Consider the following 119,384-nt stretch of genomic DNA (forward strand, 5'->3'; position numbering starts at 1 on the left):
CCTGCTCTGCTCCCCGCTCTGGCTCTGGTGAATTCTCTCACCCTCCCGCGCTTCTGACTGTACCCAGTGCATGTATAAACCAACCAAACAAACAAATAATAAATAAATAAATAAATAAGACATGCCTCTAGAAAATTTAAAAAAAAAAAAAATGTCCTTTGGCATTTTCCCTAAGCAACTTCCTTTTTCTGCCTCTATCCAGCAGATGAGATATGCGTCTGTTTCATCTCTATTCACTGTCATCTACTAGTCCGCTGTCATTTGCTGCCCTGCTCTCCTCATGTTGGGCTAGTTTTCATTTGTTGCTGCTGTAGACACAGCTGCCATGTTCTTGCCGGTGTCTTTGGCGTCTTGTCTGTAAGACACTGCAAGGGCTTTCAGGACGCATCCGTGGGAGTGAATGGCTGGGTCACCTCGTGTTAAATGTTCACTTTTACTCAATGTTGCAAAATTGGGCTCCCAAGTGATCTTACCAGTTTACACACTCATCAGCAGGGGATGAGAGCTTTTGCTTTCCCACATCCTCACGAACATTTCATATTATCAGACTGTTTGAAGTTTGAGATGGCAGTGGTCTCCTGTGTACATCCTAGATGTGCCAGTGTCTGAGCTCAAGATCCTCTGTGTTGCTCACCCTTCCCCATTTCTTTTTTCCCTTCCCCTTTTTCATCTCAGCTGAGATGCTGCCTTCTCCTACAGGAAGGCCTCCCTAACCTCCCTTAGCTGATGGGGTCTCTTCTTTTTTTTTTTTTTTAATTTATTTATTTATGCATACAAGAACTGGGGTACAGGCCAGAGGTATGAGGGTGAGAGGATTCACCAGAGACAGAGTGGGGAACAGAACGGGAAGACTGACTGCAATACACTGCTGAGGGGAGCAGTGGATGAGGCAGGAGAGGTCTGCTGCGCCACGTGGGTTGCTCCCTGGCCAGGGATCGAACTCACGCTGCAGTGGCTGCAGATAGCTTCATAGGTTGCATCTTAACCCCTTGTGCCACCAGGGAGGCCCGATGGGGTCTCTTCTGGGCCATGTCTCCCACTGTTCTTTGCTTCTCAATCACAGCACTAGGAACTTGAAAGGTGATGCCTCCTCCGCTAGACTGTGTGCTCCCCTAAGCAAGGACCAAATTTGCAGGACCCCTGAGCAGGCTGTGAGGAACACAAAGTATTCCTGGAAAGCTTCCTCTAATCAGAGTAGGGGACTCCTAAGTCCAACCAAGTGCCCCCTTGGGATGTCAGTAGCCCGCATATCAGTGGCATCTGTGTCCCCAGCATGTGGACATAGGAACCCTCCACCTGACTAGTACTATTTCCCTTTGTTTCCTCCCAACTGGACATGGCTCCAGAAAGCACAGCCTTATGTCCTGTACTTTCACCCACTGTTAAGCCTAGCACAAAATGGGTGTGCAGTAATTGTTTACGAAATGAATGGTTGGCGTTCCATGATTCCAAGGCTCTGTAATTCAATGGTGGGGCATTTGCCTGATTATTAACAAGGGTTACTGCCAGGAGATGTGGAATCGTCACAATAAGGACAATAACTCGCATCTGTGGAGTGTTGACTTTACCAGGCACTGTTCTAAGCTCTTTATGCAAATTAATTTTAACCTCATAGGGAGGGGTACACATATAATCCCCACTTTCACAGGTGGAGGAGTGAGACATGAGGAAATGCAGTGACTTACAGTCACACAGTTCCTGAGCTCTATGCCAACCCCTGGGCTCGGGCGCTCTGGCACTCCACTGTCTTCCAAGGGTCTTTATCATCCTTCAGTGTTTCTGAGATGTCAGCTGCCAACCTTCTTTCAACAGGAATATCTCTGCTTTTACATCGGCAAAAGTGACTTTTCAAAGACTTAAGTGGTTGTCATGAGTCATAGTATTTGAAGAGTAAAGCCACACCTGTGACCTGAGGCAAAGGTGCAGTTGGAGGTGCCACCCCCAGTGACACTGTATGCTGGACTGGGGTGAGTAGAAAGGGTGGGGACTGCCCGAGGCTCTTCCGGGTGCACTGAGAGCTAGGCAGGCCCTGAGAGAGATACTCTCAGCTGGTTCCCGGTTCTAGCCCCAGGGTAGGAGGAGAAGCCAGGTGTATGGGAAACAGGTGAGTCAAGGGAGAGCCTGGAGGGGCCCAGAAGGAGGGGCTGCTCCTTGGGGGAGGCCTCTGTCCACACCCCCTATGGGCATATGGGGAAGCCACCACAGCCTCCCCAGTTCCTCTTGCCCAGTCGCCCTCCTTCTGCCTTGGTGGGCCCTCGTGGGCCTGGGAGCAGGGGCGTAGGCTCTACAGACAGTATGGCCATTGGCCTCAGGATGCTTCCTGCAGGCATCACCATCTGTGGCTTCCAGGGTCAGACCAGCTCCCACACCTCTGACCTGAGCAGGGCCTGGGGCCTGGGCATGGCTTCCTGGGGTCTGGGTGGGTGTGTATTGTGTATCCTGGGGGCTTGTGCAGGATTCTGAATTGTGTGTATTGGGAGCAGTGGGGCTAGTGGGAGATAGTATGGCCTCTGGGAACTGGTGAAGGGGGGCTGGTTGGCTATGCTCTTTTCAGGGTGGGGGCATTGATTTGTTGATTTGCATTGGGTTTTCTCTAAGGACATGGGCATTGCCTGTCGGCACCTCAGTGAGCCCTACTGATGTGCGTTGGATGTTTGTGGGTGACAGTGCAGGGAGCATGCATCTGTGTGTTTGTTGGGGGTATTGTAGTATGTCGCTATAGTATGGTTCTGTTAGGTGACCGCTGAGTGTTTCCAGCTCGGGTCTCTGTATGTCATTGGTATGTTGGTTGTACAGACACGGGTTTTGGCTGTGTGTCTTGGGGTTGGGTACCCTGGTATACTTTGTGCTGTTCATCTTGGCAGGCTGAACTGTCAGTCATGTGTGCTGTGTTGCTGTCAGTTGTGTAAGTTTACATATGTGCTGTGTTGGAGGTGTGCATGTGTCACTTAATGGGTGCATAGCAGCGTGTTGGTGGAGCTGTGCCCGAATAGCCTGTGCTGAGTGACCTGACACGGAGGTCCCTGGGCTCTGACTCTGCCCTTTCCTTTGGCTGCTAGAGACCCAAGGGCAGCAGTGACCCTTTGTCAGGCCGCAGGAAGACCTGCCTCCTCCATCTGCAGGGGACTAGGGGGTGGGGGGTGCCTCAGACTGGCAGGCTCCGTCCTCCCTGTCCATTGTTCTGGGGCCTAATTGCAAAACAGGATAAGAGGCAAAAAAAAAATGGATCCAAGCTGAACCCCTGTACACCCTGAAATGACCCAGGAGCCCAGCACAGATCCCTAGGATGAAAAGCTGGTGACAGTTCCCATTTTGCAGATGGGGAAACTGAGGTTTAGAATCAGAAAGTGACTGGCAGAGGTTTCACAGCCTGTTCAGAACAAAGCCTCCATACCTCTCATGTGCCCATACACAGTTTGAGAAATGGAAAAGCAGATACAGAACAGTCTATTCCATTTCCTATTTCTGAGTGTCATGTGCTAAGTACGGAAGGGTCATAACCCTGTGGGTTAAGTTCAAACTTTTTTTTTTTAAAGATTTATTTATTTGTGCATATAAGAGCTGGGGTACAGGCCAGAGGTGTGGGGGGTGAGAGGATTCACCAGAGACAGAGTGGGGAGCAGAACAGGCAGACTGACTGAAATACACTGCTGAGGGGAGCAGCAGGCACGACAGGCGAGGTCTGCCTTACCATGTGGGTTGCTCGCTGGCCCGCAGGGGACTGAACTCGTGCTGTAGAGGCTGTGGATTGCTTCATAGTGTGGTGCTTAACCCCTTGCGCCACCAAGGAGGCCCGGTAAGTTCCAACTTTGTCCCCAGTTTGTACAAGGAAACTGAGAGCCATAAGGAAACAATCTATTAGAAGTTACTTTAAATATTAGCCTATTCTGGGCCTCCCCGGTGGCGCAGCGGTTGAGCGCTGGGTTGCGAAGCTGCCCGCGGCCTCTGCGGCGCCGGTTCGATCCCCTGCTGCTCCCTGGCCACCAGAGGAGGGTTCCACATGGCGCGCAGACCTCTCCTGCCGCCCGCTGCTCCCCTCAGCAGTGTACTTCGGTCCTTCTGCCTGCTCTGCTCCCCGCTCTGGCTCTGGTGAATTCTCTCACCCTCCCGTGCTTCTGACTGTACCCAGTGCATGTATAAACAAACACAAAACAAACAAAATAAAATAAAGAAAGAAATAAAACATGCCTCTATAAAATAAATAAATAAATAAATAAATATTAGCCTATTCTAAGTACTAAGCTGTGTGACCCTCAGCAAGTCACTTGCCCTCTCTGGGCCAGGCCCTGTGCTCAGTTCTAGGGACACAGAAGTGACCAAAAATCCATGCTCTTCTAGAGCTTACAACCTGGGGAGAACATGGAGGTAGGGGGAGAATGGACAAAACCAGAGAAAACAAAGATAGTAATAAATCCTATGACTGATTGAGAGAAAGGAATGTGAGCGACGTGGCTAGCCAAGGGAGAGTCTAAGGAAGCCTCTGACCAAGTGCTATTAGACCTGAAACTTGTAGAACGAGAAGACTTACAAGGAGATCTGAATGAGTGTTCCAGGCAGAGGGAACAGTGAGGGTAAAGGCCCTGAGGTAGGACAGGGCTAGCACAGGAGGTCAGTGTGGCTGGCAAGAAAGGGAGGGGCAGGAGATGTGGTTGGCATGGAGGGCATGGGCTGCTGGCGAGGGAGGAGTGTGGATTTTTTTCTCCCTGTGACGGGCATAGGCAGTGTTGGCTGAGAGCATAGCTCTGGGGGTAGAGTGTGGAGGGGGTGCTTGTGGTCTCCTGTTACAAGGGGGGGCGGGACAGCCAGAGCCAAAGGTCTCTCCCCCGCAGCTCAAGCAGTCCCAGCCCAGAGGCGCCGGCCTGTCGGCTGGAAGACCGCACTGTGGGCACATCTGGGGAGCAGCTGCCGGGCCAGGGCCAGAGAGGTCACGTGGCACAGGGCAGGCCCGCCCTGGAGCCTACAAGGCCAAGACTCCCCCGGGAGGGGCAGTGGAGAACATCCCGAACATGAACATGCGTCAACAGGGATCATGGGCAGCGTGGACACGCATGCACACAGCCCCCAGCCCCGCGGTCTCTGTCTTGGGAGCCAGATCTGAAGCAAGTCCCTCAACCTCTCTGGGTCTCAGCTGTCAGGGGGACATAATATTATTACTAGCTAGGTCCTGAGTTGTTTTTCCTCACTCAACAATTATTCATTGAGTGCCAGGCACCGCGTGAGGCCCTGGGTGATGGCGCCGTCCCGAAGAGCCGTGGGCCTGGTCCTTCTGGGCTCACCGTCCTAGGCTGAGGCTCTCTCTTGGAACCAGGCCTAGTGGAGTGAGCACTTAGAAAACGGGAACCTTTCCCTCTGAGCCCTGGAGGCCCAAGGAGGAATCCTGATGAGGGAAAGAAAGGAGAAAGCTCTCCCTGTCACCACCACATGCTGCGCTAGCCTCCTGGAAGCTTATTTCACTTTTGCAGCCACTCTTCAAAGACAGGGCAGCATTGCCTTCAGATTGCAGAAGAGGAAACTGAGCCACAGCCTGTTGGTGTCATGGTTTGGTTTTCTCTCTCTCTCTATTTTTTTTTATTTTAAAGATTTTTACTTATTTTCACATAGAAGAACTGGGATATAGGCCAGAGATGCAGGGGGAGAGAGGATTCACCAGAGACAGAGTGGGGAGCAGAGTAGGCAGATCTACTGAAACACACTGCTGCTGAGGGGAGCAGCGGGCCAGACAGGAGAGGTCTGCTGCTGCCTGGCCAGGGATCTAATTCGTGCTGCAATGGCTGCCCATTTCTTCATAGTGAGGAGACTTAACCCCTGTGCCACCAGGGAGGCCCTGGTGCCCGGCAAGGTTTAAAGGCATGAAGACTTGGTCTCTCTTCCTCTCTGAGCCTCAGTGGTCCCATCCACAGTGTATCACAGGAATACAGCTGCAAGCAGCCCTGGGAGCAGCTGTGAAAACCAGGGGGTGCCAGGTGTGTGAAAAAAGCTAAAAGAGGGTCTACCTGGTGGCGGGGGTTAAAGACAGTGCTATCAAGCTATCACCTGCCTCTGCAGCACAAGTTTGATTCCCAGGCAGGCCAGGGAGCTGACACACATGGCGCAGCAGACCTCTCCTGTCTTGCTCACTGCACCCCTCAGCAGTGTATTTCAATAGATCGGCCTGTTCTGCTCCCCACTCTGTCTCTGGTTAATCTTCTTACCCTCCTCTCCCCCACCTCTGGCCTGTACCCCAGCTCTTGTATGCATAAATAAATAAATCTTAAAAAAAAAAAAAAGACTAAGAGACTTGTAGCACGAACTTGGTGTTGGGATTATGGGGGTTCACTTAATGAGGCTTTCCACACTCCTCCAGACTCCCACAAAGAGGAGTTTTATCCTGAGCTGTCTTGGTAGGTAGGACTGGGAGGAAAATGCTCAGTGTTCATGTGATCAAGGAAAGAGAAAAGTGCCCATTTGTCAAAAAGTAAACAGGCAGTCTTTATTTAAACTCTTTGTCAGACTTTAAAAATGTAAGAGATAAAAACCAAAGTCTAAGTGTACTGAAAATTTTCTGGAATGACATCAAGCTAACTTTTTCCCACAAGCCTGGGATAAGATGGGTGTCTAGAGGGGTGTCATTATTTCACTGGGCAGCTTGAGGAGAGCATGGAGAAGAGAATGTTTCAGGGGCTTTCTAAGCCCGTCTCATTAAAAAACCCTGCAAGCAAAACTGTATGCAAACAAGTCCCCTGGGCCTGACCTGGAATTTAACAGAGGCTATTACTATCCACTATCTAGTGAATACCTAGTGTGTGCTAAGACCATAGTAGGCACTTTTGTGAGCCTCATCCCCAGTGATTCTTCACGGTAATGTACCTGTGAGGAGGTAGACACTTCTGCCATTTCTCAAGTGAGGAAGTAGAGACTCAGAGAGGTCAAGTTCTTCCTCTAGGTCACACAGTAAAATAAGGATTTGAATCCTGAGTTGCTGGACTCCAAGTCCCAGTCCTTTCAACTATTCCACAGCCAACTGTTTCTTCTCAAATTGTCAAAGCTGTACATCTGTGCAGACACCACGACCCCCACATCTGTCAACATTCAAGCCATTTTTCCCTCGGGCCTTTCCCATAGAGAATACCCAGGAGATAAGTCACCCCCTCTACAAAGCCTTCCTGATTTCCTCCAAGGTAGAATCCATCCTTTCTTTGTGATTCTCAGGCATCTAGCAGGAAAATTTCATAATATAATGTAGAGTCAGCCTCCCCAAAAAGGTTCAGATAGGGTTTTCCCAAGATGTCCAGAGTAGGCCTTTTTTCACCTTATATGGAACAATCAAGGCCCTGTAGGCCTCTTTGGGAGAAACTGTTACCATTACTTAAAGAGTGCAGATTAGGGGCCTCCCTGGTGGCACAGGGTTTTAAGTCTCAGCACTATAAGCTATTAACAGCCAGTGCAGCACTAGTTCAATCCCTGGGCAGGGAGCTAACCCACATATTGCTGCAGACTCTCCTGTCTAGCCCGCTGCTCCCCTCAGTAGTGTATTTCAGTAGATCTGCCTGTTCTGCACCCCATTCTGTCTCTGGTGAATCCTCTAACCCCCTACACCTCTGGTCTGTATCCCAGTACTTGTATGCATAAATAACTAAATAAATAAATCTTAAAAAAAAACCCTCAAGGGGAAGTTATTTTCTAAATTCTTTTTTAACCTAAAGGACAAAAGTTTAAGTAAATCTTTTTAAAAAGATTTATTTTATTTATTTATGCATACAAAAGCTGGGGTGTAGGCCAGAGGTGTTGGGTGGGGTTGGAGGGGTAGAGGATATACCAGAGACAGAGTGGGGAACAGAACAGGCAGACTGATTGAAATACACTGCTGAGGGGAACAGCGGGTGAGACAGGAGAGTTCTGGTGCACCATGTGGGTCAGCTCTCAGGCTGGGATGAAACTCCTGCTGCATTGGCTGCCTATGGCTTTATAGTGCCAATCCTTAACCCCTTGCTCCACCAGGGAGGGCCACGATTAAATAAATCTTAAAAAGAAAAAAAAAAATGCAGATTACCTAGATTTAAGCCTGTTTCCAGAAACAACCTTTCTGGAAAAAGCAATCTGAAGGTAGGTTTGGTCATATGAAATCATCCCTTCATCTCTCCTTAATGTCCCAGATGTCTCAGCACAGGATATAAACCCCTGGTTTGCCCCATTTACTTTAGAATTTATAACCATGTAAGTTCTCTATACATATGTCTTTTTTTTTCCCTACTAATCTGTCTGATGTTAATTTTTTTGTTCATCTAACCTCAGAAGAACCAGAGGATGAAGGTCCTTTGCCCCTGCAAATGTGCGAATAATTCCTTTCTGTGGCCCTGTGGCAGGAGGTAGAGGCTGATGAATGGTAAGTGCACTTAACTATTGGTCCTTGTCCCGCAACTTTTATTCTCTCCTATTCCTCTGCAAAAAGTCACTGACTTTCCACCACATCCTGACCAGGAGTTAGGCCAGAGAGAGTTACACTAAACATTTGGAGCTCCAAAGGGAGGTATACTAAATATTTGGAGCTGACTTTTTATTACACAAACTATTACATGAATATATTTCTGTTTGAAAATATATTCAAGAAGTACCTATATGTAATGGATCATAGCCCTAAATGTAAAACCCGAAGCTATGAAACTGGAAAATATATGACATAGTCTTTGTGATTTGGAATTAAGTAGAAATTTCTTAGCTGTGACAAGAAAAACATGATGTTTGAAATAAAAAAGAAACCTGATAAATTGGACTTCATCAAAATGTAATACTTCTCTTCAAAAGACACTGATAAGAGGATAAAAAGACTAGACACAGCCTGGAGAAAATATCTGTAAACCATACATCAGATAAAGGGTTTGTATTCAAAATATATAAAGAACTCTCAAAACTCAATAATAATAATAAAAAACAAACAAATTAAAAGAAATGGGCAAAAGATGAAAGGGTAGCAGAAGGATCCTTGTGATGAGACTGTCTCTGTCTTTGCCCTGCTGGTGGCCACGTGACACTACACATGTGATAAAATTGCACAGAATGAACACAAACTAGTGCGTGTAAATCTGGCAAAACCTGCATGTCACCAGAAATCAGGTAAAATCAAGTTCTGATTTTGTACAACTTTACACTTGCTAGGTAAGGTGCTACCATGGGGATGCAGGGTGAAGGATATAAGGGATTGTTCTCTATTGTTTCTTGTGACTGCATAGGCATCAACAATTGTCTAAAACTATTTTTTCTAATGAGCAAAAGAAATGAATGTCACTTCACCAAAGACAATCCATGGAGAGCATATAAACACATGGCAGGAGGCTCCACACGTCTCATCATTAGGAAGATAGAAATTAAAACCCCAGTGATCTCGCCACAAGACATCAGAAAAGCCAAATGCCCCCACTGTCAGGATGAAGCTGGAGGAACTGGAAGTCTCCACACCTCTGATAGGAATGAAAAAGGGGAAAACCACTGTGGAAAGGAACTTAGCAGTTTTTATAAAACTAAATAAAAACTTACTAGTGATCTGATTTTTTTTTTTTTAAGATTTATTTATTTATTTATATAAGCACTGGGTACAGTCAGAAGCGCGGGAGGGTGAGAGAGTGAGAGAATTCACCAGAGCCAGAGCGGGGAGCAGAGCAGGCAGAAGGACTGAAGTGCACTGCTGAGGGGAGCAGCGGGCGGCAGGAGAGGTCTGCACGCCATGCATGACCCTCCTCTGGTGGCCGGGGATCGAACCGGCGCGGCAGAGGCCGCGGGCAGCTTCACAACCCAGCGCTCAACCGCTGCGCCACCGGGGAGGCCCTAGTGATCTGATTGTTATAGAGCAACCCCGATATTAAACGGGTTCCTGGCTGTGGGTCCTCACCCGCGCGCTTTAGAGGGACTTATGAATACTCCACTACAGACACACACAAAAGGTTAATAAAAGGTTTATTTACAAGAGAAAAGGAAATAAGGAAAATGTACAACTCAGGGAGAAAATAGGGAAATAAAGTCTTTAATGCGTCCTACCTGATCCGACGACCTGGAAACCCAAAGTCACTCTCAGAGCTGGCCAGACGCTGCGAGCTGGCGGAGAGCAAAAAATGGGGGATCCCCAAAGCCCACGTGTCTGCCTTTTATATCCACCTGGCTGCTTAACCCCACCCTCAGGTCCCAGCCACCTTCCCTTTGGTGGTGATGGGATTTGGAGTTCCCAGTGTCTTTGGCTTTGACCTGGGATGGGGGTGGAGTCCACAAAGCCTATATGGAATTAGCTTTGGGACATCCTTTTCCCCCTAACATGATCATTTCACTAGTCAGTATTTATCTAAGAGAAGTGAAAGCATAATCCATATTAACACATCTATGCAAGTGTTCATAGCAGCTTTATTTGTTCTCATCAAAGACTATGAACAACCTCAGCAGTAAGAAGGAAAGAATATGAGTAAATCACAAAATAATTATTCTGAGTTAAAGAAATTTGACTGAAAAAATAAACCAAATAGACTATATACTGGCTGTATACATATATATAAAATGTATATTCTACTGTACATAATATATAATATATATTCTACTATACATAATATGTTATATGTATTTTTTTTAAGATTTATTTATTTATGCATACAAGAGCCTGGGTACAGGCCAGAGATGCTGGGCGGGGCGGGGGGGGGGGAAGGATTCACCAGAGACAGAGTGGGGAACAGAACAGGCAGATTGACGAAGTACACTGCTGAGGGGAGCAGCGGGGCGAGACAGGAGAGGTCTGCCTCACCATGTGGTTCAGCTCCTTGGCTGGGGATTGGAACTCATGCAGCAGTGGCTGGTGATAACTTGACAGCGCTGTGTCTTTAACCTTGGGCCACCAGGGAGGCCCTCCTCTCTTGCTTTAAAATCCTTTCCAAATACATGTGCACTCAGAAGTGGTATATTTCCTGCCTTGACCCCCAGTCTAAGTCACGCTTTCTTCGCTCACAGTAGGATTTGGGTATCTCTCAGAGACACCCTTTCTACCTGCCACAGGCTGATGTGCCTTCCAGGCACAGTTTATGTAATGTCACTGTTGATGGGCAATTAGGTTATCAGTTTCCCTTTTGTTAAAGTAGTTTTTCAGTGAACATCGCTGAGCAGAAATCTTTGGATTTGTGTCTGTAGATTTCTCTGGAGTTGATTTACACAAGTCAAATTGCTGTGTCAATTAAAAACATTCAGTAATGAATTAATATTCTAATTTCCTCTGGTTGGTCTTTGTCCTTTCAATTCTTTGGCAATTATTTTGCCCAGCAAAATGTTCTCTCCAATCATTAGAGGATTGCTAAATAAGGCCTGGGGAGTTTGAGGAGTTTGGGAGGGGGGATGTAGAAAAACCATGAAGAGTCCAGTTAATTGATGTGTCTCCTTTGAAGCCTGGTCTCGCTGATTCATTTTCCTGGTTTTCTAATGTGAAACTAGAGGGCTGGTTAAATGTCTCCTAACCCGAACTTCTGCGGGAGGGGAAACCTGCTGATTTCCCGTGAATTGTTTGGGGTGAGGGACCATAGTATCACCCTTTCCTGTGAGAGCAGATTCTTTACTCCTGCTGAAACCGGTGGTCTGGGATGACTGTTCTAAGCCTGTTCCCTGCCCGTGATCTGCCCAGGACACTGGAGCACCACTGCCTGAGGTCCCAGGAAGGGACTGCATGACAGTCCCTTGTTATAATAATGCTGCTCTTACACCACCTATAAATCTTAGAAGGATTTTATTTTGTGTCCCCTCCCACATCAAACTTGGGAGGACTTTTGAGCCTCAGTTTCCTCCTTTGTATAAAGAAACCAAACAGCCCCTCTTTTTAGATTCGTGGTGAGGATTACAGTAGATAAGAGAAAAACTTCACATAGTGCCTGGTGCAAAGAAGGCAACAAATACACACACACACACACACACACACACACTTTTTTTTTTTTAATCTAAATACCAGACAGATAGAGCTCAAAAAGGGCCCACTACATTTACCCAGCAGCTGAGTAGCTTCGAAACATGGGCCTCTTTCCCTAGGCTCGTGGGGGGAGGGAGCAGAGGTGGGGGACGGGGGTTTGAAGAAACCTCCCAAGTGACCCAAGGAGTGGGCCCCGGGGGAAGATTCCCAGGTGTGGGGCGGGGAGGTAAGGTGACCCCGGCCCAGCGACCGCGCCAGCCAGGAGCGCATTCCCAGGCCTCCCGCCGGAGGTCCGCAGGTGACTGGCTGGCCGGGAGGTAGCAGGCTAGCGAGCCAGCCCGGTTTGCCGTCTCCAAGGCGACCGCCCGCGCGGCGCCAGCCTGACAGCCAGTCCCGGTTTTATGAATGGGTGACGTCACGGGCCTGGCGTCTAACGGTCTGAGCCGCTTGTTCAGACGCTGACACAGACCAGCCCGCGAACAAGCGGGGGGAGCCTGGAGCTCCACAGCTGCCGCGCCGTGGGAGGGAGACCCTGATCCGAGGTCTTTGGGAGAGGGAAAAAAAAAGGAGAGGAAAAACATTTTAAATCACTAGTTGATGCAGATTTGGGGGAATTTTTGCAGGGGCTGCAAATTCAAAGTAGAATCTGGGCGCCGTCTTTCCAGTTCAGATCCCAAAGGTTTCCCAAACTAATTGCTCCCACCCCAAGAAGGTCCGAGTAAGGCCCCCTGGTCTCAGGAACATTAACTGGCACCATTCTTTGGGAATTGGGAAAGGAAGACGGTCCCTGGGAACAGCTATAAAGGAAGCCAGCTTTAAATTACGGCCCAAGTGTTCGGCAGGACAAGGCCCCAGAAATAATCTTCCACTAGGGTTCAGTGCTGGACTGAGTTGTCCATCCTGGCCTCAGTTTCTTTCATCCGTAAAATGGGGCTGGGAAGGTGGGAAAAAACGAACCTGGGAAAACTGATTTTTTAGATTTATTTATTTGCTTATTTATTTTTATGCATACAAGAGCTGAGGTACAGGCCAGAGGTGCAGGGGGCTGAGAAATTTCACCATAGACAGGGTGGGGAACAGAACAGGCAGTTTGACTGAAATGCACTGCTGAGGGGAGCAGCGGGCAAGTCAGGAGAGGTCTGCTGCGCCATGTGGGTTACTCCCCGGCCGGGGATCGAACTTGTGCTTGCAGAGGCTGTGCTTAGCTTTATAGGTTGCGTCTTAACCCCTTGCACCACCAGGGAAGCCCGAAAACTGATTTTTGAAGTCTTCTCGCCATGGGCAATACCGGTGTAGCCTCCTTCCCGAGGAGCCCGAGGCAGCCCTCGCCTCGGGCCCCCCCGGCCCCGAACCCTCCCTCCCTCTCTGCCCAGGAGCCCCGAGTCTCCCTCCCTGCCCCGCAGGCGAGGGTGAGCGCCGAGCAGGAGGCGGGACGCAGAAGCGCTCAAGCCACGCCTCCCTGCCTCCCATTGGTCGCTTTTAAACGTCTGGCCCCGCCCCCGCAGTGGCTGTATAAATAGTGGCCGCCGGGCCCCGGCGCCGGAGTTGTGCTCGCGTGTTGCCAGCGCCGCAGCTCTCCCCGCGCGTCCTCTGGCCCCGCCCGCCCGCCCGCCCGCGTCGCCTCTTCTCTCACCCCAGCGGGAAAACCATGAAGGTCGCCAGTGGCAGCGCCGCGGCCGCCGCGGGCCCCAGCTGCTCCCTGAAGGCGGGCAAGGCCGCGGGCGGCGCGGGCGAGGTGGTGCGCTGCCTGTCGGAGCAGAGCGTGGCCATCTCGCGCTGCGCGGGGGGCGCGGGTTCGCGCCTGCCCGCCCTGCTGGACGAGCCGCAGGTGAACGTTCTGCTCTACGACATGAACGGCTGCTACTCGCGCCTCAAGGAGCTGGTGCCCACCCTGCCCCAGAACCGCAAGGTGAGCAAGGTGGAGATCCTGCAGCACGTCATCGACTACATCTGGGACCTGGAGTCGGAGCTGAGGTCCGAATCCCAAGTCGGAACGCCCGGGGCCCGGGGGCTCCCCGCGCGGGCCCCGCTCAGCACCCTCAACGGCGAGATCAGCGCGCTGGCGGCCGAGGTGAGGTCCGAGCTCTGCACGAGATGAGCTCCCTTCTCCAAGTGGGGAAACTGAGGCCTAGAGGGGGCGTGGGGGCTTGGCCCTAGGTCCGCCCGAGCCTTTCGGGCTCCGGATTAGGCGGTGATGCCCAGGGAGGTGGGAAAAGCGCTCCCGCTTCGTGCCTCTCGGGGGAGGTGGGCTTGCGGCCCCGTCTCAGCCCCGGTCTCGCCTCACCTCTCCCGCTCTCGCTTTCACAGGCGGCGTGTGTTCCGGCGGACGATCGCATCTTGTGTCGCTGAAGTGCCCCCGCCTGACACCCGCGGACCCCAGCCCTCCTGGGGCCGGCAGGAATAAGCGCTCTCTGAGCCTCCAGGCGCGTCGAGGTTGCCGGGGAGGAACAGGACTGAGATCCGAGGCCATCCCGGACCTGCTGGATCCAGCCCAGCGCTGGGGACTGACTGGGCAGGCGACCCACCTCCACACCTATCAGTCACCAGAGACTTGGGGGTATTTCCCCCGTTTGTTTCTATTTTTTGAAAAGCAGACATTTTAAAAAATGGTCACGTTTGGTGCTTCTCAGATTTCTGAGGAAATTAATTGCTTTGTATTGTATATTACAATGATCACCGACTGAAAATATTGTTTTACAATAGTTCTGTGGGGGGTTTTTTTGTTGTTGTTATTAAACAAATACTTTAGATGGTGGTAAAGTTGCAGTGACTTCTTGGATTGAGGGGGCTGGGCTGAGGGTGACCACCCCCCCATTCTGTCGCAGCTGGTGCTGGAAGGAAGGGGACGGGAGGGTTACATCTGGACTGTCACTTTACCGACCTGAAATGAGTGTTTCCGGTGTCTTTAAAGTATTCTTTTCCCCATCCCTGGCCATTTCCCTGCTCCCCAGAGTCATAAAATTAATCCTCTAGACCTCTAGGGTTTCCTAAAGTGGTCCTGGGGCCATCTGGGTCACCTGGGGAGGTTGTTAAAATGCAGATCAACCTGCCACGGCCCCCTCTGGGTGGACTATTCAATAAACCATTGAAGTGGGAGAAGCAGGTCACTAGGCCACCTGCATCTTTGCGGAGAGGTGGGGGAAGTGAGACCCAGAGAAAAGGGGCTTGCCCAAAGCTGCAGTTTGAGCCCGGGCTAATATCGCCCCATTCCCCAGTAGGAGGTGTCTCCCTGATAGGCCAGCCTAACCTTGGATCCCAGCAGGCTGCCCTGGGGCTCCCAGCTTGTCCAAGTGGGTGAGCATGTTGGCAGGGCCAGCCTGGGCACAGCTGCCGGGCCACCTGCTCTGGGTCCGGATTCGGCCCCCTCCCCCTGGCTTGGCTATGCCAGCAGCTCACACTAACCTCTCTTACCCCCTGGGCTCCTGTGTGGGCTCTGCGGAGGCGTGGGCCAGTCTGTAGCTCCTGAGCAGGAAAAAGGTGTCATTGGCAAAGACCTATCTGCCTGGGCATGCGAGTTTGCACTCATGGGGGGGGGGCGGTGCAAGAGGGTCTGGGCCTGTATATGTGACATGAGTGAACTGGTAGTGCCCCCCAAACTCCAATGGGGTTGGGTCATCTGTGTACAGACTTGGGTGTGTCGATGAGGATATGCATGATATGCACAGGGGTGTATGCAGAAAGGCAAATGTGAGCACATGTGTGCTGCAGATAAGTGTGCAGCCTCCAGCTGTTTGGGCTTGTGTGTCTGCCTGAATGTGGTGGACATCTCTGCATGGGTCTGGCTTGATGGATGGGCTTGTGTATCAGGGCTGCAGAACCACATTGGGCTGGTCTAAGTGTGTAATCGTTCTGCAGATTGGTTGGCATTCCTGGTCTGGAGTCGAGGAGAGGGCAGCTGTTCAGGCAGATCCTCTTCACAGTTCAATACCAGCCCTCTGGGCAATTGTCAGGTCCTGGGGTCACTAGCCCTCAAGTAGCCCTACTGGTTGGCTCTGGCATATAACTTGGAGAAACCGAGTCCCAGGAAGGGCAAAGAACTTGCCAGCAGAGCGTAAAGACTATTAATGCACTTTCAACAAATAAAAGAAAAATAAATAGCACCTAGTACCATCAGCCTGACCCTGCTCAACCCTCTACATAAAGGATTTCAGGGATTGCCTTGGGGTTCAGGGCAGGATTCTGATCCCGGGTTTACAACAGAAGAAACTGAGGCTCGGAGGGAATGAACAACAAAAAATTAAAGATTATCATCTATTGCGCACCAAGCCAGGAACCAGACCCTCCCCAAACACATTATGAACTTTATCAAAGAACATAATATTTATAGGTAAATTATGTCCTTTGATACTCCCCACCCGGCTGCTGTTTTATAGCATTAACGCCACATAATTGTTGTAGAGAATAGCGCGGTGGAGCACTTAGCACGCAGCGTTTGATAGCTATAAATTAGCACTATTAATTGTCGCCTGTGTGTCCTTGAAGCGTCGTCAGAGGCACACGTGTGCGCCCCCTCCCGCCCCGCGCGCCCCCGCCGGCCAGCCCACCCACGGGGGCGGGGGCGTGTCCCGCGCGGACTCCTGCCCCGCGGGGCCTTTTCCCCGGGGAGGAAGGGCCGGTGCGGGGCCGGGCCACCTCCCCCGCCATTTAGGCACACTCTGGACTCCACGTTTCCCTCTTTTCCCCTTTGGCCCGGGCCCAGCCCATCTGGAGGCCGGCTCGGCGGCGGCCTGGGAGCGTTTCCATCAGCTGGGCCCGAGGAATGCGGAGCTATTTAACCTGAGCATCCCCAGGTGTACGGAGGCGCCTGGCTGTCTGGGGCCCGCCGCCTTTGGCACGGCCGCGCTAGACAAACAGCGCCGCCCCCGCCCTGCCCCTCCGCCCGCAGCTGCAGCCGGCCTGGGAACCGGCGGGCGCCGGCGGCTTGCATAAGAGACTCCCGGCCTCGGAGGGGGGCGGGGGGCGGGGGGCGGGGGGCAGAGGCCGAGGGGTGGAGGGGGGGGCTTGAGAGAGAGAGAGAGAGAGAGAGAGAGAGAGAGAGAGAGAGTGTGTGTGGTGTGTGTGTGTGTGTGTGCGTGTGTAGACAGGCACGCAAAACCCTATTCCTTTCAACCCTCTTTGGGAAATCATTAAAGCCTCAACCCCTCCCACAGGGCTCTCTGCTGAGGCACAGAAACATCAGGAGAAAGTTTTCTGGCCATCGGACCCAGCCTCTCCACGGCTGTGGACACAACGCTTGCAGTGTTTATTTAAGAACACTCACGGAGGGCTTGTTTCGTGCTAGACAGTTCGTGCATCTAACCCTTCCCACAATTGTGGTGCACTCGGTTATGGTGCACTCGGTTAAATAGCAGGAGCGACAAGATAACATTTTAGTAGCAAGGCTGGGGGAACACAGCTTCGGACTCAGCCTGATGTCCTCATTTCAGCTGAGCCTCTCTTTTCTCATCTGAAAAATGGGTTCCAGTTTCATCCTCGGGAGTCCCATGGTCGCAAAAGCTTAGCACTAGTGACTGCCTCACACAGACACTTAGTGTGTGTAGGTGTCCATTGTTTTGAGCACTCACTGAAGGAATCCTTTCATCAGGTGGGCCGGTTGCTCTTTCTACTTTTTAGATGAGGAAAGAGAACATTAGAGGATGTTGCCTAAGAGGACTTTCCGGAAACTGGGCTGCCCCTAAGGAGACTTACCAGAGCATTCACGGTCCCACAGGACCCCCAGGTGGGCCTTTTTATCTTATTTCTAATTTAAATCATACCTGGTATTATATATTTTTGTTTTAAGCACATAAACCAGGAATTACCACTTTTTGCAGTCCACATCTTAGCAAATCTTAGTTTTAAAGTATTCTAACTAGACAGGCCTCTCCGGTGGTGCAAGGGTTAAAGCCTCAGCACTAGGAAGCTATCGGCAGCCACTGCAGCATGAGTTCCATGCCCAGGTTGGGAGCTGACCCCCTTGGTGCAGCAGGCCTCTCCTGTCTCGCCTGCTGCTCCCCTCAGCAGTGTATTTCAGTAGATCCTCTGCTCTGCCCCCCCACTCTGTCTCTGGTGAATCCTTTCACACACACAGCCTGCACCTCTGGCCTACACCCCAGTTCTTTTATGCATAAATAAATAAATCTTTGAAAAAATAAATAAAATAAAAAATCTAACTAGGGCCTCAAAACATAGAAGTGGCACTGAGTCCCTCAGCCTCTAAGCTGTCCTGGCCAGGTCCCTGGGACTCGGTCCTGAGGGAAGGTCACACAGCTGAGCACAAGTCTTGAACCAGGTAGAGACTATCCAAACTGGAAATGTCTGCCTCTATCTTGGGGGCTGAGGGGTCACAGGGCCCTGACCTCCAGATGCACACTGTGCCTGCACAGGGGTCAAGAGTGCTTCACACACAAACACCAACCCTACATCTGCCAATATGAGTCACACCCAGACCTCAAAGTTGGCTTCCTGGGATGGGGTAGGGTGCCCAGGAACCCTCTACATTTTGCCTTCAGAGACTAAGGCTGGGTCATACATAACTTTTCTTCCTGAGAGCTGCTTTTACTGAACTCCAGGAACTGCAGGCAGGAGAAGGCTCCCTGCTGGCCAGGGTCACACACTGCAGGGCCTTCCAGTCTCTTGCAGGCCTGGGATCCAGGTTTGGCAGGCAGAAAGGCAGTGAGTCAGGGCCAGGCCAGGGGTCCGGGCAGCACGGCTTTCCCGGAAAGGGAAGGGATGAGAGGAAACCAGAAGGCCTGGAGGCACACCAGGGGCGGGCTACCCTTATCTTCCCGGGACCCACCTAGGCGGGTGCTTCCTGCCCCAGCTCTTGCAAAAACTTTTTCCCAGCACTGCCCCCAAGAGGGGGGCCTGGGCCAGTACAGGGTTGCATCAGGGGCCTTACGCAAGGGGGGAGGGAGGAAGGGGAGGGAGGAGGGTAGCTGTGGGGAGGGGAGGGGAGAGAAGGCCGGTTCTAGGCCCTGTGCCACTTTTGAGTAGCATTTGCTTCACCTCCCTGGCCCTTGGCGTCCTCATCTTGAAAATGGGTGTTACAGTCCCTGTTCTGAGGTTTCAGTGACATCATCCCAACCCATTCACTCCTCCAGCTCTGGGTGACGCGCCATTGTCATGTCTACCTGGAAAATTCTACCAGCCCCAACTGGTTCATTCACCAAATAGTTATCAAACTCCTAGACGTGCCAGGAAGCCGGTTCAAGGAGCTAACAATTTAGATAAAAATCCTTGCCCACTTGGAACTTATGTTGTAGTGGAATAAGATAGACAGTAAATAAATTCGCATGTGTATAATCAGAGGCGGATTTATCTTGGAGTGACCAAAGTTTTTTTTTTCCCTAATTTTAAATCTTTTTTTTTTTTTTAAATAGAGGCATGTTTTATTTATTTATTTATTTGTTTGTTTGTTTTGTTTATACATGCACTGGGTACAGTCAGAAGCATGGGAGGGTGAGAGAATTCACCAGAGCCAGAGCGGGGAGCAGAGCAGGCAGAAGGACCAAAGTACACTGCTGAGGGGAGCAGCGGGCGGCAGGAGAGGTCTGTGCGCCATGTGGGACCCTCCTCCGGTGGCCGGGGAGCAGCCAGGGATCGAACCGGCGCCGCAGAGGCCACGGGCAGCTTCGCAACCCAGCGCTCAACCGCTGCGCCACGGGGGAGACCCTAAATCTTTTTTTTTTTTAAAGATTTATTTATTTAGGGCCTCCCCTGGTGGCGCAGCGGTTGAGCGATGGGCTGCGAAGCTGCCTGCAACCTCTGCAGCGCCAGTTCAATCCCCGGCTGCAGGCGAGGGTCCCACATGGCGCAACAGACCTCTCCTGCCGTGCCCGCTGCTCCCCTCAGCAGTGTATTTCATCGGCCTGCCTGTTCTGTTCCCCGCTCTGGCTCTGGTGAATTCTCTCACCTTACCGCGCTTCTGACTGTACCCAGTGCTTGTAAAATAAATAAATCTTTAAAAAAAAAAAAAGATTTATTTTTTTATACGTACAAGAACTGGGGTGTAAGCCAGAGGGGAGGTGAGAGGATTCACCAGAGAGTGTGGGGAGCAGAACAGTCAGATCTACTGAAATACACTGCTGAGGGGAGCAGCCAGTGAGACAGGAGAGGTCTGATGCGCCATGGGGGTCAGCTCCCTGGCTAGGAATCAAAACTGTTGCTGCAGTGGCTGACAAAAGCTTAATAGCTATCTTTAACCCCTGCTCCTCCAGGGAGGGCCCTAATTTTAAATCTTTTAAAAATGACTGAAGTTTAGGGCCTCCCCGGTGGCGCAGCGGTTGAGCGCTGGGTTGCAAAGTTGGTCGCAGCCTCTGTGGCGCCGGTTCAATCCCTGGCTGCTCCCCGGCTACAAGAGGAGGGTCCCGCATGGCGCGCAGACCTCTCCTGCCGCCCGCTGCTCCCCTCAGCAGTGTACCTCGGTCCCTCTGCCTGCTCTGCTCCCCGCTCTGGCTCTGGTGAATTCTCTCACCCTCCCGCGCTTCTGACTGTACCCAGCGCTTGTATAAATAAATAAATCTTTAAAAAAAAAAATTAGTGAAGTTTAAACTTGAAGGCTCTTTATTTGGAGAGGCCGAAAAACGTGTTCCTATTTTTTGGTATGTGTGTTTTTGTAAAATTTGCAAAAGCCCTGGGCCTAGATTGCAAAATCCTAGGTTCCTCCTGGGCACTCAGAGGAATGCAGCAGGCTCCAAGCTTGAAGGCCCGCTGCAGAAGGCAGAAGAGAGTCGTGCCTACGGGTAGTGTTCATTTCTTCAATTTGAGACCCGCGTTGTGTCTATTTTGATTAAACAGTTGGAGACCCAACAGCAGGAAAGGGTTGGGTGGTCCAAGGTGGCTGAGCTCGCTCACAAAACTCAGCAAACGTGAGCGCCCTGGACGTTCCAGTCTGCCTCCGGTTACTGGCGCCCCCTGCCGGGAACATCAGGGATTGCGCCAGCGCTGGCGAGAAACCAGAGCTTCATCCCGAGGGCCGTGGAGGCTGGAATCTTGGCGACCTCTGGCGGAATACCTCGAAACTGCAGTCAGAGCTGTGAGCATAGAAAGTATTTAAATGTGTCTGATGTGTGACTGTGTCTCTGTATTTGAACACCTATGCATCCTTAAATGCTCTATTGCTTAATTTTACTTGATTTATTGATATATATATATATACAGGCTCATACACTGCAATTTCCATCACGCGTTTTTCTTTTTTTTTTTTTTTAAAAAGATTTTATTTTTTATTTATTTACACATACAAGAACTGGGGTTTAGGTCAGAGGTGAGGGGGTGAGAGGATTCACCAGAGACAGAGTGGGGAGCAAAACAGGCAGATCTAATGAAATACACTGTTGAGGGGAGCAGCAGGCAAGACAGGAGAGGTCTGCGTGCCATCTGGGGAAGCAATAGCTTCCTGGCTGGGATCAATAGCTTGATAGTGCTGAGACTTTGCACCACCAGGGAGGCCCCCCCACACCACCACTCATTTTTCTCAGGCAGTGTGAATGGCAGGGAGTCATCCCTGTTGGTGTGTGCGGCCTCCTTTCTGGCCTTTCACAGCTGTCTACTATTGCATCATGTGATTAGTTACCTAATCATCTGTTGATGACCTTTGGGTTGTTTCATAGTTTTTGCTGTTATTAATGGTCCTGCTCTGAATGTCCTTGTACACATTCCCAGTGAACATGTGTGAGTGTGTGGGCTATATCACAGGATGTGCCCAGTGTTAGGGTTTATACACACACACACACACACACACACACACATATATATATATATAATTTGAAAGCAATAATCATAATATTTTCTGGGGTATTTCAATGACTATTGATATAATTCCATATGACAACTTTAACAAGAAGGAGAGAAGGTAAAGGCATCTAGATGGTTGTAATATTTCTATGTTCTAATTGAGGTGTAAATTACTAACACTAAATAGACACTCAAAAGCTAAGTGTGCATTTTTAAAAAAATATTTTTTAAAAGATTTATTTTATTTATTTATGCACACAAGAACTGAGGTGTAGGCCAGAGGTGCGGGGAGGGAGGTATGAGGATTCACCAGAGACAGAGTGGGGAGCAAAACAGGCAGATCTATTGAAATATGCTGTTTTTTTTTTTTTTTAAAGTTTATTTATTTGTGCATACAAGAGCTGAGGTACAGGCCAGAGATGTGGGAGGTGAGAGGATTCACCAGAGACAGAGTGGGGAACAGAACAGGCCGATCAACTGAAATACCCTGCTGAGGGGAGCAATGGGCGAGACAGGAGAGATCTGCCTTGCCATGTGGGTTGCTCCCTGGCGGCGGGGAATCTAAATCATGCTGCAGAGGCTGCAGGTAGCTTCATAGCGCTGTGCTTAACCCCTTGCGCCACCAGGGAGGCCCTGAAATACACTGTTGAGGGGAGCAGCGGGCGAGACAGGAGAGGTCTGCTGAGCCATGTGGGTTTCTCCCTGGCCAGCTGGGAATTGAACTTGTCTGCAGAGGCTTTGGATGGCTTCATAGTGCTGTGCTTAATTAACCCCTTGAGGCACTAGGGAGGCCCCTTGAAGTCCACTTTATCTTTTTTTTTTTTTAATAGAGGCATGTTTTATTTATTTGTTTGTTTGTTTTTGTTTATACATGCACTGGGTATAGTCAGAAGCGCGGGAGGGTGAGAGAATTCACCAGAGCCAGAGCGGGGAGCAGAGCAGCAGAAGGACCGAAGTACACTGCTGAGGGGAGCAGCGGGCGGCAGGAGAGGTCTGCGCGCCATGTGGGACCCTCCTCTGGTGGCCGGGGAGCAGCCGGGGATTGAACCGGCATCGTAGAGGCCACGGGCAGCATCGCAACCCAGCGCTCAACCACTGCACCACTGGGGAAGCCCTGAAGTCCACTTTAAATATAATCATTCAGGTGATTTAAAAGGATGCAGAAAGATACATAAGAGAAACACTAATTTTTTAAGAGTTAGAAAGACTGGACCTCCTTAGTGGCATAGGGTTTAAAGTCTCAGCACTAGTAAGCTATTGCCAGACACTGCAGCATGAATTTGATATCCCACCAGGGAGCTAACCCACATGGTGCAGCGGACCTCTCCTGACTCTGCAGTTGCTCCCCTCAGCAGTGTGTTTCAGTCAATCTGCCTGTTCTGTTCTCCACTCAGTCTCTGGTGAATCCTCTCACCACCCCTACCCCACACCTCTGGCCTGTACCCCAGTTCTTGTATGAATAAATAAGAAATAAATCTCTTGGGCCTCCCCGGTGGCGCAGCGGTTGAGCGCTGGGTTGCGAAGCTGCCCGCAGCCTCTGCGGCGCCGGTTCGATCCCCGGCTGCTCCCCTGCCACCGGAGGAGGGACCCACATGGCGCGCAGACCTCTCCTGCCGCCCGCTGCTCCCCTCAGCAGTGTACCTCGGTCCTTCTGCCTGCTCTGCTCCCCGCTCTGGCTCTGGTGAATTCTCTCACCCTCCAGTGCTTCTGACTGTACCCAGTGCTTGTATAAATAAATAAATAAATCTAAAAAAAAAAAAAAGAAGAAATAAATCTCTTATTTAAAAAAAAAAAAAAAAGGAAAGACTATGCTATGTTAATAACAGACAGAGTAGACCAGAACAAGAAAACCAGCAGGATGAAGAGGGACATTATGTAATGATTAACGGCTTATTCACCAAGCCGTTATAATCTTGAGTGTGTCACCAACGCTGAGCTTATCAACAAAGCTCCTAAATATATCAAGCAGGTAGATCTGAAAGGAGAAATAAAACCCCAATTATACTGGTGACTATAGCACTACTCTTTTTTTTTTTTTTAAAGTGTTGGTTTTATTTATTTATTTTTTAATTTATACAAGCACTGGGTACAGTCAGAAGCGCGGGAGGGTGAGAGAATTCACCAGAGCCAGAGCGGGGAGCAGAGCAGGCAGAAGGACCGAAGTACACTGCTGAGGGGAGCAGCGGGCGGCAGGAGAGGTCTGCGCGCCATGCGGGACCCTCCTCTGGTGGCCGGGAGCAGCCGGGGATCGAACCGGCGCTGCAGAGGCTGCGGGCAGCTTCGCAACCCAGCGCTCAACCGCTGCGTCACCGGGGAGGCCCTATAGCACTGCTCTTTCTGTAATTCATAAAACAGAAATCCAGCAAGGATATGAACATATGAGCAGCCCTCTCGACCACAACTTGACCTAACTGGCCTTTACAGAGAATCCCTCCCAGCAGTCGCAGGGGACTAGTTCTTTTCAGGTAAACCTGGGACGGTCACAGAGAGACACCATATTCGCGTCTTTTACATTGACACATTCTTAGAAATGTAATTGATGTAAATAAAGTATGTTCTTGGGTCATAATGGAACGAAACTAGAAACTAAGAACTAAAAGACAACTGGAAAAACCTCCCAATCGGGGGCCCCGCCCCCCCAATTTGTAAACTAAACATCACACTTTTAAATAAGCCATCGGGCGGGAGTGGCGGACAGGGCGGGGACCTGGCTGGGGCGGGACCTGGCTGGGGCGTGATGTGCCCCCCCCCCCACCCCAAGACTTGAAAAGCAGGGCTAGGGAGGGGCCTTTGCCGTGCGGGGGCGGGACTAGAGCAGACCCGACGGGCAAGGTGGGGCCCTGGAGCGCCGGAGGCCAGCGAAGGCGGCCCCCTGCCACCCCCGGGCGAGGGCGACATGGGGGCCGAGCGATTGAGGAGGACGCGTCCCCAGTAGGGGGCTTCGCGAGGGGCTCCTTTCCTGCCCAGCACTGGGAGCTCCCACTGCTCGTGGCCCAGAAGAGGGGCCAGACGCGGTCCCCGCCGGCAGGCACCAGCCGCACCCCTCCCTCCGCCCTGCCCCTTCCTCCAAGGGCGTCTGCTGGGGGGTGGGGGCGCAGCAAGGAGGGGTCAGGCCGACCCGCAGTGGTCCCTCTTCCACGGCCCCGGCCGCCGTCCGCGTCCTGGCCGCGCCCCAGGGTCGGTCCCGGGCGGGGAGCCTCGCCGCCAGCGCCCGTCCCGGTGGCTGCGGTGGTTCAGCATCGCCTCCCCGTGGCCGGCCGGTCCGCACTTGCCCGGGGCTGTCGGGACTGGCCCTTGGAGGGTCCTCGCGCGACGCGCTCCGAGCCGGGGCTGCCCCGGTGACCCAGCGGGCCTCAGCGTTCCGGAACCACCGCGCCCCGCCGCGCCCCGCCGCGCCCGCGCGCCAGCTCCTGCCCCCGCGGTTTCAGGTAGCGCCCCCCGTCCCCGGCCACCCCCTGCCCGCCACTCGGCCGCGCCCCCCGCTGGCCCGCCCCCTGGGTACCCCGGGGCGCTCCTGGGCGGGATCCTGACCGCGAGAACCCCACCTATGCCAGCCCCGCCCACGTGCGCTCACCTGGACCGCCCCTGCGCTCCCGCCCCGGAACACCCCTTGCCGCACCCCTTCCCCTTGGGGTGCGCCTTCGGCTCCGGAGGGACTGGGGTCGCGGGGCGTGCGACGCTTTGTCCAACTTCTTTTTCTACTTTCGCTTTCAGGTCCTGCCAGAGGCCTGGGTACTCACGCAGCATCCCTTTGGGGATGGGAGATCGGAGCTGTAAACTGGAGCCTGGACTGGGTGGTGCAGGCAGGATGTAGACGTGGCTTGGGGGCTCCCTGGGGCTGATGAAATGAGGGCGAGTTGCCCCTCCCCCACTCAGGCTCCCACTGGAAACGGGAGCCTCAGGGCAGAATTCCTTTCGCCCCCCTCTCTGCTGTTTCCCCAATCTTAGCCTGTGTTCACACTTGGGGCCCCTGGCCATCAGCGGCCTGTAAGGCCCCATCCAGAAACTTCTCTCGTGTTCACCAAGACTCTTGGGGAAGACTCCTCGGCCCTGGGACCCCTGAGTGACCTGCCTGTGGGAGAGCTCATCTACTCCCAGGTTTGGGACCTCTGGACACTGATCCGCATGGCCCCAAAGACAGTCGTCCGACTGCCCTATACTGACTTGAGCTGCTAGGGGCCAGCCTTCCACCCATAGCCCTCAGCCCTGGCGGCTGACGTCCTCTACAGATGTCCCTTATCACAGCATCACCCTACATCTGGGTTCCCACAGAGGGGGGCTGTGGGAGAGGTCAGGCAGAACAGAGGCTACTGTGCCCAGATGCCTTTCCTTTGTGGGCTTCTGAGAGATGGGGGCAGGCCCAGGAATGGCGCTGCCTGGCCACCCAGTGTGCAGGTGGTAGAGCCCAATACACATCAGTCCCTTACTCCAGCACGGCCTCTGCCTGCTTACCCTGGAAAAGGCGAACAAGACTCAAGTGCTCTCCCCTTCTTTGCCTAAGCAGGGTCTTCCCTTGCCCTCTGTCCAGAGTTACTCTTCAGGACACCCACATCAGCTGCCAGCAAGTAAGGTGGTCCTTTTGGGGACCTCTTAAATCTGGGATTCTCTTGGTCCTGCCCAAGGGGGAGGAGCAGCTCCCAGGAGTAACCACTAGGGGGCTCTGGACCCTGCAAGGCTAATGCTGGCAGCTGGGGGCCCCTTGGAGAGCTGGGCAACTCCTTTGCATGAGTTGCTGCTGAAGTAGGGAGTTGAGGTGATTAGATCCTGTCCAATCTAGGGTCCCTCCCTCTAGACACTGGCTGGAGTGGTTTCTATATCCTCTCTGGGCTATAGGATGGATGTGTGGGGGTGGGGGACGGGACCCACCAAATGGCCCAGAGCTGGGTGGCTTAGAAATTTTGGGTCCCAGGCTAAGGAAGGGACCCATAGCCTTCATTCATTAGTCCACCATCAGTAGTTTTTTTTAAGATTTATTTATTTATGCATACAGGAGCTGGGGTACAGGCCAGAGATGCAGGTGGGTGAGAGGATTCACCAGAGACAGATTGGGGAACAGAACAGGCAGACTGATGAAATACACTGCTGAGGGGAGCAGCGGGCAAGATAGGAGAGGTCTGCTATGCCATGTGGGTTGTTCCTTGGCCAGCCGGGGATGGAACTCATGCAGCAGTGGCTGCAGATAGCTTCATAGTGCTGTGCTTAACCCCTTGTGCCACCAGGGAGACACCCCCCCCCCCCAGTATTCTAATCCCAGGCCACATTTACTGAACTCATGCTCTGCTCCATTTAACCACATCACTCCCCTACTTACCTTTGGTGGCTTCCCATTTTTAGAATAAAATCCAAGATCCTCACCATGGTCTATAAGGCCCTGCCTGGTAGTCCATTCCCTTGCCAATGCTCCCCTTTGCCACTTACACTCTGGTCAAGATGGTCTCTTTTTTTTGTTGCACCTGTGTTGTCCTCTCTGGGGGCCTTTGTGCAGGCCTTTCTCTCTGCTGGGAACTGGGTTGTAAACCTTGAAAGAGCAGAACTATTTTAGGTTTGTTTGGCTGTATATCTCCATGCACTTAACCTGGTAAGCAACAGACACTATCAGCTATAATAGCCTTAATAAATACATCTTGAATACATGTACTGAATATGTTTTCTATTGACTTAATTTTTACAAGAGTCATGTGAAGTAGAAACTATCATTAACTCCTTTTCATAAAAAGAAAACAGGTGTGGGCCTCCTTGGTGGTGCAAGGGGTTAAGACACAACCTATGAAGCTATCTGCAGCCTCTGCAGCACGAGCTGTTCAGGGAGCAACTCACATGGTGCAGCAGACCTCTCCTATCTTGCCCGCTGCTCCCCTCAGCAGTGTACTTTGGTCTATCTGCCTGTTCTGTTCCCTGCTCTGTCTCTGGTGAATTCTCTCACCGCCCACACCTCTGGCCTATACCCCAGTTCTTGTATGCATAAGTAAATAAATCTTAAAAAAAAAGAAAACAGATGCTCAGAGGGATTAAGCCATTTGTTGAAGGTCAGACAGCTAAGTTTTGAACTCCAGAAAAAGCTCTAGGGCAGCTTTTTCACCAATGGGATATGGGAGTCAGATCATCCACCACAGACCAGCTCCCAGCTTCAAGATACATGTAACCTTCCTGGAGCAGGATGCTTTGGGCCTGGACTGAGTGGTTGGCAAGTGTAAGGTCAGGAATGACCACTGAGCAGGTTTTCTATGATCCAGCAGTCCAGGTAAAGGAGGAGTCAGAGTCCTCAGTGGTTTTTTGCAGGTCTTGTATTAAGATTTACCAGGCAGGGCCTCCCTGGTGGCAGAGCAGTTGAGCGCTGGGTTGCGAAGCTGCCCGCAGCCTCTGCAGTGCTGGTTCAATTCCCGGCTGCTCCCCGGCCACCGGAGGAGGGTCCCACATGGCGTGCAGACCTCTCCTGTTGTGCCCGCTGCTCCCCTCAGCAGTGTACTTCGTCAGTCTGCCTGTTCTGTTCCCGCTCTGGCTCTGGTGAATTCTCTCACCCTCCCACGCTTCTGACTGTAACCAGTGCTTGTATAAATAAATAAATCTAAAAAAAAAAAAAAAAGATTTGCCAGGCATATGGCAGGTAGGGGTGTTGGGGGGCTGGCAGGCCTCCCAGCCCCCAGCAAGTTTTCACTCTATCTGGGCTCTCCGGCATTCTCTGCTTCTCTCTCGACTTCTGCTGCTGCTGGCATCCCCGTGACACCGGCCTTAAAAGCCCAGTCTTTGCCCAGGTGAATCCCATCTAACTATGCCCCCCACCCTACTTCCAGGTGGCCGCCATCAGGCATGCATTCAGGACCGCAAAGATCCATCATCTAACCTGATGGCAGGAGGGCAGAAAAGCCTGACATTTTTCCTTACCCTACAGTCCACCCCTTCAGGGTTTTCTGCCATATAGTTGTTTTTTTTTTTAAATTAATTAATTAATTAATTAATTATACAAGCACTGGGTACAGTCAGAAGTGCGGGAGGGTGAGAGAATTCACCAGAGCCAGAGCAGGGAGCAGAACAGGCAGAAGGACCGAAGCACACTGCTGAGGGGAACAGCAGGTGGCAGAAGAGTTCTGTGTGCCATGTGGGACCCTCCTCAGGTGGCCGGGGAGCAGCTGGGGATGGAACTGGCGCTGCAGAGGCTGCCGGGCAGCTTCGCAACCCAGTGCTCAAACGCTGCGCCACTGGGGAGGCCCTCTGCCATATAGTCTTTATCAGTCTCTATATACAAGTCATAAACACATGTCTCTTGGCAATATGAACACTGCAGCCATGGCCCACGAAAGTAAATGAAATACATCACAATATAACAAAACACAACAGAACACAAATAAGTCCAGGCAGGGCAACAACCTAGTGGCAAAAGACAATTATTGGTACCAACAGATGATCCACCACATCTGCTGCTGAAGGCACTGCTCATACGAGGGAGGGGAAATCACTCAGACATCTCTGTCACATATCAGGAGCCATCAGGCTTCCTGACTTCTCTGGCTGTAATCTTGGCTACAAACCACACACAGCATCCACCCCCAGGATACACTCACTCCTGGATTGGGGATTCTCTTCTCTTTGGGGGTAATCGCCCAAACCTCAGAGTTTCTGTTTGCAGCCGCTCCAGCACTCGGCTTTCATAGCCACCAATGCGACACGCGACCCCTGCACTCAGGCCAACCCACTGCACAAACACATGGGTTGGGGAGCCAAACTCTACATGCGGCCTCTCTTGGGTCCCCTCTTCAGCTTGGGCTCCACCCCAAGCCACGTTCCCCACCCGTCCCCCAAGGACAGATTCCTCAGCGCCTCACCCTCACTGGAGAACGAGCAGGGCATCACCCACAGGTGATTTTACGAGACTCACTGGCCTTCCTCAGCTTACACAGTGCTTAGCAGCCACTCAGGGCTTCCCAAACTCAGCATAGCACCAGCTTTTGCCTTCTCAGTTGGCTTTTCTCCTCCACCTGGCTGCTGGGCATGCACAGGCTGCTTTTGGCCATCAAGGCCCACTGGCCACCCCCAGATTCCCATCTCCTGGGGTGTACAAACAATAGCATCCTCCCCCAGGGTCTCAAAAATGTAACAACCTGCCAAGGTTCCTCTACCTTCTGGCGAGATTGTCAGTCCAAGTTCATCAGTCCAAGTCCATTAGGCCTCTCTCGGCCATCAGCACTGGCGAGCTCCGAATCGTGGTCCTCTCTTCCCTGGTGATGATTCTTGCTGCCTCAGGGGTCGTTGGCTGGTCCTCTTGGATGTCTCTTCCACGCGAGGTCTCGTCCCGCAGCTCCCGGACCTTGTCCCTCTCCTGTGCTGTCATGACGCCTCCAGCGTCGTCACGGGCAAACACAGTCTGTTACTCCTTAGTCCCTCCAGGTCTTCGGAGGGCTCCATTCCCGTCTGCATGGATCATCTCGCCGACTTACGCCAATTGTAACGCAACCAACCCATCTGGGGTAGGTTTATGAACGGTTCTAGCAGCCACGTGCTCTTCACCGTTGTTCGTAGTCGCCGCACTCCTCCGTGCACGCCACCGCACCCCCACCACACTGCACTCTGCTGCGCCACCCTAATAAACCAGTCTCTTAGCCCAGGTGAATCCCATCGACCTACGCCCACCCCCTACTCCAGGTGGCCGCCATCAGGCATGCATTCAGGCCCGCAAGGATCCCTCATCTATCCTGATGGCGGGAGGACAGAAAAGCCTGACATTTTTCCTTACCCTACAGCAAGTCTTGGGTTTGTAAAGGTCATAAGAGAGCATTCCAGTTGGAAAGAAAAGCAATGAGCAAAGGTTTGGAGGCAGGAAGCTCCAGCTTCTCGGACTGCCCAACTCAGAGGGCTGGGCCAGCCCACACGCATCCTGAGCTGAGGTCCAGGATGCTGTCAGCTGGGGTCTTCAGAGGGGAGACTGAAGCAGGGACCTACTCTGCAGTCTTTTCCCCCCGGGGATGCTCCTAAGCCCTTGGGGGCAGGAGGTTCCCATGCAGGGCAGGGGCGGCCCTGGGAGAGGCAGCGGGCCGGTAGGGGCAGCACCAGCTCTCTGGTCACTCCTCAGTCTGTTTTCTGTTAATCCCTGGGCGGGCTCTTGGTTAATCCTGGCTGGGCAGAGGCTGGGCAGAGCTGCCACTGAGCTGGGAGGTGAGTGAGTGACTGAGTGAGTGAGTGAGTGAGTGGGTAGGTGGGTGGGCCCTGCCACAGAAGAGGGTTGGGTGGGCTCCCCGCTGCCAGTCAGAGCTGAGGAGCCGCCCTTGTGTGGCTGCTGTCTCTCCCCAGATGCAGATTACCGCTCCCTCTCTGATACATGGGGCTTTCTTACCCATTGATCACTGATGGGGAGCCCCTGCTTCCCAGATATGGGGCCCCCTCCCAGTTACCCTATACCATACGCCCTTTCCCTCTCTAATTACTGGGTGCTTCTTTCCCCCGATGTGGGGGCCCTTTCTCTGACATGGGATCCTCCTCCCTCTTCCCAGATGTGTGTTCCTCTGTCTCTCACTAACCCAGTTTGGTTCTTGTCTTCCTCTAAAGCTCCTCTCCGTTCCCTGCCCCCCCACCCCATGGGATGCCAGACCCTGGGACTTCCTGGGGTGGGGGTTGGGCTCAGCCTGTCCCCTTCCTTCACCAGATCCAGCAGAGCCGGCTCCCAGCACGTAGGCAGCCAATTAGTGGGGAAGGGGTGGGGGCCAGAACTTGAGGCCTGTGCAGAGCCCTTGGCAGATGGCCCTGCTGGGGAGAGAAGCCGTCCCAGGACAGCTCCCTCCCTATCTGGATCCCACCCAGTTCCAGTTCCTCCGGTGGGACAAGCGACTGAAGGAGGTTTCCCCACCCTGACCACGGTGAGCTGGGGCTGGAACCAGACCCCTTAGGGTTAGACCTCCTCCCACTGAAGGCGGTGAGTTGAGGTCCCTCCCAGGAGGGAGGGGGCGCTAAATGTCTAGGGTACCCTCTACGCCTATAGGGATAGCAGACAAAATTGGAAGGGTCCGGAGCATAAGGGTGACTCTGAAGTCCTGGGATCGCTCTATGAAAGCCCGTTTCTTGGTTGAGCCCTGAGAGGTGCAGACAGGGGGCAACTTGGCGGGGGGAGGGGGAAGAACTCATCCACACCCCCCCCAGATGTTCTTCAGAGCCACCCGGAGTTTAGTGCTGAAGAAAGGAGGACTTGGAATTCGAGGGATACACAACCCAGGAGGCCCAGGTAAGTACTGGACACCCCCTCTCCTCCCCAACTCCAAGGCCAGAAGTAGGGGTCCTGTCTGTGGACTGCCACTTGCCACAGCCTGTGCTGCCCTGGGCTGACCCTGAAACCATTCCCTGGGTCCCCGCTCCTTGGTCCTGGGTCACGGTGCTCCAGGAAGAGGGGCCCACGGGGCAAGCAGACAGCAACCTTTGCATCCCAAGTTTCCTCCTGGCCTGACCTTCAAACCCTGGGCCCGAAAGCCTTCGTGTCCTAATGTGGAGGTTGCTGACAGAACCGTGAGCCCTTTCGAGATCGTGTAATCAGTTCTAGTTAGAAGAAAGAGGCCTAAACCAGGAGAGACCCTAGCTGGGGAGCAGAGGGCATTTCTCACCCTCAGGAGAATAGCAAGGATAGTATTTATCAAGCCCGTACTATGTATCCCGAGCTGTGACAAGCGTTTTACACAGATGAATACATCCAGACTTCACAACAGCCAGGTGAGGTGGACGCTCCACTTCTCGGTGAATGAACAGAGGCTGAGAGACCTAGGACTTCTTGCCCAAAGCAGTTCCAGGGCTGTCCCAGCAAGGTGGTGCCAATGCCCTCCTCTGGGCATCTCTGGTGACAATAAGCAGAAGCTTCCCGGAGACCCAGTCTTGTCCTGGGCACCCTGCGCACCCACCTGGAGGCCTCCAGACAGGCATCGGGGAAACCTAGGAATGCCAGCAAGTCAAGCCCACCTCTGCTTACCAGCATTACTTATGAATAATGCTTTTGGTGAGGTAGACCCTCTTATGCCCACTCTCCAGATAAGGGCACTGAAGCACAGTAAAAGGAAGAGCTTGTTGAAGCCCTGGGTGGAACAACTCAGACCCTGCTGACCCCAAAGCCATGCCCAGGGCCATTCACCAAAGGCGTGTGGACAGCGCTTCACAGTTTGTAGAGAAGTTTTGCATCTGTCACCTCAGGCTCACCTCACTGACCCTGGGCCGCCCTGTGGCCCTCCTGACGGGCCTCCTCACCTCACGACTTCCCAGAGAACATGGGCTTTGAGGTCCGAGAGGCTCACTTGCAGCCCGGCCCTTGCTCCTTCTTGCTGGCTCCGAGTCACCTTGGAACAAATGAGTCAGCTCCCCAGAGGGCCTTAGCGTGGCTCTCGGCACATAGTAAATGCTCAAAAACTGTCGCCTCCTGCTACATATTTGGTTAGAGCTGGGACAGCCAGGGCAGCCTGGACTCAGCTCCTCCCTTGTGCCCACAGCTCACAGGCAAGGGAAGATGCCCCCCTACACCAACTTCCACGCCCAGCGCTCCTACCCCATGCCGGATGAGCCCTTCTGCACGGAGCTCAGCGCCGAGCAGCGGGCCCTGAAGGAGAAGGAGAAGGGCAGCTGGACCCAGCTGAGCCATGCTGAGAAGGTGGCCTGTAGGTTGGGGGGCTGGTGGGGGAGAGCGGGCTGGGTGGCTGTCAGGGGGTAGAGGGTGGGCCAGGAGGGCCCCCACCAAGACAGCCTGAAATCCCCAGCCGCCCAGATGTGTAGCTGAGGGTAAATCCATTCGTCTGTCCTTCGATAGCTCAGAGCTCGGGCCGCAGACTGAGTTACCTCCATGGCTCCTGCTCTCAGGGTGCCCCAGCCCCATGGGGGAATCAACCCAGACCCAGATGACTGTAATACAGAATCTTGGCAAGAGTGAGGGGTACTCAAGGGACTGTGAGGGCCCAAAAGGAAGGGAGATGAAATCCTCACGGGCCTTCCAGTGGAGGGGGGTGTATTCGGCTGGCCTTGGGGCAGGGGTTGAGGGGGAGGGTGCTGCCAGGCGGTGAGATCAGCACCAGGGAGGATGTGGGAGCAAGAAAGCCCAGAGGGTCTTGGGTATCACCAGCGTGTGGGGGGCTGAGCAGGGAAAGGCAGCTGAGGTGGCCAGGGGCAGCGGCCTCATCCTGGGAGCCGGAGGATATTTAAACTGAAACCCTGCCCACCAGAAGGTGCCCCAGGCCGACTCTTTGATGAGACAGACAGGGAATCCAGGCTCACCTCCAGCATTGCAGGGGGCCCTGGTGGGGAGAGGCTCAGTCCTCTCACATTCATGGGCCCGGGGAATACAGCTGTGAGGGCGCCAGTCCCAGCCTTGCCCCTGTGAGTCGGCATTTCCAGCCCTCTCAGCTTATTCCTGCCTCGCAGTCTCTGCAGCCGCTCGGCCTCCCTCTCTCCATTCATTTCAGAAATGGATTTCTCTATTTTCCCAATATGACACGCACACAGCCAGATGCCCCACTCACCAGGCAGTGGCGCTGCTGTGGATAGTTTCTCTCATTTGCTCACCTTTGAGGGGCGAAGGCTCGGGGCTGTGAGTCACTGAGGAGGGCAGCACAGCTGCAGCGTGGAGGAGGTAGGGGGTGGACCCTACGAACTGGCACCAGGGGTGCCCTCTTAGCTGTCACACCACTCTCCATACTGAAGACTTGGGGGGACCTTGGCGAGTTATTAGAAGGCCTCAGAGCTCAGCAAACAACTGACTCTGACCACAAGACAAGGCCGGGCCGGGGCCTTTGGCCTCACTTGCTGCTGGCCTGGCTTCCTCACAGCTTATTGCTTCTTCTCCTCTCCCAGAGCCCCTCCCACCACAGCCCTTGCCCTCTGGGAATCCACACTGCTGATGTTTGATCTCATTGCCTCAATCTGAACTGCCCCCTCAAGGGTCTTGCCAAAACCAAAAACAGTTCCACTCCCCAAGGAATTCTGCTGCCATTCTGCTTCCTTTGATATTTATTTTCATATTTATTTATGTACTGGGAAAGAGCCATACACATTTTTTTTTAGATTTATTTATTTATGCATATAAGAACTGGGGTACAGGCCAGAGGTGTGGGGGATGAGAGGATTTGCCAGAGACAGAGCGGGGAACAGAACAGGCAGATAGACCAAAGTACACTGCTGAGGGGAGCAGTGAGCAAGGGCGAGTCAGGAGAGGTCTGCTGCGCTTTGTGGGTTGCTCCCTGGTGGGCTGGGGGATTGAACTCATGCTGCGGTGGCTGGGGATAGCTTCATAGGTGGCGTCTTAACTCCTGGCGCCACCAGGGAGGCCCTGAATTCCTTCTTGCCTCAGGGCCTTTGCATGTTCTTGTAACTGTTAGATGCCTCTCTCTTTCTTTGTTTTTTTTTTTTTAGAGGCATGTTTTATTTATTTAATTATTTGTTTGTTTGTTTTTGTTTATACATGCACTGGGTACAGTCAGAAGCGCGGGAGGGTGGGAGAATTCACCAGAGCCAGAGCGGGGAACAGAGCAGGCAGAAGGACCAAAGTACACTGCTGAGGGGAGCAGCGGGCGGCAGGAGAGGTCTGCGCACCATGTGGGACCCTCCTCCGGTGGCCGGGGAGCAGCAGGGGATTGAACCGGTGCCGCTGAGGCTGCGGGCAGCTTCGCAACCCAGCGCTCAACCGCTGCGCCACCGGAGAGGCCCACCTCTCTCTTTCTTTGATTCTTCAAGCCTAAATTCCAGTGTTGCTTCCTCAGAGACTTTCTGTGGCCACCCTCACTAAAATAGGCCCTGCTCCCAGTCTAATGCATATGCCAGCTGTCTCCCCCACAATTTTCATCTGGTTTATTCATTGCTCTGTCACCAAATCCTGGCCACACTTTACATAAGCAGATGTTTAAGAATTAGCTGAATGAACTGCACCTCCTGCAGAGAAGAGAAGGCTGGGGATCCCTGGGGCCAAGAGTTGGCCCAGGGTCCTCGGAATGGATGCACCTGGGTCCCCTTCTTGCCTACCTCCCTGGCTCCAGTGTACAGGCTCCAGTTCCATGAGACCTTCGCAGAGATGAACCGTCGCTCCAATGAGTGGAAGACAGTGATGGGCTGCGTCTTCTTCTTCTTTGGATTCACAGCTCTAATGATCTGGTGGCAGCGGATCTATGGTGAGTGCAATGCTTCACCTGGCTGCAGCCCTGGGCCATGCCCTGTGGCTGCAGCCACCAGCCAGGTTCTATGCTGGCACTCACCTGAAGAGTTTTGAAAAGTCCTCCAAAGAGGTATAGGGTGAAGGACAGAGCATAGCTGCTTGAATTGGAATTTGAGGACTCTATTTCTCTGGACCTCAATTTCCTTACCTGTGAAATGGAATAGTGTCCACATTTCAGGGTTCTTGTGAGGATTTGACAAGAGAGCTATAGGCCATTGCCTGGCATGTTGTCGTGGGTGGAATCATTACCGCATGCTGTTATTAACGTGAATTTTTCAGTATATTGTTTCAGCTGCTGTAACAGAGAATCCCCAACATACAAAAGCTTCAATGAGATAGGAGTTTGTGCCTCTCTCCAAAAAGGCCAAGGAAGCAATCTAGTATGGGGAAACAGAGACACCGCCATGTTAGGCTCCTCTGTCTTGTTGCTCTGCTATCCTCAACATGTAACTTTCTTCTTTTTTTAAAATTTATTTTTATTTATTTATGCATACAAGAACAGGGGTGCAGACCAGAGATGTGGGGGTGAGACAATTTACCAGAGACAGAGTGGGGAGCAAAACAGATGGATCTACTGAGATACACTGCTGAGGGGAGCAGTGGGCAAGACAGGAGAGGTCGGCTGTGCCATGTGGGTTATCTCCCTGGCCAGGGACCTAACTCGTGCTGCAGTGGCTGCCGATAGCTTGATAGTGCTGAAACTTAGCCCCTTGCGCCACCAGGGAGGCCCACAACTTTCTTCTTGACATACAAGATGGCTGCCCTGTTTCTGCCATAAAGCCAACACTGCAGCCAAGAAGAGGGAAAGGGTCAACGCACTACTCTTTAAGCTCCAGAAGTTGCACATACCACTTCTGCTCACAACCTTTTGTCTAGAAATGATCACATGACCTTATCTAGCCAAGGGGAAGCTGGGAAATGTAGTCTTTAGCTGGGTGGACTTTATTATCACAGAAGAGTGACTCTCAAATGTTGGTCCCTGAACCGACAGCTTCACTTGAGAATGTGTTAGAAATGCAAATTCAGTGATTATAATTTAGTAGCTTCCATGTATTAAGTGTTTATATTTGCCCCACATTGTGGCAATTGCCAGAGAGTGCCAACTCATTCACTCCCCCTAATCCTGCGGAATAGGACCCAGGGGAGGGAAGGGAAAGGAAACTGAGGCTCAGCAAGATGGAGGGACTTGCTCCAGATCGCAAAGCAAGGGGGTGTGGCGCTGGGATTTGCATTCAGGCTGACTTGAAATCAGTGCTTATTACCGTGGGGATCACAGAGCCGGTGAGGAAACTGAGACTCAGAAAGGGGAAGGACTTTGGCCTGTTTCCCACTGTGAGACTATGGCAGAGCTGGCATCAGAACTCAGGGGTCTCCAGAGTGAAGGTTGAAGAGAGGGGATGGGCCCCCAGGGGGGCTCTGCAGTACAGGGCCCCCACCCTTGACTGGAGCTCTTGGTTCAGGAGGGGCGGCCTGGCAGGGCCCTGGCCCACCCTGCCCCTCCCCCATGCTCCCTGCAGTTTTCCCTAAGAAGCCCATCACCCTGACGGATGAGTGGAAGGCCCAGCAGCTGCAGCGCATCCTGGACATGAAGGGCAACCCCGTGCAAGGCCTGGCCTCCCGCTGGGACTATGAGAAGAAGGAGTGGAAGAAGTGATGCCTCATCCTCACTGCTCTCCCTGCAGCCCTCCCTGCAGCCCTCCCTGCAGCCCTCCCTGTCCGGAGCCCATGGAGGCCCCTCCTCTCTCCTTAGCCCCAATAAAGCTGGCCTGTTCTCTTCTGCCTTCAATCGCCACCTCAGTTTTTACCTTTATGGCTTTTATAAAGCCTACATTATACTCCAAATTAGGCAATGTAGTGGATGAGGGGCAAGATAAGCCACTTTCCAGGGGCTGCCAGCCCAACGAATTAGGGAGGACTTCCTGGAGGAGTCCAGATTAAAGCTGAGTCTTCTCTTTTTGTTTAAGATTTATTTTTATTTATTTATGCATACAAGAACTGGGGTGTAGTCCTGAGGTGTGGGGGATGGGGTGAGAGGATTCACCAGAGATAGAGTGGGGAGCAGAATAGGCAGATCCACTGAAATCCACTGCTGAGGGGAGCAGTGGGCGAGACAGGAGAGGACTGTTGCGCCATGTGGGTAGCTCCCTGGCCGGGGATCTAACTCTGGCTGCAGTGGCTGCTGATAGTTCATAGTGCTCAGACTTAACCTCTTGTGCCACCAGGGAGATCTTAAGGGTGAGTCTTAAAGGATAGGAGCAATTAAGATAAGCAGGATGCCGAAGGAACGGAAGGGACGGCATTACACGTGAGGGAATGGCCAGAGCAGAGGCAGGGACATTCTTTTATACAGTTAATTAACAAATATTTACTGAGCACTGACTTTGTGCCAGGCCCTGGGGGATGCAACTGTGAACAAGACAAAGCCTCTGGGCCTGCAGAAGAGGCATTCCTTTATGAAGGGAGACAAAAAATGAGTATGTATGCTTTATCACAGTATGTAGTAATAAGTGCTATGAAGAAATAAAGTAGGGGAAAGGGATAGAGTGAAAGGGGAACTGGAGGTGGCATGTGAAGGCCTCTGAGAGGAGGTGGCACCTGAGACAAAGCCCAAATGAAATGAGGGAATAAGCCTTGCATCAAAGAGAGAACAGCAAGTGCAAAGGCCCTGAGGACTTTTATTAAAGGTGGACTTTCTTCCCCTTTTTGTTGTCTATTCTTCTGCAAGATTTATTTTTCATAATGTTTCCTTGTATTAAAGTAACCTTTCTTATAGAGTACTTGGGAATACAGATCAGCTCTCAACAAAATCAAAATCAGGGCCTCCCTGGTGGCCTACGGGTTTAAGTCTCAGTGCTATCACCTGTACGGCTTGAGTTCATCCCTGACCTCTCCTGTCTCACTCACTGCTCCCCTCAGCAGTGGATTTCAGTGGATCTGCCTGTTCTGCTCCCTACTTTATCTCTGGTGAATCCTCTCACCCCATCCCCCACACCTCAGGACTACACCCCAGTTCTTGTATGCATAAATAAATAAAAATAAATCTTAAACAAAAAGAGAAGACTCAGCTTTAATCTGGAGTCCTCCAGGAAGTCCTCTCTAATTCGTTGGGCTGGCAGCCCCTGGAAAGTGGCTTATCTTGCCCCTCATCATCGTGGGCCTTCAAAGAGGCCACAGTGACTGGAGCAGTGACTTGCAGAGTGGTAAGAAGGTGTGTGTTGGGGACAAGGGGCTGACCTTGGGATGGAAAGCAATAATAGGGGACCTTGTGAGGTTTTTCATTTTTTTTAAAGATTTATTTAAGTATTAATACAAGCACTGGGTACAGTCAGAAGCGCGGGAGGGTGAGAGAATTCACCAGAGCCAGAGCAGGGAGCAGAGCAGGCAGAAGGACCAAAGTACACTGCTGAGGGGAGCAGCGGGCGGCAGGAGAGGTCTGCGCGCCATGTGGGACCCTCGCCTGGTGGCTGGGATCGAACCAGAGCTACAGAGGCTGTGGGCAGCTTCGCAATCCAGCACTCAACCGCTGCGCCACCGGGGAGGCCTGGCTTTTCATTTTCAAAAAGATTTATTTATTTATTTATACAAGCACTGGGTACAATCAGAAGCATGGGAGGGTGAGAGAATTCACCAGAGCCAGAGCGGGGAGCAGAACAGGCAGACTGACGAAGTACACTGCTGAGGGGAGCAGCGGGCGCCAGGAGAGGTCTGCGCGCCATGTGGGACCCTTGCTGGTGGCTGGGGATCGAACCGGCACTGCAGAGGCTGCGGGCAGCTTCGCAGCCCAGTGCTCAACCGCTGTACCACCAGGCGAGGACCTCTCGTGGGGTTTTATTCTCAATGTGATTGGCAGCTGTATTAGTTTAGGTTGTCTGAGGAGCACTTGCCAAGAAGGCATTAAAGAGGTGAAGAGATTTCTTGGGGGAAACGTCTGTGAGGGATAAAGGAGAGAGCGGCAGAAGCAGGCAGTGAGGACATTTAGGCTGGGACGGGATCTGACAGCAGAGGGAGGAGAGCGGAAAGGAGGAGCAGGGTGGGGGAGCCGCGGGCTTCGGTGTCCTGTACAGAGGCAGTGCAGCCAGGAGAAAGAACCACACCGTGATTTAGCCAAGGGCTGTTGTACATAAAGTATATTAAGCTCACACCAGAGAGTCACTGTAAGGAGGAAAAGAGAACACTGAAGGGGGCTGGAGGGAGAGCGTGAAGGAAGGATACACTGGGAAGGGGAGTGCCTTCCCCAAGCCAGGGCGCAGACCTCTCTGGAGAAGCTGTGGGGGTGGCGGTTGGCTGGGTTGCCTAGGCTGGAGCTGGTCTATAGACCTTGGCCAAGCTGCAAGCGGTCCTCGGAGACAGAGGGAAGAGAGGCAGGTGGGTAGGTGGGATGAGGGCCCCTCTGAAGAGATGAGGCCTACTGTGTGTGATGTCTGCTTTAGGAGGGCTGCAAGAAGCTGGACCTCAGGCTTGGAGGCTGCAAGATTGCTGATACTGGGCCCAAGGTTGAGGCGGATGTCCTCACACACTGCTGACCAACTACATAGCAGGAGCAAGAAGACACACGCAAGCATGTGCACACACACACACGTGTATGCGCGCACACACACACACACACACACCCCACCCTCCTCCTAAAATGTCTCCTCTAGCACCCTCTTCTGGCAAAGTTGAGCATCTCACTGTAAAGAAAGCTTGGAGCCAGTTCACTTCCTCAGAGCAGGCACTGAGGAAAGGCAGCACACGGCTAACTGGCACAGCACCTGGGGAGGAAGTCTTGCCCAGTAACACAGACTGGAGGGCTCTGACAACAGAAATGCATTTTCTCACAGTTCTGGAGGCTGGACGTCCAAGATGATGAATGGATGTCTTCGGAGGCCTCTCTCCTTGGCTGGCAGATAGCTGCCTTCTTGCCTCATCCTCACAGGGTCTTGCCCTGTGTCTCTTTGTGTGTCCAAATTTCCCCCTTTCATAAAGACACCAGTCAGTTGGGTGAAGTTTCCCCTAAAAACCTCATTTTATTTATTTATTTTATAAAAAGATTTATCCACTTATGCATATAAGAATTGGGGTGTAATCCAGAGGTGTGGGGGAGAGGGTAAGAGGACTCACCAGAGACAGAGTGAGGAGCACAACAGGCAGATTGATTGAAATACACTGCTGAGGGGAGCAGTGGGTGAGCCAGGAGAGGACTGTTGCGCCATGTGGGTTGCTCCCTGGCCAGCAGGGGATTGAATTCATGCTGGGAATAGCTTCATAGCGCTGTGCTTAACCCCTTGCTCCACAAGGGAGGCCCTAAAAGCCTCATTTTAACTTAACTCTTTAAAGGCTTTCTCTTCAAATACTGTCACGTTCTGAGGTATTGAGAACTAGAGTTTCAACACACGAGTTTTCCATACCAGTTGGGCTCAGGAATATTCCATGTGTCTCCTTGTTCTGGGACCAGCAGGCATTTAGGGCACATTCCTTTCATGGCAGAAGCCAGAGACTCCGGAGGGGGCAGAGAGACAGTAAGGATGCAAGAGACAGCTGCTGGTTTTATATCCAGGGTTTTTCATTTCAGCTAGCAGGAGAAATAGGGGAAAAGTACATCTGCTCCATCTTCCCGGAAGCGGAAGTACAGAAATGAGGCCATTGTCCCGAGCAGGCTCCCACTCTGCCTTTTACTGATTGCTTTCTCATGTACTGTTTACTGTGTCCCTCTGTCCCCGGTATTTTCTGCAAATGGCAATTACATTTAGATGCTTTGGGCAGATTCAGATCAGATTTTGGGGGCACGGATATTTCAGGAGTGTGTGGTGTCATTTTGCCAGGAAAGAGGAGATGCCTTTGTGTGCGTTAACAGCCTTCCTTGGTCATGTAGATTCTTTCACTCATTAGAGATTCAGATGACTTTCAAATTATTAAAAGATGCCAACCTCAATTAGAGCTTTAAAAATGAAGAGTTAAGGTATGGGGTACTATTTTTCCATTGGTCAGACTGACAAAGATCAAAGAGTGTTAACAATGTTAGCAAGGTGGCAGGGGACAAGCTTCACCCGATGCCAGCTTGGGCTATACCCATCAAAATGACCAAAGCACAGCCCCGCCGCGAGTCTTCTCCCACACCCAGTGTGCAAAATGATGGATGGACAGGTTGATTGCAATAGTGTTTGGATTAGCAAAAGTTGAGAACTATCAAGTTGTTCCTTTCTCAACCAGTTTCCCAACTGGTATGCTACAAAGTTTCACAAGTTGTGCTGCGTGGAAGGCATGTGCCCTCAGCCTGCCCTCAGGAGTCATGTACAGTGATGGACAATTCTTGTGTTTTTGTTTTTTTTAAGATTTATTTATTTATGCATACAAGAACTGGACCAGAGGTGCAGAGGGTGAGAGGATTCACCAGAGAGAGTGGGGAGCGGAACAGGCAGATGTACTGAAATACACTGCTGAGGGGAGCAGTAGGCGAGACAGGAGAGGTCTGTCTGCTGTGCCATGTGGGTCACTTCCCTGGTCGCTGGGGATCTAACTCCTTCTGTAGTGCCTGGCAGTAGCTTGATAGCACTGAGACTAATCCCTGAGCCACCAGGGAAGCCCCGCAATGGACAATTCTTATGTCTTTTTTTTTTTTTAAGATTTATTTATTTATGCATACAAGAGCTGGGGTACAGGCCAGAGATTAAGAGGGTGAGAGGATTCACCAGAGACAGAGTGGGAAGCAGAATAGGCAGACTGACTGAAATACACTGCTGAGGGGAGCAGCAGGCAAGACAGGAGAGGTCTGCTGTGCCATGTGGGTAGCTCCCTGGCCGGCTGGGTATTGAACTTGTGCTGCAAAGGCTGTGGATTGCTTCGTAGTGGGGTGCTTAACCCCTTGTGCCACCAGGACTTTCTTTTGTTTTTTAACAAATATCCATACACTAACGTTAGAATTCTGGTCATAGGGGGTGTTAATTCACTCCTAAATTATTTAAACCATAGGTTCACACATGAATAATTAGCTCCAATAATTCCATGATAAAGAGCCTTGTGAATTCTTAAGAAATTTAAATGGCCTTTCTAGAAAGCCCTTCCTTTTGTTCTTCCTTTCCTCCTCCCTCCCTTCTTCGCTCCCTCCTTTCCTCTCTTCCTTCTTGCTGTGTAGTCTTGCAGTTTCATAACAGTTATAATTTTCTCCCCAAAAGGGGGGTTTGAAAGTTTATGTCATTGTCTGTGTTCTGGAACTCATCTTTATTTTAAAATACCCAGAATGAAAAAGTTCATTTGGATTTGAAACTCACTTGATTATAGCATTATGTGCTAATTAAAGAAAGAGAAGAACTATTGGAGCATTTAAATATAATTTCGATTGTAGACTGTGGAATGGTTTAAATTTTTCTTTTATCACCTACTGGAAGTTACAAAATCTCTTGTCACTGCCTCCTACCCAGAATTTTAAGAGACCATCATTACAAGACTTGATCTGGATTGTGTCAACGTTTTTTTTTTAAATTATAAAACTACATATAAAAAGTTGCATTCCCAGGAACAAGATCAAATTTCTTAAATAAATTTTAAAATAACATATTTGGATGTATTAAACGAAGTTAACATTTCATATCTTCTCTATAAAATGTTGTATTTTGTTTCTAACACAAATATAATATATAGAAATGGAATGAATTTTTCCCTGGGACAATCCAAAACCCTTTCCAGCTCAGTGTGGGATTCCAATATTTTATGCAAGTGCCATGGCATATACAAGGTTGGGAATCATTGTCAGAGGCCTGTTTTTTTTTTTTTTTTTTAAATGTGGACTAGGACACAACTGGAATGTAGCTACCATGAGCTGGTAACTGTTGAAACTGCACAATAAGGATGGGGATTCTCATGTGAACATAGAAACTTGTATCAGGTACATTATTTAGGTAGAAAAAAGCAAGGCACAGTGTGTCCAATATGTTACCATTTGTCTAAAAAAAATGGGTGGGGACCATTAAAATATATTTCTGTCATTGGCTTGTTTGTGAAAAGACATCTGTGGAAGTGTAACAGGGTGGTCCCCAGGAAAGGGGGAGGTTCCCTGCCCCACCCAAGGGAGAGTGGAGCTGAGCAGGAAGAGGAGAAGCTGCAGAAGAGACTGAGGAAGGAAGCAGGATGGAGCCAGGAGACCTGGAGGAGGCGCATGGAGCCTAGAGACATGTGAAGAAACTGCGCTTGTCTTTTGGTCGTGGACTGGGTGACACAGATGTGGGTGAGACCCGTGGGGAGGTGACCATGGCAGCTTTTATCTTGATGTTGATTTTGCTCTTTTCCTTCCGGGCTTGTCCAGTTGTTTGTGACCCTTTTCTGTGGGCCCCCACTGGAAGATGCTTTAGACTTGTGGCAGGCCTTGGGGCCTTGCTCTGGGCCGATCCCATTTGGATGGACTTTTACCCACGAGGGGACAGGTAACTTTGGGTACTTGATTTAGAAACTAGATTATATGCCTTTCCTGTATTGTTTCCTAGTTGTATTAAAGTTCCTTCCCATTAAAGTCTCATATGTTTTGTGTTGATGCGGCGGATGGCAGAACCCATTTAGAATAGGCAGGTTTGCGGGTTTGGGCTGCCCCTCTCCCTGTCCTATAACACTATAACAGAAGGATATCAAGAACCTGGGATGAGACTTGAGAGACTCGACAAGGAGGCTGAGCTAAGTGGGCGATCTTTTATTTAAAATTTTTTTTAAAGATTTATTTATGCATTCAAGAGCTGGGGTGCAGGCCAGAGATGTGGGGAGTGAGAGGCTTCACCAGAGACAGCGTGGGGAGCAGAACAGGCAGATTGACCTAAGTACATTGCTAAGGGGAGCAGCGGGCGAGACAGGAGAGGTCTGCCTCGCCATACGGGTTTCTCTCTGGCCAGCCTGGGATCGAACTCGTGCTGCAAAGGCTGCAGATTGCTTCATAGCGCTGTGCTTAACCCCTCGCGCCGCCAGGGAGGCTAAGTGGGCGACTTTGAACTAAGAATGCTCACCCTGAACTCAAAGAGAGCCGTGGCACACTCAATCGGTAGCCGAGGTTTGAAGTGTATGGGTCCTTCTGGTTTGGGGGGCACGGAGGACACCGGGGAACGCCGGCCTGGGGGCAGAGGTCGGTCCTGGGCCCTTGGAGAGAGCAGCTTGGGCTGGGAGTGGCTTTCGGGTCCGCCACCAGGGGGCAGTGAAGCCCGCTCTTGAAGACGGGCGGGCGGAGCGCCCGAGGCAGGTCCTGCCTCCAGGCCCGCCCCGCAGCAGAGGCTGAAGTCCCAGCTCACATTCCCAGGCCCCTGTGGTACCTTCTGCTGCAGCCACGTGGAACTCCGCTGGGGAGGGGGGCACCTCACTCTTCCTGGGGAGCCTGCCCGATGATGGGGTAGCCTCACCCCCTCCCTCCGCCCCCGCTGAAGAACTTCTCCAAGTTCAATATTGGCCGTAATTGCGTGAGGTGGGTCAAGCCATCAGACCCATTTTATAGAGGGGAAAACTGAGGCGTGGAGAGGCTAGGTGACTTGTCCAAGGTGACCAGGAATGGTCACCCAGGACACATGCCTGGCCAGGCCACCCTCAGAACCTGAGTGTTAACCAAACCTTGGTTTCTGCACTGAACTCCAGGTTTTTGCTTGACTTCCCCTCCAGAATCCCCTCCACGCCGCGCCACAGGGCGCTCTGGAGACTCTCAGGGGGCGGATCGCTACATACCCTTCCTCAGGCTCTTCCTGCCCTCAGGATCCAGTGCATCAGTCCACTCACCCCAGCTCTCTGGCATCATCTTGACCCAGGATCCCCCTTAACTCCAGCACACTTTCCTTCAGCCTGAAGAAAATCCGCTTATCCTGTGCATTTGCCATTTCTGCCTCCCTCTCTTATATAGTTCATTCTTACACTTCCTCCAGGGAGCCCTCCCACACAAGTTCAGGTCCCACACAAGTTCAGGTCCCAAATTAAATGCCATTTGAGCTCCTGGTCTCAGATGTATTTCATATCTGTAATGATGTCACCATTTCTAAACACCAATCACCCTTTTTTTTTCTTCTTAGAGCTATTTCTAAACCATCAGCAAGTCCCGTGGAATATACCCTGAAGACACCTTTGAAATGTCTTACCTCCTCCCCACTAGGTCCCTTCATGTCTTGTCAGGTTTTCTCACTGCTATCCCGTTTTCACCTTTGCCCTGCAATGGCCAGAGCCACCCTGCTAAGAGTCTGCCTCCCCACTAGAATGGAAGTCTGTAAAGGCAAGAAGCCCAGGACAGTGCAGAGCAGGGCTCAGGTGGCCCCTTCACTGCTCCTCCCACGAGACTGTCCGCTCCTGATGGTGGGGTCTGTGTCCACCCTGTGCACCCAGCCCCAGTGTAGAGAAACTCAGGTCCCGGGGAAGGAACGTGTCCTCGATCTCCCCAGGCGGGTAGCAGAGCCAGTCCCAGCAGCAGCTCGCCTGCAGGCTCTGTGCATCAAGCAGCCCTCTCCCCCAGCACACGAGAGACCAGGCCTTTTTGTTCACTGAGTCAACACAGTTTATTACTGAACTGCACTTTCACCTTCACACAGACTATTTCAAAGAGCTGGAACAAGTGTGGGGTGGGGGTTGGGGGAGGGACAGGTGCCCCTCAGGAGCCAGGACCCCCAGCTGGCTTCCCTGGACCAGGGCAGGGGAGGGAGCGTCAGGCTGTTCAATCTCCGGGCACCAGCTCTCCACGTGCACACGCACAGCAAGCCAGCAGCTCCTCACACATAAATACAGACACGCTTAACAAAAATAGTATATCATCTTCACAAGGAATAAAAACTAGTCTCAAATATGTACAGCAGAGAGCCTGGGGTAGCCAGGGCTAGGCCAGGACCCCCAGGGATGAGACAGGCCGTGAGTGGAGCAGAGGAGAGAGGGAGGCCTGAGGGGCTCCTGGCCAGGCCACTCTGACCTTGGCAGCGCGCTGCCCAGGCTGAAGGGGGTGGGACAAAAATGTTTGGCCAGGCAGGACTGGGCCCTCCAGTCAGCCCCACCTGTAACCCCTGTACCAGGCTCTCCTTCCTGCCCTTCCTGCCTGAGGTAGGGAAGACCCTAGGACTTCCACGGCTGCTCCCTGTAGCTCTTTTCACCTCTGGGCCAAGGCCCCTAAACTCCTGGACCCCATGAACAAGCAGCCCAAGGCAAAGATGCCACAGGCTGATCTCCGTGCAGGAAGCGAGGCAGCTGAGGCCATAAACAGCTCTGGGGCACCTGTCTTGGGCCCAGTTGGTCCCTCAGTGGAGGTCATGGGAGCCGGGGAGGGGAAGGGAACTAGGATGGTGCTAAACTGCAAGGGCCACCCAAGCTTTGGCATGGGTGCGTCCTGCAGCTAAAGCCCCTGCCCTCTGGGTGGGGCTGGCCTCTAGCCAGAGGTCTCTGGAGGAGACTGGAATGGGGCGGGGGGGGGGGGACTTTGGCCAGGTCAGGGGTGAGGAGGGGGTCCTGATTCTTGCTTCTTTTCCTAAGCAGCCTGAATCCCTAATTAGTCAGAAGTGGCCCCTAAGTGGCTTTGGGGAGTGGGGAATGAAAGGAAGAGAACCCAGGTCCTGGGGTGGGAGGGTAGGAAGTGATCAATTCTGAGGCCACAAACATCAAAACGAAGGCAATCTAGTCTCTCCTTCTGGGAAAAAGGTCAGAAAACTCTCCATCTCCCTGGCAGGAAAGCATTCTTGGGGTAGCTAAGGGATAAGGGGGTTCCACCAAATCGGTAGGGCCCTCCAGCCCCCAGCCACTACCCTCACGCCTGCCAGCTTCCATGGGGCAGATTTGGGGGAAACTGTGGGTTTTGAGGCCAGGAGAACTGAAGTGAGGGGGAGGGCAGCTCTCACAGAAGCGTGGTAAATTCTAGAAAACTAATTGCTGGGGACCAGGTCTAGGCCCAACCCTGTGATGGGTGGGTAGGTGGCCGTGGGCTGCGTGTAGTGGTTCTCCTGGTGGCAATGGTGGCTAGATGGAGGATGTGGTGGGGACAGGAGGGGGTGGGAGGGTGAGTGGGTGGTCAGTGTCTGGTCATTTCCGACTGAAGAGTGAGCCCAGCAGAACCACGCCGGCCACAGTCATGCCCGTCAGCAACCAGCGGTTGAAGCGTTCCTGGCCCTTCCGGCTCTCGGCCGCCGCGTTGTTTCCATAGAGATCCACAAAAGTATCCTGGAGGGAGAGAGAAGGAAGATGCTGTCTGAGTGCTGAACAGTAGTGTGGGGGGTGGGGGAGAGGGGCCATCTGCACGCAGCGTCCTGGCTGACTCGTAAACTGCAGCCATCAGGTCCCACTCGGGGCGAGATAAAGGGTTAAGGGCTGCCTTCTTTCTGGCTACTACCTGGGGGCCCAAGTTATTTTATTGCTGAGAGAACAGGTGCAGGAGCAGGCGCGCTCTGAGGCTGGAGCGCCGGGGAGTGGACTTGAGGTGGGAGAGAGATGGGCAGGGCCAGGGAGCTGAGCAGTGTGTGGCCGGGAAGCCACGGAGGAGCTTGGAGTCAAGTGGGAGGGCTGTGCGGAGCCAGCAGGTCTCAGCCTCTCCCCTGCTGGGCAGGAGGGAGGGCAGAGGGCCAGGGGTAAATTCCCAGAGTGGTTCGGGGCAGAGGGGCCTGGGACTCAGTCAGAGGCTCCTTCTTCCTCTGGAGGGAGCACTGGGCCAGGCAGGTTGATGGGTGGGCAGAGAAGCAGAGAGATGCAGGACTGGGGTGGGGTCTATGAGGCCTTGCCCCTGTCCCTCACTCCAGGGCAAGACTCCAGGCCCAGGAGGTGAGCAGCAGCCGCCCGCCATGAAGCTCGTCAGCAGGGAGGCCCATGGCCTGGGGGCTACAGGTGAACCAGCCAGCCCAGGGCAAAGCCTGCCATGGGGCAGCCAGAGGGGAGCTTGGCTTTAATGAGTAAGCTTTGCACCCCATTTGTCATTTAATCCTGTCACCAGCACTGCAGGTCAGGCTGTCTACCCTCATTTATGCACTAGGAAGTTGGTTCTCTGAGCGTCAAAGGACTTGATCACCCAGTTTGGTCAGTGATGAAACCAGCATCCCAGCCGGGCTTTCGAGGTCAGTGCGCTGTGTGTGTCCGGGGAGTGAACGGGGCACTGGCCGGTTCCGGAGCTCCGAGTTTGTGCCTCTACAACAAGAGCTCTCCCCCAGCCCTGCACTGCCACTTAGTTCCAACGGGTTGAGTAGTGGCTGCTCCCTCAGACAGGGCCTGGCATTTCCAGTGGGCCCCAGATCCCACCAGACCACCGTGCTCGCTGTGACAGCTGCCTGGCCCCATGCCGAGGAGATCACGGCACCCTGGTGCCTCGTCTTCTACCAGTTCCTCCCTGTACCTGGACAGCCAGGGCCTCATCTGTTCAGATCCCTGCCATGGTGACGGCAGAATCCTCAACATTTATGAAGCCAGAGGGAGGCCACAGGGACCATAAGCCAGCCCTTACCGTCTCAGGGGAAAACCGGCAGGCAGGGAAAGCCCCTCCATCAAGAGTCACCCCAAGCTCTCAGCCTTCCCCAGGCTTTCCCTCCCACTGGGAATGAAGCCTTCACTCCTTGCCATGCCAGCAAGGCCAGCTCCTGGCCCCTCCCCGTGGCAGAGTCACACCAACCTTGCTCTTCTCTGAACATCAGCTGAGCTCGGGAGCTTACTGTTTGCTGCCAGGAGCACCTGACCTTAGATTATCTACCCCCACCCCCAGCCTCGCTCCCAACTGCTCAAATGCCATCTCCCCAGAGGGGCCTTGCCTGGCCACCTTATCTAAAATGGCACCTGCCCCTACCTTGCTCTACCTGTCCCTTACTTTGTTTTCTCTTTCTTCTCAGCACTTTTCTTTTTTCTTTTTTAAGATTTATTTACTTAATGCATACAAGAGCTGGGGTACAGACCAGAAGTGCGGGGAATGAGAGGATTCACCAGAGACAGTGGGGAACAGAACAGGCAGACTGAGTGAAATAAACTGCTGAGGGGACCAGTGGGCGAGATAGGAGCGGTCTGCTGCGCCAAGTGGGTAGCTCCCTGGCCAGCCAGGGCTCGAACCTGTGCTGCAGAGGCAGCGGATAGTGCTGTGCTTAACTCCTTGCGCCACCAGGGAGGTCCTCAGCACTTTCCATAAGCAGATTCTACACTTTTATTATTTTGATTTGTCTTCTGCATTGGAGGTGGCTGATGAGGGCAGTGAAACTGTTTCCTCTCCAGTGCCTACAGCAGCGCCTGGCACCTAGCTGGTGCTCAATAAAAACAGGCGCAGGAAGGGACTACACGTCTAAGTGCGGGTGTTGCTATCCTATTTCATTTTCATCAGCCTCCCCGGAGGTAGAAATCTGAGCCCCATGTGACAGATAAGACAATAGAGGTTTAAAGTAGGGAGATTTGCCTGGGATCACCCTGCTAACAGGTGGTAGGACCAGGACCAGACCAGGACTGCCTGGCTCCAAAAGCAGTGCTGCCACAGCCCGCTTTCCCCATGTGGGGCCAGGAGAACCCGTCCTATCAGTATGCTCAATGGAAAAGGGATGTGGGGGTGCAGCTGAGGTGGGGACCTGGGCCTGGGGAGAACAGGGCAGTGGCTGGTGGCAGCAGCTAACCTCCTAATTCTGCCATACACAGCCGGCACAGATCTGCTTCCCTAGCTTTCCCTCTTCACCCGGTGAGCCTCCACAGGTCTTGGCAGACAAGAAAATTCTTAGGGAAGTTTTTACTTTTCCGGCCCCAAGTGAAGTAGACGCAGGTAAAGCCACAAACAAGATCGATCTGTGATAGGGGACAGTGCTGGGCTGTGGGAGCACCAGAGAAATGACGCCAGGGCCAGAAGGCCCTGCTGATCCCAAGGGGCCAAATGTCCCACAAGAAACCAGTGACACTGGGGCTGCAGCCAAAGTGAGAGGCCTGGCTCCCTGTATGGGAACTTTCCTGAAGCAGAGGGCTGGCAGCCACAGGAAATTTTCGGCTCTGGGGCTGGGCTGGAGTAAACAGGCTCTGTCCCTCCAAGGGCACAAAGCACTCACTGTCCAGGAACAGTCATTCCAGGGTGGAGGGAACATTCTCAGTTCAGCACCATAGAGAACAAGGCTCTGATCTGCCCAGCCCCCATGTGTGCATTCCTGGCCAGGACAACCTTCATCTCTACTTTAGGAGCTCCTTCTCCGGGGGAGGGGAGGCAGATTCCCAAGGGCCATGGATTCTGGGGATTGCTTTTGCAGAGAGAACATGAACAAAATGGGGCGTGCTGTTCCAGGGCGGGTGCCGGGGAGGCAGTGGTGTGGGTATATTTAGCCCACGGTTCACACGACACACTTGGAAACAAACACAGCCATTTTCTCAGCAGGCGACTGCTCTGGATAAATAAACAGGATTGCAGAGCAGCCCAGTCTGGAAAAGCAGAGATAAGCCCCCATTGCTCCTCAGTGGCTCCCAGTGGTTTAGGCCAGAGAGGGCATAGTGAGGGGTAAAGGTGGGTTGCAGAGGGGTCTCTGAAGTCACAGGTATCCAGGAGACCCAGGCCTGAGAGATTGTCTGCTTCCAGCGTATGAGTTAGAGCAAAATGCAGGGAATTTCTCTTTGTCACTGTGACCACCACTTTGGGGGTTCCCTGCAGGAATTTTCAGGGTCACTGGAGCGGAATCATGGATTCCTAGCAAGGTAGATCCCACAAGTCAGCAAGGCCAACCCACCTGCTCATTCTAGTTTCACACAGCCAGTTTGTGGCACAGCCTGGACTAGGAATAATTGGGGTCTCCTGATTTGGTACAGGGGCCCTTGAGATCTGTGAATAAGAACCAAGATTCCCAGAAGCCAAGGCTGTGACCACTTTTAAGGTCCTGCCTTGTGGGTGGAATGGCCTCACCCCACGTGCTCCAGCCTGCTTTGTGCCCCTGTGCAGCTGCCAACACTGTGACCCCCAAGTGGTCACCCTCTATACTCCTCCACCCTCCCTCAGCTAGCCCACCCCTATTCAGGTTACAAGACTCTACTTGGAGCCCATCTTCCAAGAGACCTTCTCTGCTGTCTCGCCCTCGACTCCGGAATGAAAGGCTCCTTTGTGCTCCCAGAGTCCAGACTTTTACTCACCCCTTCGGCAAGTATCAAGCACCTCCCACGGCCCAAGATGGGCTCTGGAGACCGCCAGTGGACAAGACAACCAAGGCGCTGCCTTCCCAGAGTGTGTGTTCCACCGCCAGGCTTTCTCAACGGGGCGATACTACCTCCAAGGGGGCAAAGCACAGAATTCTTGGGTACTGCAGCTCGCGGCTCTCCACAGGGCCACGCTACGTAAAGACATACGCAGTGCAGCGGTGGGATTCAGATGGGAGGACAATTAGCACAAAGGGGTTTTAAAAGTCTCCTAGGAGCTTGCGGGGCTGATAAGGGGAAAGAGGTGGGGAAATACAGTCCTAGGGGGAAGCAGAAAGGAGCACTGAAGGATGACAAGAAACAAGACCCTTTCAGAGATGATGGGCTTTGAAGAGGAGGCATGGAAGGCGATGGGTGCGGGCGGAGATGGGTGCGGGCGGAGTGGCCAGCGTCTCTCTGAGGAAGTGAGGTTTAAGCTGAGACCTGAATGACAAGGTGTGGGGGGCCGGTGGGGGGGTGGGGCAAGGGAAGATCAAGTCTTGGATGACTGTATTTAACTTACCTGACTAACACTATAAATAATATGATTTTGGGCCTCTCCGGTGGTGTAGCGGGTTGAGCGCTGGGCTGTGAAGCTGCCCGCAGCCTCTGCAGCACCGGTTCAATCCCCAGCCGCCAGGTGAGGGTCCCACATGGCGCTGCAGACCTCTCCTGCCGCCCGCTGCTCCCCTCAGCAGTGTACTTCGGTCCTTCTGCCTGCTCTGCTCCCCGCTCTGGCTCTGGTGAATTCTCTCACCCTCCCGCGCTTCTGACTGTACCTAGTGCTTGTATAAATAAATAAATAAATCTTAAAATAAATAAATAATATGATTTAGAAAAGCTTCTCTTTGTTCAAAATGCTAATAAAAGTATAATCCATCGGGCCTCCCCTGGTGGCGCAGAGGTTGAGCGCTGGGCTGCGAGGCTGCCTGCAGCCTCTGCAGCGACGGTTCATTCCCCGGCCTCCAGCGAGGGGCCCACCAAAAAAAAAAAAAAAAGTATAATTCATCACTATTTAAAAATAAATATATTTGAAGAAATAATTTGATAGTATTTTTCAAAATATCAAAATACAACTCCTCAATGGGTGCAAAGTTTAGTTTGGGATGATAGAAAAGTTACAAAATGAATAATGGTGATGGCTGCACAAGGGCGCGACAGTGCCACCCCTGTATGCTTAGAAATGATTACAGTGGCAGATTTCATATTATGCGTATTTTATCACAATAAAAATACAGAAAATAATCTTGGGTAACAAAAGAGCATGTTCCAGCAGAGGTAACAAGTGCAAAGGACCTCAGGTGGGAAGGGGAGGTCCCTGTGTTAGTGTGTTGGCCTCCCCCCCCATTCTGGGGGCTCTCCCTAGGCAGGGGCAAAGTCTGACCCTTGTCTGAAGGGGAGTGGGGTTGGGGTGGGGGTGGGGGTAGAGGGGCCCCACCCTGACAGGCATGGACTGACCTCTGCGAGATTTTGGCCTAGAGGCAGCCACCTGAACAATGTGGGTGCCTGTAGTTACTGCACCGGAGAAGGCAGGGGAAAGACTGGCACCGTGATGCCCTGGGGACAGCACCAACCCTGCCAGGCCGGAAGTACAGTCCTTGCCTGAGTGTGGCCGCCCCCACTTCTCCTCTGCGCACGTCCTTGCTTCTGCCCAGCGTGTGGCTTTCAGAGGCACTTCCCCTCGCTGGTCCAGTGTCCTCACTTGCCAAATAACTTCTTACAGCAGTTCCCCTTTACTGCACATCTGAATGTTTTAACCTGTGCCAGGCACTGAGCTAGACCCTGTTACCCTGACTAGACTCTACTCCCCGATTCTCATGACTCAGGGTCACCCCGATTCTCAGGACTCCCTGAGTCCTGTCTCCCCCACTAGACTGAGTGGTGCTGCACTTGGAACACTGCAGGTGCCACTCTCAATGAATCTATTTTCTTTCTTTCTTTATTTTTCAAAAGGCAAGTGCAGTTTCTCTTTCTTTTTTTTTTTTTAAGATTTATTTATTTATTTATTTATACAAGCACTGGGTACAGTCAGAAGCGCAGGAGGGTGAGAGAATTTACCAGAGTCAGAGCGGGGAGCAAAGCAGGCAACGGGACTGAAGCACACTGCTGAGGGGAGCAGCGGGCGGCAGGAGAGGTCTGCGCGCCATGTGGGACCCTCCGGTGGCCGGGGAGCAGCCGGGGATTGAACCGGCGCTGCAGAGGCTTCGGGCAGCTTCGCAACCCAGCGCTCAACCACTGCGCCACCGGGGAGGCCCTAAATGAATCTATTTTAGATGAGCAAATGGAGGTCAGAGTTCCCTCATGATCTAGGAAGCGGTGGGACTGGGATTTGTCTGAGTTTTGGCCTCTGGTTCGTTCTGATGCCGCCTCAGTCCCTGCCATGTCTCCCCACAGAGAACCTAACCTCAGTGGCAGCACTGGCAGCTGATGTTTCCTGGCCCCTGGGGTGCTGTAGCTCACGTAACTGTCTCTACACTCTGCCTGTCAGTAGGTTTTAACTCACCTGACAGCTGGTGCACCAGAGGCCTGCAGATGATCTGCGACCTGCCCCAGGTTGTCCAGCAATCTGGTGACCTGGCTGGCTTGTGTGCACCAGTGCCTTTGCTCCCAACCCCTGTCGCTGACCCGGGCGAGCTGCATGCACTTCTATTACAGAAGGAGGTAAACTGAGGCACAGAGATACTGACAGACTGGCCCAAAGTAGGGTGTGTGTGTGTGTGTGTCAGTATGAAGTGACAACATGTGCAAGCAGCAAAGCCTCTATTCTGAGCCAGGGCTATAGTCCTAGTCCCTCTAGAAGGGGGAAGGTGGCCTGAGGTCATCAGCTGAATGAATGAGCTCTGGCCCCCAGTCAGCTGAGGGGAACTGGGTACCACAGGAAAAGGATGTGACGAAGACCAGGAGGGAAAGTGAAACCCTTCCGTCCTGGCTTTAGTGGGGAACAAGCGCCTATGCCAGACGGGCCCTTCCTTCCTCTAGGGTGACGCTGGAGGGGCCAGGCCCACTACTTCCTTCCTGCTTGGTTATTTTGGGAAAGAGGTAGGTGGAGAAGAGGAAGGGGCTCCGAGTAGCTCAGGGAAAGTGCCAGGGACATCACGATGTACCTTGCCCCAGCCTTGCCACGGCCCTGCACAGGCAGGTCTTGAGTCACTTGCAGAGTCCCTTTCTGCTCTTGGCTTCAGTTTCCCTAGGGGAGAGGCTGATAAATGCCTGCTGAGTAGACAGACAAGGCCTGGTTAGGAGATCCCTCAGAGATGGCAGGAAGGGGGGTGGGGCAAATGGAGAGGCCTTATCACTCTTGGCAGGGAGCTGCAGCTGGCTACTCGGAAGAAGTGAGGTTTGTGGTTGGAATCCACTTCCCTTGGCTTTCCCAGGGGAGCTGTTGGCCTCAGCATTGTGAGAGGAAAGCAGACTCTCTTCTTTATCCTGGGGGAACATGGGCCTGGATGTGGGCAACTCAGAGAGGCAGCTAAGTGGGGCAGGGGCAGAGCGATGGTAGTCAGTCTGCACGGGGGCTGACACTTCAATCTAGCCAGTCCAGCTGTGGGCACCACTGTAAGCCTCTCTACTTCCAAGCCTCAGTTTCTCCTGCTGTGACACCACCCAGCAGTGGTGGTGCGATCAGGGGATGAAGCACTTGAAGCAAGGTGACCCTGGTGTTACTGGCTGAAGAGGGTGACATGGTAGGCCCAGCCCATCTGGGTCTTAGGGAATATTTGGAAGTAGCCTCACAAAAAACTTCATGTTCATCTTTCTCAAACTCTACCCCTGTCAGCTGCCAGCCTTTCCTCCCCGCCTCCTCCCCCACCATTAGTTCTAAGAAGCTAAGTCTGACAGATGCGCTCATTTCTCAGAAAAGGAAGTGGTTGTGCCGGGAGGAGATAACACCTCCGCTGGGGAATCTAGAAAGCTATCGGCCCAAGCAGTGCACGCGTGGGCTCTCCACCTCCTCAGCTCAGAGCCAGGGTGCTAGGCTTGGAGGCAGGGGGAGAGAATTCAGAAAAGCCTTCACTGGAGGCACAGATGCTCACTTAAGGGCTCACGCGCTCCTTCCCTGAGAGTGATGGCTGACAGTTACTGAGCACTACAGCATGCCAGGCACAGGGCTAAGAGCTTTGTCATGTATATGAAGTCACTTAATCCTCACCACAGCCCCGTGGTCATACAGTTCATAAAGGGCAGAGCTGGGGTTTGGAGCAAGGCCTCAGCACTCCACACTCCTGCGTGGCTGCTGCATGCTCATGTACATTCTTCCCCTGGAACTCCAAGGTCCACCCTCATCCCAACCATCTTTCATCCCACCCCCAGGGACGCCTTATTCTTTACAAGTAGATGGTCACAGCCTTTATGGTCTCCCACTGCCCACGGAGAGGACTATGGCTCACCCTTGAAACAGAGACTGAACTTATGGCACCCATCCAACTTTCCACCTAACATTCCCACATCCAGATGGGCTGGGAGAGGTGGCATGCCCAGGTCACCCAGTGAGTCTGCTTCCCTGCAGATGGGCCATACCCGTGGGAGTTCACCATCACCTCCAGGGCAGGCTCTGCTAATGCTCTTATGACAAGGGGCTCCCTTCTCTCAGATGAAGCATTTCCTCCCTGCTGGGAAGCTGAAGCCTCTTTCCCTCTCTCCCTCAACTGGCCGGCCTTAGTGCTGGCCCCCTCTCCTCTGCTTTTCTCTTCCAGCTCTGTACCCAGGTTACCCAAGAGGACAACATGGGCTGGCAAAGGAAGTTTTGCTTCGCTCTGGGCCCTGGACCAGGTGCTGCTCCTTTTTGAGTATCAGTTTCCTCATCTGGAAAACGGTGGTGTCATCTGGTTGAGGTCAAGGCTGTTAAGACAAATTAACTTCCATTCTCCACCAAGTTGGCTGCCAGAACAAAGAAAAGGCAGGTACCCGATAAGTCTTGCAGCCAAACTAGGTTTAGTTTAAAGCCCCATCTGTAAAATGGGATTAAAAATATACTTTTTTCCCCACAAGGACATTATGAGGATCAACAGTACACACTGAAGCTCTCAGAACTGTGAGCAAGGTGCAGAAGATGCAGCTATCATTACTGTTCTATGGTCAGACCAGGCTCAGCTCCAGTCTTAGAGTCTTCCCAGTGGCTGCAAGGGCCTGAGTGTGCAAGTCTATCTCAGGCTAGGCTACATCATTCCTCACATGACATCTTCTGTTTAGCCTCAGGACCTTTGCACGCGGACCCTTCTCTCCTACTTATCTCTTAGGTCTTAACCTACAGGTCACTTCTTCAAGACTTTCTGCTCTTCCTCCCCACACCCCCCCAAGTGTCCTTCAACTCTCTTGCCAGTTTCTTGAATTGCTCATTTTTGACCCTGAGCTCTGTCCCCTCACCCTAGGCCAGTGCTAGGCCCAGAGAAGGGTCCAGCCCCTGAGGATGGTTGACAAGGGGAGAGTGAGGAGGAGGGAAGAAAGGCCAGTTCCCTGTCTCCATCCCAGCATCACCACCCAGCAAAACTAGAGGCCCAGAGATACCTCGTATCTCCTCAGGTGATTGGGCAGGGTGCCCAGGACTCCCTGGAAACCAAATTCTCCCAGGCTTAGGAAGGGGGATGGGAAGCTCTGGGAAGGTTCTGGAAAAGCAATCTTCTGCACCGAATTGAGGCAGTAAGCAGGAGGGACTGCGGTAGCAACATCAAGGGATAGGGGATTTGTTTCTGGAGTCAACCCTTCCCTAAAATTCTGCTTCTTTCTGGGGCCTATGATGCCAAGTGCTCCAGTCTAAAGCATCCATCCCTCTGCCCTTCTGCCCAAGCTATCCCGACTCCCACTCTGGTGCTGATCAGTGCTGCGTGCTGTGAAGGAAAGGACTGGGCTGAGAGTCAGCAGTGGTGGGATTCATTCCTCAGCTCTGTCACTGGCTGGCTTCGGGTGAGTCTCTTTCCCTCTCTGGGATTTTCCCCATCTGCAAAATGAAGGGGATCTCTCGAAGGGCCCCTGCTAGTGCAGGAGCACGGGGAGGATGAAAACTAACTCCCTGGCTTCTCTCTCCGCAGTATCCAAAACACCCCGGACTCAGGGAGGACAGCAGGAGGTGACATTCTGGAATGGAGGGCTTGCCACACTTAGGTCTGCTCCTCCTCCACCTCACAGCCTGCTGAGCCTTGCCCTCCAACCTGCAGGATTCCAGGGGAAGAGGGCCATGGACACATCTATGACCCAGGGCAAGCTCCTCTGAGGGTCAGACCTTGCTGGGCTCTGCCCTGTGGCCTCAACCTCCTCACCCCAGCACCGCCTCCAACTAGTCCAGACAAGTCCCGGGTATTTTCAGCCACCTTTATCTGATCGGAAATGTTTGGAATTCCACAGCAGAAAGCAACAGCTCTGGAGGATTTGGGTACAGGAGCAAATCCCTGCAACACCCTTCCCTCCCCCCTGCCCCCCACATCTGAATGCTCACACACACACACACACCCTTGTAACCAAAAACTCAGAGCTCAGGCTCTCGAAGGGTTGCATTTCCTACATTCCAGTTCCTTCTAGTCTTCTCCCCGGTTCATGTCCACAGCAGCCCACCAGCCCCTTCAAGGGATGGCAAGATGCCTGAGCTGGTGCCAGGAGAGCTGGAGTACCCTGCAGCTGGTGATGCCGCGGGAGGGAACACCTGGTGTTCTGTCAGCACCCACAGCACCACCAGCGGCAGAGGCCCAGCACCACCAGTGGGAGGCCCAGGAGCAACTTGCTGTTCCCAGAGATGATGAGTTCAGTGCCCTCCTGAGTAGATGGGCAACAGACCCAGAGGAGGGAGGTGAAGGGGCTCCCCACAAGGGCCTCTTGATCACTGAAATTCAACAGAGCGGGGCTCAAACCCAGCTTGGTGACTACCTACTTAGGGAGACTGGGGAAGACGCTTCACCCCCTTTATGCCCAGTGTCCTGTCAGTGAGGGAGAACAGTTCTACTCACTTCACAGCCCTGGCAGTAAGAATTAAATGGGCCATGAAAGTCCTCAATAAATTGGCTGTTTTTATTTTGTATAGCTATAAATAAGTGGCCCCATGTGTACATTTCACGGTGTATCTCATTATTTGAGTTGCATATAATCAAAAATAATAGCTAATATTTTCTGAACCCCAGCTTGTAGATGTTGTCCCCTTTTTTCCAGAGAGGAAACTAAGGTGAGGTGATGAGACTCTGTCTGAGGTTACTGGTTACTCACTGAGGGTGTCTAACTCCACAGCAAGTTAAACTCGCCAGCGCAGTAGGAAAGATGAAGACGGATGTTACTAAGCTCTTCCTTCCTTTCCCCTTTCACCCACCTACCCACCCACCTGCCCCACTCTTCACAGAGGACCTTGGGGCCTGGAAGACAGCAAAGAGGCAAGTCCTCTTGTTTCCTAGGTGTCTCGAGGGTGGGAAAGGGAGAGGTGTGCTGACGGCTACTTGTGAGTCCTCCTACACCCAATTCAGTCCCTGTAAGCCCGGTCCTTTCAGAGAGATTCATTCCCTCCCTCTACTTGCTCATTATCTTGGAAACAAAAGTGATGCCCAGTAGCTCTGGTGACGCCATTAGCTGAGTTTTCTAAGACAGACCATGATCTCTTGTGTGCGTGGATTGGCGGGGTTGCAGGAAGGATCACGCAAGCCGCCCTGCTTAGTTCTGGGCGCTCATTCATTTCATGAATTTTTATCAAGTGTCCACTAAGTGCCAAGCACTGTGCGAAGTGCTGGCAATACAGCAGTGACTAAATCGGATGGAAATTCCTGTCTTCATGAGTTTATAATTCAATGGGTAGTCAGAAAATGAACATGTCAGATGGTGATAAGTGATGAAAGAAGGATAAATGAGAGAGGGGTTAGAAAGAAATATGGAAGAGGGCAGGAGTAGAGCCCATGGTCAAGGAAAGCTTCCTGAGGAGGTGACATTTGATGAAAGGTGACATTTGATCTGAATGAAGTAAGAGAATATGTACTACAGAGGGATCAGCAAATGCAAAGACCCCGAGGCAGGAACATGCTCAGGTGTTCCAAGAAAGGAAAAGACCAGCGTGGCTGAAGACAATTGAATGTGGGGAGTTGGTGGCCAGACTGTTCAGAACCTGGAAGGCCATTTAAGGACTTGGACTTGGAAACACTGCAGGGTCCTGAGCAGGGGAGAGACATGACTCTGGTTTTAACAGGTCCCTCTGGCTGCTGGGTGTAGACCTCCAGGGGCAAGGGTAGAAGCAAATGGTCTGATGAAGAGTTGATCCAGGAGAAAAGATACGGTGGCTTAGGCAGGATGGTGTCAGGGAAGCTAGTGAGAAGCAGTCAGATTCAGATTTTATTTTTAAAAGTCGAGAAGAAAGGATTTGCAGATGGACTGGATGTGGATGGTGGGACCTGCTTGCATCTCTGGCTCTCTACAAAAGGCAGGGAAGAGGCCTTTGAGGAATTTTTTCTAGCTTGATTAATGTAGGTACCCATATAAAAAAAGACAAAACCATCTCTGTCTCATGGAGCCATTTATTTGCTCATCTGAAAGGTGAATGGCAATAAGAGCTGGAAGTCTGGAGCTGAAGAGAGACAAAGGGAGAGCAGGGTAAGCCAGCTTGTGGCTGCTCACTTTCAACAGACATTATCACCTAACCACCAGGTACATGTGAGGCCACAGAGTTGCCAGGTCTGGGGTGAGGACTTTGTATTAGAAGGGAAAGGGTATGACAGCTGTGCTATGTCCAGGGCCTACCAGGCAGAAGGTGCTCAGTGAGTAGGTGAATGACTGACTGAGTGAGTCACTGAGGCTATGCCAAGAGGCCAGGGTGTGTGCAAGAACTTCCCAAGTCCTTCCAAACTAACAAGAGATAAGCCTGACCCCAGGGATTCCTCTCCTGTCATTCCATTACACTCTGGGCTGAATCTCAAGTTCCCATTCTTCTTGAACGGTACACTGTGAGGTCTGAATCACCAAAGTGGAATTTCAGAACTAGAAGGAAGCTCAACCTCATCTGACCACTCTACCCACACTTTTCAGCCATCACTGTTTTGGCCTGATCGTGGCTATTATTAACAATTTTCTATCCATTGTCTTCACTTTTTAAAACATTTAAATAAATACACTGAAAATCTTTCATCTTCCCCCCAAATCCATTCTCTCTGTATCTCCCCCCTTTTTAGTGAATGACAGCGTCATCCCTCCAGGGCTGAGATTACATCTTGGAGTCATCCTTAAATGCTCTTCAGCGCTCATCTGTCAGCAAACTCTTCTGGATCTATATTCAAAACAAACCTAGAACCCCACCACTTATCGACACCTCCACTCTATCATTTGGTCCAAGTCAGCAGTGAGCTTATTGTTTTAACAATCTCCTTAACTGTCTCCCAGCTCCTTACTTCCCTGGACGGTCCCTTTCATCACACAAGTAGCCAGAAGGGTCCTTTGCTAAGTGGTCAAAAGCTGTCCGATCAAAACGCTCTACTGCCTTTCTGCCTCGACCCGAGAAGAGCCAGAGCGTCTTACCAGGGATCACACGAATCTCCACCTTCCATCACTTTCTCTTCTGTTCACGCTGTTCTAATCAAACTCATCTCTTCTGCTCCTCAGAAACGCCTCTGGACTTGTTCCTGTTCCCTCTGTCTGGAATGTTCTTACCACACTGTTATATGGGTTACTCCCTCAGGTCATACAGATCTCTCGTCACATGCCTTAGGTCATACAGATCTCTAGTCACATGCCTCCTCCTCAAAGAGGTCTTTCCCAGTCACTATTAAAAACAAGCAAATACCAAAAACTGCCCGGCCACCGGTCACTCCTGCTATCCACTGCCTTTTTAGAGTGTAAGCTCCACGAAGGCAGATATCCCAAGCAGCTAGAATGGTGCTTGGCATAGATACTTAATAAGTACTTGCTAAATTAATAAATGAAATGAATTATTTTAACTATATAAAAAACTGGTATCACTTTGCACAAATGGAAATCAACTTAAAATAAAAACATTGTCTATTAATATATTTTTTAGAAGTCCACTGGCTTATCACCTGCAGGTTACCTTGAAGATCAATGGGCCATGTACCGACCATGATCCAACACCTTTCCCAAGAAGATATGGCGAGGCCCTGGGCAGGAGAAAGCTCAGGACAGAATCAGTCAGTCAGCTGGAGGCCAGTACAGAGCAGCCACACAGGTGTCCCCTCTGTGTCTTGGAACCACAGCCCCGCCTCCTTGCCGCCCACAAAGCAGACTCAAACAGATTGAATCTTGGGAAATGTGCAGCTAGGTTGCCCAAATAGGGCCTGTTGGAGAGGCCAGGAGCACTCTCCCCTGGGCCAGGCACAGAGCTGGCAACTCTGCTGAAGAGAACAAAGGCCAGAAGAAGAGTGTTCCAGGCTGCAGGAGCCTCATGGGACTGCGTCGTGGGGGACGGGCACGCACAAACCTGTCGGTGAGATCCATAGAGACCAGACAGCTGAGAGCAGAAATGAAAACAGGCTAGGGTCCCAAAGGGTGGCAGCTTAAATCCCGTAAACACCAGACAGACACAGACAAGGAGGTTCAGGGGCTGGCTTGGGGGGCCCATCAGGACTCAGGGAAGGATGGGTCCCTCTCACTTACCTCCCTTCTGGATGATGACTCTAAGCTGGGCTGAGTGGCACTACCAGCCATGCTACTAACTACTCCAGGCCTCAGACATTAAGGGGGAAAGAGGCAGAGCCGCCCTCCCAGCCTCCACCTTCCAGATGGTCTCTTCCAGCACCTTCCTCAGTCCCATACAGCCTGCCCTGGGCCCTTGAGGATTCCATCCCTTCTGGGAGGGGAACATCCTTTCCCATCCCCATGGGACTTAGCAAACATGGCTGCAGGTGCAGGGTGTAGAGCCAGAGCTGTTGTAACTGCCAGGTCAGCAATGCCTGACCTACATATCTCTATGGTTGGTTGCATACAAAGACAAATACCAGGGATTTCCGTTGGTGTTCACCAGTTGCAGCTGCCAAGGGAAGGCTGGGTCTTATGAGGATCTGAGTGAGCAGAGCAGGGTAGGACCTGTGGAGAGCTGGCTGGGCCAGGCAGGGGGCTGGCATCTACATTCTTTTCTGGCTCTGAGGACCTCCCTGGATTTCAGAGACAATCAAATTTTTATTTCTTTTTCTACCAGGTTTACCATAGAAGTTTTGTGGGTTTTTTTTTTTTTAAAGATTTATTTATTTATGTATATAAGAACTGGGGTACAGGCCACAGGCATGGGGGTGGGCAGTGGTAGTGGTGGTGAGAGGATTCACCAGACACAGAATGGGGAGCAGAAAAGGCAGGTCTACTGAAATACACTGCTGAGGGGAGCAGTGGACAAGACAGGAGAGGTCTGCTGAGCCATGTGGATCAGCTCCCTGACTGGGGGATCGAAGTCATGCTGCAGTAGCTGCAGATAGCTTCCTAGTGCTGAGACTTTAACCCCCTGCACCACCAGAGAGGCCCTACCATAGAAGTTTTTATACCCCCTCTTCTAGTATATTAACCTTACTCAGAGAGGGAAGTGGAGATAAGGTTCTATTTGGAAAAAGACTCCCCAAACTAAACAGCCTTTCTAATTGGGAACCACCAGCATGTGGAGTGATTCTTTAGTTACAGAAAAATCTGGGAGTTTTACATGGTGGCATGAAAAGGACCAGGGGCTCCAGAGCCAGTGGGTTTAGTCCTGCTCTGTGGCTGTTCTATTGTTATGTTAATTTAGCACCCTGGGGCCTCCTTCTCTTCTGTCAAATGTGGAGGGTGGACCAGACAATCCCTAAGGGCCTCTCCCCAACTCCAAAGTGCTATGAACCTATTCTTAAGAATTCCCCTGTGCCCTTCAGGAGAGCAGTGAAGTGTAGGGAAAATCTAGCTCTCTTAGAAGACAAGAGGCTGGGTCCTAATCCCAGCATTGTCATCTATAAACTCACTGTGTGATCTTGAATAAGTCACTTCACTCTGCGGCATCTCACTTTCTGGTATGTAAACCAAAGACTTGAAAGTATTGAAAAAGAGCACTCTAGAAAACCTTTGGTGTTATTATGCCTCCCATAAGGCTCTTTCTTTACCTGATTCTATTGCCAACCTGCAAACACCTAAGATGCTAGAGACACAAAATAGGGGAGATGGGACTCAAACCCAGGCATGACTAACGGCAGAGCCTGTGTTCTCTCACTATAGAAAAGTGGTGGAAAGAACTCGAGATTTAAAGTCAAAAGACCTTATTTTGTACCTCCTAGCATAGTCAGAAGTTGGACACAAAGAAACAGAGACAAACCTGAGTTAATGAGCCTATGCTATTACCAGTCTGGGTTTTCCTACATTTGAAAGGAGAGAGGAAGATGTACACTGTAATGTCTTAAGGATGACACGCTTCTACTTCTCAACCTGTCATCTCAGCCTCTCCCTTCTTGTCCATATCTGGTCCACCCTTCCAGATTCCCTTTGACTGGTACCTCCAGGCCACCCAGCACAGAGTCCACAGTGCTTTCCGCAGAGAGGCCATAGAGTAGGGAAGTTCAGAGTCCTAACTCTGAGTCCACATTCTTTTTTTTTTTTTTTTAATAGAGGCATGCTTTATTTATTTGTTTTGCTGGTTTGTTTGTTTGTTTTGTTTATACATGCACTGGGTACAGTCAGAAGCGCGGGAGGGTGAGAGAATTCACCAAAGCCAGAGTGGGGAGCAGAACAGGCAGAAGGACCGAAGTACACTGCTGAGGGGAGCAGTGGGCGGCAGGAGAGGTCTGCGCGCCATGTGGGACCCTCCTCCGGTGGCCGAGGAGCAGCCGGGGATCGAACCGGCGCCGCAGAGGCCGCGGGCAGCTTCGCAACCCAGCGCTCAACCGCTGCGCCACTGGGGAGGCCCTGAGTCCACATTCAAGGTCCAGACTCATAAAATGAGCATGAGACCTATCCCACAGTGCTTGACACATGTTTGCCATTTTTTAAAAAAAGATTTATTTATTTATTTATTTATACAAGGTCTGGGGTACAGGTCAGATGTGCGGGAGGGTGAGAGGATTCACCAGAGACAGAGCGGGGAACAGAACAGGCAGACTGACAAAATACACTGCTAAGGGGAGCAGCGGGCAAGACAGGAGAGGTTCTGCAGCGCCATGTGGGATTCTCGCCAGCCAGCTGGGATCGAACCAGCGCTGCAGAGTCTGCGGACAGCTTCACGGTGCGGCACTCAACTGCCTGTGCCACCAGGGAGGCCCATATTTGCTATTATTACAGATATGCTATGCTTTCTCTTTCCTCTGGACTCCTCTACCCCTTGTAGTCTTTTCCATTTACTTCGGTACATTTATTCTCTTTACTTTGAGTCTCATGAGCCAAGTTATTGAGAGATAGGTCTGTATTTCATATTCCTCTTCTCTCCCACTGAAGCAGTAAGCACATGATAGGCGTCAAAGAGTACCTGTTGCACAATTGGGAGATGGGTCCTTTCTGAAGCAGTATCAGTGGGAGCCACTGTCAATAATCACCTACCAATTCTTAGGTGTCATATGGCAGCCACACTTTGGCTACCGTGTGCTAACAACTGGGATGGGGGCTATGGGCTAAAGGGAAGTTATAGGTCCTCTTCTCTGAAGCACTCAGTGTGAGGTTGGGAAACCATACTCACCCTCTGCAGAAGGCACTAAACAATATAGAAAAGTAGAAAAGGCAGAGCACACCAGTGGACGTTACAGTGAGTGAATGAGGGCTTCTGAATCTGACGGATTGGATTTGGATTCTGTCCTTATTAGTAATGACCTTAGGACTATTATTTAACTTTCCTTACTCTCACGTTTTCTAATTTGGACAACAGGGTCAATAAGGGTTCCCAAGCAGGATTATTGTGAGGGTTAAAAATACAACACAGAGCATCCTATATCTTGCATACTGCAGGTACTCAATAAATGGCAGCCATTATATTGTCATTAGTATATTCAATCACAGGTGAATTATATCTGTAGATCCCTCTGATAGCCAATAGATTCAGACCTAGAACCAGTGACTGCAGTTCTCTGTAGCAACTAGAACTCTGGATGGAGAAAGTTCTCTTGATATAACCCTAATTAGATTTGGAAACTCTCTCCATGGAAAGGAGGCAGCTCAGTACAGATCACAGACCTCAGATCAGATGTATTCGGGTCCCTCCTGGGGACTCCATCGCTTCCTGTGTGTTTTTGGGCCAGTTCCTCTCTCTGACTCTGATTCTTCATCTGTGTTGGACTCTAAAACCATTTGTTATTCCTCCAGAGAGGCCGTAAAGGGTGTTCTTCAAAAGAACAGACATCAGAGGGCTCAACCCTGGGTTTTAATCCCAGCTCTGCCACTTACTAGCTTGGGTCAGGGGCCACAGGATACTATATAACCTTTCTGAGCTTTAATTTTCTCATCTAAAAACCTTCCTTGTTGGATGGCTGTATTACCAGGTAAAGTGCCTGTGCTTGGCACAGAGTAACAACTTCACTTGCTACATGAAAGCTTTATCTTTGTATCGAGGGCCTGGCATGGGAAGGCACTCAATAAATGTACTGAATCAAATTCCTGTCCAGTAGAAGGGATGTGCAGAGAAAAGATGCTCCTATAAGTCGGTACCATTGCCACAGGTTCAGACGGGCAGTAGCAATCAAAACCACCCTTTGACCTGTAATTTCACTTCTAAAGATTTATCCCCCACCGACACCCTGATTTCCCACAAGGGCTAAATGACATTTGTTCATTACCTACCACTATTATAACTGCAAAAGAATGGGGGAAAAGTGTCTACCAATAGGGACTGGTTAAATAAAGTAGTGCACAGGGCCACGTATGGAACATCACGTCACTATTAAGACGAATGAGGAAGCTCTTGATGGACTGGTATGGAATGGTCTCTAAGAGACAATGGCAAGTGAGAAAATCAAGGTATGGAATAGTGTGTATAGCATACAACCATCTGTGTAAAAATCAGGGGAAATGTGTGGTGTTTGGTAGGAGGCAGGAGTGGGAAGGGGACATTTTTTCCTTTTCAATTTTGAACATGAATCACCTATTCCAAGAAAATAAATAAGGCGAAGTACTTCTGTAGTAGAAACAATTGGACCTCCCCAGAAATATACCCTTGGACTACTCGTTACACTATCAGGAAAAAAAAAGACCTCTATGGCATTTGTATCCTGTAACATCAAAATACTACCACTGTGTGACCAACTCCATCTCTGACCCTTTGTCCTTGGGTGCTATTAACCTAGGAGAGGATTAGGATCCATAATGAGGTTCCTCTATCATCTGGGTTAAGTCTGTTCAGGTAGGAAAATAGGGAAAGGGTCCTCCCCGGTGGCGCAGAGGTTGAGCGCTGGGTTGCGAAGCTGCCTGCAGCCTCTGCAGCGCCGATTCGATCCCTGGTTGCTCCCCGGCCACCGGAGGAGGGTCCCACATGGCGCGCAGACGTCTCCTGCCGCCCGCTGCTCCCCTCAGCAGTGTACTTTGGTCCTTCTGCCTGTTCTGTTCCCCACTCTGGCTCTGGTGAATTCTCTCGCCCTCCCGCGCTTCTGGCTGTACTCAGTGCTTGTATGTATATATAAATTAATTAATTAATTAAAAAAAAAAAGAAAAATAGGGAAAGAAGGTCCTGTTAAAAAAACAAACAAACAAAAAACAACTCTTCCCTAATATAGCCCTAAAAGAAAAAAGGAAAGGGAGGGGATCTACTCCTGGAGGGAGAGGGATATTCAGGCTCGGGGGAAGGACTAGCACCCCATTCCCCTGGCGGACCCCTCTCTTCCCACCTTTCTTCCCCTAAGTACCCTACTATTCCTTCTCTTCTATTTTATGCTGTTAATTTATTGTCTCTGTAGTCGTCATTGTTTATTATATTTTTTCTTATTGAAGTAACAGCACATTATAAAATTATATGTTTCAGGTGTTCGTTATAGTCTTGTTTTCCTTAACAATTAATTCCTGCCTGCTAAGAACACTCTATCAGGGACTCCCAGATGGAGACAGAGACCCAACAGGCTCTCTGTATAAGAGTTCTTATATTTTTAACAAACATAAGAAAAGAAGCTTTATCTCCTAAGTAACCCTGGAAATAGCCCTTGGATATTTTTAACTTTTTATTAGAGAACACATAAACATGTACAAAATAGGCAGTGAGATAAAACAAATCACCGGGCCTCCCTGATGTTGCAAGGGGTTAAGTTGCAGCACTGTGAAGCAATCCTAAGCCACTGCGGTAGAGTTTGATCCAGGGTCAGGGAGCTACTCACATGGCACAGCAGATCTCTCCTGTCTCACTTGCTGCTCCCCTCAGCAGTGTATTTCTGTAGCTCTACCTGTCCTGCTTCTCACTCTGTCTCTGGTGAATCCTCTCACCACTTCTGCACCTCAGGCCTATACCCCAGCTCTTGTATGCATAAATAAATAAATCAATATTAAAAAACAATAAAAAGCAAAACGAATCACCAAGTACCCATAGCTTAGCTTCAACAATGATCAACTCAGTACCAATGTTTTCATCAGTTCCCCCAACCACTCTCCTTCACCCCTGTATTATTTTGAAGCAAATTCCAAACACAGTTCAGCATGCATTTCAAAAAAATAAGGAAACTTAAAGAGGAAAAACACAACCATGATTATCATATCTAAATCTAAAAATTCCAATGATATCTAGGAAGGGTTTTAAATGTGATCAAAATTCTTTCTCAAAGAGGGCACCTTTGCTCAATATGAAATATTAATGCAGTATATATAACCAGCTCTAGGTACAATTCAAGTCATAAATAATTCAGATTTGTAGACTTTTAAAACTCACGGAAATAAAGGTATTCCATCAACAAAAATATTAAGGTGACATGAGAGCAAATTACAGATCTACTAAGGATTTAAGTGTTAAAGGTAAAACGAACTTTTTAGAAGAAAATACAGACAAATGTGTTTCAGATCACAGGTTAAGGAAGGAGTTCTTCAATAAAACATAAAAGGTGTAAATCATAGAAGAAAAGACTCAACTGCACTAACATTAAGAAATTCTACTCATTAAAAAGACATTAAAAAAGGTGAAAAACTACAAACTGAGAGCCTATATTTGATATACATGTAGGCAAAAGATTAGCATTCAGGATATATAAAGAATTACTACAAATTCATAGGAAAAAGTCACTCAAAGGTACACAGCAAATGCTTGAATGAAAGAAGAAGCATGGTCAACTGACAGAAGGAAAGATCCTCAACCCCATTTGTAAGCTGAGAAATGCAAATGAAAACCACAAGATGCCATCTCACATCTACCAGCTCCATAAAAAATTTAAAGTCTGACTATAAAGTATTAACAAAGATGTAAAGAAATGGAAACTCATGCTGCTAATGGTAGTGTAAACTCTTACAAACACATAGGTAAATAACTGGGCAGTAGGGCTTTACCTTCCATGAAGCATCTCCACTCATGTGTTTATACTCCACAGCAATGATTCTCCAAGTGTGGCCCCAGGACCTGCCGCAGCAGTTATCATCTGGGAGCTTGTTAGAAATGCCAGTTCTCAGGGCCCGAACCCACATAGACATATAGAATCAAACCCTGTGGGTGGAGCTCTGAAATCTGGGGTTTAACAAGCCTGGAGGTGAGTGTGATGGGCCGGTAAAGTCTTAGAATCACTGCCCGGAGAAACCCTTGAATGTTTGTATGTGCAGGAGACTCACAGAGACTGTTCAAAATCACTTTGTTTGAAATAGCAAAAACAAGGAATAAGCCAAATAATTACTGACAGTACGATGGATATATTACTTGAGATGTAATCGTACAAAGAGATAGGAACATACCGCTATACACATAACATCAATGGATCTCACAATGGTGAATGAAAAGGCAAACTGCATTATGCATACACAAATAGGATATTTAAATGAAGTTTAAAAGCATGCAGAAGAACACTCTATATCCAGAGTAAAACTATTTTTTAAGGCAAAAAAAGGATAAACACAAAACTCAGGAGAATGAGTAGGGGGTGGATGTAATTGGAGGTCACACAGGGGACTCACAAATGCTTGATTTCTTAAACTGGGTGATGAGTTTACAGGTGATCATATTCCTATTCTTGAAGTGAGATTAGTCTCTCTTGTATTTTTAACAAATTACTTAGGAAAAAAAAAGGTATACTGGAACAATGCAATACTGAGTCAGATCCGCAACCCCTAGTCCTGGCTACACTTGTGGTGTCCAAAGGGTTAAGCCAGTTTCTTCCCCTGTGGGTGGGAGGGCAGGCGGCAGCTGGGGCCCAGTGGGAGTCCCTGGCTCCAGCTGGCTCCAGCTTGGATCTGCCTGGATCAAGCACCACGCCCAGGAACTGGCACCTGGGGGAGGGGGGCGGTAGGGACAGGTGGCACCTGCAGCCTTGGTGACCTGATACACAGGAGGGACTGGGTTCAGTCTGATGAATGGTGGCCTCCTCTTGTGGGAACCCCTCCATCTGGACAGAAGTGTGCTGGTGGTAGGCTAGTACTGGTGAGAAGGGGAAGAAGTTCTAGGACTCGGGGTAGGGGTGGGTAAGGAACTGGGTAGGTTGAACTCAGATACCATGGGAGGCTGCTAGGATTAGCACCTGCTGAGGAGATTAGATTTCCTGAGAAGGGCTCATCTATCCAATGCTCCCCCAAAAACTGTCTCCCTCTGGCTTTTCTCTGCCAAATGGTGTCTGAGCTACCTTTTGGAGTGTGGGCTCCTTGAGGATATGGGAGAGACGAGGCATAGGATCCTGTCTTCCACAATAGTAATGATCAGAGCTAACCCGTTCTGAGTGCTTACTATATGCCAGGCACTGTTCTAAACCTTTCACACAAATAATCCTATTTAGTTTTCATAGCACCCATCTGCCTATGCCTAGACAGCAAGTTTACATTTGAGGAATGAGGTTTGGTGAGTTTAGACACTTGCCCAGAGTCAAACAGCAAGCAAACTAGGACTTGAATGCAGGTATTCCAACTCCACAGCCATTCATTAAATGACAGCAGCTCCTGCCAGTTGCTCAGGCCAAAAAACTGGATCTCTTCCTCCTCCCCTCCCCCACTCTGGGTGTCTCTCTCACCTTATGCAATCATTCACCTAATTCAACTAGCCTGACCTTCAAATTATATCAAAGCTCTGACCACTGCTGGCCACTTCTGCCACACCTCCATCCTCATACAAACCACCATCAATGCCCACCCAGCTTCTCAATGGTCTCCTGCTCTTACCCTTGCTCATATAGTGCAAAGTAATAAAAAGATGGCTCAGTGGACACATTCTGGTTTGTTCACACTGGATGACCATCTATAGTCCGGTGCCTAACACATGGCAGATACTCAATAAACACTTATTAATGACAAATGAATGAATGACCAACATCTCTCAGGAAATGACTCAGATTCAGAGGGGAGGTAGGCTAGCCTGAGTGTTCTTGGCTTTCTCAGCCCTTATGACCTTTGGTAGTCCCAAGGCAGTGGTCAATGTCCTTTCCTGTTAGGAAATGTCCTGGGTACATAACATCATTACTGTGTCATCCACTTGTGCCTGCACACATGGAATCGGGAGCTAGAGCAGGACTGCTTCAGAGAAGGAATGGACCTGGGAAGTGAAGCCTGGGTTCGGTGAACTCTAGGCCATTCTTTGTACGTAACTGTCCCATCTGTCCCAGCACTGTAAACACTTTGGCTTTTATTGTGATGAAGAGTCACTGGAGGGTTTTGAACCGAAGAATGACAGGATTTAAGTTCTACTTTAGAAGGAACACTGGTTGTTATACAGATAATGGATTAGATGGGGGTAAGAGCAGAAGCAGGGAGATTGGTGGAGCATTCCAGGTGAGATGATGTCAGATGAAAGAGAGGAGATGAGCAATAACTATACCCTCTTACCTCCCATTTCCCAGAATTTAACCAGGCTCATTCCCCAGCTAAGTACGAAACAGCACTAGCAACAGCAACCACACACACACTACGGCTCTGCTCAGTTTGGCCTCCGTAATCAAAATAGTACCTCAATAATCCCCTCATCAGTCCAGTGAGGTAATTCTAGTAATATCCACATTTCACAAAGAAGAAAGCAGAGACTCAGAAGGTAAAATCACCTGGCAAAGATGACGCAGTAGACTGGCAGCATCCAAAGTCTGTCTTCTACTTGGATGGGCTGCTTCCGGCCAGCATCCATCCACAGCCTAGCCAGGCTCCAAAATCCAGTTCCAAGCCCACTTTTTCCAGAAAGCCTTCCCTGACCTTACTCAATGGCTGTGCCTTTTTTGAGAACCTATCTACAGGGTTACCACTCATGGGTACTCCTTGGGCATAGGAGCACTGCTGAATGATTTATAGGAGTTTGTAACATTTGAGCAAGCCAAAGAGCCACACACCCTACTGACATTCATTTCTTATGTGAAAACAGTGAAGCCAAGAGAGACAAAGTCACACAGCAAGTTGTCTGATGTCCTACTTGCCTGACACTGAGCCATCTTTGTACTACTTTCTTTTGATTTTCTTTCTTTCTAAATGTATTTCACTATTTTCTTTTCAGTCCCTGGGTCAAGGGGGGAGGCCGAATATAGCATGATGAATGCTCTGCTCTGAAATCTAAGCTTTTCATCTTATTGACTAGATTTATTTATTTATTTATTTATTTATTTTTTAACAGAGGCATGCTTTATTTATTTGTTTGCTGGTTTGTTTGTTTGTTTTTGTTTATACATGCACTGGATACAGTCAGAAGCGCGGGAGGGTGAGAGAATTCACCAGAGCCAGAGCGGGGAGCAGAGCAGGCAGAAGGACCGAAGTACACTGCTGAGGGGAGCAGCGGGCGGCAGGAGAGGTCTGCACGCCATGTGGGACCCTCCTCCGTGGCCGGGGAGCAGCCGGGGATCGAACCGGCGCCGCAGAGGCCACGGGCAGCTTCGCAACCCAGCGCTCAACCGCTGCGCCACCGGGGAGGCCCTTATTGACTAGATTTAAATGCTCTTAAAAAAAGATTTATTTATTTATGCATATAAGAACTGGGGTACAGGCCAGAGGAGGGGGGGCTGAGAGGATTCATCAGAGACAGAGTGGGGAGCAGAACAGGAAGATTTACTGAAATACACTGCTGAGGGGAGCAGCAGGTGAGACAGGAAAGGTCTGCTGCGCCATGTAGTTTAGCTCCCTGGCCAGGGATTGAACTGGTGCTGAGCGGTTGCCTATAGCTTCATAATGCTGAGACTCAACCCCTTGCACCACCAGGGAGGTCCTAGGTTTAAATGCTTTAAGGTTGAAGTCCACAAGTAACATTTTGTTTGTCCATCCTACAGCGCTGGGCCTGAGTCCTGGACTTAGACAAAGGAGATCAGAAGGGTCAGGAGTTCGAACTAAGGTTTAAGGGGAAAATGAAGGTGGGGGAGAGGGTCAGGGGCCCTCGTGTGAATCTATCCTTCGAGGGCACTCTGTTCCTTTAGCCTGAGAAGCCTAGAGGATAGGTTTCTCCAAGAAATGTACTTTCTATCTCTTAAAAGAGGGAAGCACTATGCCAACCAAGATGCTGAGGACAGGTGGAATACCCGTAACCCCAGCCTTGTTCTGAGGAGACTCACAGAGTGGGAAGGAAGGGGCAATGCCTCTCAGTTCCTGTTACTGTGTCTAGAAGCAGTAGCTGACTCAGCTAGATGATGTCACCTTCCCAAATCTCCTGACCAGCAGCTGAGACGGTAAAGCAGGAAACTGGGGGTACTCAGCTGGTTAAGTCTGAACATGCCTCTGGCAAAGGCCAACAGTAGCCAAGCTCTGGGGGTATCCTCCTGCAGTTGAGCAAAAACAGTCCTCTGGGTTGGGAGGGGGGTAGGTGACCTTCAAGACCAGGTCAAGATGCTTCCCCAACTCTCCTTTTGCCAAAGCAGCTTTCTGAACTAACAATGCTTCATTCATCCCGAGGGTGGAGCAATGGAAAGAAGCCTGGCTCTGGAGCCAGAACAATCTGGGTCTGAATCCAGGTTCTACCATGTTAAGAACTCAGAACCCTGGGAAGGCAATGTCATCTCTCCAAACCTCAGTTTTCTCATTGGAAAAGAAAACGGAGCCATAAGACCACTTACCACACAGGCTGCATGGAAGAATTAAATAAGAAAATGTATGCAGAGTGCCAAAGTGGGACAGGTAGTCACCTTTATTCCCTTTGGATCTCTGCAAGGGAGGTGTGGAAGAGCACCTTCATCCATAACACAAAGGGAAACACAGGCGCAGGCTAGGACCACCAGATTTAGAGCCAAGTATCTGAGAGCACCCAGTGCAAGAATGACCAGGTTTAATCCCACCTTGCTTTTCTGCCGCAAAATCTCTGCTTCACATCTTCCGGGGCTGTCTCCTTTTCCTTTTGCTTAATCTACTCTTTTTTTGTTTTTGTTTTTGTTTTTAAATTTACTCTAACTTGCTTTTTTTTTTTTTTTAAAGATTTATTTTTATTTATACAAGCACTAGGTACAGTCAGAAGCGCAGGAGAGTGAGAGAATTCACCAGAGCCAGAGCAGGGAACAGAACAGGCAGACTGACAAAATCACTGCTAAGGGGAGCAGTGGGAGGCAGAAGAGGTCTGCGCGCCATTTGGTACCCTCACCGGTGGCTGGGGATAGAACCGGTGCTGCAGAGGTTGTGGGCAGCTTCACAGCCCAGCACTCAACCGCTGCGCCACCAGGGGAGGCCCTACTCTAACTTCCTTTTTTGGCTTATTTGCAACTTGCTTTTATTTTTATTTTTTAAAAGATTTATTTATTTATGCATACAAGAGCTGGGGTACAGGCCAGAGGTGTGGGGGGTTAGAGGATTCACCAGAGAGAGAGCGGGGAACAGAACAGGCAGACTGACTGAAGTACACTGCTGAGGAGAGCAGGGGCGAGACAGGGGAGATCTGCAGCGCCATGTGGGTTGCTCCCTGGCCGGCGGGGGAATCAAACTTGTGCTGCAGAGGCTGCGGATTGCTTCATAGTGCAGTGCTTAACCCCTTGCGCCACCAGGGAGACCCCCATAATCTACTATTAACTCAAATGTTACCTCCTTAGAGAGGTTTTCCTTAACGTCCCTAATGTGCCTTTTTAGGTATCCCATTACTCAGTTTCATTCTCTTTAGAATACTTAACTCTCTATCTGAAATCACCTTTTGTTTGTTTCTTGGGCTAGCTATCTCCCCCACTAAATTAAGAGCTCTGTGTGGGCAGTATCCTTGACCATCTTATTCATCATAGCACAGGCCTGCACATAGTTGGTACTCAATAATCATCTGCTGAACACACCTGGGAAGGTCACAGGCTAAACTGACCTAACACCTACACTTATTCCCAGCACTCACTGTCAACTCAAGGTCCTGGTTCCCATTTTAGATGCTGGCACTGCTACCTGGGAATGAGTGGACTGACAGGCAGCCAAGGATGGGCATCTGTGCCTGGCAATGACTCATCTATTGGGATACCAGGGCTGCCAAGGAATATTTCTCTGGCACTTGAGGGTCCCACAAATCTGGCTCCAGTTGACCTTTTTTGACTTTAACACCTAAGAGAGACCCTTCGACACATACTCCAAACTGGACTACTGCTGCTGCTTATGGGTCTCTTCCTGCCAGTCCATCCCAGCCTGTGCATCTTAGCTCACATGACTCCCCAGCTAGGAGTGCCAGTCCCTCTTTTCCTTGTCTCTATGGTAAGTCCCAGCACAAATCTCTCTTCTTCCGTCAAATAAGTTCCTCTTATTTGGCATTTAGTATTTATTGTCTTTCACAAGGTATCATTTCTTGTGCCCACAGTTCCCCACCAACTGCAAGTAGAGCACTCCTATTTGGTATGATCTGGTTATTTTTTTGATCTGTGAACAGTTATCATTAATTTGTACGGAATAATTATTGAGTGTGCCCATAATAATAATAAAAAAAATAACCTTCCAAATCATACCAAATAGGAATGCTTTACTTTTGGACAGTAGGGGAAACACTTTGTGTCTAATTCAATGGCAATATCTCGATTCATAAACCTGGGGGAAAAGACCTCTTTGAAAAAAGTCAGTTGGCTCCAGAGAGGAGAAGTCTAGGCCCTTCCCTGCCAGACTGATCCCTTTGGTAAATGAGGAGAAAGAGAAGATCATGGTGACTCAGTCCAGAACCCCAGCTTATAAGACTAGAAAAGAGCCAGCAAATCCTGAATGATCCCAAAGTGATGCATGTGATTAGATTAAAAAAATTTTTTTTTCAAAAATTTGGGCATAATTTACTTATTGATCATAAAGAATGATCCAAAGCCTTTGCTCAGTTCAAAGGGTCTTATGTGGTGTCTACTTCTGGGAATTTAATTTTAGTCTCAACTCTTATCTTACCCATACTTTCCCTTCCCTGACTTCCCTAGTTATTTTATCTTCTTGGTTATATGAACTTCCCTAAGTTGTCTCCACTCTTGATGAAACAGAACAAGAGTCCAATGAAAAACAGGGATTGGTCCACTTTTCTTTTAAATGCTACCAAGGTAGGGCTTTCCCTGGTGGTGCAGGGGGTTGAGCGCAGCACTGTGAAGCAGTCCACAGCCTCTACAGCACAAGTTCAATCCCCAGCCAGCCAGGGAGCAACCCACATGGCACGCAGACCTCTCCTGCCGCCCTCTGCTCCCCTCAGCAGTGTACTTCGGTCCTTCTGCCTGTTCTGCTCCCCGCTCTGGCTCTGGTGAATTCTCTCACCCTCCCGCGCTTCTGACTGTACCCAGTGCTTGTATAAATAAATAAACAAACAAACAAATTAATTAATTTAAAAAATAACTCAATGTTTATTACCGGCAAGAAGCAGATCTAGGCTCTATAGGTAAAATGATGAACAAACTCCTTAAGTCATGGGGCCTATATTTCAGTAGAAGAGACAGACAAAAAGCAAGGAAATTCAGATAGAGATTGTGCTATGATGAAAATACAAGAAGGTAAAAACACTGGAGAGGGATTTAGAAGAAGCCTGGCTACTTTAGCTTGAAGGTCAAAGAGAATCTTTCAGAAGACATGACCTGTGAGCTTGAGTCAATTGAAAGAACAGCCAGGCAAGGACCAGAAGCTGTGCATTCCAGGGAGAGGGAAGGGCAACTCCAAAGGTCGTTAGGCATGGACAAGTGTGCCAGGAACCAGGAACAGCAGGAGCCCTAGTGGCCTGAGTAGAGAGATGGAGGGGTAGGATGATGGAAGATGGAATCAGCCAGTACCAGAGCAAGCAGAACTTAGCGGTCTTGGTCAGGCTCTGGGAGGGCTGTAAGTGAGAACCTGTTCAGACTGGAACTTGGTTTTCAAAAGATCACTCTTGGGCCTCCCTGGGGGCGCTAAGGGTTAAGACACAACCTATGAAGCTATCTGCAGCCACTGCAGCACTAGTTCAATCCCCGGACAGGGAGCAACCCACATGGCAAGGCAGACCTCTCCTGTCTCTCCCACTGCTCCCCTCAGCAGTGTATTTCAGTCTGCCGGTTCTGTTCCCCACTCTGTCTCTGGTGAATCCTCTCAACCACCTCCCCCCCGCGCTTCTGGTCTATACCCCAGCTCTTGTATGCATAAATAAATAAATCTTTTTAAAAAAATAAATAAAAGATCACTCTCTGGCTGCAGTGTGGGACAAGAGTGACATGGAAGTAAGTATGTGTGAATGCATGCATGTATGTATGTGAAAGATAGGACTGAACTTTTAGTGGTGAACTTAATATTGTATCCATACATGTTAAATTTTTTCTTTTCAGTCTATGGTAATGGCACATGCCTGAACATGCCCTGAACATGCCTGATCTCATCTGACTTTTCCTTTTCTTTATTTTAATTGCAGTAACATTGGTTACAACACTATGTATGCTTTAGGGATATATGCTTATACCTCTTGAGATGTATGAGTGATTTTTAAAGGCCCCTTCCAGCTCCAAACTTCTGACTTTCCCCATGTCATTCCAGGTCCCCATGAACTGGCTGCCTGAGCAAAAAAGCTGCATCCTCCTCAAAAGAGCCAAGAGAAGGAGCAGCTTCTGAGCTGAGCAGGAGGAGAGAATCTGTGTGACCTTGTTCAGCAGGGAGATGCAGGCAGTTGCCCAATCAGGGAGGGTGGGAATCCCAGCTCGGAAAACATCCCCAAGTCACCTGTATTGTTTCTGTCTCCTGTGTGGAAGTTTCTGCCAATGACACAGTGCTCTGGAATGCTCCCCACCACACACACACCCAATCTTCCGCTTACAGAAGCATAGTTGTACTCTGCATTTCTCCTAGGGTTTAGTTCAAATCTAGCCTACAGGAAATGGTCGATAAAGAGCTACTGACTGATTAATGAAGAGAGGGAATATTCTCAGCCATTAAGCAAATATTAATGAGTACTCTGAGTACTATGTTGGTCTCTGGGGATGCAAGGTGATTAAGATGGTTTTCTTGCCTTCACTGAACTCAGAATTCAACAGATAGACCAAAATCCACAGACAGCTACAAGGCTGGATACAAAAGTAACAGCAGTGACATTTACTCCACCCTCCTTGTACTATGGATATAGGTAGACTATGTGGGCTTGGGAGCCAGACTGCCTAGGTTCAAATCATGGCTTTACCATTCACCACCTGTGCATCTTTGGACAAGTTCCTTAACTTCACTATGCCTTGCTTTTCTTCTCTGTAAAAATGAGAATAATAAGAATACTTACCTGGATGGTACTGTTTTGAGAATTCAATGAATTAACAATATGAAATACTTAAATGCCCAATAAATGTTAGCTATTATTAAAATCACTGTAACATGTGCTAAACTTGACAAGGATGATCCCATTTCATCTTTAAAAAAAAAAAAGGAAAACCTATGAGAAAGGTATTATTATCTCCATCTTTTGGATAAGGGATCCGGGGCTCAGAAAGGTGAAGGGATGTACCCAAATTCAAAGAGCTGGTACGTGGTAGTGCCCAGACTGAAACCCAGCTCTGTCCAACTCCAGAGTCAGCATTTCCAATAACAAAACGATCCCCTGATCTTGAGGAGCCCTCAGCACAGTGCCGGGCTCACAGCAGGGGCCCATACAGGGAGGGAGCTATGCTTATTACTTCATTGTCCCAGGAGCTCTACCTATAGTAGGTGCTGTGGAGGCAGGCGGAAGGGCCTCTTTCACCCTGAAGGGGTCTGAGGAATCAAAGGCGCAGAGTGGGTGCCAACCGCAGGCTTTCCTCTGGAGTTCCCCAGGTTCACCTCACTGAGGCTTGGGGTGCTAATTTGGAACCTCACTTCCACCACTAAATCAGACCCAGAAACTGCCCCCAGGTGCCCAGACACCTGCATGGACAGGCAGGCAGCTTCTCCTGGGTTGACTTCTTGCCTGGCTTTACACATCTCAGTTTCATCACTCAGTCTCCAGCCTGGGGCTGCACGTCTGCACCTGCTGCTTGACCCAGTCCCAGGAGACCCTGAGTCGTAGCCTTGGGCTTCCTCCCTGGATCCTGCCCCAAAGGGCCATTTCTGAAACTTCCTTGATATGGCAACCCCAGATGAATGTGGGAGCTGTGAGCAAAGGGAAATTTTTCTCGTTGAATAGCAGATGGAGAGTGGGTAGAACAAGGGGCGTTGTTCTCATTCTGCATCAGAGGTGAATGTGGGGTGAGGCCCGCTGTGTCTCAGTTTTATGTTTAAGCAACACTGATCCCGGCTGGGTCAGTGGTTCCACTTAGCAGTCCAGCCTAGGTGGGCGGGGATATCCTGTGCCGAGGAGTTAATACTCATTTCTATTTCCCATCACTTCTACTTCTCATCTGAGTCACACTCAAGAGGTCTGGCCGTGCCTGGTAATTTGATGGTAGAAGATAACCAATGGCTGAATCAACGAATGACCAAACTTCACTGTGAGAAGAAAAGGGAAGACCCAGCACTTGGTGAGCCCTTGGTCTCCACTAGACATCCTCAGGGGCACTTTCAGACACCATTCATCATCATGGATGTCAGTCACCTGTCACTAAACACTTAACCACCAAGTGCTAGGCCTAACAGTAGTTAACAGTGAGTAAGACAGAATTTCTATCCTCAGTTAGCTCAGAGCAATTTCTCCCAACAATCCTGTGAAATGAGCATTATTTTCATTTTATAAATGTCCAGGCTTAGAGAAGTACAGCAACTTGTTCAAATTCATGAAGTCAGGTAAGTGAGAGAGCTAGGATAGCTCTTCCACTCAAGAACTGCTTGTTGGTTGAATGAATGAATGAATGGCATAGCTATGGCTGTGACTTTAGTCAAGGAGTAAACATTCATAGTTCTCAAAGTGCTTTTTCATCTATCATCTCCTTGGGCCTCACTTCCAGCGCAGGAGGGAGGCAAGGCAGCTGTTATCTTCCTTCAACAGATGAGGCAACAGGCAGAGCTTGGCAAGAGGCTAATGGCCATGTAGCAAACAAGTGGTGCCATCCTGAAAACACTCCAGAGTCCCCAAAACAACTTTTTTAATCATTCAAACACGGCAAGCACCTACTATGTGGTAGACATGTTCCTACGCACGTTAATATTTTACCCATTAAGTCTTCCACTGAGTCAACACATAATGATTGAAGGCCTTCTATGTGCCAGGTTCTGTGGCAGGACCTAGGAATACAACAATGAAAACAGCAGAGAAGGTAGTTCTTGTCCTCTTGCAAGCACTAGGCAAAGATTGAAGAAATATGCCTGGTTGCCAAATGCCTTGTCAACAATATAAGCCAAAATATAAGCCAACAATATAAGCCACAGACATGTGGACAAAGCATGTCTTGGGGCCCTTGTGGAGGAGATGAGAGACAAGATTATGAACCAACATCCTCAGTTTCCCGAAACTTAAACTCCCCAAGCTCCCTGTTCAAAGAATATCCACACACTATGTCAGCATAAAAGCCTGCTCTTGGAGGGTAGCTCCATAGTGATCACAGCAACTTGATCACCTGTGTAGGCAATCTGGTAATAATAGCAGTAATAGTAGCTGTCATACTGAGTAATTACTATATGCCAGGCTCCATGCTAAGTGCTCCATGCAGCTTCCCAGTTATTTTCATGCTCACAAGAGTCTTCAAGAAAAGCACTGTATATTATTATTCCTTTTTATAGATGAGGAAACTAAGACTGGGGGAGATTAAGTAATTTGCCCAAGGATAACTATAGAACAAGTAGATTCAATATTGGCTTGTCAAAATTTCTACCTGACCCCTTAACAGTGATGGAATTCCTCCAAGGGAGACACTGGAGAGGCAGACACCAGGAATACCAGGCACAGCTGCCGCCTGGGAAGGCTGGGGCCTCCAGAACATGCAACAGATTTTCCTCACTCCTTTCCATCAGGTCTTAATGTCACACTGAGATGGGTCGATGATAAGCAGGGAATGGCCAGGTATGCTCAGTCTATCCCTAGGGCAACAGGAGTCTCTCCCTCAGGGCTGAACCTCCAGGGTTGCCACCCACCAACCCCCATGAGAGAAACAGAAGGGTACAGAGGCGAGGGTGCACAAGGAGGAAGGGAAGAAGTTTGATTGGTTCTTTCCTCTCTTAGGCAAGAAGCCTGTATGTTCTTCATGGGGAACCTCTTAGGGGGAATGCCAGCATACCTTTTGGACCCAAGAAGCTTCAGAGCAGAGAGACTGGCACAGCCCTGAACTGCAAGCTAAGCTAACAATTTCTAAGCATTGTAACTAGGTCATCAGGTTCCTGGAGAAGCCAGCTGTGACTGGGGGATGGTGAGGGAAATTTTGCAGCCTACCAAGATCCCTACTTCCCTTCAGGCCCCACCCTCGCCGAAATCTGCACCTGCTCCCAAACTGACCCCTCCCCCCAGCTGGGCCCAGCTGTCAACGGCTCCCAATGCCCCGCCCCTGTCTTCCAGGGGCTGGAACCACGGTGGGGGACCTCCTGGGCAGGAGGCACCTCACTGCCACCTGAGCTCTTCAGAAAAGCCATGGGGCAGGGAAGGAGTGGCCTCTCCTGGGGGTATTTCTTGTTCCACAAGGGCAGCTAGAAAGCTGGGCCCCCTTTGGGTCTGCCCAGGGTACCTTCCTGGCATTGTTGCTGCAGGTGGCAGGAGACAGGTGATGTTTACCCTGCTGAGGCCAGAGTTGCCAAAAGGCTTCAATCAAGTCTTTGAATCTGCACCTGGCCTACAGCCCCAAAATAACAACCAGGGCAGACTACCTGTTCCTTAGGTCACAGGTGCCTCTGGCTTTTATCTCCCTGCAGCTCTGCCTGCTGAGCTCCAGCTGGCAAGGGTTTCTCTTTCCCAGGGGTTCCTGGAGACCTGATTGCAACCATTTGGAAGCTCTGGGTCTCTCCCCATCAGGCTCACCTCTCTCTATACAAGCCATCCCCGTCCCTCCACCCAGAGGGACTACCATGGATCACTCTTCCCCTAGATCTATTGCAAACTCCCTTCTCCCTGACCAGCTTTACTGCCAACCCAGACGTTCTTCAGGTCTAAGCAATCTGCCTCCTTAATGTCTCCCAATTGCTTTATACACATCCCACCCTCTAGCTCCATCTAGGTGGTTCTTACCTACCAATCCTGCTCTTCCCACAGTCTTTTCACTTACTGAAAGTCATCATGCTCCACGTTTCCTAGTAGGTAGGAATAATGTCTAACCAATATTGACAGATTATGCTGGATGTCAGGCCCTGGTTTAGGTGGGCTATACAATCACTCACTCATACAACAAAAATTGTTGAGTGTCTCCTCTGTACCAACCACTCTGCTGGAGGCTGGGGATGAAGGGAAAAAAATGAGACAAAGTCCCTACAACCTGGGAGTTTACATTTTACTGGAGGAGATAGACAGCAAACGAGTAAACATGGGTGGCCTCTGGAGAGGTGTTGTTTGAGTCGAGACCTAAATGATAAAACAGCCCTGATCACATCAGGGGGAGAGTGACCCAGGCAGAAGAAACACAACAAGTCTATGAGAAAGAAATTACTACTATCGTCATTAAGAGTTACCATTATCTTCAATTTACGGAGGAAGAAACTGAGGTCTCAGTGTGAATGGCAAGAAGCCAACACTGCTGAGAAAGCCATTATTATTCCAGTGTCCAGTGACCTTTCCCCTGCCGGGCACTTTCCACTATTGGCACTGAAGAAAGTCTGGGTTGGTGAGGGAGAAGGTAAGTCCTTATAATGCATGCTGAGGGTGGAGGCCTCTAGGCTGAGTAATCAACTCAGTAGCTGATGGTGGAAGTGGCCTGTTTGGCAGAGATCCAGGTCACCTGTGGGATGCAGCCAGTGGGTCTGACTTTCTACTTCTGGAGTCTACACCACAGATTTGGCACAGTTTGCCTGGAGCCATTCACCAAGTGTTCTGGTCTGTTCCTATTGCTTCAAATCAGTTTACTTCCTCAGGGAGAGACATTTTTGTAGCCTAACCTGAATCTAATAACAGCCCTTCATGTTCATTGAGCAGACCCTGGCCAAGCCCTTGCACAACCCTGGGCCCTTTGCCAGGTGCTTAGGGTGAAATAAGCCAGTCCGGGCCTGTAAAGAAGCAATGACGCAGTGGCTTGAGAGTAGGCTTTGGCACCAGATACATCTGAGTGCAAGACCCAGCTCTGTCTCCGACAAGGAGGGTTACTGTGGACACTCTGAGGAGTCTCTCTAAGCTCTAGATTCTCCATCTTGACACCAGAGTTGAGAGAACCCAACAAGTTGATTATGTGGAGAGTTAAACACAACACCTGGCACTCAACACATTGTATCTGTTATTATTACTAAAAACCACTTTTGCATGGTGCTTTCTCCTTTAAGCCTTGCTTACTTTGGTAGGTTGGTATTGTTCTCTTGGACTTATGAGAACTTGAAGCTGATTTGCTTCAAGTCTTATACCAGCAAGAGATCAAGCTAAGTTTCAAACCTGAATTGAATATCTCTACATGCTAACTACAATGAGCATGACTTGGTGTGTCTGGAAGCCGAGGGGACACGTGGGTGCTGCACACAGCTTCATTCAGGTGGCAGAAGGACTGGAAAGGCCAAGATGTGAGGCATGGAAACAGACTCCCGAGGAGGGGACCCACGCCCACTCACCACCGCATGCCCAGGATCCCCAGCACTCAGCACAGCACATATAAAGCATTCACCGGTATCTGCTGTTTTAACAAATGCAATATGACTATGAGAATAGCTGCTGGCAATGAATCCAGCCGACGGGGGGGGGGGGGGGGGGGGGGGGAGGGGGGGAGGCAGGCAAAATCGATCATTCTGGGCTAAAAGTCAGAACATGGATTCTAAGTCTGACTCTGCCACTTACTGTAATATAAGCCCCTTTCCTTAAGTTCTTCCTGAAAGGGGAATGAACATACGTGCCTCACCTACTTCACTGTGGACTGAGTCTAGTCAATGATAAAGTTTTGTGGGGAAGTCCAACAGCCCAACCTTGAATCCCTGGTCTTTCTGGTACTAACCTATGAGTTCCGGAGTAACTTTTCTCTGAGCCTCAATCAGAAAATGAAGGTAATATCACTTACCCTGTAGGGTTTTAAAGAAGCGTTAGCAATAATGAACTCAGGCTTTGGAGTAAGACAGACTTGGTTCCAAAACCTGACTCTGCTCCTGCTAACTGAGCCCTCCCAAATCTCAGGGTCCTATAATGATAAGGTTGTTGGGATTGTAACACAGAGATGAGGCTGGTAAAAGGCCTGGCACACAGTGAGCCCTGGATAAATGCCAACAATCATCTAGACACTGGGGCCATGGGGGAAGGGGGCCCAGCGCAGTGTTTAGAGGTGGGAGCCTGGAAGCTACCCTCCCAGGCCTTGCCACTTCCCGCTGTGCTGCCCTGCACAAGCTGCTTTGCCTCTCTGTACCTCAGTTTCCTCATTTGTAAAAGTGGGATAATAATAGTACCTACTTCAGACTGTTTCTGTGAGAATGAAATAAATTAATACATGTAAAGTACTCTGAACAATGCCTGGCATAGAGTAAGCACTTGATAAATGTTAGGTGCTATTAATAGTAATGTTAACAATAATATTAATCACCAAGTGGAATAAGAGGGAGGAACTGCTTAATCCTGGGACATGGGCATCCCATGGAATAATTCCAGGGAAGTCCCTGGGCAGCTGATTGTAGGCAAGTTGTCAGCCTCTGAGGGAAACACTTTCCAATGGAAAGGACACAAGGCTAGGGGCTCCTGAACAAAAACCCCAGTCCCGAAGACCAGGAGGCCAGCCTCTGGGGAGGCAAGTCAGGCTCCTTGGAAGGGACACTGTGTTCCCAGCCCCGCCTGACTCGGGGGAACAAAGGCACGTGTGTGTGGCCAGGGAGGAGGGAGGGGAATGTTTCCCTTTCAAGAACGGAACAAAGGATCTGAAGCATAGTTGAGTGCGTTCCAATCCCCTCCCAAGCCAGCTCCCATTCTTCAGATGATTGTCCAACAAGGTTTTCAACCTTCTAGCTTCCTTCTGAAAGGTGACTTGGGGGGAGGGGGAAGAGGCTGGGCTTTACCCTCTGTCTTCAAGCTCCAAGGGCAGGATTTATACATGCCAAACCTCTCAGATCTCTCCTAGGAGTCTCTTCTGTGTAGGGGTTGGGTGAGGACCCCTGGGGGAACTCAGGGTTAATGGATGACATAAGGCACTGCAAGTGACAGGCCTAATGTCCCTCTAGGGGGAGTCCAAGACTGAAACTGCTACTGAATGATGGAGCCATAGAGAGGACTCAAGAGTTCTGACCAAGCCCTCAGCATGGGGCAGGGGTGTCGTGGTGAAAGGTCTCACAAAACTAAGTGGAAATGCATCCTCTAAGTCTTAAAGGGATGGATCAAGCTGGAGAGTGAACTGGGTGAAGGAGGAGGGAGCAAAAAAATAATTGACAAGAGGAAAGGGAGGGACAGGTCCAAAAAAAGTAGCTTGTGGTGGGGAGCCTCTAGGGACTTTACTTTCCAGCTTCCACACTCTCGCCAGCAGGAATCCGGCTGCAGGGCTGGGACAGGAAGCAGTCCATGGAAGTCATTGCAATGGCATTTCCTGAAGAGCGAGAGAAAACCTCTAGTTCCGAGGGGAACTCTGGAGTCTGCCCAAAAAATCATGTAGCTCGGAGCTCACAGTAAGGCTCCAGCTTGGCCTGAGAGTCTCAACTGGGAGGAAACCAAGTAGCAGAAGGTCCCAAAGGCAGTTTCTTTCTGTGAAAACACTATTTGCAAAAATCAATATGTAATAAACGGAAAGCTAGATAATGTGACTAGAGGAGCCGGAGGACAAGGCTGCTTTTTGCAGCTGATCATAGTCAGTATTCTGAAAGCCTTCAGACAAGAATGAACTCACTGAATCTTCACAACAAGGAGTTCTTATTATAGCCATTTACAAGTTAAAAGACTTGCCCAAAATCATCCAGCAGGTAAGGGGTCAAGTCCAGATCTGAGATTTCAAATCTTGCATCTTCCTCCTGAGGTGACCTTGGGCAAGTCACTTCAGCTTTCTCTACCCGATTTCCGACCAAATGGAGACAAGGCTCCGCCCACACACACCCTCTCCCCCACCACCAAGAGCATCAAAAAGGCAAGGTGGATGTGAAAGTGCTCTGAAGCTGTAAACGCGGAGTGCTAGTATTGTGGGGGTCTGTGATAAATGACCCTAGCATGTTGATACTGGAATTAAGTTAACTTTTTGCAGCTAAAGCGCTGCAGCTGCTGGCAGGAAAGAGTCCTCCTAAAACTAACGTGACTATGCCATAATGGAGCAAATCTGCCACAAGGTCTGAAGCCAGTGAGAGCCAGGATTCCTATATTGTCTACTCAGCCTTCCGTCCTACAGAAGGGGAAACAGGAGCCTGTGGGTGAAGTGATTTGGCCAAGGTGACAGTGAGTTTGAGGGGACCAACAGCGGAACTGGGATCCTGATTCCAAGACCAGTACTATTGTAACAGGGTGGTCCCCAGGAAAGGGGGAGGTTCCCTGCCCCACCCAAGGGAGGGTGGAGCTGAGTGGGCTGCCCCTCTCCCTGTCCTATAACACTATGAGCGCTGCTAGGGTCTGCCTGCCCTAAGGAGATGCTAAAGGGTCACTAGGGAGACCCCAAAAAGAAGAATGGATGCTGAAGATTCTGTGAATGGGTCTCTGTGAATGACATTAATTCTGTGGTGAACATGGTAAGAATTATGACACCTACATGGCACCAGCCTGTGCATCTCAGGCACACCTCATGATGCCTCACTGGGTCTTTGCTATGACTTTGTGAGGCAGGCATTATTTGCCCCAAGGTTTGAAGAGTTCAAAGAGTTTGACCATGGTCATGTAGTTCTAGACATGGATGAAATAGAACTTGAACCCAAATATGTTAGTTATTCAGACAAAAATACCGCTACTAAAGTGGAGGGGGATCATTCAGAATATCACTTGTGGAGAGAACTATCCCTTAAGAACATTTAGCTTTATTTAGACCTGATTCTAAGATCTCTAGAGCTTAAAAAATGTTGCTTCCAAGGTGGCGGGACCCATCAACATGGGATGTGCAAGCCTATTCATTCTCCAATCCCTTTTCACTGCTTCTACCTCCATTTCTGATCCAAGCAACTATTCTTTCTCAGCTGGCATTCGAATCAGCCTCTTCACTGGGCTCCATGATGCCACCCTTGCAGAATTCAAAATCTTCACTTGTGCCCCAAACCATCTCCTGGCCTCTCTCTCATTCAACCCAGGCCAAGTCCTCACCATGGTCTGTAATGCCCTTGTGAATAGTCCCCTGGATACCTTTTCCCCTTCAATCCCAACCACTTTCCCTTCGCAACCTCCTACCGCTCTCCCTCTTGCTGTTTCTTCTCTAGTCACATTGGCCTTCTTGTGTGTCCTTGAACTTGCCAACAAGCATGCTCCCTCCTGAGTCCACTCCCTCTGCTTATAACACTTGACAGGAACCCACCTTACCTACTACCTCAGTTCCTTCAGGTCTTGGTTCAAATACTGTCTTTCGGTGATGCCTTCCCTGACCACTCTTTTAAAATTTCAGCCCCACCTTCCTATGCCTCAGCCAGCTTTATTTTCTTCACAGCACTACTCATATGTTACGTGTATGTATATATAGTTATTAGTTACATGTTTATTGTACTCTCCGCACTAGAATGCAAGCTCCATCAGAACAGAAACTTAGTTTTGTTTACTTCCATATCCCTCGTTCTTAGGACAGCCTGGCATAGCTGGTACAAGCCCAGTAAACATTGCCTGAATCAATGAATGAATGATCAGGTTAAAGGGTGAGTCCCACTATTCTGGTTTAAGAAGTGTCTGTTTCTTCAGAAAGTTAGTGGGCATTTGTCTCACTAGGTACTCACTCTGCCCAAGACTTCTGCTTAGTGCTGAGGAAATAAGTATGGGCAAAATGTAGAATCCAGCCCCAGGAAGCTCCGACAACTTGCAAATACATGGTAGTGTAACTAATGTTCTTCTTTACACTTTTAAATTCTACCACTGTTATCTTCTCATTTATCCAAGATCTGTTGGGTGCTATACCAATAAAAAAAGCTTAGCCCCTCTCCCTTTGGATATTTGAAACCAGTGATCATATTCTCCTGGGTCTTCTCTTCCCAGGCTAAACAAAAGGATCCAGTGGGACTGTCTGACTCAGGTTTGCCAAATGGGAATGGGGAAGACAGACTGTTGGCTGGAGGGACTGAAGAAAAGAGAATCTGGGAGCAGAGTGACTCCTTCCAAGAGAGGGAATCCTTAGGGAGGACTCTGTAGAATTAGATTGGGGGTAGGGATGGGATCCTGCTAATTAAGGTAGGAGATTGTGTTTCTGTAGAAGGGCAGCTCACTGGGAATTAGTCTTAAATCCATCCATTCTAAACACAGACAAAATCATGGCTGCTGAAAGCAAGCCCCATGTTGGAAGGCTGAGGGTGCTTTTATAAGAAGGTCAGGCCTAGAGGGGGATGCTCAAGTCCACTGGCCTCAGGACAGAAGCCTGCTGAGAGAGCAGCTAACAACTGCTGCTTTCTGCAGCCAGCAGTCCAAACAAATCTGGTAACTGCCCACACAAAACTCAAGAAATCCCTCTGGGTTCTGCTGGGTCCCCCTGAAAAAATACCTGGGTAATTTTGAACGAGAAGGGCTCTTTGGGGCTGCTGGGGGAAATCAGCCCTAGGAAGTCTGGAAAACCCTGCAATGGTGATAAGAGTTTTAACAGCAACCCCAAAAGTACATCCAGAAGACCTGGGTGTTTTGAGGGGGAGCCCCTGACATACTTCTACCTCATTTGTGACCTGAATGAGATTACTAAAAATTTCCACGTTTGGGTTTCTAATGGGGTTTCCCCGAGAAAACCGCAGAGCTGCCAACAGCTGCTAAGATCAGCAAAGGTCATTGAGGTAAGCATACATCTCTGGCAAAGTCATCAGAAAAGACAAGAAGAAACCTACAAAACTAGAAGACCACACAGTCATGCAACCTAGAAAAGGCCAAATTATGTTCTCTCCTCACATACAATGTTTTGCCCAAGGACAGCTATTCCCAAATGCCTAGCCCACCTGGGTCTTCACCCTGCAAATATCTACCTTCCCATTGCAAAGCCCCGGCAATACTGTCCCTTCGGGGAAGGTCCCATCATACACCATTCTAGGTGGACCTTTTAGGAACTGGCTTTGTTTCTTGAGAAACTCTGGGGGCAAGGTTCAGTTTTTTGAGGCAGGTAGCTTATTTATTAAAAGAGTGCTTCCACCCTACAATTAAGGTACAAGAAGGGCCTTTGTTCTAGATTCTTTACTGGAGTCCAGCAATGGCAGCTGGCTATCATTATTCCTCTTTACAGGTGGGAGAGACAGATGGACAGGAGAGACAAACAGGTTCAAGCATCTTGCCAGGCGACTCCAGGCAGGTGGTGGTATGGCTGAGTCTGGGATTCCAGTCCTTGAGCATCATTACCCAAACTGAAACAGACATACCTAGAGCGGGCCACCCTCCCTCCACATGCACACCGTTCTTACTATTGGTAGGACCCGAGGAGGTTTGAGCAATGAAACAATTAACAAGAAGGCCACTCTGACTGGGCAAAACCCTGATACCCATGAGTTTTACCATGAGTGTTATAAATCTAAGGCTACACACTGTCTTTGGAACCTATTACTGATGACAAAGGCACTGTTCTTCCTGCAGCTACCTGAACAATGTCAGGATCAGAGCCCAGGGAGAGCACCTCCACAGGCATGTTTTGCTTGGCCCAACAGCCTCTCTGGCTTTCTGTGCCCAATGTCTGGGTCACTTTATTACTCTAGGATGACCTGATATGGATGGAAGGAGCTTAGGTTTTGGAGTGAGGCCGAGTTAAGTATAAGTTCTCACTTGGTCTCACTTAACTGGATGAGGGACACCTGGGGCCAGCTGCTTAGAAGCTTCACATGTAAACTGGGAATAAACCCACCTATTGTGGAAGATATTGGGTGAACAGCATGTCATTTTTATGAGGACAGGTACCACGTCTGGCCAGCACCTAGTACAATGCAGTAGATACTCAATAAATTTTGGTTATATAAGTATAAAGATCCCACACAATGCCTAATACTGAGTACAGAAGCCATAAAGGCTAACTTCCATTTCCTAGAGATACGCTAATTTGAGAGCATACCCTAGGGGAAAGTGGCCTTAACGCCTACACTCACACATCCCCCAGCACAGCCTCCAGGAAGGTGGTGAGATGCCACTACAATTGCCAGTTTGTGCAGCTCAAACAGGATGATACCTGAGAAGGAAGTGGGCAGGTAACTTCTACCCAAAGGATCCCGGGTCAAATGTTCTTTACCTCCTGGGTTCAGGAAGAAATGTGTGCCCAGAAATGATTCTGACATAACTGGCTTTTCTACACACATCCCCTCTGTTCACCAAAAGGAAGTAACATATGGTATGTTGTCCAACGGGCTCTGATAATTCTTGAGCAAAGAGACAGAGGATGGAATTTCAATCCAGTGGCGATCTAATGAACTTGCCCAGCACTGCTGCATCTAAAACCTCTTCCCACATACAACATACACTGGGTGACTGGCGATTCTCTGGGATGGGTAGCCCTTTGCAGAGGCTGGCTGGCAGCCAGGCACCTCTTGCAGCTTGCCTTTTGCAAATAGCTGGTCACAACCCACCTGATATTAGGACCTCTGGCCAAAGACAACAGTAAAGGCAAAGTGAGCAAATGGCTCAAGTCCCCACATGGAGATGCCTCAGAGGGTGTGTCAGAGAAGCTGGAATCCTGTCCCTCCTATAATCAGCTGAACAAATATTTGCCCCCAAAGAGAATCAAAGCAGGAGAGAATAAGAGAGGTCATCGCACAAACCAACAGGAACTATTTAATCATTTATCCCCCCAGGGAGTTCATTTACAGAATGGCTTTCAAGTCTGGTCAGCTTCAGCTCAAGAAAGCCCTCCACTTTTACCTCCCCCCAACTCCACCCCCAGTCATCTGACCTCTATTGACTCGGACCCCTTTGCTTTTGATAAGAACTGGCAGCAGGGAAGAGTTGATGAAATTGCAAAGAAATAGGAAATCAGACAGGAGGGGGGTTCTAAGGCAACTCAGAGATCTCTTGCTCAGTGGTAAACTGAAGTGCCTACCACACCCTAGGCCCAGCCTATGGATAATTGCATTCTTGACATTCCTAAGTGCATGGTGCATGGTCCCTTCACCTCAACCCCTTCAATAGATGACTTATTTTCCACAGTCTGCTCAATTTTCTGGGTGTTCAGGAAGACAGAATACCTCTCAAAAGCCTTCCACCTCCCTAGGCAGGGAGATAAGCAAGGAAATAAGCCCTGCAACTCCCCTTGGCAAAGAGATAAGCCAATAAATAGGACCCCATTCACCATGAAAGAGAAAAAAATTGCCTACAATGACTACTGGTTAAGAATGTCTCACTATCTCATCCTGACTTGGTGATGGGGAGGAGAATTCTCCCTCTCTGGGAAAGGCATAAGGCTTAACTCCTGGGCCCAAAGTATGTCAGGGCCCAGTAACAACTACTACAGCAAACTTGCTGATGTCAGTCACTGCATTCACATCACATTTATCTCCAGGATTTACAATACTCTGCAAGGCAAAGAGGGCTGGCTGCATTTTTTCAGTGTGAGAAACTGAGGCTCAAGGTAAACAGGCTTTAGTCACAAGGTCACACACCTGGTTAAATGACAGGGCTGGGACTCACACCCATTATCAGTTCGTTTCTGAAGTCTGTCACTGGATCGCAATGTCCCACAGAGCCCCACAGACCGGTTCTTGCTTTGCCAGCAAACAGGGCTGAGGAAGAGGCCCCAGGGCCCTGGCCGGAAAGCAACAGGCAGAACAGCTGGAGCTCTCCAACCGACCCTAGGCAGTGAGGTGCAAAGTCTCAGGGCTTAATGTGTGACACAGCAAGAGCTCCACAAACAGGCCAACCACACAGAAAGTTGCACACTTTAGAGCAAATGAACATAGGGGCACAACACAAACACAGCTGGCACCACCCTAACATTAATCCTTAGCCATCAAGCCAATGGGAAGTCCTGTGTGGCCTTGTCCTGTTCTGAGAAGAATACCATGTATGAAAGAAAGGGGACTTGATTTGGTGAAGGAAAGCCTAGCATAGGATTGACACCCCCCCGGGGGGAGTAAGAATGAAGGGGTTTGTGGGTCATTGATGCTCATGATCTTCTCCAGGCATTATACTCATCACCCCTTTGCATGGTGGGCCACTGTGTCAAGGTGAGGGAAAAACTGATGTAACGTCCCAGTTTCACAAGTTTGAGGCCAAAGGAACACTTACACTGTTTTCCTCTGTTGAGAAACTGGAACACAAGTATAAAAGAGTAGGGTCATGAGGGTGACCAGAATCAAAGATGCCTGATCCTTCAAGAACTAGGTCATTTGTGTTTCAGAAGTTAACCTCTCACAGTGCAATGAGGCCAGTGTCCTTAGCAATCAACATCCTCAATAATCAGGAAGAGATACAGGGGTTATTGGGGATGTCTTTGACCAGAGGTGAAGGAAGGGGACAAGCAGGGGCATGGTCCTTACCCAGCCGCCGTTCTCCTGGATCCAAGGCTCTAGGTGGTCATTCAGGTAAGTAGCCATCCAAGTTGCGATCCGACTCACCAATACCTGCATCTCCTTGTCTACGCTTTCCACGCATAGTGCCCCACCGAAGGAGAAAAAGGCCACAATGCGACCCCAGTTCACCCCATCCCGGAAGAGTTCATTCACTACCTGCTCAAAACTCTGATATGCTGTCCCTGGGGTGATGTGGAGCTGGGATGTCAGGTCATTGAATGCCCGCCGGTACCTTAGTTCAAACTCATCGCCGGCCTCCCTCAGTGCTTGCTTCACTGCTGCCAAGGGGATCACCTCCCTGGCATCCAAGCTGCTGCTGTGACCAGTGGCTCCATTCAATGCGGGGCTGTCCGCCAGGTGCCAGGATGGGTTGCCATTGATGGCACTGGGGGTTTCCATCTCTGATTCAGTCCCTTCTGGGGCCTCAGTTCTGTTCTCTTCCACATCACTAAACTGACTCCAGCTGTATCCTTTCTGGGAAAGCTTGTAGGCGAGAAAGTCAACCACCAGCTCCCGGTTGCTCTGAGACATTTTTATAATAGGGATAGGCTCGACCAGTCCATTGTCCAAAACACCTGCTCACTCACTGAGTCTGGTCTCTGCTTAGTGGTCCTCTTCTGTGATCCAAAGCCAAGATAAGGTTCTGAAGGGAGAGAAAGAGCTTCAGAAAAATGAAAATTTAATGTGCATGTCATTTACCCTACAACATCCCATAGCCCCTTCAGGTACCAGAACTGATTTCTTTGTGGCTCCAATGAAGACCTGGGTCTAGCTTCCAAGAGACTTCAATGAAGTCAAATTGAAAGCACCACCCGGCTCTGAATCATCACACCGGCCTTTTTTTTTTTTTTTTCTCCCACCCCCTTTTCTCCGAAATGCTTTCCTCGGAAAGCCACCCCATGGGTAGTCTGCCCCCCATCCCCTCCCCGCACCACCTACATTCAAATCCGTCTCAGGCGACGGCAGGCAGGTGCAGCCCCCGGAAGATCTTTTGTATCATAGGTCGGGAGAGGAGCTGGCAGCCGGGATGCCGGTAACTCAGCCGGCCTCGCGGCGGCTCGCAAAAAAAACAGCTCCGGCTTGAGGGATCATGCGACCCGGCAGGCTGGGAGCCCAGAAGGCGACACAGGAATTACGAAGCTCAGGAACCGGCCCCCTCGCTTGGTTTCCTCTTCCATCGCCCGGATCGAGGGCGGCCGCTCGGCAGCTACGGCCTCCTGCTACCCGGGAGCCCAGCCCCCTCGTTCTTGCACGCCCCTTGGCTCTCCGCCTCCTACTGGGAGCCAGGAGAACTCTCCCGGAGGTGGCTGGTGTGGGGTTTAGTTGTGTGTGTGGTGTGTGGTGTGTGTGTGTGTGTGAAATTTTTTTTTCTTCTCTATTTCAAGTACCAGCCCAGGGTGAGCTTCCGAAACCCTGAAGGGACTTCTCAATGGGGCTCAAGGTTTCGATGGGGGGCGAAGGGAGGGGGAAACTGCTTCGGATCTGCGGTCTGACTTCGGAAAGGCCATCCCTCGGCCTTTCCGGCAAGCTGACGGCCGGGGACACCCCAGAAACGCCTTTGGTTTTCTTTGAATTCCCCCAAAGCCCTGGACGTGGCGGTGGCGGATTGCCGGCTCCTCCATTCTCCACACAGACACAATGGCCGCCGGCGCCCTGCACAAAGACGGGGTGAGGGTGAGGCGCTGGGCCTCTCCTCGGGTCAGGGAGAGAGGTCGAGGCCTCCTCCAGGCCCCCCCATAGTTGAGAGGCCACGTTTTCCTGGGGATAGAACCAAGACGGCTTCCTGGCGCCCCCGGGAGGGCTTGGGGGCCGGGGGGAGCACCCCTCCAGAGCCCGGGGTGGGTGGGCTGCGGCCTCACGGCTTCTCCCGCCCGCTAGGCCGGGTACCCGGCAGGCCACCGCCCCGTTGCTAGGTAACCGGTCTCCCTCAGGGGCGCCCCCTAGACCTTTCTTGGAGGAGGGGTCTCGCCCCCGGCGGCCCGCCCCGACGTAGCCAATCAGCGAGCCCAGTCGGCACGGAAGCGGGACGGCGACGGCTCCCATTGGGCGCAACGCCTGCCACGCACTCTCGTGAGGCGGCACTCTCACCTGCGAGCCCCGCGAGCCGTGGGGGGCCACATCCCCCCTTCATCGGCCAGGTCGTTTCCAAACACGAGGGCTCTTCGCGGCTGAGTTCCGCACCGCGGGCCCGGGCCGGCCTACCTGGCTGATGGCTCGCTCTGTCTCTTCCGAACGAGCCGGCCTCAGTTTCCCCTGAAGAGACCGGGGGAACTTGCAAGCTCAGTCACTTCCGGTGCCGCGGCAGCGCGCGCGAGCCCGAGACGCAAAGGGAGCGCGCGCCTTAAGGACTAGCGTCAAGACCTTGGAGAGAGCGCCCCCTTGCGATAGAGTGGGGCATCGGCGAAGCAAAAAAAAAAAAGTTCACATTTCTATTCATTCAATCATTTAGTCAGTTTTATCCATTTCATCAGTTTATAGATTGGAAAAGCGTCGCGTTGTAGCTAAGAACCTTAGGTCTGGGGTTTCCAACTCACTTAGTTGGGCAAGTTATTCAATGCCTCTGCACCTCAATGTCCTTAAGGGTAAAATGGATACAACCCAACCTCCCTTATTGAGTTATTGTGTGGATTAAAAGAGCTGTTATTTATAAAATCCCCAGGATAGTGTATGGCCCCTATGCTGCATAAATTTATGCTGCATAAATTCATTCAACAAATGTTTATTGTTTGGTTTTCTGGAGAGTTAGGAACAAGATAAGACATGGTTCTTGCTTTCATAGTGACTTATACCTTGAAGTGTAAACAACCAAGGAAATAACCAAACAAGGTAACTTCAAATCGTCCCTAGTGCTACGAAGAAAGTAAATTGTCATAAAGAGGGTAGAGGGAGAAGTACTGCTTTAGAGTGGGTGGTCAGGAGTATAATCCCCTCCCCCCTGCCTGCCTGGGCAGGGAGAGAGGCATTTATTCAATGATTGTTAATTTGGGGTGAGCAGGGATGGCCACTTTGAAGAGATGACATAGAACCCAAGATTTGAAGAATAGGAAAATGCCAGCCCACTGGAAAAGCCTAGAGAACATCAGCCTAAGCAGGGAACAGCATGTGCAAAATGTCCCAAGGCAGGAAGGTCTTTCATGTTCCATAGGCTGAAACAGAAGCAATGTGATTGGAAGGTAATGACAGAGGACAATTAAGGTGTGAGAGGAGATTGGAAAGTTGACCATATAAGTGAGTTGGACTTGATCTCAAACATTGAAAGGTGTTTAATTTTATGTTGATTTATTAAAAATAGGTATACAGGAAAATCAAATATTAAACATATACTGAAGACATAGAATGAAAAAAAAAAAATCCTCCCACCCTTGCTTTCCAATCCCCTGCTTCCCTTGCAGGGGTCATCACTCTGAACCCCTTTCCTGTGTATCTTTTCAAAGATGGTCACTATTTTCACAAGCAGATTTATGTGTGTAAATGTTTTACACAAGCAGTAGCATGCCATATATACTGCTACATCTTGTTTTTTTCACTGAGCTCTAAATTTTGAAACAGATTCAATTTTTTAAATTACTGCCCAACTTTACAAGGACATGCCATAATTTAATTGCCTCATCCCGTATTTGGGATTTGGGAACACTTAGGTAGTTTCCAGTTCTTTTCTACTATAAATAATGCTATAACTTGTCCATTCATTATTTTGCATATGTGGGAACTTATCTCCAAGATAAATTCCTGGAAGAGGAATAACCCATAAATAAGTATATGAATTTGTTTTGTTTCATTTTCATGGATATTGGTAAAGATACTGGTAGAGCAGTTGTACCAATTTGTCCTCCCATCAATAAGCTCTGATTGTGCCCATGTCCTCACATTTTGTACTAAACAGTGTGTTATCAAACTTGATCCTTGCTAATCAGATGGGTAAAGGCAAGAGTTGCTTTCATTCTTCATTATTTTTAATATGAGTGAAGTTGAGCAATTTAAAAAATATATCAAAATCTCTTTTGGGTGGGGTTTTTTTTTTTTTTTTTTTGTTCTGGTGAGTTTTCTGTTCATACCATTTCTCTCTCTTAAAGATTTATTTATTTATGCATACAAGAGCTGGGGTACAGGTCCGAGGGGTGGGGGGTGAGAGGATTCACCAGAGACAGAGTGGGGAACAGAACAGGCAGACTGACTGAAATACACTGCTGAGGGGAGCAGTGGGCGAGACAGGAGAGATCTGCCTTGCCATGTGGGTTTCTCCCTGGCCAGCTGGGGATCGAACTCATGCTGCAGAGGCTGCGGTTTGCTTCATAGTGCAGTGCTTAACCCCTTGTGCCACCAGGGAGGCCCCTCATTTGTCTCTTTTTTAGTTGGTCTTTCTGTTGAATTTCTTCATAGTGATTTGTAGGAATTTTAATCTTTTTTTCTAACATAAAATGTAAATACTTCAATGTAATGTCAAATTATTTCAATATAAAAATTATCATTCTGGAAGTCTGTATTGTGGTTTTGGGAGCCCAGCAGAGGGCAGATCAACTCTTCCCAGAGAAGTGGGCTTTTCTGAATTGGCCCTTAAAAGGAGAATAGGATTTTCACTTAGGAGAGAAAGGAATTAAGGGCCTTTTAGGTGGAAGGGACTGCCTGAGCAAAGGCTTGGGGGCCTAATGTGAGAACTGCTGGTGTATAAATGAGTATCTGTGCGTATAAGACACCAAATAGGCCCCTTAAGAGGGAGGAGACAGACTTTTTTAATAGAAAGAATAAGAAGAGGTATATATTACATGAAAAGGTATATATTTTGGAAAGATGGACAGAAGGGGAAAGGAACTTTGCAACATTTATCATGAGCTTTAAAAATAGCTCTAGAAAGATAATTGAGAAATAATTTTCAATTGGAATACAATTTTAAAAAAGAAGTGAAATGCAGTCAAAATTTATCCACACACACAAAATGTTAATGCAAGGTTATCATAACACAGGAAAGAAAAATTATCAATGGGAATGTCAATAGTTGGGTGACATTTTACATGGGTTAAATCCACACTTTAAAATTGTATCTGAGAAACATTTAATAACATGGGGAAATGTTGAAAACACAGCACCTTTTTTTTTCTTTTTTTGCATAGAAGAACTGGGGTGTAGGCCAGAGGTGCAGGGGGGTGAGAAGATTCACCAGAGACAGAGTGAGGAGCAGAACAGGCAGATCTACTGAAATACAGTGCTGAGGGGAACAGTGGACAAGACAGGAGAGGTCTTCTGTTCTTCATGTGGGTTAGCTCCCTGGCTGGGGATTAAACTCGGGCCATAGCAGTGATAGAGCTGAGACTTAATCCCTAGGCCACCAGGGAGGCCCAACATTGAACATTTTAAAAGACTAGGTTATAAAACTAAATTGAGAGTTATCCTGATTTATAAAAAAGTGTATAATACATGCGAAAGGTAATAGAATAAATTATATCAGTGTCGGGTAAACAGTTTTCAGGCTTTTCTGCCCTCCTACCATTAGGATTGCCCTGCCTGATGGGGGTGGGGGGTGAGGGGGAGGCTTGGAGGCCTCAGGGCCTCCTGCCCCACTCCCCCTGCCTGCCATGTACCTGGTTGCTGCACTACATGTAAGAGCTCCATAAAAGCCTGAGAAAGCCACCAAGGACTCCAGGATTCCTCCTTTACCCATCTGTGGAATCATAGAATCACTCTGTGGCCTTCCTGCCCCTACAATCAGAGTGCAAAAAAATTATTGCTGGGTAGCCAAATTATGGGTAATTTTCTTTTCTTTTTTATACATTTCTCAATTATCTAAACACAATTATAGTTTGTTGTTGGCAAACACTTTTTTTTTTTTCCAAAGATTTATTTATTTATTTATACAAGCACTGGGTACAGTCAGAAGTGCTGGAGGGTGAGAGAATTCACCAGAGCCAGAGCAGGGAGCAGGGAGCAGAGTAGGCAGAAGGACCGAAGTACACTGCTGAGGGGAGCAGCGGGCGGCAGGAGAGGTCTGCGCGCCTTGTGGGACCCTCCTCTGGTGGCCGGGGAGCAGCCAGGGATCGAACCTGCGCTGCAGAGGCTGTGGGCAGCTTCGCAACCCAAGCTCAACTGCTGCGCCACCGGGGAGGCCCGGCAAACACTTTTTTAAGAACTTAGTTGCTGAAATTTAGGTGATGAGAAAATGCTTAGAGTCCACATTATGGTACAATGTTAAAGTGAAAATTAATGTGTGGATGATCTAACTTCTAAATACCAGGCATAGGAAAAAGTCCGGGAAATCATTAAGATAAAAATAAAAGAAAAATGGAGAAAATCCTTGCATGGATGCTAGAAAAGGATGGAAACAGGTTGGCCAATAAACCTGGAAAGATGCTCAATTTCATTAGTTATCAGGGAAAATATTGGTGAGATAACATTTCACGTCCACCAGACTGGCAAAATGTAATGAAATAAATAAAATATAATGAACTATAATATATAAAATAAAATGTGGGCTATTGGAAAAAATTTATTGTCACCTAGTAGAATTGAAGATGCCCAAGACATCCAGCAATTCTATTCTTTGATATAGTCCCTCCAATAACTCTTTACATGTGCAAGGTACAGGCAGAAGAATGTTTATAGCAGCACTACTTGCAATGGCAAAAAGTTTGGAAATTACCCAAATGTCAATTATAGCAAAACAGTTAAATAGTGTTATGCTTATGCATAGTAATGTAATACAGTGAGAAAATAAGTGGATTTAGTTATACTCAGAATGACTCTCAGAAACATTGTATGAAAAAAATTGCAAAATACAATGTAGTATGATTCCATTTACATGTAGTTTGAAAATAGGCAAAACTAATCAACATGCAGTTGGATTGGAGTAGCCAAGCTCCTCCAGGATGTACACCAAAGGTCCCTGCCTTTTGATATTTACATCCTTGTGTAGACCCCTCCTGCACTGTACCAGAGCTGTTCTGTGAGATTGGTAGCAAAGGGCAGAGATATAATGGTATGTCACTTCCAAGACTGGGTTGCCCCTTTCCTGCTTCCCTCCCCCTTTTCTACACTCACTCAGAGGACAGTCATTGCCAGGTTGTCAGCACCTGTGTGTGTAGTGAGGACCTGAAGCTTCCTGGCAGCAATCGTGGCAGGGAATGCCCACCCCAGTCAAACCTTCAGATGACAAGAGCTGACAGCTTGATTACAACCTTATCCAGTCTGTGAGCCAAAATCACTCCATTCAGCTAGATTCCTGACCCTCAGAAAATGCGGGATGATATATGTTTGTAAGTTTGAGCTGTGAAGTTTGGGGGTAATCTGTTCTGCAGCAATGGAAAATTAATACAGGAATATATACCAATGTGGTAAAGTTATAAAGACATATAAGGGGGCCTCCCCGGTGGCGCAGCGGTTGAGAGCTGGGTTGCAAAGCTGCCCGCGGCCTCTGCAGCGCTGGTTCGATCCCCGGCTGCGCCCCGGCTGCTCCCCGGCCACCAGAGGAGGCTGCTCCCCGGCCACCAGAGGAGGCTGCTCCCCGGCCACCAGAGGAGGGTCCCACATGGCACGCAGACCTCTCCTGCCTCCCACTGCTCCCCTCAGTAGTGTCTTCGGTCCCTCTGCCTGTTCTGCTCCCCGCTCTGGCTCTGGTGAATTCTCTCACCCTCCCGCGCTTCTGACTGTACCCAGTGCTTGTATAAAAAAAAAAAAAAAAAAAGACATAAGGGAATAATACACACATGAAATTCCAGATTGCACAGTTACAGAGGAAGGTGCAGGAGGAACCCAGGGAACAGGTTAAAATTGGAGGCTTGAAAGACAATGGAAATGTTTTTCTTATTAAATTGAATTGTAAGTATTTTTTCAGAATTTGTTGCCTCATTATCTTTTTTTTTTTTCTTTTCGGAAGGGGTGGGGGGAGGAAGGAAGTTGCCCCAAGAGCATACAGGCAGGTTTACTGAGGCCACAGCTTGATGATCAACAGTTGGGCTTGGTCACCCACACCACCTAATCCTTCTTGATGGCACAGGAGTGAGAGGAGCTTTGGGCCAGGCTAATGAGCTCTTCTGCCAGGCACTTGGAGAAGGTCTTTTTTTTTTTTTTAAAGATTTATTTATTTATTTATACAAGTGCTGGGTACAGTCAGAAGCACGGGAGGGTGAGAGAATTCACCAGAGCCAGAGCGGGGAGCAGAGCAGGCAGAAGGACCTAAGTACACTGCTGAGGGGAGCAGCGGGTGGCAGGAGAGGTCTGCGCACCATGTGGGACCCTCCTCCGGTGGCCGGGGAGCAGCCGGGGATGGAACCGGCGCTGCAGAGGCTGCGGGCAGCTTTGCAACCTAGTGCTCAACCGCTGAGCCACCGGGGAGGCCCAGGTCTTTTTTTTTTTTTTTTAACTCATGAATTTATTCAAATACCAGTCTGATCACACATGGTCCAAGAACACTCAAATAATAAATCAAATTTAATCAGATATTAAAGATTGGTCTTCAAACATTATAGACAGTGAGAATCTATAAACACACAGTATCTAATCAATATCTAATAGGATTAATTTTTTAAAAACCAGAAGGAAATTTACTAAAATGCTGTTAGTGGAGATGTTGCTTATAATTACAATGCACTAAGTTCTCTAATTCTTCCCCCCCAAATGGAGTCCACTTTAGTCATGAAGGAAGAGACCAGGAAATATCCCAGTGCTCCCTTTGCTTGGATGGATGGGAGTTGTGGAAGACACAGTTGTGCCCCTTCTGCAGGAATCCCTTTGATGACTGTCATCAATGACCCATACCTGCAACCATCTCCAGGGGAGTGTCTTTGGGTGATAGCAGTCACCTCACCAGGAGGTGTTTGAGAGACTGCTTTCCATGAAGTAGGAGTCCTTCACAGAGCTGGAAGGCAGGACCAGATTTCTGACCTGGCCACCACTGGTCACATGGTGGAGGGACTGATAGAATGAAGGAGCTGATTTGAAAAGGGCAGGCAAATCCTGCCTGTAGGTTTGTAGACTGTGGTTCTTTCTCCCTCACTTTTCAAAATAAAGGTTGGGGCCTCCCTGGTGGTGCAAGGGGTTAAGCACCGCACTGTGAAGCAGCCTGCATCCTCTGCAGCACAAGTTCAATCCCCTGCCGGCCAGGGAGAAACCCACATGGCAAAGCAGACCTCTCCTATCTTGCCTGCTGCTCCCCTCAGCAGCGTATTTCAGTCAGTCTGCCTGTTCTGTTCCCCACTCTGTCTCTAGTGAATCTTCTCACCCCCCGCATCTCTGGCTTGTTCCCCAGCTCTTGCATGCATAAATAAATACATCTTAAAAAAAAAAAATAAAGGTTGAAGAGCCTGAATAATTTTCTACCCCACTGGCTCATTTGCTAGCCTTTGCAGTCTCTTCCCCTACTGGATTTATAAAAAATAATCATAAAATATAGTGTACTTAATAAAATATGCAATATATTATAAAATAATAAATTCAAGCCATACAAGTAACACATGGCTACATCTGGGGAATAAAATGAAAGACAATCACGCCTGGCATATGGTAAGTGCTAGATAAATGTGAGCTGTTACTACTTATAAACACCCACAGGAAAAATGGACCATTGTTTTGCTTATTTTTATAAAACATAATGAATATCTATCCATCAGCAATTTGTTTTTTTAACTTAAAAATGTGTCTCAAAGATGTCTCCCTGTCAGTGCAGATCTGTTGAATTCTTTTTGAACTGCTGCTTAGTATTCTGTTCTACAGTTTATTGAAATACCCATTCCCTATGGACATTTAGGTGGTTTCCAATTTCTTACAAGTACAATGCAACAGCCTAATAATTGATTCTGCTATTTCCATTCTTGTTCCCCTTTCTATTTTCAGCACAGCAGGCAGTTATCCCATTAAAATCAGAGTAAATCAAGACTCAAAATCCATCCAGGGTCCCTATCTCATTCAGAGTAAAAGTCAAAGTTCTTACAATAACCCAGTTGGTCTGCATTCTGCCCCAGAAGATCTCTGGCCTCATCTCCTGATACCCTCTTCTGTGATCCATTTGCCATCCGACTTCCTTTCTGATTGTATTCCCAGAGTAAATTAACCGTATACCTTTACAATTATTATACTTTTATAATATGTTAATGTTTATGAGATCTGGTATGGCAATTCCCCCTATTATTTTCCAATATTCATGATGTCGTTTTGGGTACAGAGAGCTGGGTCCTTGGTTACCCCTGGGAAAAGTTTCACCAGAGAGCTCCCTTTCAGCTGCACTCAGTACAGTTCTCTCGGGGGCTAAGACTTTCAGTTCCATCCAAAAGGACAGGGTTATCATAAGCAGGCAGGAAGATTTTCCACTGCTGCTTTGCAAAGGGAAAAGGTTTATAGAAAGAAATACCTTCATAGTCACAGGTGGGCAGGAGAGCTTCGTTTTTCCAGTGCAAAAATTGTACTGATAATGTGTTCTTCTCTTTGGGAGGGGTTCATTTCTTTGTGGAATTGTTATTGTTAAATTGATTACATCTAGGATGTGAGTAGGCTGATGTGCCAGTGATTCTCTATAATGTCCCTCAATCTCCATATCCCCACCTCTGGCCTGCGCCTCCTGTACTTGCCACGGTTGGTGCCCAGGGATTTGTCATTTCTAGAGCTGGTTTAACATCTAATTTTCTTAAGTAACTCAACGAAGCTTTATTTTAATTTTCCCGGAGAGAGATCTTGGATTTTTTTTTCACTTTGTACTTCTTATTACTGTGATCAGCGGTCTTGTGTTACCCTTGCTGTTGTTTTCTATTGGTTATTAATGTACAAGATCATACGTTCATTGAAATCTCATCTCCTCTATTTCCTATGCGATTTTTGACAAATTAATCTCTCTGAGTCCTTGTTTTCTCTTTACCACGCTAGTATGAAAGAGCCAGTTATACGGTTGAATAAAAAAAACGAAATGAAAAGGGTATCACCAAGATTCAATAAGCTACAGCTGTAAACTAGTAACATCAGGGTGTGGAGTGGAGACTCCAGATTGGCAGAGAAACTGGCGACGAGTCTACACTGCATGCAGGGGATTCTGTTCAAAGGAAGTGAATCCCTAGGAACACTAAAGGTATAATGCACAAATAGAGGAAGAATAATAAACAAGAATTCCCTTCCAGGAAAACTGCGGGGCAGGGGGAGCCAGGACGCGCACCGTTCGGTTATCTAAGTCGTCTCCCCAGCTTTTTAGTTGGTATTGTAACAGGGTGGTCCCCAGGAAAGGGGGAGGTTCCCTGCCCCACCCAAGGGAGGGTGGAGCTGAGCAGGAAGAGGAGAAGCAGCAGAAGAGACGGAGGAAGGAAGCAGGATGGAGCCAGAAGGAGACCTGGAGGAGGCACATGGAGCCTAGAGACACGTGAAGAAACAGCGCTTGTCTTTTGGTCGTGGACTGGGTGACACAGATGTGGGTGAGACCCGTGGGGAGGTGACCATGGCAGCTTTTATCTTGATGTTGATTTTGCGCTTTTCCTTCCGGGCTTGTCCGGTTGTTTCTGGCCCTTTCCTGTGGGTCCCCACTGGAAGATGCTTTAGATTTGTGGCAGGCTTTGGGGCCTTGTTCTGGGCCAATCCCATATGGATGGACTTTTACCCACGAGGGGACGGGTAACTTTGGGTGCTTCATTTAGAAACTAGACTCTTTGCCTTACCTGTATTGTTTCCTAGTTTTATTAAAGATCCTTCCCATTAAAGTCTCATGTGTTTTGTGTTGATGCGGCGGATGGCAGAACCCCTTTAGAACAGGCAGGTTTGCGGGGTTTGGGCTGCCCCTCTCCCTGTCCTATAACAGATTTGCCGCCCAACGTGTTGAGAAAATTTGTGTTTTACATCGGTTGAACCATTTTAAGATTTTTTTTCCTGTGATTTTTACATATCTGCGGTCTTGTTTTGGCTAATGCCTCCAGATTTTTTTTTTTTTTTTTTTGGCTTAAACTGATGAACTATTTTTTCTGGAGTGGAGGACTTTTGCTTTCCACAATGGACAAATACCTGGAGAGACTGGTTTTCTTTCACACTGGAACCTGACAAAATGTTCATCTGAGACTGCATCCCACCCTCCATATATTCGATCTTCATCACCATGGAAATGGTGGCAAAAAGTGAAAGCGGGGAATTGTTAGGGGAAAAAGGATGTCCCAAAGCTAATTCCATATAGGCTATGTGGACTCCACCCCCACCCTAGGTCAAAGTCAAAGACACTGGGAACTCCAAATCCCATCATCACCAAAGGGAAGGTGGCTGGGAACTGAGGGTGGGGTTAAGCAGCCAGGTGGATATAAAAGGCAGACACGTGGGCTTTGGGGGATCCCCGTTTTGGCTCTCCACCAGCTCGCAGCGTCCGGCCAGCTCTGAGAGTGACTTTGGGTTTCCAGGTCGTCGGATTGGGTAGGACGCATTAAAGACTTTATTTCCCTATTTTTTCCCTGAGTTGTACATTTTCCTTATTTCCTTTTCTCTTGTAAATAAACCTTTTATTAACCTTTTGTGTGTGTGTGTAGTAGAGTATTCATAAGTCCCTTTAAAGCGCGCGGGTGAGGACCCACAGCCAGGAACCCGTTTTAAGATCGGGGTTGCTCTATAACAGATTTGGCGTCCAACGTGATTTAGGACAGAGCCATCCGTGGTTAGTCAGCCCCATGGGGAAATTGGGCTTCCCTATGGCACTGGCTACCATAAGCGCAAATGTGATTTTTGGTTTCTCCAGTGTGTTTGTTTTGTTAGGGGGAAGTGATGTCCTGAGTTAATCCCATACAGGCTTTGTGGACTCCACCCCCACTCCAGAGTAAAACCATCAGGACATTGGGAAAGACAAATCCCATCACCACCAAGGGAGGGTGGCTGGGACCTGAGGGTGGAGTTGGGCAGCCAGGCTGGATATAAAAAACCAAACACGTGGGCCTTGGGCTCTCTCTGGCTCGAGATCGCTCGCCTCCTGGCTTCACCGCTCCTGGCTGGCGGCCAACTCTGAGAGCGCCATTTTGGGATTCCTGATCGGCGGATCGGGTAGGACTCATTTAAAACTTTTGTTGTAGAGCAACCCCGATACAAAACGGGGTGCCTGACTGTGGGTCCTCACCCGCGCGCTTAAAAGGACTTATCAATGCTCTACTGCAGGCACACGTGAAAGGTTAATAAAAGGTTTATTTACAAGGGAAGGGGAAATGAGGAAATGTACAGCTCTGGGAGAAAAACGGGAGACAGGTATTTGGCTTCCTGAGACTACCCAAAATATCAATTAATTAACAGTTACATATGTATCAAGAAACATTTCATTTTTAAAAAGAACTTATTCTCGGGCCTCCCAGTGGCGCAGCGGTTGAGCGCTGGGTTGCGAAGCTGCCCGCAGCCTCTGCAGCGCCGGTTCGATCCCCTGCTGCTCCCCGGCCACCGGAGGAGGGTCCCACATGGCGCGCGGACCTCTCCTGCCTCCCGCTGCTCCCCTCAGCAGTGTACTTCGGTCCTTCTGCCTGCTCTGCTCCCTGCTCTGGTGAATTCTCTCACCCTCACGCGCTTCTGACTGCACCCAGTGCTTGTATAAATACAAACAAATAAAAAAAAAATTGTCAACATTGTGCTACTGAACTAAGCCTGTGCCTTCATAGAGATTGAATATTGTTGTTTCTGTTAATTTTCTGATATTTATGGCAAAGCTTCCCAGAAATCTAAATTCAAGTACAAATTTGGTAGCCTGTCATTTGACTGATGCAAGGAAATTTTGTGGAACCTCAGTAGAGTTCCTGAGACACTCCACAAAGTTTCTCCTTTTCCTCCTGGGAAGGCATTAGATGAATTTGTTCTATTTGGCTTTTACCTAATGAAGTAAAACTGGAAGGTAAGCATTGTCACTTGGGAAAATGGTAAAACTTTGGTATGTACAGAAATGTTAACAGTGGTTTTCTAAAATGTGTAAAAAAACAAACCTCAGTATCTGGTATGTATGTAAGTTGTCAATGGTGATTGTCACCTTGTAATATTGTATAATTCAATTGTTTCATATTTACATAAATTGTATCTGGCAATATAGGGAGAAAAGGTCTCAACAGATTCCTATTGATGGAACTGTTAAGAGTAAAAAACTTTCCTACTAAGGACTGAATATACTTGGAAATACACCTGACATTTACTAAGTTTTCTTTGACATAATACTGGTAATTTTTTTTGCATTTTGTTCTGAATCCACAAAGTTTTCTTGTTTTGGTGACCAGGATCTGCAGCAGGTTGCAATTTTTTTTCCAGCAAAGCTAACTTGTGTTTGCATTTTCTCTCCCATTGATACCAACACAGCATAAAAATAGTGGTAGTAATCTTTCACTACTTATCTCAGAGTCTGTTTTTGCATAACTTCCATAGGGATTTTGTTTGCTTAAACTGAAAAAAAATTGGACATGAGTTTCATTGTCTGGCTTTGTGTGGAGTTATTCCAGAAAGTTGAAAAAGAGCTGAACCAAGAAGAGGAGAACCTGTTTGCCTTGTTTGTAGGGTTCCAGAGACCTCCAAAGAAGGTGAGGAAGCTTGCCTCCATTAGCAGGACTGGACAACCCGGCCAATGAAAAATCCCTCGTACCCTCGAGAAGAGGAAAGCCTAGGTGAAGTCTGATGAGACCAACTTTGTACCTGAAGCCTACATCGACTGGATGCCAATGGTTTGCTCTGATCCTATATGGGGTATTTCAACAAAGCCAGCTAAAAATTGCTGTTAGTTATTTCTGCCCTGTGATTTTATGCAAAAATAGGAAAAATGGTTTAAAAGTAGATTTAATTTGCAAACTTTTGCTATGCTGTTAAAGTTTGGGATCAAGGTTGAGAGAATTCGCTTTTCATAAGTTGAACCATTTTAACATTTTTTCCCTGTGATTTTGATATATTTCCTATCTTGTTTTAGCCAATGCGCCAAACTTTTTTCTTTTGGCTTGTATAATGGACTATTTTCAAGTAATGGAAAACTGTCATACAGGACATTCATGGACAATGCTGCTGACTAATAGCTGCTTCTCTTACACACATTGTAACCCTGAAAAAAGACTGTCTCCTAAGATTACACCATGACATCTGTGCCACCATAGATATGGTGGAATAAAAATTAAAAGGGGGGATTGTAACAGGGTGGTCCCCAGTAAAGGGGGAGGTTCCCTGCCCCACCCAAGGGAGGGGTGGAGCTGAGCAGGAAGAGGAGAAGCAGCAGAAGAGACGGAGGAAGTGTTATAGGACAGGGAGAAGGGCAGCCCAAACCCTGCAAACCTGCCTATTCTAAATGGGTTCTGCCATCCGCCGCATCAACACAAAACATAGGAGACTTTAATGGGAAGGAACTTTAATAAAACTAGATAACAATACAGGTAAGGCAAAGAGTCTAGTTTCTAAATGAAGCACCCAAAGTTACCCGTCCCCTTGTGGGTAAAAGTCCATCCAAATGGGATTGGCCCAGAGCAAGGCCCCAAAGCCTGCCACACGTCTAAGGCATCTTCCAGTGGGGACCCACAGAAAAGGGTCAGAAACTACCAGACAAGCCCGGAAGGAAAAGAGCAAAATCAACATCAAGATAAAAGCTGCCATTGTCACCTCCCCATGGGTCTCACCCACATCTGTGTCACCCAGCCCACGACCAAAAGACAAGCGCAGTTTCTTCACGTGTCTCTAGGCTCCATGTGCCTCCTCCAGGTCTCCTGGCTCCATCCTGCTTCCTTCCTCAGTCTCTTCTGCCGCTTCTCCTCTTCCTGCTCAGCTCCACCCTCCCTTGGGTGGGGCAGGGAACCTCCCCCTTTCCTGGGGACCACCCTGTTACAGAAGGAAGCAGGATGGAGCCAGAAGGAGACCTGGAGGAGGCACATGGAGCCTAGAGATGTTAGGGGGAAAAGGATGTCCCAAAGCAAATTCCATGTAGGCTTTGTGGACTCCACCCCCACCCCAGGTCAAAGCCAAAGACACTGGGAACTCCAAATCCCATCACCACCAAGGGAAGGTGGCTGGGACCTGAGGGTGGGGTTAAGCAGCCAGGTGGATACAAAAGGCAGACACGTGGGCTTTGGGGGGCTCTCTCGCGCTCTCCATTTTGGGCTCTCGGCCAGCTTGCAGCGTCCGGTCAGCTCTGAGAGTGACTTTGGGTTTCCAGGTCGTCGGATCGGGTAGGACGCATTAAAGACTTTATTTCCCTATTTTCTTCCTGAGTTGTACCTTTTTCTTATTTTCTTTTTTTCTTGTAAATAAACCTTTTATTAACCCTTTTGTGTGTGTCTGTAGTAGAGTATTCATAAGTCTCTTTAAAGCGCGCGGGTGAGGACCCACAGCCAGGAACTCGTTTAATATCGGGGCTGATCTATAACAGCTTGGCGCCTATGCACATTACCAAAAAAACACCTAGAAGCACAGACTGCAAAGGGATGGCTTGTAAACCATTCATATATGTATACAGAATTAAAATTACGTGCCATAAGCTAGGTCTAATCCAATTATTTACACTTATCAAACTGGTGGTAATATTTAATGGAAAAAGGCTACTTAAATTCAAGGCCGGAAAAATACTGAAAGAACTCAAGTTAGGGATTAAACTGCTGAAATTCATGGTTGAGGCCGCGTTTGGGTCAAAACCACACCCACAACGGCCGTATGCGCGGGAAAAAAAAAAAACTTTTCAAGGCGTGAAACAAAGAGTTTCACTGCGAGTCCTGCAGACCTAATGCGCTTTTATGGTGACCAACGCAAGAAAAATTACTTTGGGCTGGTCAACCACGGGTGAAATTGCAAATCACGTTGGGCACCAAGGCGCCAAGCTGTTATAGATCAGCCCCGATATTAAACGAGTTCCTGGCTGTGGGTCCTCACCCGCGCGCTTTAAAGAGACTTATGAATACTCTACTACAGACACACACAAAAGGGTTAATAAAAGGTTTATTTACAAGAGAAAAAGAAAATAAGAAAAAGGTACAACTCAGGAAGAAAATAGGGAAATAAAGTCTTTAATGCGTCCTACCCGATCCGACGACCTGGAAACCCAAAGTCACTCTCAGAGCTGACCGGACGCTGCAAGCTGGCCGAGAGCCCAAAATGGAGAGCGCGAGAGAGCCCCCCAAAGCCCACATGTCTGCCTTTTGTATCCACCTGGCTGCTTAACCCCACCCTCAGGTCCCAGCCACCTTCCCTTGGTGGTGATGGGATTTGGAGTTCCCAGTGTCTTTGGCTTTGACCTGGGGTGGGGGTGGAGTCCACAAAGCCTACATGGAATTTGCTTTGGGACATCCTTTTCCCCCTAACAGAGACACGTGAAGAAACAGCGCTTGTCTTTTGGTCGTGGACTGGGTGACACAGATGTGGGTGAGACCCGTGGGGAGGTGACCATGGCAGCTTTTATCTTGATGTTGATTTTGCGCTTTTCCTTCCGGGCTTGTCCGGTTGTTTCTGGCCCTTTCCTGTGGGTCCCCACTGGAAGATGCTTTAGACTTGTGGCAGGCTTTGGGGCCTTGTTCTGGGCCAATCCCATATGGATGGACTTTTACCCACGAGGGGACGGGTAACTTTGGGTGCTTCATTTAGAAACTAGACTCTTTGCCTTACCTGTATTGTTTCCTAGTTTTATTAAAGATCCTTCCCATTAAAGTCTCATGTGTTTTGTGTTGATGCGGCGGATGGCAGAACCCCTTTAGAACAGGCAGGTTTGTGTGGTTTGGGCTGCCCCTCTCCCTGTCCTATAACAGTATCACCTTTCCCAAGTCCTTTGGAGCCGAGCATTCTGGGTCTAGCAGCAATTTCCATATTAGACTTGTTCCAGCAGGCGCAGAGTCCCACGAGACTACATTTCCCAGGAGCCTCCTGGCCCAGGTGCTTCCTTTTTCCTTATCCTCACTTCCGGCGTGGGTGCGCTGTCCAGGGCCAATCGGGAGGCGGGGATCGCCGGTTTCCGGCGCTCTGATTGGTGTATTCGCCTGGCGAGCCTAGGTTCAAATTTTCAACGGTACTGAAAGAGGCCGCGGCGAGTTTTGTGCGGGACAGCCGTTGTCAGGCTTGAGGCGCGGTGAGTCGCGGAGGGAAGAGGAGAACTGACTGTGGCGCGGGGCTGCCGTCGCTTTGGTTTTCGCGCCGCTGGACGTCGTCTCCTAGCTTCCGGCGCGATCCGCGCTCCTAGGCCCGGTCTTCTGGGGGGGGGAGGGGTGGGGGAGGGGCGCGGGGTTTCGGGGCGCCCGCCTCTTGGTGACAGTCTGCCGGGGCCAGGTCCCGAAGGTGCGGTCTGGAGACCAAGACGGGGGCCGCCGGTGGGAAGTGGGGAGAAGGTGCGGAGGGTTGTCGGCAAGACCGAGGGTAACGAGAATAATAATTATTACCTTGCACCTATGGCACAGGTACCCTGCTTGGCCCTGTGCGAGCGTTTTCGCCGGTACTGTTAGTCCACTTTATAGAGCAGAAAATCGGGGTCCAGTATGTAGATTAAATTTCTAGAGAACGGGGTGTAAGTGTAGCGTTTGTGGAGGGAAACAGCTCATGAACACTACATTTCAAAACTATTGTGTAAGATAGAAAGGGAGGAGGGTGCAAGTTGCAGTATAATGAATAGAAAATAAGAAAAATAGAAAGGGAATTGAAATGGTATGAAAACATAATTGAGGGAGATTTTGATTCCACTTGGAGTTGTCTTTCTATTTAGAGTTTCATTCAGGTTCATTCTGTTTCATCCATATCTGCCCAGCCTCTCCTCCTCTGCCTTTGCATCGAATCACTAGGGGTTTATTTCCTTTCAACTCCCTGTCCTCAAACATTTACAGATTGGAGAAGGAAGGAAAAGTGTGCACCAGGCTCTACTAGTATCGGATGGTTTGGGGTTTTTTTTTTTTGCCTCTGTTTTTCTTGATAATATGGTTTCTTTTTCTCACATACAGTAGTTAAGTACGAAAGTACGAAGGACTTCCCCCAAATCAGTCCTGACAGTATCAGAGTGCTTTACTGATTTTGCTTCAAGTCATCACTGTTGTGCTCCCTGTTTCAGCCTTACCTTGTCTTGAATCCTGTGGCCTTTCCTCGAATTTTGTCACACTCGTTAGATGACAAAAGTGGAACTGCTCGTTGCTTTAATAAGGAGATTGTTGTGTTGGGGCCGGTGTGTTAGATCTGTCAAGCAACACCTAAATCAAACTTGAGTACCCTTGGTTGTCTTGAAGAAGTACTGTTGGGTGTGTCAGTTCAGTGTTATGTTGTTATTCTTGGGATCAAATTTATTGTGGATCCCTGCTCACTTATCTAATTGATCCTTGAGGGTATATTGTGTGCTCAAGCTGGTGTTAGATATTGTGGGTTTATAGAGGTATGTTGTAGTCATAGGTTTTTCTGATTTGCTTATGGGCAAAACTGATTCAAATTAATAAGACAATACAGCCTGAATCCTTTACTATTTTATACTGTAAGTTGCCTGGCCATTTAGAGGTGAGGGGAACCAGTGAGGCTTAAACAGGTAAGGATAACTTTGAAGCATATGTAACACAGATTGGCTATTAAGAAGCAGAGTTTGGTTGGACAGGGATTAGAACAGTTCTGGTGCACAGAAATCACCCGTTAAATATCTATCATATGGTATAGGCAGGATGGGATTATCTAAATTAAATGCAAAATTGCAGGTTTGGAAAACTGAATGATTCTACTAGGGGGTAAATTTGTTTAAACTTTAAAATTATTTAAAGTTATTTTAGCCAGCCTGTGCTTAAGTGTGTGTATGCTAACCTTGATAAAATAAATTTATGCTATGATTGCAATTAAATTTCTCTAGGAGACCAGCATTATGTAGGAATGTTATATATTTCTTGTTTAGCGACCAGGAGATGTTCAAAGTCTTTCTTGTCTATCATATATATATATATATATATATGTATGTGTGTGTATGTTTATGTATGTATTTTCCCAGTATTTTCTGGATCTCTTCCCTAATTCTTTCTAAATTACTGCTGAAGAAGGAAGGAGGAGGAATTTAAATGTCCTTTGACAAACTTACTTTTCTATGACATAGGTAAAGATAGGATGCAGATTTGACAATAGGGAGATTGAACAGCTCAAGCAATTCTGTGAATAAATCTGCATTTGAGATAGAGACAGTGGAGATCAGCAGCCTAAAGCACTTAGTGATTAAAAGTATGGATAACTGGGAGGTGAACTGTTTTTGTTTGTTTGCCCAGAGAAACTTGATTAAGGGAAAATTAAAGATTGTGAAAAAGGTATAAAATTGTAGGTAGGAGCTCACTTTAGACACTTTTAAAAAATGCTATTTCTACTTTTTAAAATAAAGATGGTAATAGGGTTTTTTTGTTGTTGTTGTAGTTTTCCTATCTTAAATATGCCTGCAACTTGTCCTGATGCTTGAAAAGGGTAGATGTGCACATTAACACCCTTTGGTGTCAGTTTTCCTAAATTGCTGGTTTGGATTGCTCTAAAGTTGGGAGTATGTAAATATCAAAGACACCAAGAGATAGATGTACACTAAAACATTTAAGAACATTTTTATATTGATGAAACAATAATCTGTTAAGAAATTTCACATTTTGGGGGTATTCATGCAATTTAGAAGTTAGCTTTTAGAACACTATTTGGTTTTGAGGGTATGCATCCTTAGTCTTATAAAAAGCCCCTTATTCTGTGTTAATCTTGAGAACTAGAAACTGCTTCATCACCTTTCTGCTTCTTCCAGTTCTTGATAATATTCGCTAGACTTCAAGATTTCAGAAGAGAGGTGAAAGAGTATATTGCATCCGTGAGTCAATCCGCAGGCAGGTGACTGACGGATGGATTAAACCATAATTAAGGGTGTGCCACAATGAGTTAACATTGAAAAGGAATGAGAGGAACATTTTATTTATCAGCTTCAAAAGTGTTTATATAACTTTAATGTATCTTTATAAAGTAATACATATTTTGGAAGAAAATATTTAATAAGGAAAAGCAAAAGAATGGTATCATCCACTATCTCACCTCTCATAACATATGACTAATGTTTTGGTAGATTTCTTTCCAATTTTTTCTATACCTGTATTTGGTTTAAAAAAAAAACCATACACTCAAACCCTTTTTTATTCCTACTTAACTAGGTTATGAACAATTTTGAACATCATTAAACTTTTCTGCAACATAATTGTTTTTAAAGCTTTATTTTTATTTATGCATAGAAGAATTGAGGTATAGGCAAGAGTTGTTGGAGGGGAGGGGTGAGAGGATTCACCAGAGACAGAGTGGGGAGCAGAACAGGCAGATCTACTGGATTTACTGCTGAGGGGAGCAGTGGGCAAGACAGGAGAGGTCTGCTGCTCCATGTGGGCCAGCTCCCTGGCTGGGGATGGAACTTATGCTGCAGTGGCTGGTAATAACTTGATAGCCCTGAGGCTTTAACCCCTGAGCCACTAGGGAAGCCCCTCTACAACATAATTTTAATGGCTATATGGTATTTTATTATATAGTTTTATTTTAGTATTTTACCCAGTGAAAGTATTGGTCAAAGAGAATGCATATTTTTAAGACTTGAATACAACACCAAATTGCCGTATGAAAATTATTCTGGGTTTTCATATTAATTATGTATTCTTATAGGCACAGATAACATTTTTTAAATGTTATATCTTCACATGGTGTAAATATCAAAATAATGTAAAGAGATTTATAGTTAAAAATCTTCCAAGCCTGTCACTGTCACCACCCCATAGGTGGTGCTTTTTTTAGGTTCATAGGTTTGTTTGTGTGCCTGTTTCCCAAACAAGGATATAGATCTCTACAAGATTAAGTAATGGAGATTCAATTGGGATTGTAACCTCCTGTAGCTTTACTCCCAACTCTTCACAACCCTTAACAACCCTCTTAACAACCCAATAGTAATAGCTATTACTATTAGAATATCAGAACATGTTTGGTATTTTACAAAGACTTCCCCTTAGTGTTCTTCAAAGATCCATGTCATTATTTGGTCATTATTTGGTCTAGAGGTAAACACTGAGCATCACTGATTTTCATTCAGCTCCTATTAGTTATGTAAGAGTGGATTATGGATTATAGAGTTCTATAGTTAAATAAAGCAGAACTCAGTTTGTAATCCTTAAAAAAGAACAATAGGAAATTCATAAGAGAAATTACAGAAAAACATGTTTGCTTGAGGTTTCTGGACAGTGATGAATTAGAGCAAGTGTCCGTGTGTCCTGTGCTGACTTCTGAGTGCTTGGACAGTGAGGGATTGTCATTGGATTTTGAATTGACCCAATTTTGGAAGCTTCATAGATCTGTTTCTGTAAACAGATCTGATTTCAACATAGAAGTTAGCAAACATTAATATGGAAACACAAAGTCCATTAACTTTGTTCAGACTTACTTTGTGACTTTGATTAACAGTTAAAAATTGCATACTGGATTATGTTGCCTTTTACTGGCTCCTGCTAATCCCTTATGTACAAAAAAAAAAAATGTAGGTGTTTTCTCACTGGGTAAGATGGAAATAACAACTCCATTTAACTTCTGGTACTGTAATAGGATCTCTTATCCCTTGTGAAAGTAATAGAGTGTCCCTGGGGAAGTGGCACTGCCTAGGATGGGGCCATCTTAACTCCACTTCTAATGAAATCTTAATCTGTGTATTCTACTACATTACCAATTATTTAATTCACAGTGTTTCTTTTAATAGAAAAAGGTAAGACATAGCTCACAAGCTCAATAGTGAGGTACACTTGTAAGCATCTGTCACACCAGTCTTTGTTTGGCTTCGGCTGCTAGTCCACTGTTTCAGATCTGCATCGAATGCACCCATTTGCAGCTTCCCCCACGCTCTCTGAACTTGCACCTTTGATTTATAGAGCTTGTCAAAGTTAGTTATTTTTGGTTTGAGAGTGAAGAAAGAGAGGCAATGGAGGCTAATTTCAGATGAATATGGAAACAGAGTACATTGATCTTCTGCAGTCTTTCTTAGTTGTATACTTTTCCAACATTTGTTTCCCTTTCCATTTATTTCTTCGCCTAGAAAAAGTCGACATTCACTCTTAGCTTGTCGAAGTCTGTTAGGTATGGCTTTCACCAGTGCAGTCCTCTCTGCCTTTCCTTTACTGTTCCCCGTTTCCCTATTTCCATCTTACCCTCACTCTATCTCATTACAGCAGTGATCAGCCTGTTTCATAATTGTATTTGCCTTTCAATTGTGAGTAACTTAAGGGATTATACATATCCTTTCAGTTTTTATTTTTGTGGAAATAAAAATGGACTGATATGAATGGCATTTATTAGGCAGTTTTCAAAGGAACCTGACTAGTTCATAACATGGGAGGAGCTTTCCCTGAGGTCTATTCTAGGATTACTGGTCAGAAATATAGTTATTTCTTCACTCAGAATGTTTCTAGTTTTATAGGAATCTGAAGCTGTGGAGGATTCAGATAATTTTGAAATGTCAAGCTGATTCTTTTCCTTGGCAGCTTGATTTGTTTAGGGCAATGTGGTTGACACATGTGCTTTTTTTTTTTTTTTTTCTTTTCAGTGAGACCTGTTGACAGAAATTCAATCTTGATTAAGGGGTGCAGGAAGGCATCCAGTTCCCACCATGCCTGGGACTCTCTATTTAAACAGTTGGCTTTGGCCTGACCTGCTCCATTTCCCATTAGCCCTTCTTTGTGCACTTTAGATTTTGAAGGTTTGCATCCTAAAATTCATTATTTCTAGGAGAGACTATGTGTTGAAACTGACATAACCCACTAATTATTTTTTACTTTATTCATGTACTTATGCTGTCACTGTTATTGAACAAATATGCTATTTATTACTTTTGGGGAGAGGAACTGGCATGGTCTGCTGTGTTGGTCATACTAGGCCAAACTTTAACCCAAAAGAAGCTATTTTTAAAAGAGGCCATAGTAGAAAGATAGTATTTTTGCATTTAAATTTCTCCTAAATAAAGATTTGGTATATTTAGGTTTGAGTGTCTTGCCTTTTAACCCCCACTGATCATTTGCAGTCCTAGAGCTCAGAGGACATCCTTCCTGCTGATGCTTGAATATCTTCTGCATGATCTTTTTTTATCCATTGGCAGAGGGGTTTAGACTAACTTCCATTATATATAGCAAACCTTATGCAAGAGTGTAATCTTAGAAAAAGAGAAACTGGGGCCTCCCCGGTGGCGCTGTGGGTTGAGTGCAGCGCTATGAAGTTGTCTGCAGCCTCTGTAGCATGGGTTTGAGTCCCAGCCAGCCAGGGAGATACCCACATGGTGCGGCAGACCTCTCCTGTCTTGCCCACTGCTCCCCTCAGCAGTGTATTTCGGTCTGTCCGCTTGTTCTGCTCTCTGCTCTGTCTCTGGTGAATCCTCTCAACCTCCTGCGCCTCTGGCCTGTACCCCAGCTCTTGTATAAAAATAAATCGTTAAAAAAAAAAAGAAAAAGAGAAACTGAGGGGTGATTTTTATTGGAATTTTGAGTTCAGAGCTTTCATGATATATTCAGAATAGGGATCAAAGTTTATTGACAACTTGGGGGGGATGCTTAGCATTTTTTTATAGTTTGTTTTTAATAAAGAGTTTATTTTTGTATTTTCTGACAGGTTAGTACCATTTGGTTACCTATGTCATTTTTGAGGGACTAATTACAGGACAGCCTTGAATATATAGTGACTAACACCAGATTTTGGAGACCTATAAACCTAATGTTAAAACTCAAAACTTCTACCCACTAGTTGGTGATCTTGGAGTATCTTAACTTCTCTGAGCCTGTTTCCTTATCTGTAAAATGGTGATGATGATATATACCTTCTATTGATATATTGTAAATGCAGTTTAAATGAGATGCTTTATGTGAAATGCCTGGTAAGGTACTTGGCCTGTAGTAGTCATTTAGTATTTGAAAGTTACTGTTATCCCTAATAGTAATTAGTCTCTTGCTCCTTCATCTTGAATATTGAATACTAAATTCTGGCTGTGCTACTTTGCTAAGTGAACATAAACAAATAGCAACTCTCTGTGCCTCAGTTTTCTTCCTCTGTAAAATGAAGATCATAATAACTACTTCATAGGATTATTATGAGACTTTAGTGAGTTAATTATTGGAAACCACTGCTAACAGTTTCTGACATATCATAAGCATTCAGTAATTAGTAACTTGTTATTTTTCAAGTTTATTTACCTTTTATTAATCAATACTCAGGGACATTTTATCTTTTTCTTTTTTAAAGATTTATTTATTTATGCATACAAGAACTGGGCTACTGGCCAGAGGGTAGAGGGTGAGAGGATTCACCAGAGACAGAGTGGGGAACAGAACAGGCAGATTGACTGAAATACACTGCTGAGGAGAGCAGCAGGTGAGTCAGGAGAGGTCTGTTGCGCCATATGGGTAGTTCCCTGCCCGGGGATCGAACTTGTGCTGCAGTGGCTGTGGATAGTTTCATAGGTTGCGTCTTAACCCCTTGCACCACCAGGGAGGCCCGACATTTTATTTTCATATAGAAACATTCAAAAAACGAGAACAAGTGACATTTGGATAAGAAAATAGTAACCAATTTATAGATCATGCAAATAGTGTTATATTAAAAAGTCAAGAGGTTTAATAAGTGCTGCATTTTCAAGAGTGTTTAATTCCAGAAAACCCAACAACTTCTGGACTTTACATAGATATGGGGGAATAAATATTGTTTAAAATACTGCTTAAGTCTTTAAACTGAGAAGGTATGCATTTGTATAATAAAATATATTCAAATAGTATAAAATTTTAGAGTGAAAGTCTTCCCATACCCAGACCTCCAACAGGTCCAACACTGTTAACACCTTAATGTCCCCCTCACAATCAAGTATGTATGTACAAAGGTATATGTCAGTTTATGTTGCCGCCTTTTAACATGAATGGGAGTATGCATTTCTACATTTTGTTTTTCTCTCTTATTAGCTCTTGGAGCTCATTCTGTACATCTCACCACATAAGCATAGTTAGCTAATATTAAAGTTACTTAGCATTTCAGTGTATAGTTGTTCTATATCTGCTATTGGTAGAATTGGGGTTTCCAGTTTCTTGGCTTTTATGAACAATGCTATAGTGAATTTTCTTATATTTACATATGCATAAATACATATTTGTAAGATAAATTTCTATATTTGGCAAGGCTAACAAAAGGAAAAATGCATATTGCCTTCCAAAGAGGTTAGCAGTATAGCTCCATAATTTAAAAGAGAAAAAAAGGTATGAAGGTATGAAGGGTTAAAAGTCGAACCACCCTCCAGGTGGTTTTCAGCAGCATGTTTTGGTGCAATCATGGCTTTTAGGAGGCTAAGTGGGGTTGCTGCATATTACATTCTTGCCTCCTCCCTCCCCCAGCTTTAGTTGTCTTCATTACATTCCTGCCTGGGAAGTGTTCCCAGTGACCTGGGTTAGGCATTAAGATCATGGGAATCTAAGATTTTCCCATGTCTTCCAGCATGTTTGTTCACAAGAGCAGGAAAACTTCTTCCTTGCAGCAGTGGAATTTTAACCACTCTCAGTCACTGGGAAATCTTTCATTAAGGGTCCTTTGAATAGACATATGATCAAGGCGCGTCTGGGTATCAGTAGATTAAAAGGCAGTGATAATACCTTATGGTAATATATTTCATTAGCACTTAAAATACCTTTTTATTTATTTATGGGAAGCAGGAAGGCAGAAAGGGTCACTTGCCACCTGACATATACATATTGTAAATGGCAGAGACAGGACTAGAATTCTGGACTTCTATTT

The 119,384-nt window shown here is 48.8% G+C and overlaps 3 protein-coding genes across 4 annotated transcripts; 2 read left to right on the forward strand and 1 right to left on the reverse strand.

Annotated features, from left to right (window-relative positions):
* Window positions 1-13,547: 13,547 nt before the first annotated feature.
* On the forward strand, window positions 13,548-14,248 carry ID1 (inhibitor of DNA binding 1; the record flags this gene model as incomplete). The annotated part of the gene is made up of 2 exons (XM_084246923.1): window positions 13,548-13,970; window positions 14,207-14,248. 2 exons carry the CDS (start codon window positions 13,548-13,550, stop codon window positions 14,246-14,248), a joined length of 465 nt encoding a protein of 154 aa, XP_084103049.1.
* Window positions 14,249-32,998: 18,750 nt separating this feature from the next.
* COX4I2 (cytochrome c oxidase subunit 4I2) lies at window positions 32,999-37,551 on the forward strand. The gene is made up of 3 exons (XM_084246692.1): window positions 32,999-33,231; window positions 35,596-35,727; window positions 37,289-37,551. The coding sequence occupies exons 1-3, from the start codon at window positions 33,084-33,086 to the stop codon at window positions 37,423-37,425; spliced, it is 417 nt and encodes a 138-aa protein (XP_084102818.1). The 5' UTR covers window positions 32,999-33,083; the 3' UTR covers window positions 37,426-37,551.
* Window positions 37,552-47,753: 10,202 nt separating this feature from the next.
* Window positions 47,754-93,263, reverse strand: BCL2L1 (BCL2 like 1; the record flags this gene model as incomplete). 2 transcript variants are annotated; one of them, XM_084246925.1, is made up of 2 exons in its annotated part: window positions 47,754-47,891; window positions 92,889-93,263. In XM_084246925.1, 2 exons carry the CDS (start codon window positions 93,261-93,263, stop codon window positions 47,754-47,756), a joined length of 513 nt encoding a protein of 170 aa, XP_084103051.1. The 2 variants fall into 2 exon arrangements, with proteins under 2 accessions (XP_084103051.1, XP_084103050.1); XM_084246924.1 differs by having other exon boundaries at window positions 92,700-93,263.
* Window positions 93,264-119,384: the final 26,121 nt, after the last annotated feature.

This window comes from Talpa europaea (genome assembly GCF_964194135.1).
Source record: "Talpa europaea genome assembly, chromosome: 11".
Lineage (NCBI taxonomy): Eukaryota > Metazoa > Chordata > Mammalia > Eulipotyphla > Talpidae > Talpa > Talpa europaea.

What these genes read in the sequence shown, in the direction of transcription:
- COX4I2 (XM_084246692.1), top strand. Translation starts at nt 33,084, where the DNA reads ATGCCCCCCTACACCAACTTCCACGCCCAGCGCTCCTACCCCATGCCG. An exon ending in CCATGCTGAGAAGGTGGCCT is followed by an intron (nt 33,232 to 35,595) that starts GTAGGTTGGGGG and finishes CCCTGGCTCCAG; the next exon opens with TGTACAGGCTCCAGTTCCAT. An exon ending in CTGGTGGCAGCGGATCTATG is followed by an intron (nt 35,728 to 37,288) that starts GTGAGTGCAATG and finishes TGCTCCCTGCAG; the next exon opens with TTTTCCCTAAGAAGCCCATC.